Here is a 144,179-nt window from a genome sequence, read left to right on the forward strand (position 1 = left end):
GCCTCCAAAGACAGTCCACAGAGGAGTAGCCAGGAGACGCCATCATGAACGCCACAGAGCCTGCCATGTCAGATGCCACTTGAAGGGCTGCCCTGGCCATGGCCATCCCCTCCTCAGGGAATCTTGAACTCCTCCCTCAAGGCTTCAGTAAACAAATCCTTAGACTTGCCTATGGACCGCCACATCAAAATCCTAGCACCAAGGAGGGCCTGGTGATTTGCCACCTGCAACCGGAGGCTGGCAGACAAATTTTTGCCCAAACAAACTTACAAAAATTAAGTCTTTGTTTTTTGGTGTCACCCCCAGTTGCCCCAACTTCTGCTTGTGATTGACCACTATCAGCACAAGGGAATGGGCGGGGGGGGGGGGGGGGAGGGTAGGGGCACATACAAGTATTCATGGCCCTTCATAGGCATAAAGTATTTGTGTTCAGCTCTCAGAGATGGGGGTCAAGGAGGAGTGATCTCCAGGACCCCTTTATGTAGCAGGAGGGCAATCCGGGCAGGGACAGAGGCGCTAAGCACATCAAAGAGTGCATCTGCCTGCTCCTGAAGCTCCTACACCTGTAGTCCCAAGTTAGAGGCCACCCTCCTGAGGAACTCCTCGTGTGCCTTTGGATCCTATTGTAGGACTAGATGAGGGGGGCTCGTGGTGGCCTCATCCGGGGAAGAAGAGGACTATGCTGGTGCCATGAACTCCACTCCCTGAACCTGGTGTGCTGCTGACTGGTCCACTACGAATTCATGGAGCCGGGAGGACAGAGGAGGTCCTCTGTCCCTACAGTTTACATCTGCTTAAGGGGCCATATTGAAGGCCTCTCAGACACCCCCCAAAACTGACCAGACAGCCTGGGATGGTTAAGTGAACTTTGCATGGGTTCCATAGGTACCAGGACACCAGCCACTGTCCCTGTAGCCTTGCCGGGGGTGTGTGCAATGCCATAAGCTGGAGTGTCATCATAGAGGTCTGTGTGTGACCGGCAGCAGGTACTCCTGCTCAATGTCTGCTTCTGGAGTTATGCATGCACTCCCCGGCAACCAGGAATGGAAGGACCTGTAGTGGTTTCCCTCTGAGTGGTGTTGAGTACTGAGAGCCCACAAGGATCTCTTGGAATGCAAAGAACATCCATCACAGGCCCTCGTATGGCAACCAATCTCCAAAATGTAACTAAGCTACAACTACTAAGGGACACTAACTAAAAAACAAAATTGAGCTGCAGAGAAAATTGAGCTGACGCCACAACAGTTCTGTGCACTGTCACTAGTGGCAAGAAGGAACTGAGAGTGGGGAGAGCATGCAATGCCCCTTATATCATGCCATGGAGGCACCACTCCAGGGCTACATCTAGACTGCAAGCCTCTTTCGAAAGAGGCTTTTTTGAAAGATACTTTCAAAAAAGCCTCTTTCGAAAAAGAATGTCTAGAGTACAACCAGTACTTTCGAAAAAGCGAGCTGCTTTTTCAAAAGAGAGCACCCAGGCAGTCTGGATGCTCTTTTGAAAAAGCACAGTTTGCATTACATAGCACCTTGTTTCAAAAGAGCACTTTCGAAAAAGGCGTTCTTCCTCGTAAAACGAGGTTTTCCGCGGTCGAAAAATTGCCATGTTCTTTCCATTTACTTTTGAAAGAATGTGGCAGTTGTCTAGACGCAGGGGAAGTTTTTTTAAAAAAGGCCACTTTTTTTGACAAAACCCTGTAGTCTAGACACACCCGAGGTGTTGTCAGAGCTACTCTCTTATGGATACCACTGAGAAAAACACTTCCCGCACCAGTGCATGTAGTGAGCATATGTAACCCACACACCTAGAGTGTATGGTTCACTGTCCCATGTAGCGGCACTTAGACCACTTACACGGAGAGATAAGAATGAGTTGGCTCTACAGCCTAAGCTGAAAGCCAGCTGGCTTTATAAGCTCAAGCTGTAGAGGTTCCTGAACTTAGCTCCAAATGTGTGCCGGGTTCAGTTTTGCCTGGAAGCAGTTACACACCCAACATGGAATGGATGAGCAATTACTCAAAGAACTTCAGCCTGACTGAAACCCTTCAACATTGCAATTGCATTACTAGATAATACCGTTTGTAATGGTCCACTGTGACAGTTTTAGTTGCTGCACAGATTAAGACATCCATATAGTCACACAAGTATTTGTGAACTTTCCTGTTATGAACTCAAAGCTAATCAAGGTAAGTTCTAATTAGTTTTTCAATGAAACCTCAAGTGTTGTGGGAAGCCTGGTGTCAGGAATGCACCATGTAGCGTTGAAGCTCAGTGTGCGGTGAGGCCTGTTGTCCTCTTAGGTCTTATCCAAACGACAATCCAACTCTTTCAGTATTACTGAATAGGTTGTGGCACTTTTCACATTAGGTGTGTTAGATCTGGGCTTTTGGCCAATCTCCAATTCAGACAATCGGTTTCCAACAAAAACCATCTGCTGAAGTTTCAGTTGGGTATGCACACAAGCACTTTGACTATTAAATCAAGTTCTTGAGCAAATGTGGTCCACATTTACAGGCTCCTGCAACATTACCTAACAATGTTTTTGAGAAGATACAAGTTGCCACCATCCAACAAACTACAGGCAAGATTTCAATTAGATACAATACTGTTCATCTGAGTAGGCCTCAAATGTGGGTAAACAGCTGTTTCTGCACAGATCTTCTTGATGAAGGTTGCTACGTAAACATAGGCAACCTTCTGAGAAAAATCTGTAGACCTGCTCACAATAAAAAGGAAAGATGTAGGGAAGACTCTCTTGCCATTCTACTAGCCAGAGGCAAGATCATTGCAAAGAAAGAAGGATTAGTATGGAGGGGGGAAGTGGTTTTTTTGCATTGTTCTTTAAAGACAACATCTCAGCTATTGATCATGTAAACAGATATTTAGACAGACATTTTATATATTTCATAAAAAAAAACAGTCTAGGATTAAAGAATCAGTTATGACAGACATTTCCCTTCCCCATAGTCTCCCTTTCCTCTTTCTGCAGGGGGCCGGCCACCAGTCCTGTACTTTGAGCTTGGAAGACAAAGCAGACAGCTGCCACTAGAGGCAATTTTGAGAAGCCTAAAAATCCATGTGCAGCTGGCACTCCCACCCACACCACTCACTGACAGCTTAGTCCACTAGCCCTATGCCTAGGAACATGAGTCAGCTCCCAAACAGTCTTCTCAGACCATAGCTGCAGCACTCTACTCCAACTAGATCCTTAGTCTGGTTCTAATTGTCACATTTCCAGTTATGAAAATGAAAGCACTGGTTTTAACTATAGCAGTCCAGAGTTAGAACTGAATGTTGTATTAAGTAACTCCTGCAAGAACAAATTAAAAAAACCTCAGAACGAATCAAAAGCTAGTACCAAGATGAAGTGTATAGTACAAGACAATGCTTAAATGAAGATTAACTGGAAGAAACAATTTAAAGAGGTTTACCACACAATACAAGGGAAAGCAGATGGTTTTTACATCAGTCCATTCAGTTAAGCAGGGATGTTACTTTACATGAGGACGCTGTGCTTTGGATCACTAGTTACAGACTAGAGGAACCATGTTAGGCTTTGCAAACTTACTAGTAATTAAACCACTGGCCATCACAAACTAACTGGAACGTCCACATTCCAGGAGGCAGAACTCAGGTGAATTTCCTTGGAATACTTTACAAAACGGGGATATTTCAATTTAATGGGCTGAATTTTGCAAAGATGTATTTTGGGGTTTAGTTACTAACCAATGACAAAATGAATTTATATGTTTTGATCAACATTTTGGACAGCTGGACAATGAGGCACAGGAAGAAAAGGCAGATTAGCTCAGTGGAGATTTCTCAGAGCTGGATATTAACTGATCAATTTATCACTAATATTGGTACTTTAAACAGCCGAGTGAAAAAGTAGAGTACATGTTAGATGTAGACAGTTTAAATCTCTGCTGCATCTATCAACTTAAAGATGTGTTAGTAGACTGAATCCAATCCAATCCCTCCTTTAATCCCTTCCCCCCCATCAAAATATTATTCTTGAAAGAGCTACAAAAGGACAATATGAAACTTTTATATGTCAAGAGAAATTAATACTTCATTAGCATTTTTCACTGTTGTTGGGAAGTTGGCTAGTATAGTTGGCTTATCTCGCCTGTTCAGTATTGCCAATATACTATAAAGAGGCCTTGATGTAATCAGACACAGGGCTGGTGACAGACTTTGCCACGCTCTGGGCACACACACAGAGAGACAGACAGAGAGTGTGTGTGGTGGGGGGGAGGGCAGGGAAATCAGGCTCAGCTGCAGGTCCCCTGGCAGGAGTGGGGCCTCAGGAAGAAGGGGAGGGGCTAGCCTCCTACAGCCAGTCCTCAAAGCTCCCTGGGACTCCGGAAGCAATTTAGAGGGTCTAGACTGGGGCTCTGGCTGTAGTAGTAACAGCAGTGGCAACCCGGAGCCCCAGATCCTTTTAAAATTTCCAGGTCCTGGGGCAACTGCCTGGTTGGTCACCACCTGTTGGCAGCCCCGGGCATACGAACTTGTTTCATGCCATAATGCCCTAACAGACAACAAACCTGTATCAAACGGAAAAAAAATAATTTGATTCACAGAGGCTGGACACAATTAAACCATGCCTGGCTTCCTTGTGTTGGTCCCAAGAAAGTGTGTAGTCCACAAGCCAGAGGGAGATTTTACTGCAGCCTGTCCTAGTACAGCTTATCAAATTTCCCTTTAGTGCTATAAAAACAAAGACTGATGACACAAACGCTGCATAAAAAGATATCAGACTATACATATCTTTTAAATTATTTTATTTTGTGTAAGCTAAAAGGAAATTTACACACTTAAATCTCAAAAGACCTTGGGCATGCACATTAACCTTGTTAGAGGTTCTTCTACGTAGCTTTTTTTTCCATAGGAATTTCCCCAAACATTTACAACCCATAGTTTTTACTGTATATACAGCCTAAACCATAGCAATCTATGATTATGTCATTTTACACTGTGCAAAATCAAACATAGGAATAGTGGTATAACAGAATAAAAACTGTAACAGGTAAATTTCATTGTAAGACATTCATATAGTTTTGGTCCTTCTTTTCCAAATCAAACTGATTAAAATATAGACCATGTTTAAATAGTAATCTATAACATAACATAAAAAGGTACTGACAATATACCTTTCAAAAGGCTATATAGTGTTTTAGCCATTTTGTTAAAGTCTGAAGAGAGAAACAACAAATAAAAAAATTAGGGAACTGCCTGTTTTGAAGAAACATCTGAAAAACCCATAAAAACCCCAAACAAAAAACCATGTGACCTTTTAAGCTTTCAATGAAAATGAAGTATTTTAATATATGCAGAAATAAAATTAAGACACTCGATATAATCCAAAAACGCTGAAAAGGGGATTTTACTGAGAATGAAGATTGGAATTTAATTTTTTTTTTATTTTTAAAGTTTTGTAAGAAGGACACCAGTGTATTTCACAAAGACAAATGTTTACACCCCAGCACAACAAAAAGAATAAATCTTCAAAAAGATTCAACCCCCAATTATTTACACTTTTCTCATATAAATTTAGATTTCAGTATGTAAATAAATATACATTACTATGTATACCTTTCTAGTGCTGCTTACCAACAAATCATCTGAACTTGAATTTTTTAATTAAAGCAAGATTGCTTTTTATGAGCCAGAAAGGGGGAAAAAAATCAATAGAAAGTGTCCAATTCACATCACTTAGTCTACCTTTTCTTGGCAGCTTGTTGAAGGTGTTAATGTGGCTGGGAACATCAACACCTTGGCATGCATGAAAGTTAAGTCAGGAAGGCTAGAAATCACCTTGGCAGCCTCTTCACTAAGATGTTCTTCCTTTTTAGGCTTCCTGTTAAGAGAAAGAGTGCATTAATCCATTACTTGACATTCCTGGAGAAAAAGCTGCTGATTGAGGTAAGACCACTTCTGTAAAGTAATAGAAATTATATCCTGCCTATTTGCAACATTACCTCGCATGGAAATTTGGCACAGAGCTCCTAAATGTTATTGCAATGAAGGAAATTGGTTTCCTACTCAGACGTTAAATTTTTGCAAATTCTGATGCACTATCTTGGGACTATTCACATTTGGTGAGAAACAATTTTATCTTTAGCCTTCGAGTAAGATATCAGGAGTACTATCATTAACACAGAGAAATCTTTCAATAGAAAACAGGAACCTAAAAGGAGGGCTGGGGGCTGCTAGATTCAATCCAACTACATAATTAGTGGCTGCATCCAGTAACCCATAATGTTTTACCAAGTACTTTTTTATAGAGGGCAGGTACTATTAAGCTGCTTCTACTGGTGAATATAATGAAAGTAATCACCTTTATGTTTTGCATTATGTTATCGATTCTTTACCTCCTGCACTTCTTGTAAGAGTTATTAATTGAAAATTACTAAAAGGTATCTTGCCCCATGTCCCTTCACTATTTTGTCCCTGGGCATTGGGCATACACCAGTGGGAGTTTTCCTTCAAACAGCTAATTTCCTTTGAAATAGAATGAGACCTTGACTCTAATTGTTACAAAACAACCTGTACGGAGTCATAATTTACTTTATGGAATGCTGATCATTGATAGAGGCACTGAATGTTACTATGAAGTTCTATAGTGGATGTCCTCTGTCAAACACTGAAATTATGTTTAAGGGAAGTGTATATTTAGAACGTTTACTACAAGCAAGCTCTACTTTCAAACTTCTTTGAAGACACAACAGAAAGACAAAGGCCTGAAATCAGATGGATTAACTAGGACATATTAGAGATTTCCTTATAACTCATTTGTTTTCCAATGAGAAGGGCTGAACCTAGCTCTTTTCAACACCTGTCAGGTTCCACTACTTCAGCTGGCCAGAGGATCAGGAGAAAGCAAATGTCTTAGCGTGTGGCCTCTCTGCAGTTCTTCCAGGACTTCTTGAACAGGAGAGAGGCCGGAACTCTGGATTCAAACTCATCCTCTACATACCTAGCTACCATACTGATACTGAGCTGTAATCTGTTTGCCATCTAAAAGTCCCACTTGATTTAAGATCTCTACATGAAACAGACTGGAGGCTAACCTTGAGCTTTTTTCACAAGAATAGGGGTATTTTCTCTTCTCTGCTGCAGTGGAATTTCATGAGCCACTGACTAGGCAGATTACCAAATTCTACAGAATAAAAAAAGCTGTGTGCTAGATTTAGTGAAGAAAGGAATAGAAAAACCAGTATGTGCTTCCTTCCCTTCCTATTTACACTAGGAGCTTTATTTGGCCTTGGAGGACACCTTATCTCTGAGCTGCTGAAATGTGGCCATCAACCACTATATTATCAGCATTTGAGAAATGCAATAGGCTGAGACACCACCACCTACCGATGAATTACCACAGCACTCTCAGGGTGAAAACTCCTGTGTTGCAGTGGTGACAGCAGATTGGCAGTTGTATCTGACAAAGGACAGTTTGAAAGAGGAAGCGAGGGGGTAGAGGGTGGATTCAAGGACCACACAAACTGCTATTGATGCTGCTCTGACACACACAGAGTTTTCACAAACTGCTTACTATTTATCTGCTTCATTCTTTGCTCAACAGGTTCTACTACAGAAGAAACAGACTGGTGATGCCTCTAGTCTGGTGCTTATTCTGACAAGTACAAACTATTCTACACAAAAGTACATTGCTGCCATCTAGAGCTTTAATGCCTAATGCCTGAAACACCTCCCCCAAAATGCCACAGAATGCAAATTGAACACAGTCACATGAATTCACCAATCACGGTGAACCACTGTGCTTTCCTCCCCTGCTTAGGCTTTGTTGACAAAACTTTTGCTGGCCGGGGTGTGAAAAAAACCACCCCTTTGGTCAACACAAATTTCACCTACAAAAGTGTCAGTGTGGACAGGCTGTGTCAATGGGAGATGCTCTCCTGCTGACACAGCTACCACTGCTTGTTGTGGGTGGTTTAATAATACTGACGGGAAAACACTACTGCAACAGAGAGGCTATTCAGAAACCCTCATAGTAGCACAGTACTGATGTGCTGCTGTAAGGTCTGTAGTGTAGACATACCTCAGTGTGCTCTGCAACTCAGCCTATCCTCCCAGATAACCAATATAGTTCTACAGCAAAAATGCTTTCATCATGTCCAGGTTACAGTTTTGGATACAACCACCACCAGCTGAGCATCAGTGTTACTACATTCTGTAGGGCATTCAGAAACCAAGGCCATGAGCACCATAGGTAGGTAGAGCTACTATAACTGCTAAACAGGGTTTCACACTACGTGACTTCTAAACCTAAATATCTGCAGTAGCAATGTCAGTGCAACTGAATTTACCAGTCTTAAGACATGTTAAATTGCCTAACGGTTGTAGTGCTGACAAGGCCAGTTTGATGGAAGCAATACATAAAGCCATAACAGTTGCATTAATCCTAGCTAGCAACTTTTCTAATGATGCTGAATCCCAAAATAGCATGTCAACTTTAATAAATTCCAAAGCCAGAAGGGACCACTGTGATCTTGTCTGACTTCTTGTATAATACAGGCAACAGATCCTCCCCAAAATAATTTTGATAGCATATTGTTTAGGAAAAAAGAACACCTCAATTTTGATTTAAGACACTGTCAGAGATGGAGAATCCACTGCAAGATTGTTAAGTTATTTCGATGGTTAATTATTCTCACTGTTAAACCTTAACACAAATGTCCAGTCTTCAATTTCCAAGCATCATACCTTTCTCTGCTAGACTGAGCAGCCCATGATTAAATATTTGTTCTCCATGTAGGTGTTTAAAGACTAATCAAATCATTCCTTAATCTTCTCTTTATTAAGCTAAAAAAGTTGATTTCCTAGACTTTACCACATAAGGCATGTTTTCTATTTCTAATAATTCTCATGGTTCTTTGCTCAACTCCTCTAGTTTATCAACAACCTTTCTTGAGCTGCTGACACCAAAACTGGATGCAGAATGGCACTGGAGTGACCACTGTTACAAAACAGCAGTAAAGTAATTTATCATGATCCACCTGTTTATGCATCCATTAGTCCTTTTGGCCACATTACATTGGAAGCTCGTTTGGTTTATTATCTACCACTACCCCCTAAATCTTTGTCAGAGGCACTGCTTCCCAGCCTACAGTACCTGATTGTGCATGTACAGCCTACATTCTTTGTTCCTGGGTGTACTGCATTTAGCCATATTAAAATACATAGTTTGCTTGAATCCAGTTTCCCAGATCACTCTATCAGTAACCCATCCCCTTCACTACTTACCACTACTAATCTGCAAACTTCATTAATGAAGATTTTATGTTGTCTTCTAGGACATTAATAAAGATATTAACTAGCATAAGGTAAAGAATCAATACCTTCAGCGATCCTACTAGAAACATGCCCAACTCAGTGATGATGATTCCCCATTTACAATCACATTTTGGGACCTAGCAGTTAAGCCAGACTTTAATCTGTTTACTGTGTGCCATATTAACTTTATATCTTTTTAGTTTAGTCAAGATGTTGTTTGATAACAAAGCAAACCCTTACAGAAATCTGTGTATTACACCAAAAATTAATACAGTAGAGTCCGGATTATCCGACCTTCGGTAATCCGACACTCCGCTTTATCCAACCACGAGGAATAAGCCCTCTTGCGCAAGAGCTCTTCCACAAGAAGGCAGTGTAGACAGGCAACATGATTTTCTTGCGCAAGAAACCCCTATGGCTCAAGTGTCCCAAACTCCAATGGGCGCTCTTGCACAAAAGCATATCTCTTGTACAAAAGCACATGGCAGTGTGGACGCGCTCTTGTGGAAGATCTTTTGCAGAAGAACTCTTGCGCAAAACAGTTCTTACGCAAGAAGCATACAGTGTAGACATAGCCATGTTGATTGGTATAACTGTATTACCCCTCCTTTAATTCTTCATTAAAGAAGTCTCATATCAGCCACTCAATTATCTTGCCCAGCATCAATGTCAAAATGAGAGGTCTATAGTCCCCCAGGTTCTCCTGTTTTAGAGATGTGATAGTAGACCCAGAGGGCTGGGAGTCAGGGGCCAGTAGCCCCGATGAGCTGGAAGCATAACATTTAACTGTCAACTGATAAACCGGGATTTTACATCCCTACCCTGTTTACCCTTTTAAAATATTGGCACAACATTAGCTTTTTTATAGTCTTTTGGAACTTTTTCTGTGTTCTAAGACTTACTGAAAGTCAACATTAATTGTCCAATGAACTCTACAGTCAGCTGTTTAAAAATTCTTAGATGCAAGTTATTCAGACCTGGTGATTTTAAAAAAAAAGTCTAACTTTAATAGCTGCTGTTTTATATTACCTGAGATAGTTGTGGAATATAAAAAGTGTTACCATATGATATGACTACATTATCTACATTTCCCCAAAATATTTAACAGTTTTGACTTTTCTGCATTATCATTCATTTTACCATTTCCACTGCTACTGAATCAATACCATTGCTGGTTTTCTTTTTATTCCTAGGGTACTTCCTCTTCTTTTCCTCAACTCTGTTGGCCATAAATTCCGTCTCCTGTTGCTTCCCTTGTCAATTTTCTAATATTCCTAGCTTCTGATTTATTTTTGTTACTATTAGTTTCCCCTTTCTTGTATGTGCTATATTTTAAATCGTTTATAGCTTCACTTCCCCTCTTCATGAGGGCTTTAAAAAAAAAAAGGACATCCTTCCTCAACTGTGGCTTTTGGGGCATCTAGTAAAAGTGTTCTTAAAAATTCTGAATAAGTCAAATTTTTCTGATTAAATTCTTCTTCCAAATGATTTTGCTTATAATTGTTTTCAGCTTTGTGTAACTGTCCCTTTCAAAGCACCAAATATATCTATAGCCATTTTCCATCTCTATTCTTGGTCTGGACTTCACTCCATGTGTTTTATTCTGTTCATTAAACAGTAGTGTTCCTGGGAACAGGAAAAGTGCTTCTGCGATCTTCAGTTATCTTTAGGAGAAAAATGTATGCATTTCAACCTGAGTCATAAGATTGACATGAGTGAATAGATCTTTGGTGGTGGTTGTACCTCTCCAGATTTCTGACAGTCTCTGAAATCAGACTAGGTTGAAGAAAGGCTGAATTTCTTAATCTGCCCCCTGAAGAATGTGTAGGACCCATTCATCTGTTTCTCACAACATTCTCCTCCAACCCACCTCCTAAGGAACAAACACCTTTCCACAAGGAGATATGCTAACCTACTACCCCTTCATTGTTAAAATGATGTAACTGTGAGAAGCCCAAACATGTGCCAGCCTGCCATCTGACCATTTCATCCCTTTTCCAAATGGGTGATGCTTATTGACTTTGATATTGTCCAAGACACCAACTGTTTTGTGTGTTTAGAATGAGCATTTTAGATACTATCACATCAGCACCAATTGCAACAATGGACTCACATACAACATACCCTAATTTAAAGATGCTAGTTTGCAGCATTCATCAGAATTATTTTTAAGTCAACATGAGTTTTTCAGCCATTTCTTGACAATATCTCCACCCTCCATTTTCTTTCATCAGGGCAATTTATAAACTTTTGGATTCTTAAAATTCTACTCATGCTCTGCATGATTGCAGAGTCTCAGCAATATCCTTCACAGGATCATTGATCCTTCATTGTAGCTTATCTTTAAATTTAATACACCAATAAATAAGGAACTATATTGTCATTTCCCCCCACTCTTGTTTTGAGGGAGTAACTCAACAGTTGTTAACAACCAACCTATAGATGAAAATGGTGCTATGTCACACAAATGAGGGAGTTCTACAACTTAAGGAAATCACTTGACATTTCCACAACACATTTCTACATCTTCAGTTTACCCAGCTCACTTCCCCTGCCCCCACAGATCTTGGGTTCAAACGCATTTTGGAAGAAATAAGGACAGTTAGAATATTTCTTTCAGAGGGGATGGGATTAATTAAACAACAACAACAGACACACTTGTAGCTGATCATACTGCTAACTATTAAATTCAGATTTAATAATTGAATTTCAGTTGCAAAAATTAAACAGTGGAAACTTCAGGTTTCAGCTGCTCCAAACCAGGCATCACCCATACACCCTGGATTAATTGCTTTCTAAGGTCCTTTCTCTCACCTCCCACCCCCCTCCAAGCCAGTAAAATTTCCTTTCACAGCCACCAGGGAACGGGATAATGGGAAGGCCTGCCAACCCATCCAGTTAATTTCCACCAGATACACTTATCTGGGGCACCAAACCCCAGCAGCTCCAAGTTACTTGCAACATATGTTGGTTAGATCAGCATGTGCAGATTCTGTGGCAGGCCATAAAAGTCCCCAAACACCAGATCAGAAGTTATAGCCTCCTCATGTCACTACAGTCAGTATTTGGAACTAATTTCCATTTCCTACATGACCCCGAACCTGTAGCTGGCCTACCTACCTCTTCATGTACCTCCGTTTTTCCTTCTTGCCTCCAAAACAACGTCTACCACGTTTGTTTCTTGCTTTTACCACATTATCAATCCCTCACCTTCAAAAACTTGAAACAATCTAAAAAATAATCCCTTTTAGTCACTTTTATACTTAGACACCAGGAGGCTACTAACTGGAATGCACCGTGACTTATTTGCTCACAAAGTTCCTACCATATTTTGGATGCTGAACCAAATCCACACTACCAACAATAACAATATAATATGCCAACAGATATTTGTTTCAATACAAATCTTTCTACTGTGTTGTAGAAAAACCTGAAATAACTATTTGAATAGCTTGCCAGGTAAACAAGTACAAATCTACAGAGAAATTTAGTAGCGTAAACAAAGACGTTTCCAAGTACTAGGTGTACCTTGGATTTTGTCAGCTTTTCTGAGATAATTTAGTCAGAATTAAAATATCTGAAAAATCATTCTACACTAAAATGAAGTAAGCACTGTTCTCTTACATGTAAGGACAAAAAACAGCTTACTTCCCTATTCTGTGTTTTCAGACCATTTTGTGATAAACTTTCAAAAAGTTACTGTATTTATCCAAGATGCTGCTAGATTTTCAGTCCTGCTAAATACTCAAGCTGGAATGTGATAATCAAAAGACAGCCTTGAGGTTTAGGGCTCCCCCTAATGGTTTGCAGTTGAAATTTCATCATTGTCACTAAGGTTTTTTTAAACATCAACTTCTAGTGTTTTCATACTGTGAGGAAACAGTAAAAACTTTTCCCACAGATTCAGAAAAAGCCTCAGTAGAGAGCGTTTTCAGCATTTAGTGCTTGGTGTTTAAAAACGAAGGTTACTCAGCTTGTGCAATAACTGGAGTTCTTCAAGATGGTGTCTTCGTGGATGCTCCACGCTTGGTCTTGGTGCCATCCCAGCATCTGGATCGTAGATTTTGAAGCAGTCCCTGCGGGGGCTGTGCATGCACGGCACCAACTGGCGTACACTATGCTAGCAGGTAACACACATGCACAGTCCCAGCCCTCCAGTTCCTTCTCTGCCTCGGAAGCCCTCCAGGTCTGAAGCAGAGGAGAGGAGGGTGCATTGTGGAGCATCCATGGGAACACCACCTCGAAGAACTCCAGTTGCTGCACAAGGTGAGTAACCTTTGTTTCTTCGAGAGGTCTCCAGGGATGCTCCACACTTGGTGACTAGCAAGCAGTTTTGGCCCATGGTAGCTGGGGCTTTGGAATATTGAGATAAGCCGATGATAACATGTGGAGCCCACAAGAAAGTGTATAGTGCTTAGCAAAAGTTAAGCTGGGATACCCGGGTGGCTGTTTTGCAAATGTCTATCAGTGGCACGTTGCATAGGTATGCAGCGGAAGAGAGTACGACCCTGGTGGAATGAGCCATCAAACGTAATAGTGGTTGTAGGCACTTAAAGAGTGTAACAGTTTTAAACAGTTGGTAATCCATTTGGACAGTCTCTGTTTCGATATTGGTTGCCCTTTAACTCGGCCGGCGAATGCAAGAAGAGCAGAGGGGTTTGTCGGAAGGCTTTAGTCCTTTGCAGATAAAATGCTAATGCCTGACATTGACAGTATGCATGGAAGCCTTGAGCGCATTTGCATGTGGTTTTGGGAAAAATACAGGTAAGTTCACTGGGTCATTTATATGGAATGAAGAAGCAACCCTGGGTAAGTATTTCAGGTGAGCACAAAGGATAACCTTATCAGAATGGAATATTATAAAAGGTAGGTCAGCCATGAGTGCCGCCATATCCCCCATGCACCGAGCAATGTGATGGCAACCACGAGAGCAACCTTCCTGGAGAGATGTGAAAGGGAGCAGGAGGTGAGAGGCTTGAAAGGTGGCCTGGTCAGGTACCCGACCAAGGTCCAAGGAAAGTATAGGTTGTGATATATCAGGATGGAAGAGCTGCAGCCTGTTGAGGAACCTTTTGGTTGTAGGGCGAGTAAAAACAGAGCAGCCCTCAATTTTGTGGTGGAAGGCCATTATGGCTGACAGGTGTACTTTGATAGAGCTAAATGAGAGTGACGATTGCTTTAAAGCAAAATGCAGGACAATGTAGCACTTTAAAGACTAACAAGATGGTTTATTAGATGATGAGCTTTCGTGGGCCAGACCCACTTCCTCAGATCAAATAGTGGAAGAAAATAGTCACAACCATATATACCAAAGGATACAATTAAAAAAAATGAACACATATGAAAAGGACAAATCACATTTCAGAACAGGAGGAGGATGCGGGGGGGGGGGGGGGGGAAAGGAAGGAAGGTAAGTGTCTGTGAATTGATGATATTAGAGGTGGGGAGAGTGGGATGAATAGTGACGAATCTGTCGTGAGGTAGGTAAGCTCATGCCACCGTGGGATCCAGGTGGGCCCCAACAAATTGTATGATCTGGGAAGGGTGAACAGATGACTTTTCCCAGTTTATTTGAAGGCCCAACTTTTGAAAGCACTGTATGGTTATTGCAGTCACGTGTGCTGACTGTCCTGAGATGTTGCCTTCAGAAGGCAGTCGTCAAGGGAATATAATTATTCCCATAGAACGAAGACACGTTGTGACCATGGTGAGCACTTTGGAGAAAACTTGAGGAACTGCTGACAGGTCGAAAGGTAGGACCAGATATTGGTAGCGGTCTGGGCTTACTGTGAATCTTAGGAATCTCCTGTGAGCAGGATGTATTAGAACATGAAAATACGTTCCTGGAGGTTGAGGGCAGAAAACAAGTCCCCTTATTGGCATTGCTGGGATGATAGTAGATAAAGTGACCATGTAAAAGTGTTGTGTCTTGATGAATTTGCTCAGATTGTGCAAATCTATAATTTGTCTCCCGCCTCCTGATTTCTTTTGAGTTGGAAAGTAACAGGAATTGAAGCCTCTTCTGCTATGCTGTTGTGGAACCGGTTTTATGGCCCGTAGGTCTAACAGGTCTAACACCTTTTATTGAAGCAGAGGCTTGTGAGAGGGGTTCCTGAAGGGGGACTGGGTAGGAAGGGCGGGTAGGAGGCTTGGAGAGGAAAGGGATGGTGTAACCAGAAAGAATGATGTTGAGCACCCATCTGTCTGAGGTGATGGAGGCCCACTGGTGATAAAACAGGTGGAGACGATTTTGGAAAATGTGCATGGTCGTTATTGGCACTGAAAATAGCAGGGGGTTTTCCAGGCCCTTGACCAAGGCTTCAAATTTGCTTGCTGGCTAATGGAGATTGAGGGGCCGAGCCTGACAATTGTCTTAGTCTCTGAGGCCAAGTTCGGTTCCTGTTGAGATTGTTATCTGACTGCTGATTGAGACAGGTAGGGTAGCGTGGCCTTTGAAAGAGCTGGTATTAGTACTGCCTACGCTGGTTGGCAGGTGTATGTATGCTCAAAGTAGGAAGAGTTGCACGAGAGTCCTTCATGGTGTTAAGGACTTTGCTGGTCTTGGCCTCAAAGAGCTTCTTGTGGTCAAAGGGCAAGTCCTCAACTGTGGACAGTATCTACCGAGGGAAGGTGGCTGGGAAGAACCAGGAGTTTCTGTGCATTACAACTGCAGTGGCCATGGTTCTAGCCGCAGTATCCGCAGCATTAAGTGCTGCCTGGAGGGCAGCATGGGAAACAACCTGCCCCTCAGATACAATGGTAAATTGAGGTCTCTTTACCTCTGGAATATCGTCTGCAAAGTCCACGAGTTTGGAGTAATTGCGGAAAACACACATAGCCAACAGGGCTGAATAGTTTGAGATCCTAAACTGTAAAGTTGCAGAAGTGTAAGCCTTGCAATCACAGGGTACATCTAGACTACAAGCCTCTTTCGAAAGAGAGCATCTAGACTGCAACCACTTCTTTCGAAAAAGCCCTGTTTGCATTCAAGAACGCCTTTTTTCAAAGGAACACTTTTGAAAAAATGCTCTTTTGAAAAAAAAAAGACATTCCTCCTCATAAAATGAGGTATATCACGAAAGAAACACCGTGTTCTTTCAATTCAATTTCGAAAGAACACGGCAGCAATCTAGACACACCCAAAGAGTTTGGCACAATGTGGGCAATCCTGGGATAGATGGTGTTTAAAGCCTAGTGAGCCAGGCATAACAACATTTTTTTTAAAAAACAACTGTTTAAGCAACTAACAACAATAACTGGCTAGTAACTACAAAACTACTAGAGAAACATTGCATAAAGCAGTGAACTCCGGAGTTCTGTTTCAGGCCGAGAGCAGTTGAGAAGGATCTGGAGGGCTGGGACTGTGCGTGTGTGGTATCTGTGCCGTGCATGCGCAGCCCCCATAGGGGCTGCACCAAGACCAAGCGTGGAGCATCCATGGGGACCTCTTGAAGAAGAACATCCTAGTCTAACATAATAAGTATAAAGTATTAAACGGCAATATCATTCAGTATAATTCTACAATAAAAAGCCATATTGAGTGGAAGTGTAAAATAATTTCCCCCCCCAAAAAACGTAAGCTAATAGAAAAAGGTACTCAAAACATTGCTTACTTAGCTGGTGTTACTACCCTTTTAAACTTAGTATGTTTAATACAGCATGCTTCTTATGCTTGCTTGACTGCTCCTCCCCACACTTTGTCTCAGTAGTCATTTACCTTCCCCATTCCTCCCCAGAAGTACAATTAGTATCACCCAACTCTGAAGACAGAGCAGCAGCTGCTGGCCAGGCACGCAACTCTGAAGGCAGCAGCAATGCAGAAGATGGCAATGTGAAAAGTGTTATTTATTATTTATTAAGCATGTTATTTATCAAACTTAGCAACCCATACCACCCTTACTTCTGCACCACCTGGGAGTGAAAGCCAGAGCTCTTTAAAAAAGTAAGACAGCCCATACCTCATGCTTCCCTTGACCATTCCTGTGCCTCCCTTGGAAGTCCCTCCTTCTCCCCCCCAGTTTGAGAAGTGCTGGTTTAATAGATATTTAATAAATATAGAATCATAGAATAGTAGAACTGGAAGGGCCTTTGAGAGGGCATCAAGTCCAGTCCCCTGCCCTCACAGCAGGACCAAGCACCAAATATATATATAAAGCATACATTCCTATCCAGCAACTGGAAGACTTTACAAAGGGATACTCAAAGAAAATATTCTTGCAAGTGATTCGACCAAATTCATTAATTTATACATTTGAATTTTAAATAGCAATGGGTTCTCTCTGGACAGAGCTAAGATACACAATCACTGAAGAAGCCAGGAAAAAGTGAACTAATTCTTACGAATAAGAAGTGCTTGTTCTACTCTAATGTGATATACAAGTCCTCAGGGATACATATGTAATCTTTAGGTTTTAATTTAGGTTGTATATAAAAAAGCAGTGTCCATGATGAAGCACATGCATACCAGAGTACACGCTTATTCTAAAACACACTGCTTTTGGCAGTTGCTGTGCAGTGTCCACAGATAATGTTGAGTTTTTATGTCTCCTGGCACCCACTTCTCTTGCATGACAAAACTTTCCTAGGCAGAAAGCAAATACAACTCTCCATGCTGTGGAGTGAGTAGAGTAAGCACAATAAAAAATAGCTTCTCCCAAATGACTCCTCTAAATCAATGTGTAACCTAACTGGTGAGCACTATAGTTAAGTTTGTGTTAGGACTCACTTTATCCTCTCATTTTTAGCAGCCCATGATTTTCTAGAAAGATTTCCTTTTCTGGCCCAGCCATGTTTGGTATCTTTACAACAATTACGTTTTGAGAGAGAAAATTAAAATGAGCTAGTTTGTGCATACTAATTGTCTCCTGATTTGACTAGATCATGAAAATGTAAGGATATCTGTAATTATTTCTTTAACCTGTGATATGGACTAGCCTTCATTAAAGTCCTTACTAACATAAAAACTAATTCATTCAAGGATATGGAATCTAAATGCATGTCCATTCATTTCTCAGCCTCTGACCAAACCTTTTTAAAATTCTTAACTGGTCACCATGATTTACCTTGTAGATGTGCTTGCCTTCTCTACTGTGGACATGAGCCTTGCGAACGCATCCGTTACTTTGCTGCTTGCATTGGAGGTTTCCAGTTTTGAAGTTGTCAACTCATACAACTCTGGATCCACACCTTACAGTATAAAATAATAATTAGTGATGGAAAAGGTAAATACATCATAACTTGCCATAGACCAAAATGCTAAAGGCTTCATTTTCTGTAAACATCTGAGAAATTTAAAATTTCAATAAAATACTGTAAGAAAACATGACAACTTGTCATTGTTTCCAAACTTCCTCTCACCCCTTTCAGTGCCTTAGAAAAATATACGTACAAGTGGACTTAAATTTAGCATATAAAACTTTTCAGCCTGTGGGCAAACAACATTTTAAAAGTTCAGTTTACCCATCAGTGGTACATCTTAGACTGCTAAGATTTTTATAGGCATAGTATTTTACATGTATTCATTTTAACTCAAAAGGTTTATTAAAAATAATTTAACAAAAGATTTTGGTTGGTACATATCAGCTCAGCTGCCATTTAGAAGTAGAAAAAAAGGCAAAATCAAGTTTTAAAAATAATGAATGTTTCAAGTGATAATAAATCAGTGGGCTTCCAATAAGCTATTATATAGTGTATTGGACAAACTCACTAAAACATGTGATACTATTTAGGTAATAAAAGCTTGGCTTAAAATTGGTGAAAGTGAAGAAGATCAATCATTCTTAATCCTATTTCACTGGACCTACATTACATATTGTAAAGTAGAATAGCATTATATCCAAATCTACTTTCTCCTCCATTGTAGGTATTTATAGAGCATCAATCATTGGAAAAAACTGGAATCTTCAGTCTTAATTTTCCATCTTTTATTAAGCCATGCCCAAGCATTATTTTGACATTGTACCCTGAATGAAGTTTAGATTCTAATAGCAAGCAATTAATAAAAAAAAAAATAAAAAAAAACACACCACACACCACACCACACACTTTCAGTGATCTGGCAAAATCTGGCCGACTGCCAGTTAAATGGTATACCACAGTACAGTCTTCAAAAATAGTAATTATGGAACTTTTTACATGCAATCTTTATTTTTTCAAAAAATCATTGGCAATTGAGACTTACTAAAATGCTTCAGGAACGGAAATGTAAAAATACATTTTTTTCTTCTCATATAATAATTTTAGTCTGAATACTCTCTCAAGTACAGTTTGATGACTTTAAAATATGTCCTGTAGAGTTGCTGAAATCTATGTATACTTTGTCCAGAACTATGAATGCTTATTTTTTAAACTGTAGCATTTTGAGCCTTTAGGGTAAAAATAGTAACTTAATTTAGAATGCAAAGTGCTGTTAATTTTGTATCCATCACTTGTTTTTCCATATGGTAAGGTTTAGACTCAGGAAAAAGTATTTCAAAATACAATGAAAATGAATGTTAAATGACCAAAGGCCAAGCTATACAATGGACTCTGTAGCTAAACAATCTAAAAATATTAACAGTTAAGCTAACTTTAAAGTCGGATATTAACTAATGTGGGGCATTTTTTAGAAACGCTCCACATATACCAAACATCAAAACGTAACCAGTTAAAAACCAGCTATGCCTGTTACTCCTCCAATTACATTTCATAACAGTCATAACTTGGGTGCAAGTGGATGCCTTCAATTGCATCTTGTATCAGCTGCTAGGTCATCATCCCTCAGGATATGACTGACATATCAATCACTTATAAAACTAAACAGTCTTTCGATGTGCTCAATAAATTAAACTGAAGACAAAATAATTGAAACGGTTTAACCCCGTGGTTAAACCAAAGTGTAGAGGGGAACATTTGCCATTGATAATTGTTCATTTGAAGCTAGTCAACATATACTTGCTCTCCAAAGTGAGGTCATAGCCAGATTTACACACAACATGGGAAAGTGTGCCAAGTTTGAGACCTCTATACCAGGCATTTTAAACAGTATCAGATGTTTACAGAACTGAAAAATGATCAAACACACCCAGATCCACTGAATGTTCACTTCAAGTATGAGTAACGACTTACAAAAGCTTTTGAGACCCTCCCCCCCATTAAGATGTAAATCATCAAGCAACATTTTTTAAAAATGTCATCAGAGTTAGCCAGTTGGTATGCAGCTCTCTGACAAATACAAAAGGTTGCAGGTAAAAAGTTATATCATTCAAGAACTAAAAAAATTAATTATTATTGCATTCATTTGCATCAGTACAATTTATGAAGTCACTGTTCAATTTATTGTGCTACTCAGTAGCTCCTACTGAACTATTTGCACAGCGCAATGAAGACAAGTGCTGTATATATAGTATTATAGATGTATAAATGAGAACTATATTCCCCTTTATTCATAAAGTGAATGTTAACAATACATTAAGTTATTTTGGATCCAGATATGAAAAGACCAAGGGGAGTCTAGTATAGGAAATATTTAATCACCAAAAGGTGCCGAAGAAGTCTTTTACTACTGATATACATTATTTTAATTGGCTACTTATCTCAAAAATAAATTCAAAGTGGATTTTTTAATAAACAACTGTATTGTCTATATTCCTTTTAAATAATCAGCGAATGGCCAAGACAAGCACTACAAAACCTTAATGAGATTATTTGAAAACATTATCCAACCAAATTCTACCTAAAGCTCCTAAACAAAGTTAAACACAAAAACACACACAGCTGTAAGCTAGGAAACAAATGACTTTCCCAGAAACAAGTTAGGAAAATACTGCAGACAATGGCGAAATGGCATACCAGGGAAAGTGGTAATACCTGCAGTTGGATGATATATTTGTAAACAAAACACCCAATCAAAATCCAAAAAACAATAATAAAATGCCACCAAAGGATTGCTGTAATTATCACCATAACAGCAAGATAATGAGAATGTACATCATCATTCATCTAGTAAAATATCTACTAAGCACTGGTGAACTCTAATGAAAGGAAAATGAATCGATGGATATAAAATTAGCTAGATAAAAATCTCTCTGAAGGAAATGTGTAAATATCATAGCATGCTCTAAAAGCTTTTCAATTTTGGCTCCCAGCACCTCTATGGCAAACTTCTTAACACATTATTCTAATACCTCTGCACAATGTTTACATTATTTGACTCTTGAAGAGGGGGTTAGAGTGAATTTGAATGCAATTAAGAGTAAAGTTAAAAACCAAACAATTCAGAATGGAGGGAAGTTGTCCCTTAATTTAAGATAAAATACAACAATGCTCATAAAATGAAAAAAAATGCATTTATTGGAATTTCAGTTTAGTTTTCAAACATAAAAACTTAAAATCCTGGATAGGTTTTCACAAAATATTTAAAGCATGTCAAAACCACATTAAAGAAAATGTAACTAGGAAAAAAAATGAATGTAATTGTTTTCACATTTTATTCAAAGTAGAAAGTGATAGGTATTTTTGTCCTTATCAAGAGAAGCATGGCTGAAACTGCTTTTCCTTCATAGTCAAGTGTCTAATGTTTTTCAAACTTTCTGCACCCTAGAAACATAGAAGTGCTTGTTTTTCAACTATGAATATTATTAAAATACTTATCTTTTATCATGGCATTAGTATTGTCATACAAAGAACAAAATTATAATGTTTGGATAGCCATGTTAGCTATGTTCACTGTCTCAGTATTTAAATATATAGTTCACACATTCAGCAAGTTCCTATATATACACAGACCTATATTAAATTTCAATAAGCAAATGCATTGTAATTGTCTTTTGTTTGAAAGGAAGACTTCTAATCTTTCCATAATAATATATTTTGTTCTAATAGCTTAATTATGAATTATTCTGAAAAGTTTTCAAAATTTCTCATTTGAAACAAAGAGTGGAAAACTTTTACAGGTTTGATGTTTAAGAATTTAAGAGCTGACAATACCTTTTAAATAATTAGCAGAAATGTCAGAAAATAACAGATTTTTAAAAAAATATACTAGAAGGACACTGTAGAGATATACAACGTAAAAGATCCTTGTTTATAGGAAAGTCAAGTGATGTGTTCATGCTTTTAGTAAATTGTCATAAGACTGTATTTGTGGTTTTAACACTCTGCTGACCTGGCATTGTGGTCGTGCTGCTAGAGCTACTGTCATCCACGGGCCCAAAGAAATCAAGGTTCAGAAGAGTGGAACCTCCACTAGCTTGAAATTCAGTGACCGTGTTGGTAGGCAGCCATATAGAAGGTAAGCCAAGGGAGGGGTTTATGTGTAAAAAGGGGTAAGACACACACTTGAACATGCAAGTTATAATTAGTACTCATTACACAATTTAAAAATTGACATGAAAACAACGCTTACAGTATTAGTTTGTAATTTCTAAAGATGTTAACAACTTAATTCAATGTACATTTTCTTATGTACAATGCAGCAAATAATTAAACACTAGTAAAGTCATAAGTAGAAAGAAAGAAAGAAAAGATTTCAATCTAAAAATGCAGTGGAACCAGTAAGAGAGATCTGCCCAATTAAAGGGAAACAATTCTTAGGCCAATTTGTAGTCGGAGTAGAGTGGTATTAAACATCAAAAAAACCAAACCATTCTTCTAGCATGACGATGTAACCAACACTCCAATTAAAACACAGAACTGGAAACTGGACAAGTTGTATTAGCTAGGTTAGATTATTAACTGTCAATATCAGCTTAAAACAATGTGAATATATCATAATGAATGACATGATTGCATCCAGCTTCTCAGTGATAAGTTATACTGTTCCCCTTTAATTCTGGGACAGAAATCAAACAGGATACATTTTTAAGAAGTTGCTTGTTAAAAGAAAGAAGGATGATTTGACGGAAGTAATAAGACACCGGACAACAGCAAAACGGCCCATCCAGGCTTTCCTTCATCACCATGGTACTGATATCCAAGCTGTTACTTTCCACAGAACATGATAACAATACTACTAGATAGCACTGGTGCAGTAGCAGATGTAATTTATTTTAGCTAGGTTTTTTTTTTGCGCAACTCATGCATTTATGGAGGTAACTGCTGCTAGCAGAAAGCTCATGGTTTTTTTTTTTTACAGGTTTCAAAACTGCCACCTAACAAGTTTTATAAAATTTCTGACTTCTTTCTCCTCAAGTTTACAATTAAGACACATAGTAGTGTGACAACTCACTTCCCCATTAAAAAAATTGTATAAAATTCTTTTCTGTATACACAACTGTTTGTTAATATATGTAGCTACCTCTTTAATACACTGAACATATTGAGATTCTGAGCGTTAAGCAAGTGATTATGTATTAAAGTTACACATTTCTCATCTTAATGTATAAAATACTTCTAATCTGAAAACTTCCAGTTCAAGAATTTTCTCTTTTGCAAACAGTTTTTGGTTCAACAATTGTGCTTTGAAGTAGCCATTATACACTTAATTTTGCCATTCATACTCTAAACAGATAAATGTGGATTGGCAAAAACACATGTTTTAAAGTAAAACATGTCAATCTAAAATCATGAACTATTCAGATCTTCATTATGATCTGAAAATATATGATGAGATGTTAATCTTGCTGCTTGCGGTGTGTTCAGCATAAATCCAGGAAAATAAAATCTTAACTAGTTCTTAGTGTTTTAACCTTACAGATTGCTTTATTTGTGGCAGATCTAACCAGAAAGAAAGCCTGAATTTCCAAAGTTAAGTGTAAGAAATAATATATATATTAAAAAAAAAAAATCAGCAGAGAGATGTTTGTCTGAACTTTGTAGCTTTCTTAACTCTAGCTCTGGTGCTAGAGGCTCTACGGAGAGACGTACCATCTAAAGGGTTAGTAAGGCCACTGCTACTCCAGTCAAACTGGACAGGTGGTAGAGATTCCTAGAGTTGAAAAGTCAGAAATCAGATTTTACAGTCAGTTCAGGTTATAACAATGTAAAATGTTTCATACACAAGATTCTTTTTGCACCTAAATAGTAAGGGGACAATTGAACACAAGACAAGTATTTTAACTCTCAGATGTTGTGTAATTTGCAGTTCACTTATAAAAATATCTGAAATCTACCTCAAAGTCTAGTTAAATTATGAATCAAACAGACCAGACACTCTCCCTACCCCCAATAGGTTTTTGTTAATTTAACAGAATTCTGGTGACAAAACCAAACACATTATAATAGAGTTAAAATTTATGAAATTGCTATCCCAAATGGACACAGTGCAGGATTTGTGCACAAAAAGTTGTGAACAGAGTTTGGCTTAGGAGAGTCTTTATTTTAAATAAGATAGTGATATGAAGAATATGTTCTGCACTGCTGTATGCTTTGGCACAATTATATCAAAAAATGAAATTTACTCACTGCGAAGGAACCCTTTCTAGGGAGAAGTCACCCCCTTCCCCCCGCACACCCGGCGAGCATACTACATTCTGAAAAGACTGCCTACAGCGTACCCATGATTCATTATCCTAACCAATAAAGGTGAAGTTAAATCCCAAAGGTTCTGTCCATTGACAAAGAGATGGGGTGCCAACATTTACACATGCACAAAATATAGGGTGCAAGACTCAAAATGGAAACTGAGTCTCCACTCTCCTCCTGGGAGAGTATCCTTGGCTTTCCACTTCCTTTCGTTCAATCCTTCTGTATACCTAAGTTACCCAAGAGGCAGAGATCACAATTAAGGTAAGGGGAGAGCTTCCTACTAAATAGTTACTATTCTGAGAACATTCTGAGGACATCCACAGAAGCAGTTATAGGCAGGCCTTGCTTGTTACATTTATGTTCCTGGTAAAATTAGCTTTCAGAAACAATGGGAAGGAACTGTCTTGAACTATGTATGTTTGACATGTTGTATTTTGTTTCCTTAGACTTGGATCAGGAGAAACAGTTGTAAATTTCAATATGGAATGTCTTACTGGAGTTAAAATGTATTAGCTGGTTCTTAAACTTTAAGACCCTTCTAATATTTCAGTCAGAAAAGGGCTCTTGTTTTAATCAATGATTCATTCCCTCCTTTGAAAGTTGAAATGTAATGTTGAAAAATTATGCAATTTCACAAAATAGAGCAGTGGTCACCAACCAGTTGATTGTGACCAACTGGTAAATCCTGGGGAGTCTCCTACTTGATTGTGATCTGCATTCGGCAGTCTCTCTGCCTGTCCCAGTACCATGCTACTAGCCTGTTCGCAGGAACTGCCATCATGGCCTAGTGTGTGTGGAGGGAGGTGGCGTTGGGTCTGCAAGCACCACCCTTTATATTGGCTGGAAACTGTGGCCAATGGGGGCTGATGGGAGCTGACAGAGAGGGGTAATGTGTCCCCAGACCCCAGTCCTGGGAGCTACTGGGGTGCACTGGCCCCTTCTGGGAGCAGCATGAGAGCCCTGCGCAGATACATTTGTCTGACCCTGGACAGACATTGGCATCTACTGATCTGCAGGGCTCTGCTCCCAGGAGACGCTGAGGTCAATGGAGAGGAGCATGGTACTGCCACACCCAGGAGCCAATGCCCCAAGTTGGCAGCTCCTTATCTCTCCCAGACCCGTCACCAGCAAGGCTGAATGACCTGAGACAGGAGATGTGGTGGATGGTCACACAACTGAGAAGCTGTTAGTGTGGGACACTGGCTCCTGGGAGTGGTGGCACTGCTCTTCTCTCCATTAGCCACAGAGGCTCCTAGGAGCCAAGTCTTGTGAATGAGGGATACTAATATTGATCCCTGGGTAGGCTGTGCAGTGCTCTAGTGTTGGGTCAGGGCCAGAAGGGCACCTGCCTTGGCCTCGCTGCGCCGCCGACTTAGAGCCATCATTGGTAAATGCCACCCTATGGGAGCCTGCACCACAACTCCCAGCCCCTCCTAAAGCCAGCACTCTCTCTTGCATGTCTGCCCTCAGCCCTCTACCAGAGCCAGAACTGAATACTCCCTCCTGCATCCTAAACACCTTCCTCAGCCTGACACCCTCTCCCAAAACCAGCACTCCACACACCCACCCTAAGCTTCCTCCCAAAGCCAGCACCCAAAACCCTACTCCAATCCGGACCTCCGTTCCAGAGCCAGTACACATACCCTTTCCTGCACTCCAAGCACCAGCCCTGAGCCAGCATGGATACCCCTTTCTTCATCTCAATCCCCTTCTCAAAACCCAACCCCCTCCTGTAGTCTAGTAAAAACAAGTGAGAGTGGGGGAGAGCAAGCGATGGAGAGTGAGAGTGATGGAGTGAGGAATTAAGGGTGGGGCAGGACCTTGGGGGAGGGGCAGAGTAGATCTTGGGTTGCCTTTAAATTCCCAAAGTAATCTTGAGCAGTTGGGGACCACGGAAGTGAAAGGTCAGAAGTTTGAGCCAGGTGAATACAATAAAAAGGTAAATTTTAAGAAGCCTGCAGTTTCTTGAAAATTATTATTGGAAAACAAACGATAAGACACGGATGGCAGTTCTGTATTTACTTATGCAAAAAGTTTTATCTGAGGAAATCTTTCTTCCTAACGCCTTTGCAGTGTTTCCAGTACTGATAAGTATGCTTTAAACAGTCCCTTATAACTTGGTGTCTAAGGATTTAACCACAACCAATTTTTATTCACTCTTAGGAGAGAAAATACTAGCACTCAAAATTAGTGGCAAAAAAAATTGGTGCCAATGCAGCTGGTAGTTATGTAGCCATGCCCAGTATGCTATGAGCCTTGTTATATCAAAAATGCATTAGAGTTGAAAGTAGTTTTATAGAGACAGGGAACTACTGGTAGGCTAATAAGTACTGAGAGACAACATATTCTTTTTTCCACTGAGAGAAATATGCTCAAATCCAGGCTTTTATCACAAGTGAAAACATGGATTAATGGTTTCCAATCAATCCCCAGTTAGTCACCCTGGGAACAGTTTGGAAGTTTCTATTAAAGTATTTAGATAGAGGTTTTATTAGGAGAACTATCAGAGCTGTATGGGTAAGATTATACCATTACCTACCTGGACTGAGCATTTCTCACTTTTATGAGCACTGAATTTACTTTCAAATGTTAGCAAAAAAGTCAGAAAGTATTAGGTTGACCCTACTTGCAAAAATTGGCTCCAACACAGCCTGTCCTGCTTTTGGGGGCAAAGAAATTATTCTGCTGGTTCCACTAGTTACTAAGCAGAAAGCGGTCAAAAAATGTATAAATCTGTAGATAAATGTTGTAACATCTGCAAAGTGTCATGAAAGATTAAATGTCTCCGAGATAGCTGCTTTAAAAAAAAAAAAAAAAAATCAAAGGAAGGGCGGGAGACAAAAGCTTCAGATGCAGTTAAAATGAATAGAAATAATTTCCTGGTGCTCTTGGCTTAGGCTCTCAGATGACTTTATCAACACTGACAATTCAAGGCTCTGTACATGTATGCCAGATTATTAAAAGTAACAGGAATGTGTATCAGATGTGTAGAGCCCTACAAATCCGTGGATACCTACTTTATACCCATGGCTCATTTTGCAGTTACAGATTAGGGAGGTAAGCGACTAGTCACTGCCCCCTGGCCCTTGCTGCCTCTATCAGAGAGAAGCAGCAAGGGGGAAGAAGCAGGAGACGGTGGTGAGGGGAACCAGAGGAGGCAGAGGCATATTGGGGGGGATCAGGCACGAGCCAGGAATCAGCTGATTCCCGCCTCGCACCCAGTCCCCCCCACTACACTTCTGCCTTTTAAATGTATTAAGAGTCATTAGGCTCTTAATACATTTAAAAGGCAGAGCTGCAGTGGGGTTAGCTCCCGGGGCTGGGAGCTAACCCTGCTGCGGCTCTACAGTTTCCCCCCTTATCGACTAATCAAGTAGTCGATGGAAATTCCATCCCTAATACGGATACATATTTTGTATCCATGCAGGGCTCTACAGATGTGAGCATTTAATCTCTGCCAGCCTTATAGGCAGAAAATCCTTTGGAAGTCCTGGTGTTTACAACCATTTTCCTAGCAGTATGTTTCTATTCTAATGAGAAGCGCCCAACAAAAAATCTGAGAAATCTGATTATAGGCATAGCATTTTTTCCCCCCAGCCTAGGGCTGTAGGTTGTGGTTTAAAAATAGTGAATTGTTGAAACTATCGGGAAGTTATCCTTAGATGTGCTAAGGAAGTGAGGAAGATAGAATCGAAAAACCGTGTAGTTTTATTGTGCAATATTTAGTTTTCTGGTATAATAATATGAACTGCTTTTCAATTTCCTTCTAAAACAAATATTGTTTACTGCTGTTTCACTGTGTGGGAGCTTTTTTAAATTAAAAGAGACTGTTAGAGATTTAAACATTTGTCTCCATACAAACAGAGCACTTAAGAGATTAAGTTTGAACAAAAAGAACTGTTTGCTGTCTTAGAGTTGCAAAACATGCTGGCAATACAAATATACTGGCAACTTTTAAATGGTGCCACAAATACAGCCCTGTAAACACGACTTTCTGAAAACTGGAAGACTTGCTGTATAACGGTACACAATTCATACATTAGATTAGGGATGTGAACGAGTCGTTGACTAGTCGATTAACTGGTAAGCCTAGGTTTATTAGTTACTCTAGTTCAGTGTTTCTCAACCTTTTTTATAAAGTACCCTTTTTAAAAAAAATGTTAAGTACCCCCAGCCTCTCCCCCCTCCACTCTAACCCAATATACCCACCCTTCCCCCAGAGCCAGGCACCCAGCACCGGAAGTATGGTAACTCTACCTACTCCTGCCGCCCGCCCCTGCCTCTGCAGCTTGTCTGTAGGGAACAAGTGGCCCACCAGCACCAGGCTCTCCGCGTGGGGCTGTGAGCTCCCACCTCAGCCCTGGCGCCCCCGACCCCCCTCACTACGCCACTGATGCGTGTGTGTGTGTGTGGGTGTCCTCTGGAACAAAGCTTATTGTTCTGCTTCACCGCCTTTTAACTCCTCGGGGAAGGAGCAATGGGGATGCATTGTACTGAGCTGCTGGCGGGGGTGGGGGTAATGTGCATCACTAGGTTCAGCCGACCTCCCCGCTGGAGCACCCGGGGGATGCTGTCAGAGAGGAAATGAACTAGGAGAAGTGGCTGTGGAAGTGATTTTTTTTCCTCCCCGCTCAAACCCACCCTCCAACTTAGAACAGCCCTGGGTCTCACTGGAGCGACTGCCACTACAGCCACATGCTTTTCCCGACAGACGCTGGGGTCAGGGCCAGCCCAAGCCATTCGTGCGCCCCAGGCCTGCGGCATGGCCCCTGGGAGTGAGACGCACGCGCGGCTCTGCCTCCGGGCGCCCAGAGCCCCCCATCCCCGGCGCATGTGTGGCCCCGCCCCTGGGCACCCGGTGCCGCCCCTGCCTGGCCAGGGCGCCCAGGGTGGCAGCCCGGTTGGCCCGTACTTTGGGCCGGCTCTGGCTGGGGCGCATACGCAGAGTGGCTATTAATGTCCAGGCACACAGCTCCCAACATTCAATTGACAGGCATGTGTCGCCGCCCCCTCCCCAATCCCTTTTGCAGGGTAAAATCCTGGACATTTTTTGCCAAATTACACTTGAGTTGATGCACCCCCCCCCAGACTTCTCCCACGTACCTCTAAAGGGTATGAGTACCACTGATTGAGAAACACTGATCTAGTTGACTACTCGCATTCCCCCCCTCCTTGCTGCCTCTGTTTCAGAGGCAGCAAGGGTGATGGTAGGGGGCTCCCCAGGAGTGGGGTTGGAATGCATTGGCCCTTTCCCCGGAAACAATACAATAGTTGACTAACGGCTAAAAATTAATGTGGTTAGTCATCTGTTCAATTAACTTATAGCTAACATCCCTATATTAGATCATAAATAAAAATATTCACTGGAAAAATTACTATGCAAGAGTTCTTATTTTGTTTTTAAAATTCTGCATTCCTTTCTAGAATACAATTTCACAGTTACCTTATTGTACTTTAATGGAATTTAATTTATTAAGCACCCTGCTTACTCAAAGAAATTTCTTACCTGAAATTCTTGTTCTCAAATCCCATTCTTGGATCATTCACATGTACATTACTGAAGGGGGTTCCGTAGCTCTCTTTTGCCAGTTGCCAATAGTAGGGAAAAATGCATCTGTCATAACTAGCAGTTCCAATGGCCCCTCATGCAATTTACATGACCTTTTAAAAGCTCATGTCATTGAGTTTAATCCGACTGGAATGCCAGCAAATAGCTAAAGGTATAAAATATATTCTCTCACTGCTTCTTACTTCCAACTCAATGAGGAAGAGGTGTGTGTGTGGATCTATGTGAAACACTTTCAGAAAATAATACCTTTATTTTTTCTTTAAGAGGAAGTCAAGGGGAAGAGAAGAGAGGGGGGAACTGAGGTGTTTAGTTTTGCCATAGTCTTGAGAACAAAACTAAACGGGGGATGAACTGATCACTGAAACAAGAGTCTAATCTGGCCATTCTAAGACTATTGACTTTGATGGTGCTGAAGACAAAGACACAGGTAACTAGAAAGAAGCATAACAGATGCTTGACTTGGAGCACACATGCTACTCACTATTCTGAATGGAATCAACAGAAAAAAACACATTCACCACTAAGACATGATAGCTGTAACTGTGTTATTTCCAAGTCAACATGGTAGAACAAGGAGATTAAAAAGATCACCCAGTGACTTGAGTAAGGACCAGAACAACTGGAAATAGAATCATAGATTTTTTTTTTTAATCATAAGTGATAGCCCTCATTCACAAATCAAAGGAGCTGAGTGCTATTTACTTGGCCTGAACTCTGAGGGAGTTTGGATTGAACCTCATTCTTTGAATCTGTGCTGAGAATCACTGACGTGACATGCTCATGATTTAGATGTCTCAGTATGTCCCATGAACTCAGATGCCCCAGAATGTTCCAGTGACAGTCTTTGTGCAGATGTTGGACAGAGTCACATGTGTCAGTAATGGACATTTTCTGACTACACCCAGGGTATTTCTCTAAATTACCAGGTTACTTCCTATGTATTCTGTAAGGTAAAATAAAGGAAAGGGAGAAAGAAAAAACAGTACAAGCACTAGTTTAAAACTATACTTTAGAAAGCTTAAGAAATCTCTGACACTCAGGTAAAGAGTCTCTATATAGAAAATCTGGAAATAAAAAGGGCTCTAAGGATAGGGAAGTACAAGAAACCCAGAGGAACTTTGAATGAAAAACATTAGCCAGAAGAGGGCCAGCTGTTACGGTACACTTCATAATCACAGCAGCAGCTCATTCATTCACTGTCAGTTGTTAGAAAACTGAACCATTGGAGGCTTTAGAGGTCATCACAGCTCTTAGCAGATGCAGGTCTTCTCCATTAGTGGCTTGCTGACAGACAGCTATAGGACTCCTTCCATACACACAAGGGGTGGATCCAAAAATGGGATGTATTGTGATGTGGAGGAAACTCCTTTATATGTTCAGATTCCTTTGGCCCTAGAACCCAGAACTGTAATATTAATAAACTAGATCTGGCACCTTGCTTTCCAGTTTTTTACCTGGAATTGATCAGATGTACATGTGTTCATCTCTGGTGATACAGGGGTAGTCTGTCCTATTGAAGCTATTTTTTCTGCAGCAGATATTGGTTTCAGAGGTTCCTTGGTAGGCTCTAACATACCCTAAAAAAAGTAAGAGTCATATGTACAGATACACTAAGAATTATACAGACAATGAAAGATGGAAAATATGGTACTAAATAGTAATAATCTGAAGTAGGTGTCTCCCAAATGTTATTTCTGAGAGTAATTTTCATAATCAATGTTTAAGATCCCATCTGGTTCTATTTACTGGATCATAGGAAACATTTTACAGTAAATTGAAACCCAAACCCTTTAACCGACTCATTATTTTCAGTAATATTACACAAATTAGAAGATACGAATCCCTGATCATATGACATTTTTTCTCCCTGCTGTAAGTTGACTATCACAAGGATCAATGGGCCCAGGATAAAGGAAAATAGTAATATTTAGTCCATTTTACCATTCAAGACAAATTGGTTATTTAAAAGAACTGCGTAATTCTATAGCAGGATTTTGTTTCCAATGCCTTATTTTCCATGTGATTTGCTATTACTACTGCCAAGGATGCAAATCCATTAAAAAAATCTCAGAAGTCAGTGAGAGAAAGCTTTTCATTCAAAATAAAGTGCTCAAGGCATAGGAGAACTACCTGAGTGGGTTATGAACTCTCAAGGGCTTTTGGTCAGATATGAGAAAAAGTCACAGCATAATTTGCTTTTAGGCATACAAAAGACTTCTGTTCACACAGTCCCATGTCCAAACCATAGGTTCATTCCAAATATAGTTAAAATGTGTAAATTAGCCACCAAAATTAGCTGGTTCAATGATCAAGAGGTTCTACCACATAAGGAAATTAATGTTCAGGACACAAACTCACAGGACTTGAAGAGAAACTAGATTTCATCTCAGACCGGAGGAAACATATGAAGATGTGTGGTAAAAGGAGGTGGAAAGTCATTTTGATTAAAGGCCATCTGCATACTGTTTATATTTAGCAATTAACTCATTTGTGGGCACACATGTGCATGAATATTATATAAAAATAAAATTTAGGAGAGTGACTTCTATGACATTCTTTTCAATATGTATTTTGTAGATTTCTGTGAGGCATAAACTGCTGTGATGGGTGACTAATACTATGCATATTATTGGCTAAATACATACCTCATTGGTACAATAGATGGACTTGCTCCTAAATATACACAAGATAGCCACTGCTTATTAATAAGAGATTTAAAACTTTCTGATATACTGTACCATAGGTATATCCTGGTACAAAGCAGTGCACAAATAGGGTTTGATAAGTCTAAATCTGAAGGAACTATTGTGAATCTTTATATTAAAATGTTTCCTGGTAAGTACATGCATCAGACAGTTGTAATTTCTTCTATAAAGAGACTGCATATTTAACACTGTAAAAAAATAATATTCCCATTAACAGAAAAAACTTGTTAAACACTGATCAGAAAAAATTATGATTCTTGCTCTGGCAATGTTTGTCTGATTACAGATATTGCCAGCAGTATGAGATGTCAAACAAGACAACATGGATTGATAACAGGTTGAACCTCTCTAAACTGGGACACACTGCTCTGGCAGGACCACTGATATTCAGGATCAGAGAGTCCAGGCAATGGGGCCAGCATACCTGGTGGGGCCCGGAGGGCAGGGGAGCCAATAACAGGGGGGAAGTTAGCTGAGAGGCCAACAGTGGGGCCAGGACTGGGGAAGCTGATGGCAGGGGGGCCAGAAATTACCTTCCATGGTCCAGCAAAAAATCTCTCATCTGGGACTAGCCAGGTCCCCAAGGGTGCCAGAGCAGGGAGGTCTAACTTGTACTGCAATTCTTAAATGAAAATTGATGGTATCACCACACATCATTACTTTGGATTTCAAAGGACACTGAAGGGAAAACCTCTTATGTACTATTGATATTTTTAAAGCAACTTTCATAGCAAAAGCATTCTATCATTTTGGTGGAACACATCTTAGAAGGAAGCATGGCCTAATGCCCATTTTGTACGTGTTCCTTGAAGGAGGCAGGAATTCATAGGAACCTCTGACTCTTTCACTGCAGATCTTTTATGTACAGGACTTTCATTGACTGGCATGTATGGAATAGTTCATAGCACTACAAAATACACATGTATCTAAGAATGTTGAAAAAAATGTATTTGAGAAACAGCATGTGATCATATACTCACTATATATTCTAAGGATCAGAGTAATGGTAAGGAAGCAGAGTAATTTCTGATGAGAAAGAAGCTTTTCTTCATAGTATTACCTCAGCAGCATCTAGCACTAGCTACAGTCAGAAACAGGATACTGGACTATAAGGACCTATGTTCTGATGCACGTTGGTCATTCCTATGTTCACATTCCATTTCCTGACTGAGGATTTAACCCTGCCAGTTTAAGTTTCCTAACTGAGGTGTTTTTCTTGACTAATTTAAAAGGTGCAACCTAATCTCATGGATTTTCACTAAATATTAAAATGGGATTAATTTTAGAGTGATTTTCTGCCTACAAACCTTAACCTATCACCTTAATTTTTTCTTCTTACCAAAATTAGATTAATTAATTGCTCCGAATGATCCAAACAAAGCAAGTAAACATGAAAGCTACTGTCCCTAACAACTCTTGTAATGCTTAACAAGTATTTGAGCATACTAGAAAAATCTCCACTTTCAGCTTCTTCTCAGTATGTGAGGTGCTTAATGGAACTTTATATATTAGATTATGCACTTTTTGTGGGCAGCATACTAGAGTACTTACCAGTCCTGCCGCATACATGGGTACAATAACAGGTTGCTTCTTGTTGCCTGTAAAGAGCTGATAAAAAAGATGGATGATTTAAATTTCCCTATTCTGTCTTAATTGTAAGTAACATTAATATTTTTTAAAATATGATTCAATGGATTAGGTTATATTTATGAGATTTACATCAGAGCAAAGACTACTGTATATGAATTTATAACTAAACATTTTCATTTTATTGTAATTAATTTTATACTGCACGTATAAAATCTCCTGAATTATGACACTGTAGTACTAGTGACGTGAAAATGCATTGTAATGCACATCTTCTATGAAGAGGTGTGATCATTCAGAAAAAGAGGCATAAAGAACTACATTTACTTTATCCCACCAAAAGAAACAGTTGCTAATTAGTTAAAATGTTATTGATAAAAACTCACAATATTTCTGGTGTCGATTCCCAGGGAGCACAAAAGCTTTTTGTTGCTGTGGGAACCACCCCACTGATATCTCAATCCATATGCATCATGGATATCCTGCAGCTCTGTCCATACTTCCATAAGTTCCCTACACAGCCCATGATAAATCAGATCAACAGTAAGATTCATATGACTCAAGAGCTTTAGACACATTCTAATTATTAATATGACTGATGCTATAAATTCCAATTAAACTTGTGCCCAAACACAAGTACTCAGGAGAGCTACGATTGCTGTAATGTTCTCAGAACAATTATTATTCAGACTTATAATTGGAAAAGTATGCCCAGAGCAAACAAAACAGAGCCTATTTAGACTTCATCAGCGCATGAATTAATATAGCAATTTGTAGCAAGTGTAAGTAATCAACTACATCCTAATTATCTCTCTCATTTAGACATCACTTAAAAGTAGGAGAAACCACCAATTAGATGAAAGCCTACTACTCCTTGTGGTCACTGAAACAGATGTATTAAACAACAATCATTAATTTTTACACTATAATTTATAAAAATACTTATAGAAACATTAGAATTTTACATACATCACTACATGAGTTTTAATGTTATAATCTGTGTAAAGACCTGGATTATTAAAAGCATCTTTATTCATCTGATTTTAAGTTTGCCATATTAGCCTCTCTTACCCACTGTTTGCCAAAGTCTCCCCTGTTCTTGTCTGTTTGTCGTCTGTTTCCAAAAAGAGGTTCAAGGAAATTATCTCTTCTTCTATTTCAAGAACAGGTATGGAAGGAAAACAAACTTCAAATATTCGCTCCAGACGGCTTAGCAACGTTGTCTAGCAAACAAACACCAAAGAAACGCATTTCAAGTTTTCTTTAACTGCTTGTTCCAAAAATAAAATAAAAAAATCTGAGCGCAAATGAAAAACGATACATAGTTCACATTCAAAGAAAATTTTAATAGACTCATATGTAACAACTTATGTCAGAGGATCACAAAGCTCTTTGCAACTCTAATCAGAACAACTGAGTGGTAGATGAGTGATATACCCATAACTTATAGCACTGCTCTATAAGGGTACGTCGAAACTACAGGTTTTTTCCGAAAGAGGATATGCAAATTGTGGGAACTGGCATATCTTCTTCTGATCGCTTTTTTGAAAGCAGGTCTTTCAAAAGCAAAAGCAGTCTGGACATGTTTTTTTTGGATAAAAACCCTTTTTCGGAAAAAAAAACCCCACTCTTCCTAAAAAAAGGAGGTTTACGCTGTTTTTTGAAAAAGGGCTTTTTCCCTGAAAAAAACGCGTCCAGACTACTTTCACTTTCAAAAGACCTGCTTTCAAAAAAACGATCGGAAGAAGATACGCAAAGTCCCATAGAATTTACATATCTTCTTTGGAAAAAACCCCATAGTTTAGAGGTACCCTTGGTTTGACACCACATGTTAATACTATATCCAACTGAAACTGCAAAGTGAATATTGGTAAGAAAAATGTGCAGAAAGTACTCAAAGCTATATTTAGTTAGGGTGTGTGTTAATGCTCCTCATTGTTCTTATGGTAAGTACCATAAGTGCTCAAGACCTTGGTTTTGAATGTCCTCGGAGATACAGGGCTGGCAACAGCACAGTTCCCCCAATAACAGGGAACTGGTTCAATACCAATTCACAAGGAATAGATCTATTTCTTACATCGAGATATTTACCAGGTCTCCATCAAAATAATTACCAGGCCCAACTATGCTTAGCTTATAATTAAACAGTATTAATATAGACATATTCATTTTAAAACATGAACTTACCTATATTATTTCAACCTCCCAATTATCTTACTACATACTTTAGAAATGTGCGTCTGTCTGTCCATGAGTCCATTTGTTCAAGAATTCCTCAACGGTAAGGTCTAGACCACCAAATTTGATATGCAGTTTCCTCTTATCGTAATATATCTTGTTTTAAGGGTTTGGCTGAGCCAAGACAATGGGATGTTCTTGGAAATTGTTTTTCTCTCATAAAACGGAAAGGGAGAGATCTGGTAGGAGGGAATTATACTGTAGAATGACCACAGGGGGGCAGCAAAGGACAAGAGATGGGGACCCGACCGCTATAACACCACTGGGCCAGTAGGTGAAAGGGGTGAAGAAAGGGACAAATACCTACTATACATTTCAGAGAGTTTGTCTGTCTGCCTTTCAGCTGGTGGACATACACCCATCCCGTGGCTGTGCCTGCTGACCAGCCCTGGATAGGCACTTCTCACCTGGCCCCAAACTGCTGCTGTGACAGAGGGCGGAGGTTGTCATATCTTCCTGGGGCAGTCTGCATACTGAAGCCCTCATCCCCAAACAATTATTTAAATGGAGAAAAACAAAACGTATTTCAATTACGGACCTAAGCAATGCAATATACTAGGTTAGGTTTTTTGGGGTTTTTTTCCTGGAAATGTTAGTCCGGTTTTCTATTTTTAGTTGTTTTACAAAATGGTAGCCCATATCACTACTCTACATCTTGGCTTTCCTTCTAGTATCCTTCTCCTCCCATTAATAGTTTACAAGATTTTCTGGTGATGTTTTTGGGCTTGTTAGGCAGTTGTGTGCTCCCTCTGCTATCTGTTACCTACCTTTTTACAGAAACTGGGATACTCTTAGGCCACATTTTAAAAGGTGTTCAAGTGAGCCTGATGGGAGGGTCACTGAAGGTGAGGCTATTTAGGGGCAAAACACCGCGACCACCATATTTCCCGGGATATTGACCTACCACCATTATAAGGAAAACTTACAATTGTGGCATAGATATGTGAATAGTTAACAAGTAAGCATCTCCCTTCCTGGGTGATATTTACCAGTTACAGTTAACTAGCGGGTCCATCCCAGCTGGAGCAGTGCACTGTGGATAGGGGTGATCCAGCCTAGCCAGAGCAGCATGCTATGGGCAAAGGGCGCTTGAGCCCACTCCAAGCTGCCCCTACTTGCCCTATTTAAACATTTAACCCATTTAATCAGTTAACCAGATTTTATATCTCTAATGGCAACTGAAAAAAAAACCCAAATAGAGGATGCACTTTCCAGTTTACTCTATGAATCTGATGTATAGCCACTTCCAATGTTTCTCCTTTGTGTGTAGAAAAAAAATTGCTACATCATGACAAACTTTTTTAGTTTTAAAGGACAGGTTTCAAGCTTTTTAAAAAAAATAACTAGAGTGCTGGAAATACATGGATATCCACTTTATACCGGGGGCATTCACATCTGTTCATGTGGATAGCCATGGCTCACTTTTGCAGATATGGATGCAGATGCGATACAAATTTGCAGGTATCCATTTTATATCTGTGTATATCTACATCCCTGCACATGGATATTCATGTATCATTTTTTAGATATAGATGCCAATTTTGTACCCATGCAGAGCTCTAAATACAGCTACTCCTTCAGGTTTTGTAATCCTAACTATCATGTCATGTACATTTCCAATATGGCCCTGACCATGCTGCAACTGCTCAGCTGTTCCCTGTCTGTCTACCTGCTGTACTGCACTGCAGGGAAGAGATTAGCATTTGACCGTTCCATTTCGGATTGTCTCTGACTATGGGAGCCCCAGGGAGAGCAGAAGAAGAGCTTCACTCACGGTCCAATCTTAAGTGAGAACATAGTAAGGCTGGCTCTCCCAGACTAACGGCTCATAGTCATGCCTGAAGGGCATAAAAAGTGGGGTTCCTCAAGGGTCTGTTTTGGGACCAGTTCTATTTATCTTCATCAACGATTTAGATGACGGCACAGAGAGTACAATTATTAAGTTTTGCAGATGATACTAAGCTTTGAGGGGTTGCAAGTGCTTTGGAGGACAGGGTCATACTTCAAAATGATCTGGACAAACTAGAAAAATGGTCTGAGGTAAACAGGATGAAGTTTAATAAGGATAAATGCGAAGTACAGGCAGTCCCCGGGTTACGTACAAGATAGGGACTGTAGGTTTGTTCTTAAGTTGAATCTGTATGTAAGTCGGAACTGGCGTCCAGATTCAGCCGCTGCTGAAACTGATCAGCGGCTGATTCCAGAAAGCCGGGGGCAGAGCAACTCTGCCTCGGGCTTACTGTAGTCAGCCCCTGGTCAGTTTCAGCAGCAGCTGACTTGGGGATGCCTGGGGCAGAGCAGCTGGGGTGCTGCCGGGTTGGTCCAGTAGCGCCGAGGAGCGGCGCTGCGGGACCAACCCAGCAGTGCCCCAGCTGCTCTACCCCAGGCGTCGTGGGCAGAAAAGCCTGGTCTGCTGGGGGGAGAGGGCACTAGCTGCACCCCCCCCCCCAGCGGACCAGGGAGACCCGGAGCAAAGCTGCGGAGGACACCCGCAGCGGGACAGCCCAGGCGTGCCGCGGCTGTCCCGCTGCGGGCGTCCTCCGAGGCTTTGCTCCCCATCTCCCTGGTCTGCTGGTCAGACCAGGGAGATGGGGAGCAAAGCCTCGGAGGACGCCCGCAGCGGGACAGCCCAGGGGCTCCGCGGCTGTCCCGCTGTGGGCTGCCTCCGAGGCTTTGCTCCCCATCTCCCTGGTCTGACCAGCAGACCAGGGAGACGGGGAGCAGCTTTTCTCGCCCCAGAGAATGCGGGCGGCGGGACCGCGGCTCATCTGGGCGTCCCGCCGCTCCCGTCCTCCGGGGCGAGAAAAGCCCCATTCATAACTGCGGATCCGACATAAGTCGGATCCGCGTAACTCGGGGACTGCCTGTACTTCACTTAGGAAGGAACAATCAGTTTCAAACATACAGAATGGGAAGTGATTGTCTAGGAAGGAGTACTGCTGAAAGATTCAGGGGTCATAGCGGACCACAAGCTAAATGAGTCAACAGCATGACACTGTTGCGAAAAAAGCAAACATGGTTCTGGGATGCATTAACAGAAGTGTTGTGAGCAAGACATGAGAAGTCACTCTTCTGATCTACTCTGCACTGATTAGGCTTCAACTGGAGTATTGTGTCCAGTTCTGGGCACCACATTTCAAGAAAAATATGGAGAAATTGGAGAAGGTCCAGAGAAGAGCAGCCAAAAGATTAAAGGCCTAGAACACATGAGCCATGAGGGAAGACTGAAAGAATTGGGCTTGTTTAGTTTACAAAAGACCAAGAGGACATGATAGCAATTCTCAACTATCTAAAAGGGAGTCACAAGGAAGAGGGAGAAAAATTGTTCTCCTTGGCCTCAGACTAAGGATACGTCTAGACTATATCCCTCTTTCAACAGAGGAATGTAAATTAGACACTTCGAAATTGCAAATGAAACCGGGATTTGAATTTCCCATGCTTCTTTTGCATAATCCCGTCATAGCGCACTTTCAAAAAAGCACTATTTCAAAAGTGAAACCACCGTCTAGAAAGTGAAACGGCCTTTGGCTTCTATTTTCAAAAGAACCGCATCTAGGACAAGAAGCAATGGAGTTACCCTGCAGCAAGGGTACCCTCAACAATTCTTGTGCGTCTCGTTGCATTTTTTCTGCTGCTGTTTCGGCTCTCTTTGTTTAATGGGTTGGCCACCCCTGGCCTAGGGAGATTGTGGAATCTCTATCGCTGGAGATATTTAAGAGCAGTTTGGACAGACATCTATCAGAGATGATCTAGAGTAGATGGTGCTTGGTCCTGCCAAGGGACTGAACTTGGTGATCTCTAGAGGCCCCTTCCAGTTCTAGTATTCTATGATTCCTCCATCACACAGTTACCAAGGGAAGTGGACATAAAAAAAGAAGATGACAACCAGTTACTGTGCCAATAGTCTTCCCCAGGGTAGGGATGTTAGCGAATAGTCAAGTGGAGTATCGACTACTCGCTCCCCCTGTCCCGCTGCCTCTATCAGAGGCAGCTGGGGGGAGGGAACAGGAGCTGGGGAGAGCCAGCTTAAAAGCCAGTTCCCCCTAGCACTGTCTCCACAGTGCCACCAGACTCTTCTTGCTGCCTCTATCAAAAGGTAGCAGGAGGGCAGGTTGAACCGGAAGCAGCCCCTGTCTCTGGGGGTGCCAGCGGGGAGCTCTGGCAGCAAACCTTGGTCGTGGCAAGTAGGGCTGGCTGCTGTGAATAGGGGCTGCTGGACCCAGCACGGGCTAGAACCAAGAAGTCCCAGTTCATACTTGTCTGGGATGCTGCGCCTCTGTATTTTAAATGTAGTAAGAGCCCGGAACTCCCAGGCTCTTATTACATTTAAAATGCAGAGCCGCAGAGCGGTTGGTTCCTGGAGCAGGCATGAGCTGGGACTGATCAGTCCCGGCTTGAGTCGATTCCTGGAGCTACTGCTGCTGTAGCTATGCAGAGCGGTCAATACAACTTGTATCAACTACATGATTAGCCAGATAACTGCAATTTAACATCCTTACCCTAGCCCAGATTAGGGTAGCCTAGAGGCTGTTTCAATTTGCACTATTAGGGTTAAGTTCATAAAGGACTATATGACAACTGAGGACAGCTAGAGCACAATGTGCTCCTGTCACTCTCCTGCCCTGACACATTCCTCTCCAGCAAGAACTAAGGCAGAAATGCAAGAACTTGGTTTTCTTCAAACTGGGGATTCTCTCAAGATGAGTCAATCTGCAGCAGGGGACTTGCAAGGGACTACCACTCCCTTTGATGCACTTCAGTGGCACAAAAATCTGAACAAATCAGTCAATGCATCTGTACATACTGTTCTCCTAACTTTTTTGAAATATGTCTCAGTCAGGATGGCCATCACCAACAGAGATCCTACTTGGAATTTTCAAATTTTTAAGCTTATATTTTTAACCATAAATTGTGATGGTTTTAAGTTTCCTGACTTGCTTTTAATATTTGTAATATCTTCAAAATGTAGTTGTAACTAAAGGTTATCTAGAACTACGGATGTGAAGGTTTAATCAGAGGGAGGGAGGGGAAGGGGCACTGCAGACTGGGGCTGCTCCAGCCAAGAAGCCGGCCTCCTTTAATCAGTTAATCAATATGTTTAATCGGTTAGCCAATTAAATGGGATTTTATCTCTCTATCTACAACCATAATTGTTCTTAAATTTGTCTGAAAATGCCTCTTGTGTCTGGTCCCAATTAGGCAAGGTATTAAGCATACTCACCTTCAAGAGATGCTAGTGCAAAGGTGGGCAAAATATGGCCCAAAGGCTGGATCTGGCCCACAGCCCATCCTGCTGCTCCCCTGTCCCCAGGCCAGTAGAGGCCTGAGGCTGGAGGAGTGGGCCAAGTCATTCACTATTAAAAGTGATTGGTGGCTCCCTTCCCCTGCCAGGGGAGCACAGTGCCTAGAGGGAGCCACCAGCCATTTTGAATAGCAAAGGACTTAGTGCTTTCCCCCAACCACAGGTCACAATTGGCCTAGGGACAAGGGAAACACGTGAAGTCTCTTCCCCCTGCCAAGGGTGCGCGGCGCCTAGAGAGAACCGCCAACTGTTCAAAATGGCTGGCGGTTCCCTCTAAGAGCTGCAAGCCCCTGGCAGGGTGGTGGGTGGGGAAGGCTTTGCGTACTTCCCTAACCTCAGGCCCTGATTGGCCTAGGGGCAGAGGAGCTCTTGAAGTCTCCTCCCACTGTCAGGAGGGAACAGCCCCTTTCTGCCTGAGATGGGGACCAATCCATGACCACTGCCAAAATTCCTGTAATGCCTCTCCTTTGCAAAAATTACTGCCCATCCCTGTGCTAATGGTACTTGTCATCTCATAATATGGCCATAAGAGAATTACATATTAACATGACTCTTAGAGTCATCAGGAGTTTATATAGTATACTGAGGATGGACTTATGGGTCACAGATTTTGGAATCCAGGTCTCTCAACTGAGCAACAGACTGTTTAAACTAACATGAACACCTTGCTTAAATTTCTCTTCTAAAATGGGATACTTAGAACACAGATTAAATCCATTAGATGATTGTAAGTCACTTTGAGACAATAAGCTCTGTATTTTAATTATTTCTGGAGTGGCCATTAGCAAAACTACATTAGCACGAAGGATGTTAAGTACTGAGTAAATTACTAATTGTGTACTAAATACAGTTTGTATTGAATACACGATTAGTCAATAAGAGGCCACTGCGGCTTTGCAGTTTAAATGTAGTAGGAGCCGGGTGTGCAGGCAGCCTGGCTCCTACTACATTTAAACTGCAGAGCCTCATAAGGAGTAGGTCTGGGACCTGGTGCGAGCCAGGAAGAGACCTCTGCCTCCACTGCACCCCTCCTCCCCCACACACACACCACAGAGAGGGTACGTCTACACAGCAACATTATTTTGGAATCATGTCAGTTATTCCAAAACAGCATATTGCACATCTACACAGCAAGCCCATTATTTCGGATTAAATTAGAAATAACAGGCTTCTTACTCTGACTTCTGTAAACCTTATTGTATGAGAAGTAAGGGAAGTCAGAGGAAGAGTGCTCTATTTTGAAATAACTGCTGTATAGACATACCCAAGTTGCATAGCTTATTGAGTTTAGCCTCTCTGTGTAGATGTACCCAGACTGCACTGCAGGGAAACCGGCTTTTAAGCCACCTCCCCCCAGCAGTTGGCTCTGTTCCCGCGCCACCCCCTGCTTCTGCTCTGATACAGACAGCAAGGGGGGAGGGAAATGCAAGTAGTCGACTATACGACTAGTCTTTTACACCCATGCAATCGCACCATGTATTATTTTTATCCTCATTACCCTAGTAGTATTCTTCCTACCGGCTTTGTTGCCTCCTGGTTTTCAGTGTATTTTTTTCCCCTAACAGGACTATGTATACTCTATTGCCCAAACATGTTGCAAGATTATAAGGGTTAGATTACTTGTGCTTTATTGGTTACATTCGAGTTTCTCTTGAGATTAAGATTAAATGCTTAAAACATATTACAATGCACTAATTATTTCCTTTTAGAATTTTTTTTGTAAGATAGTGCTTTTACAAGAAGCATAATTTAAAATTTAAGTATTATACTCCGTATGCAACTATATCAGTTCCTAGGGTATTTTACAAACTACTGAGGTGTACTTAACATTCCTAAGATACATGCTACAATCCATTATAAATATACAGCAATGATCACTATGAAGGCAGCACAGGTGCCCAGTCATTAGGGATGTTAGATACTGTGTAATTCAATAGTCATGTAACCGCATGAAATCTTAGTGGCTACATGACTATTCAATAATCCCTGGGGGCAGGGTCTGTAGTTAATGTGCTCCCGGCCCTGCTCCCCAGGAGCCCTTTGCCACCCTGCGCTGCTGCCTCTGTAACAGAAGCAGCAGCATAGGGTGGCAGGCATGAGCTGGTCCACTAGTGGAGCCAGTTTAAAAACCAGCTCTCCAGACAGACTGGCTGCCTGAAGACTCACGCTCCTGCCTCTGATACAGCAGCTCCTGTCTGCTGGGGGTCCAAGCTGCCCACGGACAAAGGCTGGTTCATGGCAGTAGCCCATGCCTGCGCGGAGCTCAGACCCTCCGTGGACAGGGGCTATTGCCACGGACCAGCCCCTATCCACAGGGAGCTCGGACCCCCTGCGGACAGGAGCTGCTGCCGCAGACACAAACTGTTACATGGCAGCCTCCCTAGATCTGCCCCGTCCCCCGCTCCCGCTGCCTCTGATGGAGGCAGCAGCGCAGGGAAGGGCAGGCAGCACCAGGAAGCTGGTGCTGGGGTAAACAGGCTTTTAAGCTCGCCCCAGCACCATCGCCTGCCTGCCCCTCCTCGCTGCCACTGTAGAAAGCAGCAAGGGGGGGGGAGGCAGGTCCATGGCTTGAAAGCCAGCTTCCTGTGCATATCAGATGCCACCTTCCCCCCTCACCCTCTGTGCTGCTGCCACCTCTATCAGAGGCAGCAGGGTGGGGGTGGTGAGGGCAGGCAGATCCAGTGGTCATGGGGAACCGGCTTAAAAACCAGTCCTCATGGGGATCGGCTTCCACTCTGCTCTCCCTCTCCCTTTCCCTTTACCCCCCCTCCCTCCACACACCTCGGATACAGAGGCAGCAAGGGGAGGGAGAGTGTGTGTAGTCAACAAGATTAACCGATAAACCAGTCATATTGACGAAGTAGCACACCACTAAATTTACCTGGAAAAGATGAAGATTTGGGAATATGCTCAATCCCATGGTATAATAGCTAAGGATTGGTTTGCTTAAGTAACAAGTCATCTACAAGAGGGAAGTACCTGCCACTGTGAATACCTACCACCTCATAGAGAAAACCAAGACAATCTCTAAATTGGTGGTTTGACTTTAGGGAAGTGCAGATGACAGCAACAGAAGGATTAAAAAAAGAAGAATCCTTAACATCAGAACTTCATCTCAGGCTATTGCTAACACATACATAAAAATTCAGATACAAGTTTGAGGAAGGAAGAAATAATATTGTGCCAACACTACAGTTGCTACTTCATCAACACATCCTTGGTACATGCTTTTTATCTATTTTAAGTCTTATAAAACATTTATAAAAGACCTCCAATTATTCATTGGTGTACAAAGTAGGAATATTTCTATCATAAATTGGGAGATCTGAACTGGGGAGAATGCCAAGTCCCTGGTCTCATGTAACCCAAGTATATCAAGGGAACAATGGCAATAGCTCTAAAGGGAGCAACTACGCTTGTTCATTTAATTGGAAATATGACACTGTGTGGGCATCTCCTGGGTGGAAAGGGAGTTACCAAAAAACAAAAACACTAAACAAAATTCTGCTCTTGTTTTAGAACTGCATCCTTCTTGTTCCATAAATCCCAAACAACTACTTTACTAAACAAAACAAAAAAATCGTAGAGAGTATACACACACACACACACACTATGTACAAGTACCAGGTCTTCTTGGATGATCTAGTTATATAACAACTTACTGTAAAGGTTAAAAAAACCCCACAATGTAATTATTAAAAATCAAACATTAGCTATAGTGCTTCTCACCAAAGCAGCAAGTATACTTCCCAAAATTTAATATGCTCTTTTGTTGTAATTGTGTTGGATCCAGGATATTACAAAAAAGATGGACAAGACAATATCTTTTAGCGAACCAACTTCTGTTGGTGAAAGAGAAACTCATCCTCACAAGCTCTGTGTAGGTCAAAAGTTTGTCTCTCTCACCAAACAGAAGTTGGTCCAATAAATGATATTACCTCACTTACCTTGTCTCTAAAATTGAATATGACATGTGTTGAATAGAACACATTATTTCCACTTCTTTGTGGCACTAGATGTTTGTATGGCTCCTGAAAGTTCTGCTCACATGCACCATTACTATTTGAAAAGATCAGAGGGGGGTCTTAAATCAAGAAGTGGAATTAAACTAAACAAAGTGCCCCCTCAAATGGATCAAAGCAGATTATATCTATCTGTGGGCATTATAACATAGGCCTTCTGTGCCTATTAACTACATATGATAAATATGCTGACCAATTGTTTCAAGGTCCTCTTACTGAAAGCTATTTTTACTCCTGGGGGAATTCTGCACCACTGTACAATGCAGAATTTTGCAGAAATTAACATTGAGCACACAGAATTTTTTTCCCGCCCCACCACAAATATGTGCTGCAGGGCTACTGGCTAACACTAGGGGCCACCAGATTTGGCAGAGCCCAAATTTAAGGGAAGAAACTTGGAGGATTCCCAGCAACTGCAGTCCTCAGTATGCATCAAAGGAAGGAATCACGGCACATAAGAAATTCTGTGTAAGCCCAAGACTCAATATTAAGGTCACATTCCTGGTCTCTAGGGGACAAAGTGTGAGTGTCTGGGCCAGAGGGCCTCACAGTTTGGCTCTAAGATGGGCAGGGGTGGAAGTGTCTGGGCTGGGGGAAGTAAGAGTGTCTTGGCCAGGGGTGGGGTGCAGGAGAGAAGCAGGAACTGGGTTGTTGTAGGGAGTTGTTAAACTCTATTCCTAGGGGAATTTTTGTTTGTGTCTTTATTGTTGTAGACATACTTGCTGACATATTTGTTAAATAAGCCACAGGTTGTACCTCCCTAAAGGTGGCCCAGCGAGGAGGGGAAGGAAGGTGGAGGCAGCTGGGGAGCTCTGGCCCCGGAGGCAGCAGCAGCCAGAGCCTGGCGGCAGTGGGGCCAGGCTAGAAAGAGTCAGCAGCAGGAAGGGGAGGTGGGCTGGGAGGTTGGTGGAAGTGGACGTCCCCTGGTCAGGCAAATTCCCTCGTTAGGAACCGGTCAGGTCCTGAGAGAGCTGGACCAAGGAGCTCCAATCTGTACTGATATAATTGAAACTGAGTGATTATATAGTGTTATTTTAACAAATAAAATATGCAGAGTACTAAAATATTGTGCATGGAATTTTTAATTTTTTGGTGAAGAATTCCCCCAGGAGGGGGAATAATTATGAGCCAGTGTGTTTGGTGGGGGAGAGGGGGCAGCTTAAAATAATGATGCCACTAGCAGTCAGATTTTTTTATTCTATAAATGTATAATGCATCTATATACAATATTAGTTCAATATTTATATAACATTTCTTATTTGGAAAGTCTATTTAAGTGCTACTTACTATTTGATTAGCATTAGTGTCAATGTTTCTTGAGAGGGATTTTGGTTCACATCGTATAAATACTAAGGGTGGTCACTTATTGCAGTTGAATATTGCCATTAGGGATGTCAATGTGTAGTCAATTACATAATTAACCAGCAAGACTTGGTTTACTGGTTAATCCTGTCAACTACACACATTCTCCCACTTCTTGCTGCCTCTGTATTAGAGGCAGCAAGGTGGGAGCAGGTGCTGCCACACTCCTCCCCCATGTGGGAGCAGGAGCAGACAGGAGCTGGGGGGGAGCCAACTTTTAAGCCAGCTCCCCCCAGCACCAGATTCATGGTGCTGCCCACCCAACCCCAGCGCTGCTGTCTCTAATACAGGGAGCAACACGGCGGGGAGGAGGGGAACAGAGGAGGCTGCCACGGCAGCAGCCCCTGTCTATGGAGGGTCCAAGCTCCCTGTCATCCTGCGCTGTTGTCTCTATATTAGAGGCAGCAGCATGGGGTGTCAGGTGGGAGCCAGTCTGTGCGGGAAGTCAGTTTTTAAACTGGATCCCCTTGTTGACAGATAGGCAGCAGCGCAGAGTGGCAGAGGGCTCCCTGGGAGTGCAATGGCTGCCAGCCCCACCTCTGGGGACTACTGCGTAGTCATGTAACCGCTAAAATTTGATGTGGTTACATGACTATTCAATTGCACACTAACATTCCTAATTGCCATCTCTCCAATTTCCACAGAAATTCTGGTTAGAATTTCTATTTTAAAATTAGAAGGAGAGAACTGGTTACAGCCAAATTTCAAACACAGGACTCAATGGTATACCCTTATTCAAATTAACAAGGAGCTCAGGATTAGGCCCTAGCCTAACATCTTTAAAAAATTAAGGGCCTCATGTACAGTTTATTTTCTCTTTTTACAATTCATCTTATCCATGTGCAATCAAACATTTTATATAATAAATCTCACTGATTCAATGAAAACAGAGTACTAAGTCATTCCAAAACCAGTGCGTCACTCTATATCTAATGGGGAACACCCTGTAATCTGCATATTTCTCATTTTGCATATAATTTTGATTTTGGGTACATAGCATGAAGTGTGAGGTAGTGGAGAAAGAAAAATGACTTTCAGCAGATCATAACCTACCCAAATATGCACATCTTTAATGTATACACCCACTTCTGTTTAATCAGTTAAACAATGGTTTGCCTCAAACATAGTTTGACTAAGGAGGACTTGGAAAGTAGGGATGTAAAATCCTGTTTTATCAGTTAACCAGTTAAACTTAACATTCAGCCAATTAACTAATTAAATTAAATGTTAACTGGCTGAATGTTAAGTGTAACTGGTTAACTGATAAAACAGGATTATATATCGCTACTTTCCAGGTCCTTCCTAGTCAAATTATGTTTGTTATGAGGCAACCTTGTTTATTTCCCATAGGGCTTTCATTTTTCAAGTATATTTTCCTTCATTCAGAGGAGCCCTTTAATGGCTCATTTTAGAGATGTACTACTAGCATATTTTAGAACTTTGTTGTCAGGAGGGGGGTTTCTCTTTGGTCCTGCCATGAGGGCAGGGGACTGGACTCAATGACCTCTCGAGGTCCCTTCCAGTCCTAGTATTCTATGATTCAATGATTCTTTGAAACAATGAGCAGTAGTAACATTCCCAACTTGGTTACACCTTGTGAAACTTGCAATGTATCTCAACTTAACTCTGTGCCAAAGCAACATTAATTCACCCCCCAACCATGTATGTTGTGAGACATCCTTCCATTATATGAGTACATACTATTTTTCCATAGAATCCCCACTTCATTCAGTGCACAGAATGGATGGTGCTCACTGAATGGACAACTATTCATTATTTCTTTTTATCCTCAGAATTTCATTGATTCTAAGGCCAGAAAGGGCAGTTGTAATCATCTACTCTGGCCTCCTGTATAACACAGGCTATAGAAATCCTTCAAAATAATCTGTTTGATATAGAACGTATATTTTAGAGAAAAAGAAAACACCCCATTTTGATTTTACCAGTAAATAATCCCATAGTTAATTGCCCTCTTTGTTAAAAATGCGCAACTTATTTTCAGTCCCTTTTCTTTCATTGTATCCCATGCTTTATTTACTGCACACTATCCAAAAATCAGCATTCAGTGCGGATTTACTTATTTCCCCCTGCACAATTTTGGGGATACAAAGTGTCTTAGAGCTTCACAAACATGAATAAATGTATCTTTATAAAACCCCTGTGAAGTTAGTTGGTATTATTCTCATTTAACAGATAGAGAACTGAAACAAAGTCATACCCAAAATTGTTACAAGAATCCACAATAATTTTGAGTTCCAAACTTAATATGCCTAAGCCCATCATAAGTCTGAACCCCCTGCCCTGAGCACCTCAAGCTCCCACATTCCCAAACTCCTGCACCTCCACTTCCCCAGTCCCGTCATAACATTCCTGCACACTGCACACGCCATGCCTGTGCCCTGAGCCCATCATATACCCAAACCCCCTACCTTAAGCTCCTCTTACACCCCAACCCAGATCCATAGGCATGTGCAGTACATTTCATTAGGGTGGTGCACCCAAAGAATTTTTTTTAAATGCACTTTGACCCCCCCCCATTAGCCACGCCCCTGAGCCCCATTAGCCATGCCCCTGGAGGTAACCCTCTCCGGGCAAGATGGGCACATAACCAAAAGTAAAAAGTGTTGTGACCCCCGACCCAAGGACTTTTCCCACCATCCTCGTACCAATAGAGATTAGTTTGGCCCCCACCAACCGCCCCCCCATACAACTATCCTGCAATTGCATTAATCCAGTGTGTGTGACATTAATGCGGGGGTGGAGAGGCTGGGGGGAGGGAGGAAGAGGAGGAAGTGATCCCTCTAAGAGTATCCTCCCATGAGTAGAATGAATTTTGTGTTGTGCACCAGTACCGAATTCATGTGGCTTGTTTGGATGTGCCATTGTGGCACCCAAGTTATTAATAAATATCTACCTTTCCCCTCTGCTCCCATGTCTCCTCCCCTTGCTCCATCAACTCCCCTGGTGCCTGCTGCCCCCCAAGCCCTCACCCTCCTCTGCTGTCCTGACTCCTACCCTTCTCACTGCCCTCAGCCTTCCTGAGACCTGCCCCTCCTCCACCAGCCCTTCTCTCTTCCCTGTGCCCACTCCTCCAGTAGTCCTACTCTGATTATGTGAGCTACCCCTCCTCATCCCTTGTCTAACACCTGCCTCACCTCTCTCCTCTGGTGCCTCCCCTACAGGTGTCTGCCCTTCTGCTTCACCCCCAGAACCCTCTGGCACCTACAACCTTCCCTTACTCCTGCACCCTCCTGGTGCCTCCCCCTTCCCTCACTGCCCCTACTCCCCCTTTGCCCTTTTTTCCCTGATGCCCATCCCCTCACCACCCTCTGCCCCCATTCCTCTCATGCCCGTGCCCTCACACATGACTTGCTCCAACCCCACCTTCCTCATGCCTACCCCTTCTGTCAAGCCTTCTCCCAGCACCTCCCATTCCAATCCCCAATGCACTTACCCTCTCCTCTTCCAGCATCACCCTGTCCCCGCTCCCACTGACACCTCCCCTCCTGCCCTTTTCCTCCTTGTCTCCACTTCCCCCCTAGCATTTGTCTCCCCTCTACCCTGTCCCTTTAGTGCCTTCCCCTTTCTTCCCCCTCTCCCCTCCCCCTCCGTACAAGCCCCTTCCACTCCTTCCCCCTTTCTTCCTCCTCCACCCTCCCCCACCACAAAAGCCCCTTCCTCTCCCACCCCTTCCTCTTATTCCCCCCGCCCCCCTTATCTTCAGCTTCTGCCTTACAGCTGCAGGGCTGGAGTCAGAGCCAGCCCAAGCTGCAGGGCCGGGGAGGGGCACCCCCGGGGCGCCGTATGGTGCTGCAGGGCCGGGCGGTGGCACCCCGAGGGCACCGTGTGATGCTGCCGGGACAGGCGGGGGCGCCTCAAGTGCGCCACGCTGTACTGCTGGGCCGGGCGGGTGCGCTCCCGGGTGCCTCAGGGGTGCCGCATGCGCTCCCAGGCGCCTCAAGGGCACCGCGCCGTGCTGCCATGCTAGATGGGGGTGCTCCCGGGCACTTTAGGGGCACTGCGCCGTGCTGCTGGGCTGCGCGGTACTGCCGGCCGGGTGGGGCCCAGGGCACAAAAATGGCTCAGGCTAGCTGGCCTGAGACATTAGGGTTTGCCTGGGCACACCCGGCACACCCCGTGCGCACGCCAATGCCCAGATCCCTGCACACCCACCCTTGCCATAAGATTAACAGAAGACAGCCTGAATGTGTGCATGAAGCTGGATTTGACCAGTTATGATGTAAACTTCAAAGAAATGTGCAAATAGATGCAGCAACAGAAGTCCCATTAAAAAAAGTCTGAGTACAATATTTCATTTATGCTATTATTAATCATTATATCTACTACCAATAATATTAAGGTGAATATTTTCAGTAATGCAAATGAGCATTCCTATGTGGCTCTTTGACCACTTTTTCTGAATTTAGATGTAGTTTGGCTCTTTGGTTTGACAAGGTTGCCAACTCCTGTGCTAGACAACGGGCATTTTCAGGGTAGGGAGCTTAACTACTGAGGTGCCCAGAGAGGCCTACCAAATTAGCAGCATTATTTTGTTGTTAAATATGCAGATTGTCCATGGTAATGGATTTTTCTGTAGATAATTTAAAAATAGGATATATCCCACACTATACAGCTCAACACTCAGGCATAAACAAATTATTTATTGGTTTTGTTGTGTAGCAATCAGTGAATTAGATTAACTGTTAGGCACTGTCAACATGCCAATATGCTAACACGGTGAATATTACATTAAAAAGGACATCATTTGCCCCAACAGGCCTATGTGCAGTATCCTATCTAATCCCAAATACTGATCAGAACGGGACTTTGTACTTTAATAAGCAGGTCTACACTATATTTCAACAACTTTTTACTGGATCTTTACTGCTGAAATGAGACGTTACTGGATGCTTTGAAAGTCTTAATATCAAACATTAAAATATTATCTTTGTTCATCGGCCTTTGGTTTTGGGAGAGGGGGAAGAAAATATTTTTATCTGTGATTAAAAAGGATGTGTCAAAATATTTGTTTTCCTCAACATACAAATGAAGTTGTGCAACTTCACAGTTTATTTGCAATAGGAAGTGTGACAAAACCAAGTATGTTCAAAGCAGAGACTTCCATTTTGCCCTCCAATACCCTGGTTGAACCTTTGTGATCTTGTTATGTTGACATAAGCATTGCACTAGTTTACCACTAATTATGTCAAACCCTCCCCGCCCCCCCAAAAAAGTATAATCCATATTTCTCTGGAAAAACTGAGTTACTCACAATTCCTTTCCATATATAATACTCACAGTCCGGCTTTTGTAGTTAAGCCAACATCAATCTGACCCCAGAATCATTAAAGCAGTTAGCACAGATCAGTGATTTAAGACTTATAAAACAAATGTTCTAAAAAATCCCCCCAAAAAGGGACAAAATATAGCAAATTACCTGAAATGAAGATGCTGATTCTTGCCTATTGGCAGCTCCATGGAAAGATGCCAAAGCAACACCACCAGTCTTATGGATCACCGTACTGTCAATACTAAGAGGTACCTCTGTCCTATGTGACTGCCATGTCTCTCTTCTGTAATAAGATTCAGCAGCTTGTTCATCCCCAAAAGCAGCCCAACAGCAGCTTTCTTTCTGTTCATCTTCAAAAGCATTCCATTCTGCAGCTTGGTTACAACCAGCTGAACTGAAGTCTGCAAAGTCATCAGAGTCCTGAAAACCACTGGACTCATCTTGAGGTTTTGGCACGGAATCAAACTCTCCAAATTCACTATTCTCTCCATTTTCCAACTCAGTAAAAGCTGGGACTTGCACACTAGAAAGTGTATCGGTAGTTCTATATTCTAAAGTCTGACTTAGATCAGTCTGAATTAATTTTTGTTTGCTGACAGTTAACACAAAATTTGTATCCCTAAAATCACCAAACTCACCACTTGGGTCACTGATGTGTGCAGATTGTGCAGAAGATTCTTCTAAATTTAAATCATTCATTGATTCTTGAGTATCGCTAACAAAAGTGGGAGGTGCACCACTGACTATGCCGAAGTCACCAAAATCGTCTTCATTTGTATCACTACAAGACACAAATTCAGCACTACTTTCACCATTCTTTACATCTTCAAAATCACCCAAATAATTTTCTTCTGCAGGATCACTGGTGGGGTTTTGGATTTTAGTAAAGTTGATACTTTCTGTTTCTGATGAATCATTAGCCCTAGAAAAATCAAGCTCTTTGCCCTTCCCAATGTTACAATATTGTTGCCTTCCAGTGTTTTCTGTATTTTCAGTAGTGCCTACTGAACTCTCAGTTGTTTGAGATATGCTACAAATGATGAAGTCATTATGTTCCAGTACTGCAGGGTCTTCCTCACAATTACTACCAACTTCATTATCTACCAAACTGGTTGCTGAAATGCATACCTGCTCATCTTCAGTGTCTCTTTCATATTCATAGCTTTTATCTGAAGATATTTCCTTCCTAAAATTTTCTTCAGACACTCTATTTATTATATGGTTTTCCTGTACATTTAGTGCTTCTCTTTCATTAAAAATGTTGCATATTTTATGTTCTGGTTCTTCTAAATGGATTGCTTCTTTGTTTGAGAATGCTGCAAAATCTGCAAAATCCTCAGCTGGGCTAGACACGGAGTCTAAACTTAACTCGGTGCTATGAGTGCTAGTAGTTTTTAGTCCCTTTGAGTCACTGACACTGTCCAGATCGTCTATTCCCTGAGGATTTACAGAGTCCAATGCTGCAAAACCATTTGTTAGAATCTCTAGATGGGGTAGTTTCTCACCATTACAAGTGTCTATTTGCTGGTCCTGGCCTGTAACTTTCATATCATTTCTAATGTCTTCAGAGGAAAAACCCTCTGATTTCCCAGTGTTCTCTTTTTGTTCCCCTATTCTCTTTTCATCTTCCAGACTTACAAAGGAAGTACCTGAAGTTCTAGTCTTAACTTTTTCTTTGCTGGTATTAATTGATACATCAGAGAGTTCTTTAGCAGGTTTAGAAAATTCTGCAATGCAGTCTTTATCTTTACCATTTTTAACAGAGGTAAAGGTTGCAAGGCTATCTTCATTGTCAGAGTAATCATGAATTGGCATAAAATGGTTTGTGGGTATAAATTCCTGCTTTGAATTACTGTAGTCTGGCGCATCAAAATCAGCAAAACCTATGCCAGAAGTGCCAACAGCAGAGAATCCACCAAATTCCCCAAAATCATCATCCTCGTCATCAGCGCCATTGTCTAGTGGTGGTGGGGAAGAAGAGTACATTCGAATTATGTCTGGTTCCATTGTTTAATTCCTTTTAGAAAGTTAATTTATACCTATAAAGAAAAAAGGACAATATTACTTTTGACAAAAATGTCGAAATTATAAGATTATTAATGTGTGTAATATTTTATTGTTTCACATTTCATTTTATTGGATAACATTAGAAAAGGGAAACACTTGTATTCTAACATCAGATAAAGTATTCACAAAATATGCTACAGTGCACCACAATTATCTCAGTGCTTTACACAGGAACTGTCTGGTGTGCTTTTAAACCAATTATCAGGAGGAGTGGACAAAACGTAGACCTTTGATGACTACGTAGGACTTTTAATATGGCAAAAAAATTACATGAGTGAAACTTCCTCATTCTTTTTTATTATCATTATTATTATTGTTTTTGTCACAAAAAATCCCCACACAGTTAAGACTTCCTGTTAACTATTGGAGGATTTCATCCAAATTCACACCAAAAAGAAATCTAAAGGCATGAAATGTTTGTCTTGACAAGCTCAGGAACTCTTCACATAGGTGGCCAAAATGGGCTTCAGTGGTTCTAACTTCTCTTGGCATGTGACTCAAAAGATGTCCAAAAAGAATTCTCCCATTTTGCATGCACTCATCTCACAAAGATAGCTCTACCAGATTCTAGTTTGGAAAGGGGGAAGAGTAACTGACTGGATAGAATGGGAGCGTGGTGTCTGCCTCAAAACCAGGCTTCTGTTGGGTTCTACAGCCCACAGAATGAGTTCTTAGCTAGCATCCACCACCTACTAGGCTCCAACTCATTTTCAGGTCTCAATCCATCGGCTAAGAACTGCTGCTATAGGGTACCAACAAAGCCCAATGCAAAAGTAAACTTTTAATCAAAGTTTATCAACAAAATCAAAAGCTAGGACTATTTTTTAAATATTCAACTACAAGCCAGTAAACCACAGAAAGGAGACAGAGTTCAACTTTAAGAAGACCTATATCTCACATTTTAATGTTTCCAGTGCCTAGTACTTTGGTGATAGGGTGTTGAACATATTGACTAAAGGGAATGCTATAAATTGCTTTCCCCTAATATCCTCAAAAGACAAAGGACTTGTCTACACTACAAAATTAGGTTGACACTATGTTGGTCAACCTACAGCCACTGCAATAATTCAATCAACTGCTAGTATCCACACTATTCTCCTTCTGCTTGGTGCATTGTCACTAAGACCTAACTCTATAAAAGTCAACTAAGCCTAAGAGATCCAAGAGCAATCAACCAATGGACTCAAACTGGAAGGAAAGGTGCAATTTACTCTTGGAAGATGTCAATTTACTCTGTGCTACTTACTTTGTGACCTGCAGCAAAAACAGGGAAGACAAGATTCCTGATATTTTTACAAGTAAAATAAAAAAAAATCCAAGCAGACAATTCTTAAAATATTTCTTGAAAAGTAAACAATACATATTTATCGATTAAAAGTAAGTAATAAAAGGGCACAACCTTCTAACTTTTTTCTTTATAAAACTTACATTTAAACAGAAGACAACCCCCAGAACAGTGCTACTTTCAATAATGTAGGTAACCACATCACTATGTTTTTGAATAACAAAGAATTAGAAATGATCAGCTCTGACTGAAAGGGGAAGTGGCAATAGAAGAAATGGAGGACCCAGGGAGTGAGGGAGGGGAGGGCCACAAAAATTTAAAAATGTTGTCAAATGTAATAAAATACATTAGGATAGATATTGACAGCCCTAACAAACGTGATGCATTGTGAAGTGTAAGTAACTATGTCATTCAGTGATATAGAAGTCTGGATTGCTCTTCTCATTCCAGAAGCCATCAAGTTTTTAAAGAGCTGTAAACTTAGCACTATTAGGTCCCAAGAAAACAATACCTTATACAATTCAGTAATCCATCTGGTAGGCAGAAAAGCAGCAAAAGGACTGAGAAGCGGGTTCCATCTGCATCATTGGGGTACATGGATATGAACAAAGGGAGGGGAAAATAAATGACTGGAGAAGAAAAGTAATTAAAGAAATCTTCTTCTAGTTTAAGCAAGATATGGGCCAATCTCTGGCTAACATTTTTCCTGCAAACTTTTTTTAAATGTCACCAAGTTGACTCAGAAGTTCAGAGATTCCACAAGACACTGACTATATGTGATCTGTTAGAGACAGTTACATTTTCAGTGAGGGAAAAAGAGTTTTAAACCCTGCACTCCTATTTCAAATTTTCTGTTATTTGAGAGGTGCACCAAAATTAATCCTCAAATAATTAGAGGCCTGGTTAAAGTTTGAAAACTTCCTGTTTATAAAACATTCTGTGTATGTCTATTTTGTACTATCACTACTAGTCCAACATTTGTCTTTTTTAAATTCAGAGATTTTCATGAAATCAGATTCACTGTTTCCTGCTGTTTATTCATCACATTAAGTCAATCCTTTCAAAAGTTACATTTATGTCCAAAGCTAATAATTATGATGTCAAGCACCCAGGATTAGAATTTCAGGTGAGAAACGAAAAGCAAAAAACAACAAATTTCAAGGAAACAGTTTTTATTTCTATACAATGTCCTACCAAAGATGATTTTTTGTGTGTGTGCATGTACAGGCAGTCCCCGACTTACGCGGATCCGACTTATGTCGGATCCGCAGTTACGAACGGGGCTGCCCCAGAGTACACGGACTGCGGGACCTCGCGGTCCTGCCGCCCGTGTACTCTGGGGCTTTCTCTGAGTCTCCCTGGTCTGCAGACCAGGAAGACGCAGAGCAAAGCCGCGGAGGGGCTCGGGCAGTGGGGCAGCCCCACTGCCCGAGCCCCCCCCCCCCCCCCGCGCGGCTTCGCAAAGCCGCGGGGAAGCCGGCAGCGGAGCAGTCTAGGCGCGCCTGGGCTGCCTCGCTGCCCGAGCCCCCCCCGCGGCTTTGCAAAGCTGCGGGGGGGCTCGGGCAGCGAGGCAGCCCAGGCGCGCCTGGACTGCTCCACTGCCGGCTTCCCCGTGGCTTTGCAAAGTTGCTCTGCCCCAGGCTTCCTGGAATCAGCTGCTGATCAGTTTCAGCAGCAGCTGACTTGGGGATGCTTGGGGTTCTTAAGTTGATTCTGTATGTAAGTCAGAACTGATGGTCAGTTTCAGCAGCGGCTGAATCTGGACGCCAGTTCCGACTTACATACAGATTCAATTTAAGAACAAACCTACAGTCCCTATCTTGTATGTAACCCGGGGACTGCCTGTATATATAGTGCTTCTTAAACTCGATGCATTTTAAAAATGAAACAGAGATCACTTAATCCACAAGTAACAAGGAATAAAAATAAATTAACTGTTTATTAATTAGCTCACAGCAACTCAACAATTCTTTTAAGCCTAATTCCTGCAAAAGGATTAGCAAATGATTTTAAATGGTCATGATGTGCAAAATGCCAAGTTATGGTGTCCCTCAGCAATCATAACTTTGCCAATTTGCATCCTTAGTGTTTATAGGTTTAAACTTTAAAATCTAAGCCTATGTAAAATAATCTTCTTGAATCTTCCACTACATACATGTATAAAATACTTTTATTTGGAAGCTCTGATGTTTGAGATTACATGTATGTGTTACATTGTAACAAGTAGAGAAGAGCTAGAATACAGATAATATCTCAACAGGCAACATCCAAATCTTTTTCAGAGCAGATGCTGCATCTATAGCTACATCTGAACTTCCCGGAAGATCAATACTACAGTGGTTGATCTTCCGGAATTCAATTTCATGGATCTAGTAAAGACCCGCTAATTCAAATTGTGAGGGCACCCCCGTTGACGGCAGTACTCCTCGAATCTTGAATAAGGGAAAAAAATCGATGGGAGCATTTGCTCCTGTGAAACTACCGTTGTTGTGACAGCGCCAAAGTTTGAATTAAGGTATGTCAACTCCAGCTATGCAATTAACACAGCTGGAGTTGCATATCTTAATTCAACCTTCTGTGTAAGTATAGATGTGGCCTCTGAAAGAGCCCTGAATGATCTGCCTCCTCATTAGTCTATTCCCTGCAGTCACAGCTGCCAGATCCCACCTACCTAGGCCCCAGTTCCTTGACCTGGAGAGGAGGGGACCTGCAAGGAGGCGCTAAGGGATGATGGCCCTCTGCCAATTGGGCTTTGCAACCACCCTGCCATTGTGATGCAGGTACCTCCTCCAGCTCCTCCTCCACTAGTCTGTCCCATTCTTGCCCAACCCTATTGATCCCTCCAAAGTATCTTCTTTTGGGGAATGTGAAAAACAGTAACCCTAAAACACATGGGCATAAGAAAAGCACACCACAATATATAAATCAGTTGTTTTCAAGAATCTGAAAACAAAGGATATTACATTAAAAATTTGGTGGAAAAATCATTTGATTTTTCACCATGGTTAGCTAAATTAAATAACAAAAATTGAACCTGATTACACTTTTCAATTTGAGAGACAGCAATACTATCAACTCTCACTATAAAATGGGAACAAACATTAGAATTTTCTGCTCAAAGGCTAAATTACTTTTTCTTAAATTCAGAATCTAAAAAATAGGAAGATTTACAGTGAGAACTTTCCCCTCCCAAACCGTAAACTACTGAATTGACTCCACTATCATTTACTCAGATGTTAACACACTATAAAACCTGTGGCTTTTCTTCATGACAGATTTCTTCATTAATTCCTTCAGTTGTAAATCCCTGCTTTTGTCTGACATCTCAAATGGAGTCTAAGAGCTAGAATTGCAGGTTTATCTTTTGTGATAGAAGATGTTTAAACTGAGACTAGAATTCTTTATGTCACACTCTAGGCCAGAAGTCTCAAACTACTCTAGCCAGGTATGGCCTGTGGGACGGGAGTTTCGCAATCCGGCCCAGGAGACCTGGCAGGTCAGGGAGGGGCCCTGTCCCCATCCCCCAAACCCTGCCCCTACCTCTCCTCCCCATGGCATCCTGTCCCCCAAGGGAGCAGTCTTTTCCCAGGATATTTGGGTGCAGGAGTAATAGCTGGGTGTGTGTCCCCCTAGCACCTCCCCCCCCAGCACTCTCCAGGGTGAGTGCACTCACTTTACCTGACTCCACTTCCCCATGGTAACAGAGATGTGGGGAGTGCTGGGAGGCTTGACCGCTGCTGCCGTGACAGGCTCCCTCAGGGTATGGGGTGCCATTGGGGGGCAAGGGCAGGACAGTGGCAGGATGGGTAGAGGCTTGCAACAGGAACGGATAGCCTTCCCTTCCTGTCCACCCCTCCAACCGGATTGTGCAACTGCTCCAGCCAGGGACGGACCATAGTCCAGGAGCTTGAGACCCCTGCTTTAAGGGCTGGCTATCAACCTTTCTAGACTATTGGACCCCTTCAGGAATCTGATTTATGTTGTACATATCCAAGTTTCACCTCACTTAAAAACTACTTGCTTACAAAAAAAGACATAAAAATACAAGTATCACAGTACACTATTACTGAAAAATTGCTTACTTTCTAATGTTTCCATGAAATTATAAAATCAACCAGAACATAAATATCATACTTGCATTTCAGTGTATAATACAGGCCATCTTTGCTATACATCCAAGATATGTTCCAAAAAATGTGGACTTACAGCGAAACAACTTAAAGCAGGGAATTTTTTTTTTCCTGCAGCTGACTTTCTTTTGCACAAATTGGAATCCGGGAGGGGGGGGGGGAGGTTGTGCAACTTAAGAGCGGAGAATGGGAGGACTTATAGTGCATCAGTTCCTACAAGCAACAAGTGTGGAACAAATGTATTGGGGTGACTTATAGCAGGGATGCCCTGTATATAAAGCAGTATAAACTAGTTGTTTTCTGTATGCAATTTTAGCTTGTACTGATTTCTCCAGTGATTTTTATGAAGATTATTGTAAAACTAGGCAAGTATCTAGATGAGATGATGTACTGTCTGGAAGAGCTCTGCTTACCCACAGGGGTAACATGTACCCCTGGTCAAGAACCATTGCTTTAGGCCTCTATGATCTGACAAAACAGGTATTCCATCTGTCTCTGTGTGGGGTTCATGTCCATCCAATTAGAGCTATTTAGACACAGGGGTGTATGGGGTGTTCAGGGAGGGGTAGCACCTCTGATGTACGGGCATGTCGTGTCCTTTTAGGGCAGCTCGTCCACCTTTGGTCCCCACTTGTCACTCAGCTCTCACCTGTGGCTCCTAGTAGCTGTAGCATGTGCAGCGGCCACACCCCGGGCAACAGCTTCGACAGGCTGGCTAAACCAGGTTGAGAGTAGCCGTCGGGTCATTGACCTTCGGTGAGATAGGGACTTGTCTATCCTGAGCATGTGAAGACAGACTCCGGCGGATCGAGCGGATGAGACCTACTAGAATAGGACCAACGGTCATGAAGGTGGTTTCTGCAAGCGATGTGGTACGCTAAGAGCACGGCAAGACGTAAAAGATGCCCTGGTCAACCACTGTGCCCAGCCCATCTCCAATCGTCTTGACATTAGTCCTGCCATTGGAGCAAGATGGAATCTGGGAAGAGAGAGTGAGGCTGACTATGCGCACCTCTCCCTCACTTTAATCCAATTCACGTGCAAGTCTTGACATCTCGACATCCCCTAATTCCCGTAAACCTTAAAGTCCTGTGGCAACGGGCGAGCGACGAAACAGCAGGTGTGGATACAGTGGGAGCTGTAGCTACGGACCTGCACACAGGCGGCTCAGGTCTAATGGTCGTCTTCTTGCTGGCTGAAGCAACAGCTGGACTCGGCATCTACCTGAGTGACTGAGCAGCCCTCTTTAGGATTGCACTGCTCACCTCCGTAGTAAGAGGAAGGGGCTAGAAAAGGTGCCCTAAACATTGTTTGCTTCATAGAACCCTGGCCAGCTTACTGAGGCTGGAGGGGATCCCATCTCATGCGGTCGAACAATAAAATTTCAAACAAAATGCAAGGTGACACCACTCACTATTGGCACATGGAACATACGCACGCTTCAAGACAACCCTTCAGCAGATCGACCAGAAAGAAGAACAGCCCTGGTCGCCAGAGAGTTCACAAGATTTAACATCGATATTGCGGCACTGTGTGAAACTCGTCTAGCAAATGAAGGTCAGCTCATGGAAACAGGAGGTGGTTACACATTCTTCTGGCATGGATGCAGCAGTGACGAACGTCGTGAATCTGGAGTTGGCTTTGCGGTTAAGAATCATCTTGTCCGCAAACTTGCCAGTCTTCCCAAGGGCATGAATGACCGACTCATGACACTGCATCTTCCACTACCGAGAGGAAAGCAAGCCACACTGATCAGCGCTTACGCGCCCACAATTACGAATCCGGATGAAGTAAAGGACAAGTTTTATGAAGATCTCGATGCCCTACTCTCATCCGTGAAGCGCACTGACAGGCTGATTCTACTTGGCAATTTCAACGCGAGAGTAGGATCTGATCACACTGCCTGGGATGGCGTCATTGGAAAAAATGGAATCGGTAAATGTAACAGCAATGGCCTACTATTACTGAAGACATGTGCGGCTCATGATTTGATCACCAATACCATTTTCCACCTGCCCACTCGCAAAAAGACGTCCTGGATGCACCCACACTCTAAGCACTGGCATCTCATTGATTATGTCATTGTGCGGAGGAAAGACAGACAGGATGTAAGGGTGACCAAGGCCATGCTGAGTACTGACTGTTGGACTGACCACAGACTTATCTCCAAATTAAGCTTTCACATCAAGCCAAAGAGACGTCCGCAGGGAAACAAAGCTGTGATGAAAAAGATCAATGTCAGTAGACTGAGGAACCCCAACACAGCAGCTTTACCAGCAGAAGATCTTGGCAACCAACTTTTAGAGCTGCAATTAGAGGAAAATGCTGAGAAGGACTGGGAACGCTTCCGGGATATTGTGCACTCTTCTGCACTAAAGGTTCTTGGACCCTCACACAGGAAACAGCAGGACTGGTTTGATGAAAACGATGAAGAGATCAAGGCCATACTTGCTGAAAAGCATCGCCTTCACCGTGCTCATCAGAATGACCCGTCGTCAACAGCTAAGAAAAATGCCTTCAACAACATTCGCAGGATCGTACAGAGCAAGCTTCGCAAGATGCAGGACTCCTGGTTGAGTGCCAAAGCAGATGAAATCCAGAAGTTTTCTGATAGAAACGATGCCAAATGGTTCTACGAAGCCCTTAGATCCTTGTATGGACCTCAGCCTTCAGGGAGTTCCCCTCTACTGGACTCAGATTGTGCAACTCTCATTACTGAGAAGACTCTGATTTTACAGCGTTGGGCTGAGCACTTCCAATCCGTACTGAACCGCCCATCTTCCATCAATAACGAGGCGATTGATAGAATGGCCCAGGCGGATATCAACCACAGCCTGGATGTCTCACCATCAGAGACTGAAACCTTACAGGCCTTCAGTCAGCTGTCCAGTGGCAAGGCCCCAGGATCTGATGCGATCCCAGCGGAAGTCTATAAGGGTGGTGGTGCAGTGCTTGTCGACAAACTCACTCAGCTGTTCCAGTCCTTCTGGAATCAAGGATCTATTCCTCAGGAACTGAAAGACGCGTCCATTGTACACCTCTACAAGAGGAAAGGAAATCGACAAGTTTGCGATAATCATAGAGGAATATCACTGCTTTCCATCGCAGGTAAGATCCTTGCACGAGTGTTGCTGAATCGTCTGATTGACCACCTGGAACAGGGTTTATTACCCGAGACACAGTGTGGCTTCCGCAAAGAGCGTGGCAGGGTGGATATGATCTTTGCAGCCCGACAGCTCCAAGAGAAGTGTCAAGAGCAGAATCGTGAACTGTACACCGTCTTCGTGGATCTCACCAAGGTTTTTGACACTGTCAGTCGCGAAGGTCTGTGGCGCATCATGTCGAAGTTTGGGTGCCCTGACAGATTCATCTTGATGGTACGTCAGTTCCACGACGGCATGACGGCTCGTGTTCTGGATGATGGAGAAGCTTCAGAGGCCTTTCCCGTCACAAACGGTGTCAAGCAAGGGTGTGTGCTGGCACCGACCCTGTTCAGCATAATGTTTTCAGCCATGCTGTCAGACGCCTTTCAGAACAGTTCCTTGGGAATCAGACTGAGATACAGGACCGATGGGAAACTGTTTAACCTGCGAAGACTCCAGGCTGTCACCAAGATAAAGGAGACTGTGCTATGAGATCTTTTTGCTGATGACTGCACCCTGAATGCTGGATCAGAGCAGGAAATGCAAGCCAGCATGGACAAACTCGCAGCAGCATGCGACAACTTCGGCCTTCTCATCAACACAAAGAAAACCGAAGTGATGCACCAGCCAGCTCCGAAAGCTCAACATCAAGTGCACACCATCACAGTGAAGGGACAAAAGCTGCAAGCAGTGGACCAATTTACATATCTTGGCAGCACCCTCTCCCGCTCAGTGACAATTGACATCGAGGTCAACTGCAGAGTCGCCAAGGCAAGCTCTGCATTCGGCAGACTGCTGACCAAAGTGTGGGACCGCCGTGGAATAAGCCTTGATACAAAGCTTAAAGTCTATCGAGCAGTAGTGTTAACTACCCTGATGTATGCCAGTGAGACTTGGACTGTATACAGGAGGCACGCTAGGCAACTGAACCACTTCCACACGATTTGCCTCCGCAGACTTCTGAGGATCCGGTGGCAGGATAAGGTGCCAGACACAGAAGTCCTTTCTAGAGCAGGCCTGCCATCAGTTTACACCCTGCTGATGAAAGCTCAGACACGCTGGGCTGGCCATGTTGCAAAGATGCCAGATCATCGCATCCCTAAACAGCTCTTCTATGGTGAGCTGTTTCAAGGGAAGCGATCGCACGGGGGACAAAAGAAGCGATACAAAGATACGCTTAAAGCCTCTCTCAAGTCCCTGGATATTGACACCACCTCCTGGGAGACCCTGGCACAAGACCGATCAACATGGCACACGCTGATCTACCAAGGCTGTCAAACATCTGAAGCCAGAAGGACAACCATAGCACAAGAGAAGCGAGCACTCCGTAAAGCCCGAGTTGCAAAAGCTGCAACAGTGGTGCCCACACATGTCTGCCCAACATGTGGCAGAACATTCCGTGCCCGTATCGGCCTTATCAGCCATTTGCAGACACACCGTGGACAGTCCACAACCCGTTAGATGTCAAGGTCCTCTTCGAATACGATGGACGAATAACATTTAGACACACAAGGAGCCTTGGTCATCTCCCTGACAGCAATATATAAAATTATCCCAATCTACCCTTCAAAAAGATGGCTCTGAAATAGAATTTCAGAAGATCTTATCCCAAGATCCAATCATCTGAACATTCTGGAAATACAAATTTATAAACAGAGCTTTATCTGTAGCTAGATTAAAATAAGGATGGCTGCTTCCTTTTTTAAAAGTGCCACACGTGAGAGAGGATGTAAGAAAGGCCATTATTTCCATGGCTTCAAGCTTGTACTAACTATCCTAGATTTCTGGCAGTAGAGCTAATTTTTTAAAATGCAAGGTAATGGAATGTGTCCTTGACTGCTCCCTTCTAAACTGTTTATTTGGACACTTTCAAAAACTCATTTTTAGAATGACACTTAGGTATATCTGAGAGATCAGTTTATTCTCAAAACAAAATTTATCTTCAACAATAGTTATCTTCCTTTTGAGCAGCTCCCATGATATTTGTACTTGCAGTAAGAAAAACTGAAAGATAATGGCCAATAGGGCTACCATGAGCTGGATTGTAGAGTCACAGTCCTATTCTCCCTTATAGGGTCTGAATTTTAATACTCAATGCCTACACATACACTGAAGAAAGACATTAACTGTCATTAGAGACCTTTCCATATCTGTATAATCAAAAAAAGCAGTGGTTATATCACAAGTGCTGTGTGTATGAAACATTTTTGTTCTAGGGTTTCTCTCAGTTTCCAACACAAAGAGGCAACTGATTTCCCTATGTATACACTACAACTTATGTTGGTGTGAATAAGCTAATCTCCTATGTAACATTAACATGTAGGGAAGGGACAGCTCAGTGGTGTGAGCTCAATCCTTGAAGGGGCCATTTAGGGATCTGGGGCAAATCTTTCAGGGATGGTACTTGGTCCTGCTGTGAGGACAGGGGACTGGACTTAATGACGTCTCAAGGTCCCTTCCAGTTCTAGGAGATAGGTATATCTCCTTATATTTATTAAGTTACACTGACCTAAGCATCGGTTAAGACAGAATTTTGACACAGCTATTGTTGCTAAGGGGGCTAAAGTCAGTCAGTCAGTCAGTCAATGGAACTGCTCTCTCCAATCTGATTACAGTGTTTGCACTAAGCGTTTGCTCTGTAACATAGCCATAATTTCAGAGGCCAACAATGTTCATACTATGAAGAATCCTACCTCTTCCTTCTCAACAACTTGAGATTTCATGTAATGGCTTGTGTGTGAAAAGACGACGACTATTTCCATTTGAATTACATAAAGCTTCTTTTGATCCACAGAGGTCAGCGTTAAGTGATGCAAGTCATATAGCCTCATCCAGAACTGACCACACAAGTAAGTTATTTCTCTATATGTATAAAAAAAAATTTCCTAGGGGACAAGAGTGTGACATCACAACATCATCTGCTACCACTTGACTCTGTCCTCAGCTGCTCGCTGTGGCCAGCTTCAATGCTGTCCCCTCCAGGTATGGGCTGCTCCAGCTCTGGCTCCTGCTTCACTCCCTGGGAGGAGCCACGTGGCTGGGGAGGAACTGCTGGTGCTAGGTCCTCTCTGCCATCCAAGCCCAATCCCCCAGTCCCCTCCCCGGGCTATGGCGGGTCCCCTCCTCCATCTGCACCTGACCCACCACACCCCCCCACCCTGAGCTGTGCCAAGTACGCTCTGCCATCTAAGCCTGACCCCCATTCCTGTCCCCGGGCTGCACCAGGTCCCCTCTGTCATACAATTCCTAACTCCCATCCCGCTCCTCAGGCCGCTCCGGGTCCCCTCTGCCATCTGAGCCCAACCCCAAACCCCCAGTCTGCTAGCCCCTTTCCCCCCTGGCCAGACACCTACCCCTAGCCTGCTCCTCCTCCTGCCTCCTAATCCCTGGCCAGACACCCGCCCTCCCCTGGCCAGACACCTACCCCCAGGGGGGGGGGGGGAGATTGGTGAGCATTGCATAGTATTTTACAAACAAAATTGGTTTGGGCCATATTCAGCATAGCCTACGTTTTGTTTCCTTTATATATGCAGGGCTTGACAATTACTGTAATCTACTCGCCCATGGCGAGTATTGCCGTGCAGTGCAGTCTGCGCATGCGCAGCGTGCTGAACCACGTGGCTGGCGATCGGGGCTCACCGCCGCTTGGAGAGCCCTGTGTGTGTATAGCTACGCTCACCTACTCGCCTCTCTCTGGCTGCTTTTGTGGCCAGAGAGCGTGACAATGTCATTCTATTGCCCATGAGGAAAAACTTATACAGAGAGAGATTATACAAATTCATGCTCTCCTCTATTGCTGCATGAAGTGCAAGAATTTATATTGGAGAACATGTACCAATAGATCATTTTCCAAGAGGATCATTAAAACCTCCAAACTTATCTTTTAGTCATGTCCCTTGTAGTCTTTCACCTACCATTCAAAAGAATTTTTAACAATGACTTAAATTTGTCATTAAATGCCAAGCTTAATTTCTTTGTTACATAGCTTGTTGTAAAGTGGTTTCAAGTTTTCAACCTGTAACTTTATATTTCAATGACTATCAATTATAAAGGCATTGGAACTACTCTCAGTGAACCTTTTCAATAGTGCACGATGTAAATGAACATTTCTATTTTATTTTAAAGGGCAAGCAAGAGCAATAATTCTGAACATTTTATTTTGAATAAGGTGAATAATGTTGCACCAGATCTTAGTTTAATAAAAGAAAATACAAAAGTAAACATCTAAGAAAACTGAATCTGAAAGTCAAATATTCAACAGGCGAATAAAAACTAAAAAGCAATAATGCTGAAAGAGGCCAGAGTGTGACAGCTGATAGCTTTGAGTAGCCCAGTGGATTAAGCATGGATTTGGGAAGTCCCATTTCCAAAATCAGTTCTGCCAGCAACTGTCTCAATTCACCGCCCTTCCCCCCGCCAAATGACAAAATATTCTGACAAAATGTAGTGTAAACAGTCTTAGATAAGTCACTAAAACTCTAGTTCAGAGGTGATTTTTAAGTCAAACATCCTTAAATACCTCCTCTTCACCACTCTAGAAGCACTTAACACTATGTGAGCATAAAGGAGTGGGAGTTTGCGTAATTTACATGTTCTACCAAATCCTTAGAAACTAAAAGTGTAAATTAAAGTAGACCACCCCTTTCTTTAAACATATACATTCATAAACTGTTCCCCTCGTGACTTCTCATTCCTTGGTTTAAGTATTAAACCAGTTTAGATGCCTTTATATTTTAACTGTGGGCCAAATTCATGCTCAATATGTAGGAGGCAGGTGGAGGCATTGAGCAAGTTCTAACTGCTGCTTTGTTTTCCATCACCTTCATCTTCCGCAAACATCCCCCTACGGGCACGTCTATACTAGAAACAAAGTTAATCTACATCTGGTAGACTTGCAACAAACGCAGTAATTATTGTGATGGCTCAGATCCACAGTACCTTCCTTTTGTTGGAGGTGTGTCTCCATAGCAGAAATGCTTCCACCAGTTAAAAGGGGCAGTATTGAGGGGGGAGTCCAGTGACTGACTTCTCAACGAGACACCATGACTAGCCCACGTTGGCTGACCCAGGCTCATGGGGCTCAGGCTGCAGGGCTATTTCACTGCTCTGCAGACTACCAAGCTCAGGGTTGCAGCCTGGGCTCTTGGGCCCTCCCATCCCACAGGATCCTAGAGCCCAAGCAAGCCTGAGCCAGCTATGGTTGTCTAGTTGCTCCGTAACATACCTTAAGTTTTGTCCTTTTCCTCTAGCTAGGTTTTTACTAGGTCAGCCATCATTATGGTACTTCAATTTCCACCATCTGTAGCAAAGAGGGGATAACATTAACATACCCTCACTGATGCGGGGGGAGGAAACTGTGAGCCTATATTCAGGGCCATCCCCAGCAGGATGTGGGATCTGGATCAACCCCCTCCATCCATCCCACCTCACCTCTTCCTGGCCCCGCTCCACCCCTTTCCCCAAACCTGCATTCCTGCTCCATCCCGCCTTTTTCCATCCCTTTTCTGTACCCTCCCTACCCTCAACTCCTGTGCAGCACTGAAAGCCAGAGGATCACAGTGGGCTGGATCGCTCCACATCCTACCACCACTGATGAGTTCAGGGGCAAGTCTGACCCCTGCTGCCAGCACCAGGCCCCCCAATAATCCTCTGGACCACACATGTCCCCATGCTTCCATATCCCCCTGAATCATGGGGCCCCCCAAAACATGGGGCCTGTTGCCCCAAATCATTCTCTGGATAAGACAGCTCTGCCTGCATTTACATTACAGCCCAGATCCATGCATTGGTGATCGACGTACTGGAGATCAGTTTAGCGGCTCTAGTAAAGATTTGTCAAATCAACCACAGATCACTCTGCAGACAACCCCAATAATCTATCCCAAACAAAAACAATAAGGAAAGTCAGTGGGAGAGTTTCTCTCCATGACCCAATGTGATGTAGACATAGCACAGGCAGAGGTGTAGCAAGGGGGTTATGCACCCGGGGGCAAAGGAAAAAATTTACACCCCTCCCCCCAGCTCCCACCCAGACCACCCCCTTGCTTGTCCTGCCATCAGATGGGGCTCCCTCCGGTGCATGAAGCCATTCTGCTTCCTGCCAGACTGATGTGCAGTCTGGCCAATCAGCGGGTGCAGTTTTTCAGAGGGGAGGGCTACAGGCAAGGACCCAGATGCTGCAGCTCAATGAGCAGTGCCTCAGACTGACTAGTGGCGAAGGAGAATGTGGGGGTTGTAGTCACAAACAGGGCCTGTGCACTAGCTGCAGTCTGCGCATGCTCAGCATAACCCCCGCCATGTGCACTGCTCCCGCCAGGTGCTTCCCGCTCAGTTTCAATTTCCTGCAGGTACAGAAGCAGCTGGCGCCCACGGGGTCCTAGCGCTGTCCTTCCCTCCGCTGTCCAGACTGCACCCTTGGGGTCCTAGGACTCCTAGTGCCATCCTTCCCCCCGCTGCTAAATTGGCACCCCTCTAGCAATGTGCCAAGGGGCAACTGCTCCCCCCCCTCCCTCCTTGCTACACCACTGAGCACAGGGATAGGCAATGATTTTTTTTTACCAGGGGCCACTTCAGAAATGTTTGAAGTGGCCCCAGGCCACACCAGAAGGGGTAGGACCAGGATACTTCCCTGTTTCCCCACCCGCAGACCATGGTTTGTCTGGCGGTGAGGGAACATGTGAAGTCTTTGTCCGCCTTCCCCCCAAGATTCCCCCTAGGCACCCATGCCCCTGGCGGTGGGAGGAGACTGGCTTGGGAACAGAAGGGGGAACGCACAATCAGGGCAGTGGGTGGGGGGGAGAAATGTGCGTAGTCTCCTCCTGCCCTATCAGGAGCACATGGGGCTTATAAGCGCCACACATGCCTTGCAGGGCAGGGATAGGGTGGAGGAAACTTTGTTGGCTCCCCCTGCACTCAGACCCTTATTGGCCTGGGGTAGGAGAGCAGCAGGGCCTCTGTGGGCTGGATCAACCCACTTGGCAGGCCAGATCCAAACCATGGAGGCCCTTTTGCCCACCCCTGACATAGCAGGTAGTCAACCTAAGCTGTTTCAACCCCAGCTATGTTATTCTTCTAGCTGGAGTGCATAACTTAGCTCGACTTATAATGGTAGTGTAGATGCAGCATTTTTGACAACGTGAAGTGTTAAGCATTAGTAGTTTGCAATGTGACACGGCACGTAAAAAGACCAATTTTGGAGGATGTACATAGAAGCAGTAAGGGTGTACCTCCTTTTCTGTGTAGCTCTCAAGACAATGTACAAAATAGTGTACTCCATTCTGAGCGTCCAATATCTGAGGAAGGCTGTATAAGAGCTATAAAACTAGAAAGCCATGGACTGACTAATTAGGAAAGAAAAGAGCTAAAGATGTCGAAGCTCTGACTAAAGGAACAGATATTTAAAGATGTAAACCACTAAAGAGTAAGAACTATTTAAGATGGCAAAAAAGTATAATTAAGAGTAGTAGGAAGAAGTGGTAAAGTGAAAAATTGAAGCTGATTAGCAAGACATTCCAACAATAAAACATTGTACAGGCAGTCCCCGGGTTTCATGGATCTGACTTACATCGGCTCCCTACTTACAAACAGGGTGAGGCAACCCCACACTAGCTGCTTCCCCCCAGCAGATCAGGGAGAAGCGGAGCGGCTTTTCTCAGCAGACATCTCAGCTTGAGAATAAAGGACTGAGGGAAGTGAGGTGTGGGAGAATAAAACTGAGCTCTGGAGAAATGTTTGGCTAGAGTTTCCCCTACACTATGTACCAGTCCCGACTTACATACAAATTCAACTTAAGAACAAACCTATAGTCCCTATCTTGTACATAACCCGGGGACTGCCTGTAATATATTTGATTTTCTCAGGAGAAGTGAAAAAGGCCTATCACTTAAGACACCTACGAGTAGACTGGGGGTGAAGGGGGGGGGGGGGGGAGAAATCAGAAAATGTGCAGTTAGAGATTTCTTTAGTAACAATCACTAAAATATTTAAGTGCTTTAACTAAAAAAATCTGTATTGGCAGGGCAATGGACTCAGTCACTAACATCTCCCATTTCTCAACAGCATTTTATTCCTGTCTTTGCCGGGGATGAGGGGAGGCACGGGTGTGAAATAGGAACAAAAACACCTCAATAAAACTGAGATTTGGGATCCTCAGGGCATCAAAATGGTGTTTTATACTGAAAGACATCCTTCTCTCTTATAACTCTATTCATTACTGACCTATCAACCTAAATCCTCATTTTTTCCCCATGAACCTGAAGATGTGGTGGAAACCTGGAATCTGCACTAATTTCAAGTCATGCAATGATCAACTGCATCTAGGTAAACAGCAGAGCAAACACTGACACAGTGATGCAATTGAGAATAGGAATAGACAGGAGAGTCACAAATCTGCAATTTAAGTCTAGTTTTCTAAAAAGAAAAACCTTCACAACATCAGACAATGCATTGATACTGTGCTAAGAATTAAAAAAATAAAAAAATTAGAGGTGCACTATAAAAATATAACCCACACCTTGTTCTAGAGTGACTGGAGCAGACAGTGGGGGAAAAAACCACTCCTACCAAAAAAAACCTGTCCTAGGAAGAGAGTTACTGATACAAGCTGGAATAAATTAATTTGTTTCTAAACTTAAATACTAGGCCTAATTTTCTTTTCAGTGTTAAAATTTACTGGTAAAAATTCACAAGAGGATTTAACCTCTGGCAGCCCTGAAAAATAAATCAATGTTTTCGATTCTATCCCTGTCACAACAATAAGATTTTCTGCAGCAGGAGTTTCAGAACACCATTAGTGCTTGGACATCCTGAACTGCTGAGGATAACAGCTGTTTTCTAAATCCAATATGGTCATTTTATCTAAAAATATGAACTGTATTAATTTCTGCTTGTATTTACAAAACAACGTACAAACCATTTTAAAATAATCAATACCATTTTCTCAGGAATCTCTTTATAAACATTTTATCTGAATTGCCTGTGGTCTCAGTAAGCTCTAAAATATTCTGTAAAGTCTTCCATCAGCAAGTGCTAAGTTGTAAAAAGAAAAAAAATAAACTCAAGAGATTCAGTTGTTTAAGCTTTAAAAAAAAGATATGCAAAAAGTCATTTCCTGGATTACTAATAATATGATAGGTTAGATTTAAACTGTTTCCTGGTTAATAAGCTTAATTTTTACTCATTTACTTTTTGTATTTCACTCAAGTTGGGCAACAAAATGGGACTAAAAATTTGTATTATTTTTAGGAACTAGCATTATGTTCCAGCTGAGGAGTTTTTTAAAAACAAGAACATAATTTTACTAAAATGAATGTTTCTAGTCCTAGCAGATTTTGGAAGCTTCTAAAAACAAAATGTAAACTTTTGGCCCAATGTAAATGGACTGCGTCCCTTAACAGAGCAGATTCAATACTTTTCTCTAATAATCTATAACTCAGTTTCAGTTACTATATTTTCTAAAACTTCATTACCAAAAAAATATTTCTGTATTTCAATAGCCATTAACTGTAAATCAATTTAAGGTCTAGATTTGTAGCAATACCCATTGTATTGTTGTTGTAACTGTGTACACTACTAATCCATAAAATATGTAAATACAGTAGACTTCCGATAATCCGGCACTCTTGGGACCCAGGTGGTGCCGGATTATCAGAAATGCCGGACTATCAGGAGGTACTCTGGCAGGGGCGGGTCTCGTCGAAGGAGAAGCGGAGGAGGGGGCGGGGGTGTGCCAAACCTTCCCTCCTGCTGCAGGGAGGCAGAGCCTGCGAGCAGAAGAGGAGAGGCGGTGACAGGCAGGCAGCCGCATTCAGGACGTTCTGGTCAGTTACAGTCACTGGATCCTCCCCCTCTCCCACAGTCGGTGGGAGAGGGGGAGGGAGAAGGAGAGGGGTCTCCCACCGACCCCTACCTTCCCCTGCCCCCCCCTCCCGGCAGTAGAGAGGAAAATTACATTAACTGCGTGTTGGCTGTGGATCCAGCCGGAGTGACTGTAACTGACCAGAACGTCCTGAATGCGGCTGCTTTGGCACACCCTCGCCCCCTCCTATTCCCCCTCCCCCTCTCCCACCAACCCCTACCTTCCCCTGCCCCCCCCCCCCCCCCCCCCGGCAGTAGAGAGGAAAGTTACATTAACTGCGTGTCAGCTGTGGATCCAGCTGCAGTTAATCAATTACTCTAACAACTTGAAGCAGCTGCCGGAGCATTTCCGGGTTGCAATTGGTGCCGGACCATCAGGCGTACCGGACGCCGGACCACCAGAGTTTTACTGTAGTATAAGATGACTCAAATTTTAGCATTAACTACTTCTGAAGTTTCACGTTAGAAAAGTTTTCAACTAAGTCAGCAAATTTTTTCAGGCTAAAACTCAAGATACAAATTGTTTAAGTATTAATTTTAAATGCTGGCTTACACACTATTAGAACTAGGCCATCCTGGGTCAACTGTTCTTACAGATGTATTTCAGAACAATATGTTCTGAACTACATAGAACAAAGCCTTCAAAATTAATATGCACCAAAGCAAGAAGATGACAACAACCCAAAGATGAATTCTCATTTGTAAGGTTCACTCAAAGTTTGGTACTTAAGAGTACAGCTGTAATAGACAGAAGAGCCATTTCAGCTTCCTCTTTATTGTTGGTATAGCTCAGTTTTCTTCAACATACAAAAACATGTAATAAAGGGATAACAAGAAAAAAAAAATCCATCACGCCATACTGTGCTAAACTGACTTAGCAAGAGTAGACTTAAGTCATTCATCATTTATCAGATGATGCTATGTATATAGTTAGATTAAGAACAACGTACTAGTTGCATAAGTGCAGGACTTGAAACAATACACTGTTTTCCATTGTCTTCCAATGGAAACGTGAACTTCAGGTTTCAAGTTTCCTTCCCCAGCTACCTGATTCCTGATACACTAATGTAAGCTGAGTTAATTACCTTACTTCTGTTCATTCAAAAAAGGATTCTTATATTTTAATTAATGTAAATAGTTTGTTTAATAGCTATTAGAATCATAGAAATGGAAAAGACCTTAACACCACATATTTGTTCCTGTAACACCAATCCAAGCCTTTACATTTAGAAAAAGTATTTATAGAATAAACTCTACTATAAACAAAGAAATGTACTTCAAAACAAAACACTGTGCAAGCACCTCCCTCATTTATAGGAGCAGTTGATCAGTGTTGTTTGAGTGGTTTGAACATAAGGAGAAAAACTGATTTTTTTTTAATGTCAGTCAAAGAAACACTAACTTTACACATATTGGATTTGGAGTATCCTTACTTAAGTTAATTTTATTTACTTTCAACCACACATGAGGAAAAAGTCTATTTAAAACAAAACACACTCAAAGTGACTTCCCTCTTTCCCAACCAAAAATAGTTAATACAATAGTCTTTAAATTACATCTCTGGTTTCGGGTACGGTTGTTGCTATACTGGGGAATTAAGATGAATTGTTTTTAAAAACAATTCATCCTAAATGTGAGTTTTTGTGTGCATAATCAACGGTTCACATAGTATATCCAGAATTTTTCCTATGCTTGAGTAGGCTAATGGGTTTTCAAAGTCTACTTCATAATAGTATGTCTACTGAATAAATTCAAAGTAAATAATTAAATTTAACCTCTCATAACAAGTCCAATAGTATTTTTAATTGGCACCCAATAAGACCATTTTACAATGAGCTCAGCTTCTAAATACTAGTTTAAATGAAATACAGTACAGTTCTCTGTTTAAACCACTGGAAAAACAAATTACTTCATAATACATTAGGACCCTGTTTTAATGATTTTTTCCTACACGACAACTTCACTTCTGAGCAGAAGTTCACTCTAACAGGAACTGCATATTGCTGTACACTGAAATTAAATTGAAATTGAAGAGTGAAACACTCAGGCAGGACCACCATTAACAAACAGCCAATCACTTGTCTTCAGTGATCACTTTTAAATAGCTATAGTGTTACTGTGTTTACTCTTTAGAGACCATCTGTAATAAGAAAACAATTTTGTTAATGTGTGGGATAGCTATATATGATACTGAAATCAGGTGCATGCTGATATTTAATAATAAAATTGTCAAAAGGCTGCTTGTTTTGACCTGTCAGATTTTCTCTGCTTGAAAACCAGCAGCATAACATCACTTTTAGTATTTATTAATTTGTTTATAGAATTTTATTAAAACATTGCATTTGGCACTCATTTGAGGCTAAAATAAAAGTTTGGATAGGGAACAACACAGCATAATTTAATTTCCCATCTACAACTCTACCCAATCCTTTAACCACAGCACTTAATGGAATTAAATACAGCAAAACATGCACTAAAAATTCCATTTCTAACAGGAAATACCTATTTTAAGCAACCACTTTAGAATATCTTTCAAGAGAGGTGGAAGAGTTTAGATAGAGACTCACCTCCACAAACAATTGACTTTTCCTGTTGTGAGGCTTCACTAGAGCACAGTGCGAACTACACTGAAAGCAGGCATCTACGTGACAGTTTCCTCTAATAAAGGCGATCTATTAAGCCCTTAAGGACAGCCATCAAGGAAGGCGATCTCCTTCACTTAAGATTTTCTCCAGCACATACCACTGTGCTACCTCAATGTTGCAACCTTAACTCCTCTGTGGGAGCAGAATGAAATCAGAGGGTTCCCCCTCTCCCTTTTTGGGGGCAGAGGCACAGAGATCGAAAATAAAAGCAGCTCTTCAACCCGCCGTCCCCACTAACAGCCAGGCACAGGAGGCGGGCCGGGGGGGAACAAGAACAACTAAGGAGGTTACAGGCCCTGGCCAGACTCACTCACACACCAGCCGCCGGGTCAGGAGATAAGAGCCGGGCAGCGGCCCCAGAGGAAACGCGACCCCCACACCCCACACTGAGCCCCAGGAGCGGGCTCTCAGCCCTCCAAGGGCGGGGCGGGGGCTGCTGCGATCTCAAGTGGGGGGGGGTCGTGCCCCCCAAGGTGCCGCCTCCCGGCAGTACCCGCCCCCCCTCGGTGTGTGGGGCGCTGTGGCAGCGGGGAAGCCGGGCTCTCCTGAGTCACTGCCCGCTTCCGGAGAGCGGGACTCTCCTCAGGGGCGGGCAGGGTCTCACCTTTCAGCCCTCACCCGGCCGCCTCCCCGCTGTCACCCGCGCGCAACGCCCCGGCTCGGCCTCGTACCTCCGGACTCCTGCAGGGGCGGCTGGGCCCGGCATGGCCAGGCACAGTGGGGGCTCCGCGCAGGGACCAGGCCGGGGCGAGCTGGGGCCTCCCGGGCGGCCGCCATCAGGGGGAATCCATGTCAAAGCCCGCAGCGCCAGGACCCGCCTCGGTCCAACCCTGCCCCTCCCCCCACCGCCCACTTAGTCCATTTTTCCCAGCATGCAACGCCGCTAACCACCGCGGACACGCCACTTCCGGCAGCCCCGGGCGTCGGAGCCGCTCGGAAGCCCCAGCCTGCAGTCGAGCGGCCTCGAGGGAGGCGCGTGACGTCCCGCGGCCATTTTGGATCCGGGCAAGTCGCTCCTCGACGTGCAGTAAACAGACGGGTTCAGCGGCCATCTTGGGCCCGGGCAAAATGGCTTTATGGTCGCGAGAGGAGCCATCTTAGATGAGGGCACAACAGCCCCTTTGCCTGTGACGAGGCTTATGAAGCGATAGGGAGGCCTGAGCGGCCATGCTGGAGAAGGGCGCCGTGAGGGCAACAGTTCACTGGCGGGGCAGGCTGGGCCCTAGGGAGGGAGAGCCCAGTGCCTGTAGCTAGGAGGGGCAGAAGCTACACAGGGGGTGACTGCCCCTCAGTCAGCCCCATCCCTTCTCACAGCCTTGGGACCTGGGCCTGGCGCAGCCATGGGCACCCCTACTCCACGCCCTGTCAAAGAGCAGGTGGCTGAAGTCCCATGTGCATTCAAAAATCACTAGTCACCCCCCCCCCACCCCGCAATAAGAAAATAAGCTTAAAAATCGCCAGGCTCTTACAGATACTGCTTTGGTTCCATTGCCAACCTTTTATCTCCAGCCACAAGGAAGATTGTATCTTTTTCAAAAATAAAATCTGAGATTCCTATGTAAGCAAATAAGCTGGTGCTATAAGTAAGGCACCCAGTGGGGTAGGAGTCAAGTGCAGAGAGCAGGTGGCTCGCCGAAGATCATTCAGAGACAGCAAATCTGAGCACCGTTTTCTGCCTTTCTAGGCACTTATCAGCCTCTGCCACAATAATAGGACAGTGTGGTCTCCCAAGGAACTAAAACCTAAGGACAAGTGGCTATGAAATTTAAGGCTAAGTATGTTATTGGAGAGATGAGTTTGTACTGTGTGTCTCTTTCCTGAGATCCGTGCGGGCACTGCAGAAAGTTATGTGTTGTAATGGAAAGGGTTCAGAGATGGGACGGACAAAACCGAGTAGGACATGGAAAGACTCTTAAAGAGAGAGCCTGACAAGATGGAGACTGCTTACTTTAGAGAGGAGATGAAAAGAAGGGACATGATAAAAGTACACAAAATAAAAGAAAATGGCATGAAGAAGGTAGATTGGGATCTTCTATTGCACTTGTTTCATAACACAAGGATAAGAGGACACATTCAATGAAATCGGAAGGTAGCAAATTCAGAACCAATAAAAGAAGATATTTCTTTACACCACTCATGATTACTCTGTAGAACTCATTGTCCCAAAATATGATTGAGGTCGCAAAGGACTGGACATTGATACAAGTAACAAGAATATTGAGAGATATAAACCCTCATGTTTCAATGTATAACCCAACCTCTAACTTCTGGGATTTAGACTAAAATTTCCTACTAAGTAAATTATTCCATGGTAGTTTTCTGTCAAAATTCTTGCACCTTTCATTGGAATATCTGGTTCTGGCCAATGTCCTGTTTGCTGGTACTGGGACAAGGGGTTCTAGGCGTCCCTCAGCTGAAGATCCACTCCCCTCATCTAAGGGAGAGGAACCACTAAGCACAGGAAGTGACCATATAATACAACAAAGGAGAAACAGGAATGGGGATGAGATCAAAAGTTAAAAATCATGGAACCAGAATGGGTCACTGAGCAAAGAACCCTGGACAGAGCTCACTACTCCTCAAAAGCATCTAATGAGTCAGTGGATGCTGTTCAGAAGGAACTCTGCCTGGAGAAGTGATCAGACACATGACAAAATAGGCTTCATGATTACAAAGTAACTACATGTAACACTGTCTACAATGTCTCACAACCATAAGTGCCACAGTTCAATCAAATAATGGACAAATTTTCACCACCCTATACGGAAACCCACCGACCATGACACTTAGCTTCATGCCTCCAGCTTCCATCACAGATAAATTTCTCAATCTACTGTATACAGCCAAGCCCTAAGATACAACCAGATTTGCTCCAGTTCCACAGAAAGAGACAAACACCTACAGGATCTTTATAGAGCATCCCTAAATCAGAAATACCCACCTGGAGAAGTGAAAAAACAGATTGACAGAGCCAAAAAAGTACCCAGACATGAACTACTTCAAGACAGACCCAAAAGAGAAAATAACATAATTCCACTTGTCATTATCTATAGTCCCCAACTTAAACCCCTCCAACTCATTATCCACAATCTACAACCTATCTTGGAAAATGATCCCTCATCTCAGAGGCCTTGGAGGAAAAACCTGTTCTCGTTTACAGACAACCCCCCGCCCCAACCTGAAACAAATTCTTTCCGGTAACCATGCTACACAACTACATCCTAAACATACAGTAAACCAGCCCTGCAGTTAGCTGTGGTGCCAACTTTGCCCAATATCTATACTAGTGAATTAATTACTGGAGCCAACCACAGAAGCCACCAAATAAGAAGCTTATTTAACTGCACATCCAGTAATTTAATCTATGCCATCAAATGCCAGCAATGCCCCACTGCAATATATATTGGACAAACTGGACAGTCCCTATGGGAAAGAATGAATGGAAACAAATCAGATATCCATAAAGGGAACATACAAAAACCTGTTGGAGAACACTTTCATCTCCCTGGGTATTCATTAACAGATCTTCAAGTAGCTCTTTTGTTGCAAATCAATTCCACAAGTCAAATACACAGGGAAGGACTGGAACTATAACTCATTCACAAGTTCAATTCTCATACCCATGGACTGAATAAAGATACTGGATAGCTGGGTCATTATCAATCTACCAAACAATGAACGTGACAATGGTTCTTTGTCTATGTAGAATCTCATGATACCATCTACACGTTTTGTCAGTCTTTAAGTGCTACCTGACCATTTGTTTGGAAGCTTTAGGGGGTAGCAGAGTTAGTCTGTACAGGTGGGCTGTGCCCACGAAAGCTCATGATACCATGTACATGTTTTGTTAGTCTATAAAGTGCTACCAGACTATTTGTTGTTTTTTAAATTTTGACCATTTGTTGTTTGCTAATTAATGGTTCTTATCTGCCTCCTTTGACTATCTAGCCTTTAGGTACTTAGAAACTATTTGTTTTCCTATTACATTCCAGCTTGGCTTTTCCCCTAGATATTATTTTTTACTCGCTGCCTTTTCTTATTCTCCCTCCCCCATTTTTTCCTTCTTCCACCCCCTGCCCTTCTCCCTTATTTATTTTGGTCCTGGACATCCAACACTCTGGTCATCTGAAGAAGTGCCCACAAAAGCTCACGATACCATCTACATGTTTTGTTAGTCTTTAAAGTGCTACCAGACTATTTGTTGTTCTTTTAAGTTTATCCTGTACAGACTAACTTGGCTATCCCCTGAAGCTTCTAATATCTCAGGACAGACTGTTATAAGCAGGACAGACACCCCAAACTGATGGTATGTTCTGTAGCTAGATTTACCAACTTAGAACCAAATGTGAACTCCCAAATTACTACAGTACAGCTAATGGTCGAGTTATGACCATTCACATTTACAACCAAAGCTCCCATGGAGCGGTCGTAAAGGTGGTGTCCGAGTAACTAACGCGACCTGCGCTCACGAACAGCGCAGTCGCTATGTAACTCAGTGAGGTCTGAGTTATGAACAGATAGAGTTATGGCCAAGTGTTTGGTCTGTAACTCGTTCGTAATTTGGGGAGAGGCTGTAGTCTTATAATGGAGTCACAGGAGATCCCCGTACACATGAACATAAGAACATAAGAACAGCCATACTGGGTCAGACCAAAGGTCCATCTAGCCTAGCTCAATATCTTGTCTGCCAACAGTGGCTAATACCAAATGCCCCAGAGGGAGGGATCACAACAGGTAATCCTCACGTGATCCCTCCCCTGTCACCCATTTCCAGACAAACAGATGCTAGGGGGGACACCATTCTTCCTACCCATCCTGGCTAATAGCCATTGATTAACCTAATCTCCATGAATCTATCTAGCTCTTTTTGAACCCTGTTAAAGTTCTAGCCTTCACCACATCCTTTGGCAAGGAGTTCCACAGGATGACTGTGCGCTGAGTGAAGAAAAACTTCCTTTTGTTTGATTTAAGCCTGCTGCCTATTAATTTCACTTGATGACCCCTAGTTCCTATATTGTGGGAATAAGTAAATAACTTTTCCTTATTCACTTTCTCCACACCACTCATGATTTTATTGACCTCTATCATATTCCCCCCTTAGTCTCTTTTCTAAGATGAAAAGTCCAAGTCTTTTTAATCTCTCTTCAAATGGGACCCCTTCCAAACCACTAATAATTTTTGTTGCCCTTTTCTGAACCTTTTCCAATGCCAATATATCTTTTTTGAGATGAGGTGACCACCTCTGTATGCAGTATTCAAGATGTGGCTGTACCATGGTTTTATATAGAGGCAATAAGATATTTTCTGTCTTATTCTCTATCCCTTTCTGTCTATCTTGCCACTCAGGCAAGCAGGAAACATCCCTGTGCCTGTCTATCTTGTTACTCAGGCAAGCAGGAGAAACTGTGTTATAAATGGGCACTTCTGCTGAAAATCACAAAATATTCACATTGCACCTAGTCTCAAAAGGCCAATCACTAACCAGGTTGATCCCATTAGGTCTCACACCCGAGGCAATGCTGGTAGCCAGTTCTAAAGTAAACTAGCAAAAGAGTCATTACCTAAGAAAAAAGAATGAGAGCTATTGAGAGATTAAAAAGCAGGTAAAAATATAAATTTGGATGAATCACAGATAAATGTTCAAAAGGTAGTGGAGAGATGTAGTAATCTGCTATTTTCTAAAAATTCTTTTAGGGCTACCTAAAGTAACTTGAGGAATCTCTGTCTTGTTTGGTTATTCTACCCTGTTAGAACTCAAACAGTCCAGAGTTAAAGAATTCTTCTTTGTGTCTGTGTTTGCAGCTTCTTCTCACAGAACCCAAGAGCACAGCAACAGTTCCCATTTAGGTCCCTTTTTCATGGAGAGGGCAAGGGAGAGGAGGAATGCACTTAACAAAGTCTTGGATCCTTGATCTCATAGGATGGCTCATTTGCGTTTAATGAACAAGATTTAACATCTCCTTGTAAGAGATCATCATTTGCATTACACAAGGCTTTTTTCTAAGTCTTCAGGATAGAGGTATATGCAATGCAAATGTTTGCTGTTACATTATATTTATGGGGTATAGTTGAGTGAGAAAAATACATGCAGCAACTTACAAGTATTTTACAGAACATGAAACACATTCTATTAAATTAATAACTAATATTTATTTTGATAATCCTGTCACACTGGTAAACAAGACTGGTTTCCAGTTATATATTTGAAGTATTCAGTGACATCTGGAAGAAATGCATGGTCTTTTTGGCCAGCATCAAGAGAAAGTTGATGAGGAGGTCCCATGCATTTGTGAGACCACAGAGGGTGTACAAATGTTGTGGCTACATCAGAGACAGGTTATTGTATGAGATGAACTACTGGTCTATTCTAGTATATCAATTTTTATAATTCTGTCTTTCTAAATCTATTCAAAGAAAGAATACAGGAGTCAGGTCTCCATTTTCCACCTTGACCCTTTCTGACCTTAGGGCATAATACTTAGGCCCTGGAATTGCAAAGAGCACAATCCAGGTGGATCTGCATAGCCTATGCACACAATGCTCTCACCAGGGTTTAGGACTAAACACTTCACAAGCAACAGAATCTGTTGGAGCTGCCAGTGTCAAGGAATAAATGGGCGCAAATCTGCTATTTGGATGAGGAGGAGAGTTTGAAGTGTGAAATTCCAAAAAATGCACAGGAGTTTTCAGGATATGTCCAGAGGTTAAGGAGAAGCAGAGGAAGTGTACAAACTCCCACAAGTAACTGCAGTAATTGTGCTATGGATCATGTTGTAGTTTAGTTGAATAATCTACAATTGTTCAGATTCAGTTTTACAATGTTGTTTATTCATTTGTTTGTTGCTCAGAAGAAATATTGTAACCTCAGTGGAGAAAAGCGTTTTGTGGAGGGTAAAAGACTGAATCAATGAGAGGATTTTGGGCTATTTTATTTTTTTTTAAATCTTCTGTTTTCTCTCTTTCAGATAGCATGAAAGAGAACAGCCCTTGGAAAAAGAGGTAATGCATGAAAAAACATTGATGCCAAAACTGTAAGCATTTATAGTATGTAAACTGCAATAAATTAATATATTCAGATTTTTAAAATGCAAATCTGTATTAGTAAACATTCTCATAATTTAAAATACTTAAATGTATTTCAAATGTAGAGCTTGAATCTAAGTAATGTATAATGAGAACCAAGTTCTTTCATGCTGTGACTCTTCTGACTTCAGTGAACTAACTATATTGTACATTACCTATCACAGTTTCCCTGCTGTTCAAACTCATCTATCCTATTATAATCTATACTATTATAACCTATCCCAGAGATGCACAACCTTTTTTCATTTGCAACTCCCAAATTTTTGTTGAACAAAAAAAAAATATGCCAGGAACATTTTGTTACAGTCCCTTTAAGTAAAAGCACCAGTCCACGCCCCTGCCACTTCCCCCGCCCTGCCATGTATATGTCGGGTGCTGAGCTGGGAAAAGAAAATGCTGGCTGGCCCAGATCGAAGTACTACAACCCCCAGGAAGACGGGTTGCGCATCGCTGAGCTATACTATTATAAAAGGAGAGGCGCTTGTCATGACATCTGTCACAGAGAACATCTAAGAAGACTTGAGAAGTTTCCAGGGGGGCGGCAGGCTCCCAGCTCCACCTACAGCCCTGCCCCCTCTGCTGAGGCCCCACCCCACCACAGAGAGGAGAGGAGAGGAGGAGAAGCAGTGCACTGAGCGTGCACATGTCTCCCTCCCCCATCCTCCACAGGGAGGGGAAGAGTGCGCGCGCATGCCCCAGCATCCCTGGAGCAAAGGGGACAGAAGAAGCTGCACGGCCCGAGCCTTCCTGCCCCCGGGAACAGCGGAGAGGGAAGAAGCCATGTGTTTGCCCCCTCCCATTGGCAGGAGAAGAGTGCACACATGCACCCCACTATCCCTGGAGCAGTAGGGAGGGAAGAGACCGCTCGGCCTGATCCTCCCCACCCCCAGGAGCAGTGGGGAGAGAGGAAAGCCTGCAGCTGAAACTGTCCCAGGCCTCCCCGACCCTGGGAGCAGCAGGGAGGGAGGAGGCCACATGTGTGGCCACACACCCAACACGGGGAGGGGAAGAGTGCGTGCACCCCAGTGTCCAGGGAGCAGCGGGGAGGGAAGAAGCCACATGCACACCTCCTCCCACTACCACCATAGGGACGGAAAGAGCTCACACACCCCAGCATCCTTGGAGCAGCAGGGAAGGAAGAGGACTCATGGCCTCAACCCCCACCCCAGGAGCAGCGTGGAGGAAAGAGACCACACGACCCAAGCTTCCCCGCCTCCAGGAACAGCGGGGAGGGAGGTGGCCATGTGTATGTCTACTGTCACAATGGGACCAGTAATACTAGTAATAATAATAAAAGAGAAGAATTTGGACTGATCTTGGAAAGACATATGCATGTGGTTAACTTCAAGGAAGGAAATACTCCTAGGGATGTAATAGTGTGGTTGATTAATTGATTAACCAATAAGCAAAAGCTTATAGGTTAATGCTATAGACTATATGCATTGTCCTCCGCCCCCCGCCCTGCCCCCCCTCTGCCCACCAGTAAACTTTTTATCAGGCTGGCCAGCAGCCTGGCTCAGTCCTGACTTGTGACAGGCCCGGGACAAACTCCCGCTGCGGTTCTGCATTTAAAGTATATTAGGAGCCAGGCAGGCAGCCCAGCTCAGTTTCAGCTTGTGCCAGGTCTAGAAGCTCAGATTCCCCCCCCCCCCCCCCCCGCCACTCACAGACAGGGGCTGCTTCCACCCTGTGCTGCTGTCTCTGTACCAGAGACAGCAGCATGGGGTGACAGGCAGCTGGTTTGCGAGAGGAGCTGGTTTTTAAACTGCTCCCACCTACGACCCCACACTGCTATCTCTGATACAGAGGCAGTAGGGCAGAGTAGCAAGGGGTTCCTCAGCAGTGGGGCCAGGGCACACTGGCTGCCAGCCCTGCCCCTGAGTACTGTAGAATAGTCGAGTAACTGATAAGAATTCATGAGGTTACTCAACTATTCAATTAACCAATATTTAACATCCCTTAGTAATCCCACTGAGCTCACATGCTTAAAAATAAGCATATGCATAAGTCTTCACAGGTTAGGGGTCCATATGTGGAATAAAAAAATAATCAAATGAATTTAAAAGTAAACATAAGTAAGCTACTACATTTAATAAACAATATAAAACTATTGTAAAAATATGAGAAATTATATTTTCAGTTTCAGTTAGGTTAGGTATGTTGCAGCTAGAGACAATAATATGTGAATCATTTGCTGTTTTATTGCTATTATATTTTGCCCCCTGGTGGTTATTTTAGGTTTTTCAGATAGCTGTCTAAAATAATGTATAAAGTGTCTTTTGATCTGAAAGGAAGTAAAAATGCAATTGGGGGAGGAGGAGGAATACCAAAAGCAGTATAATTCAACATTTTTAAAGATGTTTTATGCTGACCTTTTGTAGACTATTCTGTTTGGACCCAAGAAAGGAAAAAATATTTGAAGAACAGGAAAATACAAATTGCTGTAAACAAACAGACAAGCAGCCCATCTCTGACAATGGGAATTAAATTCTTAAGCACCCCCATACTGTGCCTCATTGCACAGAAGTGTACCATGAAGGGCTCTGTTCTGACTTGAGAGGGTAATAGTTTATGGCCTTGTAAGTGTAGCTAGCTCTTATAATAATTTCATTCTTGCTAGCATAATTACAGATACTAATCTGAAAGAAAATCCAAACTGCTTTTAAACTTATTGTAGGAATTGTAAGTATCACTAATATGCCATGTCTGTAACTTCCATAGATATGGGCCTGAGCCTATGTGGTGCTGAGTGCCTTAACAAACTTATCAGACTATATTTAATGCAAGCAAAATTTCTCGTCACATATTTCCTGCAAGGTTCCTGAACAAACACTTCAGGTTAGGATCCCTCCGCAAACCCCAACAGTTGTTTGTCTTCTTAGTTGTGATGCCAGAGAAGTCCGGGGAAAGAAAGGGGGCTTCTTAGGGTGTTTCCCCCTACTTTTTATTGTTTCAGTCTCCACCCATCCCACCACCCTGCTCCCCCCAAAAAAACATTTCCAGTTGGGAATTAGGAGGCAAGGAGCCTGTGTGGAAGGATGTTTCCTGTTGTTTTTTCTATTTATTTGAACTACCTTTATTTTTCTTTCTTGGTGACTCTGTTTACTGTTTAAGTACAAATTAAGACAAACGTATTCCTTTGTTCAAGACAGGCTTGTTTGACCAGTTTGTAGTTATGTGAGTTTTGGATGTGCACTCTTACCATCATACAGGAGAAACCTGTAATTTCACATACATACGTTTCCACTGACCAGCAGATTATAAATTTTCAAATGATACCTTACAAGGAATACTTTGTGCAAAACTGTTATAATAGCATGGAAGGTGTGAATACAGGGACGTATTCTGTCACAATTGCAAGTGTAAATTGTAATGCAGCAGTGTATCCAAACTAGTCATCCTATTTTGACTGCATTACTGCTCCAAATCTACACATAGGAATTCCCTAACACAGTTGCTATCCCATTATTCTTGGTATAGTACAACAACCTGCAAAAATACCATTCAATGCATAATATTTTAATTAGTTTTAAATTAGGCAGGATTCTAAAGATTCTCTTAATTTGTTATAACTAATTAATCTTAGGATATATTCCATATGAGATATTTAAACTAATTAAAATAATTATAACTTGTTAATTAAGACAATATAACATGCAACTTACTATAATTATATTGTAACAATTACCACAAATAATGTTGCTTCTGATTCTTTAGTATTTGGTTGTTAGTCCCAATGTTTTAGTCTGATGATTGTTCATAGCTAGTTTTATCCTGGTTGAGGAAATATGCATGCATTCCAGGGTCTGTCTGCTTGCTCACCCCTTCATGGTGAGATAGTGGAGAACTCCCCAGGCTGTTTCTGTGGGAGCCCAGGAACGTCCTCCGAAGAGCCCTGCTGCACGTGGTGCTCAATCAAGCAAGGAAATTGTTTCTTACTTTTCCATATAGTTTAATATTTGTGTGTGAAAACTTCGTGGTTTTCATACTATAATGGCTTTTTTCTCTCACATGCGCTCCTTAGAATCTAGAGATAAGAATCCCAAGGGGAAGCATGGAGACTGGGAAAGTCCTTCTGGGAGACTCCTTTATCCAGAACTCAGCTGCCCCAATTGCCCTGCCATATCTGTGGCAGTGGTCTTATTGGGGGCTATACTGTGCAGCATGAGGTGGGGGCAGAGGAAATGAATGGTCAGGAGAGAGCCACCAGCTTGATCCTGGGGTGGCAAGTTGAACTAATGATTTTGTGCCTAACACTCTTGTATCAATTTTAAACCAGCATAACTCCAGGAAGATCACAATCAGCAACATATATATCTATTGTTTTCCTAATGGTTACTTTTGTGTTGTCTATCTCAGGTCTCCAGTATCCAGCAGCATCTTGTGCATCCAGTGCCTGATTAAGCCCATAGCAAGGGACAGACATTTATTTCACATGTACCACAGTTTCAGACTTAGGCCTACCGTGTTATACTGTTTTCTAACTTTTCATTTTTTTAAATACCAAGTTAAAAGAAAAGGAAAATGGGCTATATAGTTAAACACAAAGTCTGTTGTAAAAAGAGTTATGAATATATTTGTGTCACATTCCTCCATGGCTGCAGTACCTAGACTTTATTAGTGCCACATAAAACACTCAATCCAGTTCCATCTACAATGCCTATAGTGGATAATGGAAATTAAATGGCAAGGTTTGGTTCCAAACATGGAGATCCTTGAGTGCTGCAACGTCACAAGCATTGAAGCTTTTACAGTGAGGATGTGGTCATGTGACCCATATGGCTGGCAGACAGTAGAATACAAAGGCTGTCATTTAAAATATACTCTCCAAACCAACCTCTAATCTTACACTGTTGACCTATCACCTGAGTGCTCTTATGCCATGACAAAAACTGATGGAGGCAGCTCTCAACCTTAGATAGAGATTTTCAGATCTCACAGACTGCTGCAATCAAGAATAGACAGGCATCAGCCAGAAAGCTAAAAGCAGTGTACATTCACCTACAATTGTCTGCACTTGTGGCACTGACGGACAGGGCTGCAGGTATGAAGGTGATCTTTGATCTCTACTCAGGATGCACAAGAAGTGACTGTAGCTCATCCTTCAAACTCAGTGGGATACTCCATCAATAACAATTTATGTTTTGAAAAAAAGCAAAACAAAAAATGGGAACACTGTTTTTTCCATGTTGAAAATAAAAATCTAATTGGCTGTTTAGATGTGTCCCGTGGGGCGGAGAAGGCAGAATCAGGATCAGCCAAAGACCACCTCACCTCTTCTTGGGGATGCATGTAGAGGTGAGGGGGGAACTTCACAGCTAATGAAACTACAGGTTGAAATTCTCTCTTAACCAGGAGTCTCTGTTCTGGCAACTTCCATGGTCCAGCACAGATGTTGCAGGACCAGAGAGTCCTGGTGAAGAGTCAGTGGCAAGGATCCCTCTCGGGCCAGCAGGGCAGTGGGCTACCTGCAGCGAGTCCGGCATCAGCATGTGGCAGCAGGTCTGCCCAGTGGGGTTAGGAGACATGCACATGGCTGCCCAGTGGGGCTGAGAGCTGCAGTAGCTTGGTGGGGCAGGGATCTGTGATGCATGGCTGCCCAGCAGGTCCTGGATCCCCAGCACATCACGCACAGCTGCCCTGCGGGTCCCAGAGTCCCAGCATGGCATGCACGGCTGCCTGTGGGTCCCGCAGCCAGGGCAGCAATGGCTGCCCCATGGAGTTGGCAGAGCCGGCAGGAGGTGAGGAACCAGCTGGAAGGCTAGAGGGTTGGGCGGCGGGGGATGGGGGGCAGCAGCAGGTAGTCCAGAAATGACCCCTGGTCCCTCAAAATCCATCATCTGGGATCAGTAAGGTCTTGAGGGTGCCGGACCAGGGAGGTCCAACCTGTATTACTCTGTGCTGTCATAATTATCACTAGAAGATGGACAGGGGCATTGTGGGATCACATTAGGAAAACTAGGTGCACCATTGGAGTAGGGAAAAGAAGTAGTATTACATTAATATTTGAGTATTTTCAACATTAATGGGAATTTAACATTTGAATTTTTCAATATTTGATTTAGTGAGATTTAATAAGATTCCTCTGAGTTTTGAATGTAATTGCAAGCTTCTCCTGTGGATGTGCAATTTCAGTCTGAGACGAGAGTCATTCAGCATTGATACACAGGAGAAATCAGGAGATCCCATGACAAAATTATAGATCCAGTGAGCTACAGAACAACTACTGCAGCTGTTTGCCACAAGTATGGGTCTCGCAGTATAGCATGTCCTCTTTCCCTCTAAACTATTGATAGCAGATGTGAGGGAAAAGTCAGAATTTTAGAAACCAAAGCTTACTCCCAGTAGCCAGGAGAAAGGAGTACAGTGCCCTAACATTTATTCTAGATGCTAAGATAAATTGGGATGCTGTCCCCAGAACGTATCCTGAATAGGAGGGGCTCTTTCTTCCTTGATCTGCCTCATCCCAGCCTCCAGTCAGAACTGATTCTTTGAGTCCACAGAACCATCAAGTACTGTTCTCCTTGTTTTGGGGATTTTTTATAATAACTGTCAAAGCTAATTCCAGTTGGTACTAAGAAATCAAGTAAATCGAGTAGTTTCAATTGCAAAGATAACCTTCAAAATGTAAAACCGCTGCTAGAGTTGAAAGTCTGTCACAGTCATATCCTACAAATGTCATGGGATATTTATGTTCCTGCCATTATCTCATAGGGTATGTCTACACTACAACGTTAATTCGAACTAACTTAGTTTGAATTAGTTAATTCGAAATAAGCTAATTCGAACTAACGGATCCAGACTAAAAAACTAGTTCGAATTAGCGTTTTGCTAATTCGAACTAGCATGTCCACATTAAGTGGACCCTGAACCAGGCTTAAGGATGGCCAGAAGCAGTGCCGGCAGGGCATCAGAGGAGGACTTAGAGTGTAGAGATGCTGTCTCAGGCTAGCCGAGGGCTGTGCTTAAAGGGTCCCGACCCCGTTCCCGGACAGACAGTTCTCAGGGGTGCCCCGCTTGCAAAGCAGTCCTGGCTTGGAGTGCCCTGAGTGCCCACACTGGGCACATCACAGCACTCGGCCATCAGCCCGGCTGCACTTGCCACAGGCTGCCATCTGGGGAGAGGAGACAATTGGGGGGCTGCAGGAGAGCTTCCACCCCCAGAAGCCCGCAGAGCCACCCCAGTCCTCCCCACTGGGGGCTCGTACCCCATTCCTCCCTCACCTCCTTCCACTTACCCTTCCCTAGCCCCTCTTCTTGATGTACAAAATAAAGGACAATTGTGTTCAAAAATTGAATCTGTCTTTATTGAACAAAACTGGGGGAGACAGGGAAAAGGAGATGGGAGAGGGGAAGAGAGAGGCTGGGAGAGGGGAGGGCTGGGGAGAGGGGAGAGGCTGGCATCGGGTGGGTGGCTCGATCCGTGCCAGGTGCAGGGTCTGCTGGCTGGGTGCTGGCAGGCTTGCACCTGGCACAGGCACCGTAGCCAGCCCGGGCCCCTTTAAGGGGTTCAGGGCCGGGAGGGGGGCAGTAGAGTTTCCCTGGTGTTGGCCAGATTGGCCACCAGGGAAACCTGGGGAGGGTTAGCCTCCCACTAGTTGAAATTAAGGGGCTACACACCCCTTAATTCGAACTAGCTAGTTCGAACTAGGCTTAATCCTCATGGAATGAGGATTACCTGGTTCGAACTAAGCGCTCCGTTAGTTCGAACTAACAGACGTTAGTTCGAACTAACTTTCATAGGCGCTACACTAGCGCTCCGTTAGTTCGAATTAAATTCGAACTAACGGAGCGCTAGTGTAGCGCCTATGAAAGTTAGTTCGAACTAACGTCCGTTAGTTCGAACTAACTTTGTAGTGTAGACATACCCTTAGAGACATGAGATTTTGTGAGCATCTTAGCTTTCATTAACCACACTTCTAACTCTCACAGTTGGAAAGAAAAGCTTGAACATGTCACTAAGTGTACTTTATAGGCTGAAAACCCAGAAGGCAAATGAGAAATGTCAACCTTTTTATTTTTTAGCCAGTCTCATTATTTTGGGGGCAGTCTCATGATTTTTGAAGACTTGGGATTGCCAGTACTGAAAATATGGGAAGACAACTGTTCTGGTTTAGGGATTTTTAAAAAATGTGCTCAGGGCAGGGGGTGGGGGTACAGAAGTTAAGGCAGGTGGGAGATGCAGGATTCAAGGCAGGGGGCTCAGGATAGGGGGCTGGGAGGTTGTGGTAGGACTTACTGTGGCTGCCTGTGGCAGCAAGGGTGGTGCAGCTCTTGTGGTGGATGCTCCCAGGGGACTGGGGCAATGCTCCCCAGCCAGTGGTTCCTCTCAAGGGACCATGGCTGCACTCCCCAGAAGGCGGCTCCTCCCAGGAGAGGGAGATCTGGAGCTGTACACTTTTTGGGTGGGAGTCTCTGCAGGCTGGCCCCAGCCTCCAGCTGCCCCCCTGGCCTGTTGGGGGGGACAGCACTTTGGGGGTAGTCCATGGCCTGCTGCTGCCCCTGCCCAGACTGCAGACTGTCTGGGGGGTTGAGGATCCAGGCTGCTGCCCCCTCCTCCAGTGGATCTCCACAGTGGGGGAGGCTTGGATTGGAGGGGCAGGCTCCAGGTTTGGGACAGGGGGCTACTTACCCAGTCTGGAGGCAGGCAAATGGTGGCACCCCAGCCTCTCTGGCCATTCTCTTGGTGCTGCAGCTGCCCCCAATGGCCACTATCAGTATCAAGTGCCCTCCCTTCTGTGCCCCTCCCTTTCATGTCCCTCTGCTCTCTTCCTCCTCTCTTTGTATCTTATGGAAAAAGTCCCATTCCCAGCACTTCCCATTTTCCGGGCACAACCAACCACTAACCTTTGTTTAAATAAAGGGAAAGAGGAAGCTGCTTCCCAATCTTAGTGGTCCCAGCTCTTATGAGTTAGGAGGAGTTCTTGAACAAGCAGACTCACAGATGCACAGATAGATGGACTTACAGACAGGTGCACTCATACATACATACATTATATATATATAGGGTTGGCCCACAAAGAATTGGCCCCAGTTTTAATCACATATCCTCTTCTGTTGTCAGAAGAACTCCTAATGACAGCAAGAAACTTAGACAAACCTCCCTTGTGCAGTGGAGGGACTATTTGTGGGTAATTTATTTCAAACTGCTGCTTACCACACTGCAGAATGGAGAAGAGTGTATACATCTGCACTTTGGAGTGATAGTTTTAGTTTTTCTGTTACAGGCAATCAGATAAATGCATCAACATGCACGTGAATAGTGGATCAACCATTACATTGTATATATTCTCGACATATGCATTTTCATTACTCCATGAGTATTCTCTGGAGATTTCTGTGGCTGCAACAATCAGTTCTGTGTGAGCTTTGTGGCAGTGTGGAATAGTGTTGCTTTTGTATGTCAAAACGGCATATGCTGTCAGTATTCTGAAGACATGAAAGAACTGAAATTGCCAAAAGTGAATGTGTAAGCCCCAGATATTTCAACTACTTAGACTCTTATTTGAATTTTAACAATGCTCAGTAATGCTGGCACCATCATCCATTCATTTTCTGAACTTTAAGGGTGTATGCATTTTCAAGGCATAATATGCCCTTGGAGACTAAACTGCTCTGCTTTGATGTTGATTCACAAGAATATTAATATTGATGTAGGTGCTTCTGGACCTATTTTTCCGTATCAGTGTTGTGTAACTTAGCCTTGTAAATATCAATACAAATAATCCTGCAATATGCCATCTACTCCTGCTGTTGTGGAGTCACATCCATAGCAAAGGCCACTGCCCTGACTTAGACACCTGAGTACATTTTCCAGACCTGAAGAAGACCTCTGTGTTAGCTCCAAAGCTTCTCTCTCTTCCCAACAGGAGCTGGTCCAAGAAAAGCTATGACTGTATCTCTCTATTATCCTAGGACCAACATGGCTACAACAACGTTGCATACTAACCTAGAAATCACAAGTAGTCCTGTGGCACCGTGGGGCACGTCTACACGGCAGCGTTATTCCGGAATAGCAGAGATTATTCTGAAATAACTCTGCAAGCATCTACACAGCAAGCCCGCTACTTTTAAATAATATTAAAATAACATGCGTCTTATTCTGGATCCTGTAAACCTCATTCTACAAGGAATAACGCCTATTCCGAAATAGCTATTTTGGAATAGGCCATGTGTAGACAGGGCAGATGGAGTTATTTTGAAAGAAGGGGCCTCCAGGAAATCCCACAGGTGCCCTGCTGGCCGCTCTGTCCACACTCTGTAGCTTCCCTTCCCCTGCAGCCCTTAAAGCTGCAGGCAGAAGGGAAAGGGCTTATGGCAGCAAACAGACCCTGCTTGCATTGTGCCACACAGCAGGACCATGCACAGCCTTCCTTACTGCCATGGCTGAGCCCCCCACAGCTGCCAGCACTGCCTCAGGCAGCTCCCAGGAACTTTCCTGGGGCTGAAAGAGGAGGGCACCATCCTGGTCTAGTGTGGAGATCTGCATCTCCTTGAGATCTGGGGTGAGGAGGAAAACCATTGGGATCTCTGCACCAGATGCAGGAACGTGGACATTTATGGCTGAATGGCTGAAAGCCTGGGTCACAAGGGCCACATGTGCACCCAAGAGCAGGTGCGCATGAATGTCAAGGAACTGCGCCAGGCCTACACAAAGGCCAGGGAGCACAAGTCCTGCTCAGGAGTGGCACCCCAGATCTGCCCCTACTACAGGCAGCTCCACCACATCATGAGAGAGAGGGCAGTCCCATCCCCCCTTGTTGTGGACTCTGGGCTGCAGACACCATTTGTCACCCTCCCAGGGGGCAGAACTGGTGCGGAGGAGGAGGAGGAGCCAGACAAGGCCAGCATCAGCTCCATGCCTATCAGCCAGGACATCATGCTCACCCTGCAGCCAGTACCCCCTCCCAGGATGTCTCCTGGGCATCATCCGAAGCTGGGGAAGGCCCAGCCATTACTTTCCTTAGACACACACGGGTGGAGGCAGCGGGTGAAAAAAGGCAGCTGCATGTTTCTCACTTGGCCTTCTTGGCCTGGGGATCGCGCAGCAGTCTGTGCATGTGGAGCACCAGTCCAGAGCACACAGCCCCCTAGGATGCTGCAACAAAGGACCCTTGTGCACTGGCTCACAGGGTGTCCGGAGCTGCCTGCCTTACTCCCGACACTTCCCAATACAAGCTACCACTAGAAAGAGGCTGCGGACATGGAGACACACCTACACACACTCAGGAGTGCTGCACACAGCACACAGGCATGCCTGCACTCTGCTCCCAGGGACAGCATCTGCTCCCAGGGACAATGTGGTAAGGTGGAGGAATGTCTGCCACTCACACACACCTTCCCCTAACACCCTGCCCCCTCTCCTCCAGCGGTCAGGGATACAAGTCCCCTTCCTGTGTGATGCTGCCATTGCCAGACCTGGTGTGTGCGCAGCAAGGAGGGAAGCCCAGCTACCTCATGGCCCCCCTTCTGCCTGCAGACTCCCATGGCACCTTCTCATGCCTGCTTGTTCTCGGGGCATTGGGGTAGTGAGACTCCCCCCTTGGATATCTATGCCCCTGCCAGAAAGGGCCAACTGTCTAGGCCTCGGGTGGCCTTGCTCAAAGCACATGGCCTTCGTCTGAGGTCTTTCACTCTTGGCTCAGAGATGAGGGCTGGGCTTCATGCACGGTGTCTCCCGGGATGACTGCCCTTCTTTTTGTTCTCCACAGCTGGACCAGCTGCAAGAGGGGAGTGGTTGCCACCTCCCGTGCCAATATGGGCCCTGCTGAGCCTGGCATTATAACGTTCCTTGATGAGCCAGGGGAGCAGAAGGGAGGCTATGTCCCCTGCAATACAGACTGGCATGTCCACGTCTCTGACCCTGGTGGTGCAGTCGGGGAAGATGATGCCGGCGTGCAGCATGTAGAACAGACTGGAGTTTCAGAAGACAGGTGCATCATATGCCTTCCCCAACCACCCAATGTAAATGTCAGTGAACTGGCTGTGGTGGTTGACGAGAGCCTGTAGGACCATAGAAAAGTACCCCTTCCGGTTAATGTATTCAGATGCCCCTTGGTTGGGGGCTCAGATGTAGATGTGGGTGCCATCAGTAGCCTCCTCCCGCAGTTGGGGAAGCCCTTGGCGACAAATCCAGTGATGATGGGATCCACGTCACCCAGGTTGATGACCCAGTGCAGCAGGACAGTGTTGATAGCACTCATCACCTGTAGAAGGAGACAAAGAGAGAATCACACGGTTGCCAAGGCCCTCGAGAGTCCTGTTCCTGCAGGGCCTGGAAGGCAGCCCACAGAAACAGCAGCAGGTGCACCGACACATATAAGAGCCATCAACTGCTGGGAGGCCATCAATGTCATTCAGGACCCAATGAGTGTGGATGCTTTATTCTGAAATCGCTCTGCTCTATTTCGATGGACATTTGCTGTGTAAATGTGCTATTGCGGAATAATAGGACCACTTGTTTTTAAAGTTACAGACTAACACGGCTACCCCTCTGAGACTTTTAACCTAGAAATGGCAGCAAAGGTAACATTGAGTTAGGTCAAGGAAATGGGAGCAAACTTGGACCTTCAATGTACATCACAAACTGGGCTTGAGCAGCCCAAATGGTAGAGGAAGGACTTGGGAAGAAATGAAGAGAATGGATCAGCAGTAGGAGGAGTAGGAGGGGACTGAACAGAGAGAAGATGGAGCAAGGAACAACAGCAGGTAGATCACAGGGACACTAGAACAGAAGTTCTGAGGATGAGGAACCAGTGCAGGGAATCCTGAGCGGAACGCTTCCCCACAATTAATATCCAGGTTGGACCTCCCTGGTCTGACACCTTCAGGACCTGACCGGTCTGAATGAGGGGATTTTCTTGACCAGGGGAGGTCCCTGTCATTGGTCTCTGAGCCACCTTCCCCTCCCTACTACTGGCTGCTTTTAGCCCGCACCTGGCCCTGCTGCCTCTGGGCTCAGGCTCTGGCCTGGCCTCTAGCACCAGCCCCCGTGCCACTGGCCCCACTGGAGCTCCTTGGGGCCAGAGCTCCCTGGCAGCCGCCGGGCCCACTGCCACCAGGGCTGGAGCTCCATGGTTTCTGCTGGCCCTATGCCATTGGGGGGCTGGAGCCTCCTGCACCACCGGCCCCCCTGCACCACCCCTGGCCTCGTCACCAGACCTCACTCTTCTTGAGCTTTGTGGTCTAGCAACATCCAAGATCCTTCCGCAGAGAGTCAGCAAGGCCCTGAGTCAAGGGAACCAAGCACAGGCTCCGTGTGCTCTTTACAGGAGCAGGGAAGGATGCAAGAAACAGAGCCCATTAAGGGCTGGGAACAGTAATCCAGGGGAACTGGCCTGGGGTTTGAGTGCTCTATCCAAGGGATATAAAAGCTTTTAAAAGTCACACAGAAAAGGCCTGGAAATATGGTCCAGAGGTACAGCTGAAGAGAAGCCCCAAGGGGAAAAATAACCTTATTTCTTGGAACTTTTAGCTGGACTTTTGCTACTCCAAAAGGGGCTATGCTTTGTGACTTGGCCAGAGGGCCAAGCCACATCTCCAGCACAGATTGACATGTGTGGAGAGCTGAGGAGGAGACAGACTTTGGAGAAGGAAACTCAAGACAGGGAACATCTGTAGTGCCTCATTTGAGCAGGAGAGGTTGCTATGGAACTACTCCATCTCAAGACACCATCTCTGGCATAATTCTATTGAAGTCACTGGATTAATATTGGGGAAGAATTTAGATTGGATTTTTTATTTATATTAGCCCTTTAATTTTTTTTAATCAACGGTTTGATAATTATAACAACACATCAGTCAATATGCATGTTGCTCAGATGTGATGAAAGCATAATTCTGGTGACAAAAGCCCAGAAGAACAGACACTTAGGTATTTCATATTGTGTTACACGTACATTTTTCAAGGAGTAGCTTTGTATGTATTTCTCCATGTGTGTTTAAGAAATTATTTACAACTACTACATATTTTGGCAATATGGTTTTTATTGTTTGCTTGGTCAGTGTCCAAGTCAGCACTTCTATGCATTTAATGAAGTACTAATTGGCTACTGATGAGCAATTTATATGTAAATTGTGTTGGTGGTGTTTGCATAATTGTGCAATTTGCAATTTTATATTAGAAATGCTGGAGTGATTGTAGCTACAAAACCATTTAAATGTGAAGGGCCCTCTCCTCTCATAGAAAGTCCAGGGAGGAGGACTTTCTATGAGAGGAAAAATTTGTGAAATTCACTTTGCTTCATCCTTTGCAATGGAGTTTGTTCCCTTGCAGAAGGCTCAAGATATTTGGCCTGCCACTCACATAGCTGTCCACATGACCCACAGGTAAAACCCACCCAAACAGCACAGCTCCTTTAGGAACAATGTTATCTGTGGGCTAGCTGGGTGGTAAGAATTAATGCTTCTCTGAGTAGCAGTGATAAAAAAATCAGATGGGAATAGCATGGATTTTCTAGGCAATGATCACCCCTCCAGCCTGACATTTCCCCTAAATGAGAAGGAATTGCTACTGAAAGCTGTTCCTGGGAGTGAGTGTGGGGTTCTGGAGGCTTGAGGACTACATACAAACCTGTACATTCAAGCAACTTGGAATATACATGTATCTTCTCCCTGGCTGAAATCGAGGTGAACTCTTTTTCCTTTTTTCCATATCTTCAGATGTTGAAGAGATTTTTTTCCATTCCGTGGTTATTTCATCATTAAGATGTTGATAAAATCCCTTATATGGTAAAACTTCAGAGAGACCCACATCATTGATGTGTTCTGACTCAGATGAATGTTCATACTGCAGTACTTGCTTATAGTTCATCAATCCCCTTGGGAACTCATCCTCCCAGATCAACACATATTAGGCAGACAATGCCGCAGTTTTACTCTAACTAGAAAGCAGAGTGTTGCCTATCAACAATGTGCCACCAATTAGCTCATTTTATCATTTAACTACTATTGTTGTGGTTAACTCATATATTATTTCATATGCAATTAATGTGTGATGCATAGAATTAAGTTGTAGATGCAGGTATGATAGGATCATAGGAGTATAAGGTGAAGTATTTAGGAATGATGAGTGTATAGGTATTTAAGTAAAGCTGTAATGTAAGGCCTACAGGCTAAAGCCTATAAGATTTCAGTTTAGCCATACTGGGTCTTGGGCCTAAGGAGACTTGATATATATATAGGTGATCCAGGAATAACCTTGTTCCAGCAAAATTACAATATTAGGCTACGTCTACACTGGCCCCTTTTCCGGAAGGGGCATGTAAATTTCATGAGTCGTCGTAGGGAAATCCGCGGGGGATTTAAATATCCCCCGCTGCATTTAAATAAAAATGTCCGCCGCTTTTTTCCGGCTTTTAAAAAAGCCGGAAAAGAGCGTCTACACTGGCCCCGATCCTCCGGAAAAGGGCGCTTTTTCCGGAGGATTGGGGCCAGTGTAGACGCTCTTTTCCGGCTTTTTTAAAAGCCGGAAAAAAGCGGCGGACATTTTTATTTAAATGCCGCGGGGGATATTTAAATCCCCCGCGGATTTCCCTACGACGACTCATGAAATTTACATGCCCCTTCCGGAAAAGGGGCCAGTGTAGACGTAGCCTTACTGTAAAGAATGTGCCAATAGGTTAAGGGTAGGCAAATAGCAGCATTGGCTGCAGATTGCTGTTTCCGGCCAATGGGATCTGCGGGAAGAAATGTTCCAGTCCGTGCCACTTCCTGCTGCTCCCATTGCCCAGAGACAGCAATTTGTGGCCAATGGGAGCTGCGATCGCCCATACCTGCAGCTGTACAGGTAAATCTAGCAGTGGTGGCCTGCCAGGAACTAACCTCGGTGAACCGCCACCATGTTATTACCTGTCCTTGTAATAGGTGATGGTTGGGAAAATGCGCCATAGTGTACCTACCCATTGAGGCCATGAGATAGCTGATTGTACCGTTGTGGACATTTCTGCTTTCACTGCAGGTTATCATGGGAACATGCTTACATAAATACTAGTAAGATGTTAATGGGAATAAGGGGAATTTAGAGAAGCAGGGCACCTGACAGTTTATGGTGTGTGGAAATACAGATAAGGAAAGAGAGATTGGAACCCTCCTGCTTAGGAATAAGTTGAAGATGCAGGATAAAAAGGATTCCCAGATAGGCTTGGAAGACCCCAACAGGAATCACCTCCTATTATTGACAACCTTTCGAGAGACCCAGCACTCTGTGGTGTTTTGGGTATCTTGAGTACGACACAGCATTGGCTCCCTCAGGTTTGGTGTACTTGTTTATGATTGTAACCATCATCTACTTAGTAAAATTTACAACACAAACAAGGTTCCTTACTCATGACTGTGTTTGTGGTCACCATTCTCATTTAGGATGACCAGATGGCAACTGTGAAAAATCAGGACCTCTCATCACCCTATCATTGTTCTCCCTGGGCTCCTCACAGCATCCTAACCTCAGAGAATCACTAAGGTTTTCAGTCTCCCTCTTGAGCTTAAAAGGGCAGCCCAGGAGCTGGACTCACTCTTTAGGCACATTCACTGAGCACAGAACTAACTATCCATTCTGCTTAAAAGAAAGGTTGCATGTGGGTATGTCTACACTGCAGCTGGGAGCCTGACTCCTGATTCGGAAAACAAATAGGTGCTAACTCTGCTCAAGCTGGATAGCTAAAAATAGCAGCACAGCAGCACAAGCAGTGGCTTGGACAAGCTGCCAAGTATGATCCCAGAAGGCAGGAGCAGGTTTGTATTCAGGCAGGTTGTTGGAGCTGCCCACTGTGCTACCTCTGGCAACGCTGCTATTTTTAGTGGGCCAGCAGGAGCAGAGCTAGCACATCTGCCTCCCCAGCTGGAACGCACGCTCCCAAGCTGCAGAATATACGCACCTGAAGTGTGACAGGGAGTCACTTTGTGTGGCGCTTCAGAGCTGTATTTTCTTTCAGGATAGCTGCTGATGTACTTTTAATTTGCCTTTAGTTGGACAGGAAGGTTTCTGTTATTTTAAGTAATTTATTTTTTAGGAGTAGCATCTCTCAGTAGCGCCTGGTCACAGATTAGCTCCCTGAGGGTGCAGGTGCTTGTGGTGTGTTTTCTATTTTGTGCTTCTGGTACTGTTTGGAAGTACCATCACATCACTATAAATTAATCTGAAGAGTTTCTCCAGGCTTACGTTTGTCTGTGGAAAAGTTTCACCTGTGGGGAGGTTCAAGCCCTTATTTCTGCGGCATAGTTAGGGCTGTCCCTTTCCCCCATTGAGGAGAGCTGCAGGGCTGCCAATTTGGTAATATTTAAGAACCAGACACTCCAGCAGGAGAGCCGTAACTTCCCTTGCCCCATCTTTTCTCCTCAAGGCCCCTCCCTGCCTCATCTATTCTCTTGAGCCCCAGTCCCTGCTCTGCCTCTTCCCCTGAGGCTCTGTCCCTGGTCCACTCTTCTTCCCTTTTTACTCATCACTCACTGCTTTGCCCCTTCTATCCCTACCCCTGTGGCAGGAGACTTGCCTGCACAGCCAGAGCTGGGAGCTACAGCCCACTGATGCAGGTAGGACATAGCCCCAGATGAGTAGGTGCTGGTGTGAGCGATGACCTGGCGCCTCCCTGCCACCCCAGCTCATAGTAACTGGATGTTGGGTGTCCGGTCAGTAGATCAGATTGGACACTGTTAGTTCTCCTTTCCAACTGGATTTTCCTGTCAAAAATGGAGCACCTGGCCATCCTGCAGAGGTGGCCAGCTCTGAGGTGCTGCTCAGGCCCACCCATGGTGGGGGCAAAAAGGACAACTGCCCCTGGGTCTGGCAATACTAAAAGTCCCAAAGCTCCTGGCCCCTGCTACTGTGGCAGAGGCAGCACCTGGAACCCAAGCCCTTTTAATTGCTGTCAGAGTGCTGTGCCACATGTTCCCAGTGGCTTTAAGGGCTGGGGAGAAGGATGCGTCACACTTTGGGCTGCACTGAGGGTTGGGGGGGGGCATGGCACACTCGCTGCTCAGGCCCCACCCTTGGTGCTGTCGAGACAATCTGCCACCCGAAGAAACCTTCAACATGCAGCCTGCATTCCCATGCACAGCCCTCGTCCCATGCCACATGAGCTAGATTTATCCTGGTAGAAACAGATAGCTGTTGCTAAGTGAAACAAGTGAGCCCCAGCTCTTTGTGCTTAGCAACAGTGAGGGAGCTCAAGTCGGAGTTAATTCTTTGGGTATTAGTGCGAGTGGCTGACTGCTTGACAATGGGTAATTGAATTGTAAAGTTGTCGCTTCACTCTCGGTTCAGTTTCACAGGTTGAGCATTCAACATAAAATTAAAGAACGTTTTCCCCAGAGGCCGCAGAAGCTCCTTTTGAATGGGAAGGCAAGATTTGGGGCTGGGGCGTGGTGTTCAGGATGCTCAGGCAGAACTCTGGGTGCTGGCAGCGTCAGGGCTGGTGGAGGGCAGCAGGGTAGGTGCTCACATTGCTGTGTGTCTCTGACATCAGACTGAGGTAGCAGCCTGGTATCCCTGCTTCCACCCAGCAACTGTCCACCCAGCTCTCTGCCTTCAAAGTTCCTCCTGGCCTGAAGGGGGACTGACATGCCTTCCATCCCCAAAATAATGCAACTCCACCCAGCTACCTCTTCCCTGCCCACCCCGTCTCCAGACTCTCTGGCCGGAGGTGGAGCAAAACCTACGCTCTCTGCTCTCACACCCTCCCTGGGCACAAAGGAAATATGGCAAAATGGAAACATAGATCAGCATATTTCTATTGCAGAGGTACTAGCCACCATACCCCACAGTTCCACAAAACCTACTGCCCTTGGCAGCCACCTAGTTTGCCTATAGCTAGTGGCTGTGTCTAGACTGGCAAGTTTTTCTGCAAAATCATTTGATTTTGCGGAAAAACTTGCCAGCTGTCTACACTGGCCGCTTGAATTTCCGGAAAAGCACTGACGATCTCATGTAAGATCGTCAGTGCTTTTACGGAAATACTATGCTGCTCCCGTTTGGGGAAAAGTCTTTTTCCGAAAGACTTTTGCGCAAAAGGGCCAGTGTAAATAGCACAGTAGTGTTTTCCGCAAAAAAGCCCCGATCGTGAAAATGGCGATCGGGGCTTTTTTGCGGAAAACCACATCTAGATTGGCCACGGACGCTTTTCCGCAAAAAGTGCTTTTGCGGAAAAGCATCCTGCCAATCTAGATGTGCTTTTCCAAAAATGCTTTTAACGGAAAACTTTTCCGTTAAAAGCATTTTCGGAAAATCATGCCAGTGTAGACATAGCCAGTGTGTCCCATACCTGCTTTGCCTTTTTGTAGGATTAAAATGAGGAGTTACATGGAAGGAGGTTCCACTTGTGTTAGACCCAGGGCCAGAGCTGGCTCCTAGCCCAGATGGGGCTCTACAAAGTGCTATGGAAAATTATAGGAGGTTGTTAGGGAAGCTCATTTATAGTGATGCTGATGGAGAGTCATTATGTAATCTGGGGAGGAGTCTCTATAGCCCTGACAGCCTAGGACTACCCACTGAAAATGCATTACATTTGTGGGATCATTAGGATCTTGTTTTACTCCAGCTCTTCTGTTTATTTGGGCTGATAGATTACTGTGGAATGTGACCATTTCGATTCCTATGAAATGAACATCACCACCTGCACACAAAGGTGCAGTTTGCATGTGTCACTGCCTGGCATCATTTGACTACTGGAAAAAAAGATGAACTCTCTTAACCAGGAGAAGATTCCTAGAAGATGGAGGCTTCCAAGGAGACCATTACCTATATATTGTTCCATCAGGTCTGTGCTACAATAGCTACCTCTCTGCACAAATACTCCTGCCATATTGTACTCATTAAAAGTCACAACATTTCAAATCTCAGAGAGCGTACGTGCACACATATACTCATATCTGTTTTGTAAGATCAAGATCTTATAAGATCAAGAACACATATTCCTGCTCATCCAGAAATATAATTTATGCTATCATGTGCCAAAAGTGTCTGTCTGCTATGTACATTGGACAAACGTCTCAGACACTTCGCCAAAGAATCAATGCACACAAAACAGATAGTAGACAAGATCACAAAGAAAAAACAGTTTCTTGCCATTTCAACCAGAAAGGACATTGTCTCAATGACTTGATTACCTGCATCCTGCTTCAAAGACCTTTTAAGACTACACTTGAAAGAGAATCCTCTGAACTGTCATTCATGCTTAAATTTGACACTTTACACCTAAGCTTAAACAAAGACATCAATTATCTTACCCATTACAAAGATAGCTTCCGCAATTATCACCTCTAATATCATTAGCTCACAGACATTTACCTCCCCCCCCCCATCCCCCTTCTGTTCTGAAATTTGATTTGTCCTTTTCATATGTGTTCATTTTTAAAATTGTATCCTTTGGTATATATGGTTGTGACAATTTTCTTCCACTATTTGATCTGAGGAAGTGGGTCAGGCCCACAAAAGCTCATCACCTAATAAACCATCTTGTTAGTCTTTAAAGTGCTACATAGTCCTGTTTTTTGTTTAGGCATATATAGTTAGCCAAATATGGGTTGCATAGCACACTCTTTAGAACTAATTTTGTTTGTATGAAAATTCTATCTCTGAGCTATTGTTCACTTTGTTGTGTGTCAGGGTTTAAATGAATGGGTTGTTTTTATATAAAATTCCTTTATAACTTTACTCCAGAGGGGACCAAGCAATACCAAAGGCAATACCAAACCCTTCCCTCACCCATCCTAAAAGTGGGGGCTTCCTCTTTAAAATGCATTCCTGTTATAAATAAAACTGTCTATCAAAACAGTCTTCACTTTTGTGCCTTTAGAAGGTATAAGCCAATCCTAATCTAACCAGGAATTTAAGAGCTTGATTTTTTCTCTCACAGATACTAATATAAATCAAAAATAGTTCCACTGGAAGTGATGGAGTTACAGCAGTGCTAAATGGGCTGCTGTGGTCATGGGAGAAGAACAGGCACTGAATTTCTAACCTCTGATATGCTCTGCCTTCTAAATCCTATCCCACCAGCATAACCTTAGGGCTACGTCTACACTGGCATGATTTTCCGAAAATGCTTTTAACGGAAAAGTTTTCCGTTAAAAGCATTTTCAGAAAAGCACGTCTAGATTTGCAGAAAAGCATCCTGCCAAAGCACTTTTTGCGGAAAAGTATCCGTGGCCAATCTAGACGCGGTTTCCACAAAAAAGCCCCGATCACCTTTTTCACAATCGGGGCTTTTTTGCGGAAAACAGTACTATGCTGTCTACACTGGCCCTTTTGCGCAAAAGTCTTTCGGAAAAAGACTTTTGCCCAAACAGGAGCAGCATAGTTTTTCCGGAAAAGCACTGATGATTTTACATGAGATCATCAGTGCTTTGCCGGAAATTCAAGCGGCCAGTGTAAACAGCTAGCAAGTTTTTCCGGAAAAGCAGATGATTTTCCGGAATAACTTGCCAGTCTAGACACAGCCTAGCAGTATATATACAGGAAAGGCTAGAACCAGGAAGTACTCTCTATCCAGGTTCCTCAATTTAACAAGGCCTATTAGCCAATCATTACACCTGTATTCACAGGTGCTTGTGATTCTCACAGGCTTTATCCTACGGTTTTTGCTTAGTCTTTACTTGAGCAAAGCTCTCATTGAAGTCAGTGAGAGATTTGCTTGAGTAAGAACACAGCCAGCCTGCTGGATTTGGCTTAATGTAGCTATATAAAGATCACAGCTGTAAGAATATGGAAAGCCTATCTCCCCAATCTGCTGAGTAATGGAGATTGTGTCCATGCTTTTCCCTGGGTGGTAATGCAATGTAATGCATTTCAGAATAATGGCTGAGTAAGCAATTGGAAAAACAAGGAGGATTCCTGTGTCACCTTAGAGACTAACAGGTTTATTGGGGCATAAGCTTTCATAGGCAAAATCCACTTCATCTGATGAACTGGAGTGGAAATTACAGAGGCCAGGGTGGATATATAAGTACTAATATAACAAAAGAAGTAAGCTACTTATCAAGTGTAGGACCAGTGTTAATGAGGCTAATTCAGTCAGGGTGGATGTGGCTCACTCCCAGCAGCTGATGAGGAGATGTGACTACCAAGAAGGGGAAATAACCAATCTAAATCCTTGTTCAGTCCTAATTTGGTTGTACTGAATTTGCGTATGAATTGCAGTTCTGTTTCTCTTTGTAATCTGATTTTGAAGTTTTCTTGTAGAAGGATATTTTGGTTAGTCTCTACACAGCAGCATTGTTTCGAAATAACTAGGTGAGTGTCTACACAGCAAGCCTGTTATTTTGAAATTATTTCAAAATAACAGGTGTCTTATTCTGAAATCCATAACCCTCACTTTACGAGGAATAACACCTATTCCGAAATAGTTATTTCGAAATAGGGCATGTGTAGACAGCACAGCTGTGGTTATTTTGAAAGAAGGGGCCTCCAGGGCTTCCCACAGGTGACCTGCTGGATGCTGTCCACCCTCATCAGAACTCTATTGTTCCCCTTCCCCTGCAGGCTTTAAAGGAACAACTGCAGGGGAAACCATGTGTGGCACACAGCAGGCTCAGCTCGCACTGTGCTACGCAGCAGCAGCCATCCAGCCGCTATGGCAGACCAGTGCACTGCACTTGAGCCCCCTGTGGCTGCCAGCACAGCTGTAGGCAGCTCCCAAGTCCCTGCCTGGGGGTGGAAGAGGCTGGTCGCATCCTGGACTGATGCGGAGATCCTGGATCTCATTGAGGTGAGGAGGTGAACCTCCAGGATCTCTGCACCAGATGCAGGAATGCCGATGTCTATGGCCAAATGGCCAACAGCTGGGCAGAGGGGACACATCTGCATGCAGGTGCAGCTGTGGATAAAAGGGAAGGAGCTGAGGCAGGCCTATCCCAAGGCCAGGGCGTGCAGCTCCTGATCAGGGGTGGCATCCCAGAGCTGCCAGTATTACGACCATCTCCACCCTCCCAAAGGGCAGATCTGGGGCCAATGAGGAGGAGGAGCAGGCCTGGGGGCTGTGATGCCCACTAGTCAGGATCTTACCCCATCTTTGGAGCTGTTACCACTCTCCCAGGATGTTGCCCAGGGATTGGACGACGCAGAGGGAGGCCCATCAGGTGAGTGCCCTGACTGTCCCTAGACCAGAAGTGGGCAAAAGCCTCTCAGCACCCTGGATCTGGCCTACCTAGGGCTTTGATCCAGACCGTGAGGCAGTTCCAGGCCTCGCCCCCTAGCACGTTGCCTGGGAACCAGAGACACGTGGGCCCTTTTAACTGCTTCTATTTAAAGGGCCTGAATCTTCCCCACGCCTTGCCTAGCAGCCCCAGGGAAGGCGTGAGCCTTTTTAATAGACGCTATTTCGAAATCGCTCTTTCAAGCTAAGGGTGCTGTGCAGATGCACCCTTAAAGGGCAGATGCCATTAAAACCTGGCCTGCCTATAGGACAGAAACATAGGTAATATGGGGAGTAACGGCAGGCAAATAAAGGAACCAGCAAGAATATTTGTGGGAAAAAAGGAATCTTTTAAGATATAATGTGCCATCCTTCTAGGGGTAGAAAAATGTTATTTTTGTCTTTCAGAACATCAGAAAGAGCTGGTACCAGCTGAACACCCTAAAATGCTATGGATCTACTATTTTGACAAAGATTGTGCTCTACGTTTGTGTTCATCTTGTAGTGTTTGTCTTATTGCTAGCATTGTTGTGTTGTGTTAAACAATACTGCATTAGGCAGAAAATGATTAATAAGCATTTTTTACTGTATTTACAAAAAAAACCCAACAGTGTCTCAGAAGGGCAAAGGCCAAGGAATGCCAGTCCTGCTAATAGGAAAAAACCAAAAATGGTAAAGGCACATTTAAAGACAAGATATGCATGAAACACAAAGTTTATCTGTTGGTGGAAATGAAAAGAATAGACAAAAGTTTAAAGCACTAGGTCAAATTAGAAAAACGTATCAGTGCATCCATGTCGAAATGAGAAATGGGGCAACAATTATTTTGGAAAATACTGCCAGTATTTGGCAGCAGGGAAAGGATTTTGTTGTTAGCAGAGAGTTTATGGTATCAATACAAGGAAATGTGCCTGTACACAGGCCCAAGAAAATTAAGTCAGCAATTGATCCGTTTCTGGAGGGGGATGGCGGGTCGCATGTGGATGTCCCATCACATGAGGGCAGAGGCAAACTACTCACACGGCTCCAGGAAGGTGTCCTTCCACATGCAGATATTCTGGAGCTATTGCTGGTTGTCCCACTGCTCCACGGCTGTTCAGTCCCCCCAGTCGGAACTGGTGTCCAGTCGCCAGAAACAGCAGTACACAATGTATGGGGAAGGATGGGAGGGGTCGTGCTGCATGAGCAGTGTATGGAGAGAGGAGAGGAAATGAGGGTGCTGTTCCCACAGAGCCATGAGGGCAACCTGCAGAAACTGCAGCAGGAGGTGCAGCATGGGATATAAGGGCCATCGACTGCTTGGAGGCTGTTCCGGCTCCATGGCAGGAGTGCCGTGGTGTCTGCAAGGGCAACCACAGCAGGCAATGAAAAGGCTTTGCTGTCGCTCACAGAGGTAGGCAAAGGAGAGGAGCCTGAGACATGTACAGGGGGTCCCTTCAATCTCGAGCCTCAGGCAGCAGCTCCAGGAAGTGTGTGTTGTCCTGATGCCCTGCCTGAAGTGCTTCTGGGTGGCCTTACACACGTTTCAGCATCCAGTGAGTGTGGGCGCTCTTTTTTGAAATAGCTCAGTGCTATTTCGATGGGCATTTGCTGTGTAGAGCCATTATTCTGAAATAAGCTCTTTCAGAGTCTCTATTCCAAAATAGCTTATTCTGAAATAAGCGTGCTGTGTAGATGTACCCTAAGGTGCCACAGGACTTCCTGTTGTTTTGGCAGACACAGATTAACACAACTACCCCGCTGAGACTTTGCATTAAGCAATTGAAGTAAGATGTTACTCTTCACTGAAACCATGTTCCTTTTCCCTCTTTTTTTTTTAAGAGGTTTTTTGCTTTTTGTTTTGAGTAGACAGGCTGTTGTGAGCAATTTGTCAATACTTTTCAGTATTAGGCAGGAAGGGACTCATTTGCACACCTAATGGCAGAGCCAGTGTGGGTTGGTATTGGCTGATGAGAATATGACCTGCAGGCAGTTTCTGTCACATACATTCATTCATGAGGTGGCCACCTAATAATAGTTACTGACATTTATACCTTTTAGCCAAACTTTCCTAACAGTCCAACAAACTCAGTTTTATTGAGTGTGGACTTCATCTATCACTGATGTCCAACTACTTGTGAGTGAAAAGGTGGCAGGCTTCAAACAGCGCACAAGAATGGTGCGCTCAGAACAAAAGGAAAAACAATACAGTACAGGACAGAAAGGAAAGACTGTGGGCAAAATGCATCCTCAGTGGAAGACCACCAATATCAGTGGAGTTATGCTTAGGAATGTATTTGACTTTGTCTTATTACATTGAGACTGCCTGGGGTTTAGCATAGGGGATTGTAATAATTCAGTAACCAGATTAGAATTTAGTCAAGACCACCAGAGTGAATACTTCTGTTCTTGCAAGTGGTGCCATGGAACAACTTTCTCCACTCTCCAGAATAACAAGCATTCTGATGTCTGTTCTCCCTCCCCCGCTTTTCCTTTCAGAGAAGGAGAAAGACAGTGGACAGTTGGAAATGGGTATGGTTAAGAAATTCTCCAATCTAATCTCAGTCTGTAGATAAAATTCTACTTCATCTTTCTTTACAAAGACGAGCCAGACCTTTGGGACTGAAATTTCCCCATGTCCATTCTGAGGTCTAACTCTTTTTATTAAGTTAGGGCCTGATTAATACATACTGAAGTCAATGGAAAAATTCTCATTAATTTCAATCAGTGTTGGATCAGGTCCTTATGGACCTCTGCTCCAAAAAGCATTCAAGCAGAAGTGCTGAAATAAAACCTTACATGGTTTAAGTTCTTTCCACATCATAAGGAGAATCCAGTTAATAGGGTTAGTTGTATTCCTTTTGCGTAACAGCTAGAGTTCCCATATATCAAGGGTTTTCCTGACATGACCTCTTTTTGGTCCTCCTCTGTCTATGTGAGCAGATCTTTTAAACAAAAGGAAATGTCAGGGATTTTTCCTTGTGAAGTCTGTTGCAGATTAGAAAGAGCTATCTTCGTGTCCTGATTGGTCCCTGGCCTTCATCCTGAGCTGCTGGATCCCTTCTGTCTGGCTATTCAGGTAAACCGAGTTGCCAAGCGCCTCTTAGTCATGTTGCCTGCCCCGCTGCAAGGCCCGGTCAGGCGGGGTAACAGGGCCAGGCCCTGGTTCCCCATCATGGGAAGCAGTAGATGAGGCCTAGAGGGAGTTGGTGATTTATGGGCTGGTGCTGTGTCACTAGCTTCCCTGCATGACTGTGTGGGAGAAAAATCAAATAACTCCAATTGTGTCTAAGGGGGGACTGTGCAGGAAATAAACTCTCTAAAAGAAAACTGCTGTAAGGGTTAAAAGTTTTCCAGGCCTCTCTCCCTGTAACAGAGAGAAATCAAATTAACTCTAATCAAGACCCTTACAATGCCTATCTCAAATTCATGAAGACTCTTAGTCTGTCACAATTTGTCATGTAAACTCTTTCATGTGCCTTTGTTCTGTAAAACTTACTTCTAGCACTCCTAGTGTGAACAGAAACATCTCAGAGTACTTCTGCTGAGACTTTGATATGTTAAAGAAAAACAATCAACAACTACTGTCTGAACATACTGTATAAAGAATCCCTGAAACTCTCTCTCAGGGCTGGCTGCTAACTCTGGTAGCGGTCAGCCAGCATGCATGCATAATAAAATTTTCCTTCTAGGTTTCTCTCCTGCCTTACTGCTTTGACCTCCAGCCTCGGACCCTTCTGGGGGCTCTGTACCCCAGGGGAGCGAGATTTCCCCCACAATTGGAAGCCAGACATTACTCCCCCCACCTCAAGTATGAGACCACAGATATCCCCTCCAGTACCTCACAAATGCCCCTCCCAGTACACCCATACCACTCCTGCACCCCCCCAGTACTCCATTACAGTACACATACGCAGCAGCTTCAGCACCCCCTCAAATATCCTCTTCCCCAGTACCCATGCACTCCCCCAAATACCCCTTTCCAGTACAGTGCACACCTATCACTCCAGGACCCTTAGTATGCCCTCTCAGTACCCACACATCCCTCCAGCACACCCTAAATATCCCCTCTAGTACCCGTTGAACTCTCTCTCCATGGCTGTCCATCCATTAATACAAGGGCTTTTTTCCCTATTCAGAATGGTCTCCACCATAGTGTTAGAACAGATGATCCTCTATGGAAGCAAAATTAGTGCCTGTTTCTTATGTGAGAGATATATTCTCATTTGCCTTTGGCAGCCAAGTGCTGTCTTCTTGTTTACACTCTTGTAGAGTTTTTTTGTTTCTTTTTAATTTGGTCATACATCCACCACTAATTATGGAAAGCATGGCTTTATTCTTGTCAGTCTTGGACACAAAGTTGTGTCTAGTAGTAGTCATTCAAACAAGACTCTCAATTTTGCTCAGTAATTTAGACATTCACTTGGTATAATCTGAAGCAGGGAATTTGTGGATTAAGCATTGGACTTTACTGCAATAAATAGTAAGAGTTGCTCTTTGAAGCCCTTACCCTGGGAAACTGTTGACTCTTGTTTGAGTCACTGTACTATCTTTTCCCAATAAATGCACATATAATTTTGTTTGTGCATTAGTTAAATGGAGCTGCTTACTGAAGGAAGTGTTGGCATGTTATTTAGATCTGTTTGCAAAACGTCTCACCCACTGGTTCCATGAACTTAAATGGAAACTTACCTGTGATGATATCTAGAGTTTCCCTTTGGATATGCTTGGGGAATAGGATGAATAGCTTAGGTAAAGGTGAGCACACCTGACTTGTGCTCAACATCTGTTGCAATCTCTAGGTGAGGAGTTGTCAGTTTTCACTTCCCTTTGCCCCACATTCTCATAAAAATCATTAATTATATTTCTTCGTTTCAAACTCTCTCAGGGATGGAACACACTTTTCTGCCCTATGCTCTGTCAGACAAACACTTAAAAAAACAGCAGTAAAACCACTGGCCAAATCTTGCCACTCCACTCCATTGTTGTGGGATAAAAAACTAGCCTCGGTACGAAGGAAGTAACTATGGTTTGCTGTACGTGGGGGAGCAGGCTTTGGAGAGTTCACACAGTAGCAGTGGCGGTGTGGCTGGAGACAGGTCAAAACTAGCTATGGAGACGCAGGACAGTAATGTCCAATACCATGTAGGGATGTGAATGTTTAATCCTTAATGGTGAGGCTAACTGATTAACGTTAGCCAGTGGTGCTGGATCAGCTCCTTGCCTGGCACGGGCAGGGGACTGCTCCAGCCCCACCTACCTGTGCTGGGCAGGCACTGCTCCAGCTGCGATGTCTGGGGACGGACGGCCGGACAGGCAAGTGCAAAGGGGCACTCCTGGTCCCAGTTTGCCCCCGTTTAATTGGTGAACCATTTAAACAATTAAATGGGATTTTACATCCTAGTACTATGACGATAAGGATCCACTGTTTAAAATTCCTTATATACGTAGGAGGCAAAGACAGGAGTCACATAAAATCCATTGACTGTAGTAGTGACTGAGGGAATTCCATCCCTTGTGTTTCCACATGGGCCCTGATTTAGAAAAGCTCATAAGCACATGCTAGCCATGTTCAAATTGTCTTAAGTTGGGGCCAGACACTTCCTGTGCAGTTAGTTTCCTTGGGCTATTCATGGATGATCAGGATTTGGCTCAAAAGGTGGATCCTGATGTTACATGTACATATCTCAGATGAGTGTTAGACAATGTGTAATCTCTTGAAATGTACCTTTCTTGGTCTGACACACACTTGGTTCGTTTGCCAGTTAACTCTCATCATTGTGTGCTTTGCATCAACGCTATTTAATGTTTAAAAAACGTTTGCTGTCATGGGTATGTGCCTCATGTCATCTGCGTCCTTCCATAGATTCTCCCATAATTCCAGTGATAACATGGTAGTCAATATGAATAGGTCAGCAGCAACAGAACAGGAGACAGTATGTGTCTCAGTGTACTCTACAAAGGATCTCAGGCTTATTGCTAGCTCATAATAAAGAATGGGAGACATACCACAAATGACTAAATTTTTCAAATTAGTAAAGGAACATAAGCATAAAAACTCAATGTACTTTGTTAATTTATTTTACTGAACGGAGCTTATGTTGTTTATGATGCTCCTCCCCGTACAATGGCTTTAAGATGTTATGCATAAGTCATGAGTCTTAGTACTATGACTTTGCTGTGAAGTCTTTGTTGAGAAATGGGATAAAACAGATTTTTGCAGAGCGCTGTAGTTTGTGGATGAATGAAGTGTGGCTCTCTTGCAAGTGGGACCTTGCCAGAAAGGTGGCTGTATAAAAATGGCAATGTCTGACTCCACATACATGCTGCCTGTGTGTGTTTGAGCACAGATACTGGTTTGCCTGGCAAAACTGTTAGCACAGCAGAGCCAGGCCAGGTGTGGAAGACTGAGCTGGAATCTGTCCCACCTCACCCCGAAAGAATTGACAGAGCCAAAAAAGTACCCAGACATGAACTACTTCCAGACAGACCCAAAAGAGAAAATAACAGAACTCCAGTTGTCAGGGGCAGATGACCATTTTGTGGGGCCCAGAGTAGCACAATTTTGCAGGGCCCCCCTTTGCCACGGCGCATGCGCGGGGCTTCTTGAAGTGTGGGGTCTGGGGCGGCCACCCCGTTCGCCCTGTCCTATATCCACCCCTGCCACTTGTTATTCCCTATAGGCCACAACTCAGACCCCTCCAGCGCATTATACACCATCTACAACCCATCTTGGAAAATGATCCCTCACTCTGAGGCCTCGGGAGAAAAACCTATTCTCGCTTACAGCCCCCCCCCACCTGAAACGAATTCTTTCCAGTAACCATGCCACACAACTACATCATAAGCATCCAAGAACCCAGCCCCTGCAACCAAACACAATGCCAACTCTGCCCACATATCTATACTAGCGACTTCATCACTGGAGCAAACAACATAAGCTACCAAATCAAAAGGTCATTGGACTGCCTATCCAGTAATTTGATCTATTCCATCAAATGCCAGCAATGCCCCACTGCTATATATATTGGACAAACTGGACAATCTCTGCGGGAAAGAATCAATGGAAACAATTCAGATATACGTAAGGGAAACATACAGAAACTAATTGGGGAACACTTTAATCTTCCTAATCACTGTTTAAAAGATCTTCAAGTGGCTGTCTTATCACAAACCAATTCTACTAGCCAGATACACAGAGAAATATTGGAATTAGATTTCATCCGCAAATTCAATTCACATGCTAATGGACTCAATTGTGATGAAGGATGGTTGGGGCACTATCAACTTAATAGTCATTGAAGGTGCAAACAGTTCTTTGTGTAGACTCCTATGTCAGGAAGGATACTATCAATTGACTTTGATGCTTATCTGCTTCGTTTTTACTACCCAATCTTCAAATACTTACTGATTCCCTCTAGCTCCCTTTCTCCCACCCCTTCCTTTTTTTCCCTCCTCCTCTCCTCCACTTGTCTCCTATTTTGGGTCTGCACATCCTAAACTCAAATCTCTGGTCATCTGAAGAAGTGGGCTGTGCCCACAAAAGCTCATGATACCATCCACATGTTTTGTTAGTCTATAAAGTGCTACCAGACCATTTGTTGTTGTTTTTTCTGTACAGACTAACTCAGCTGCCCCCTGAAGCTCCAGATAGAATTGTCAGCCAAGTCCTGGCTGCAGAACCGTAAGATCTGAGGAAGATGAAAGAGACAAACAGAACCAGTGGGTCCAGCCACATCCAGGGTCTGGCACCAACCATGGATGTTCCTGGACCACAGAGCCTAGGAACAGGGAGGACTGATGGTGGGGCAGAAGCGCCAAAGAGGGCACCGGTGACTCAGGGAGCCCCAGGGTGAGTGTGTTTGGGGGGGAATGGGTGGCACAGTGGGGAGTTCTGGCTCCAGCCCCAGTGGCAGCCAGGGAGCTCCAGTCCTGGCCTCCGAGTTCTGTTTCGGCTGCCAGCTCTGGCCACAGAACCAGGCGGCCATGGAGCTCTGGCCCAACTGTGGAGCTTTGAGCATCATCAACAGTGAGGTGGGCGACATCTAGAGAGCCCCAGCAGGCTGGGGCAGTAGTGGTGGCAGGCTGGAGCTTTAACCTGATGGCAACCCAGGTCAGGAGAGGAGGGACCTCCCCTGGTCCAGCAAATCCCCTTGTTCGGAACCAGTTAGGTCCCCAGAGTGCTGGGCCAGCAAGGTCCAACCTTTAGTGCAAATAATAAATCATCATAATAAAGTCACTAAGAGTGTCCGAGGGGACATCAACCGTGTCCAGCAGAAGGTCTCCGTTGTAACTCACTGCCATAGTAGGCAGTCATTCAGTATTTGTGTCCTTCCCGTTCTTATGCTGAGGCTGCTGAGAAGTGTGCCGCTGGAGAGCAAGGAAAATCTCAGATGAAGAGAGAGAAAAAAGATCAGGATGGTTTACCTGAGAGGAGATAACCAAGAGGGCATGAATAGTTTTGAACAATCTGTAAACAAACATTCATGCTTCAGGGCATAAACTAACCTCTAATTAATGGGGATTAGGAGAAAACTTTCTCTGATGGTAGGTTATTCCATAATTGTCTACCCCATCCTCTGACGCAGCTAGCAGCTGCCAGAGAAGATATTGGACTAGTTGGGTCCTATGCAGCAATTCCTAGGTTCCTAAAATGGACTGAGATCATCATCTCCTTCACATCGGAGAGTAACAGCTTTCTGCTGAGTCTACTGATCTACGGCCAGTCCATGAAAAAGTCAGGGCTAATGGTGGTGCTGGGTTGTAGAAATGGAAGACATACAAGTGACTGCTCACTCTAACGACTGCTGGTTGCCTGAAGCATGTATCTTTTTCTATTCCTGCAGGTGTACCCAAGTAGCTATGTTAATAGCTATTACTGTCCAGAGTCTGATGGCCAGGAATGGCTAAGGAAATTGACATGTGACCACCACTTTTCTCCACCATCACTAACACAATGTGCTTTTTAATGAGTTATGGTGCAAACTGTGAATGCTGGGAGCAGACTGGCCAGCCTGTGACAAGTGTCCTCTGAGGTAGAAAATCTACAGTGGGGGCTGTTATGATCGAAGTCGCCTAGGCAATCAATACCCATGTTTCCCGGAGTCATTACCCTGCTACCGAGGGTAATGACTCCGGGAAACGTGGAGGGCTTTGCCAAGATGGGGTTCCCTAACTGTGGTGGGGCAAGAGATGGAATTCACATCCCTATCTTGGCACCTGTCCACCTTGCCAAAGAGTTCATAAACCACAAGGGGTACCTCTCATTAGTGCTGCAGGGGCTGTTGGGTCACAAGGGCCGTTCCACTGACATTTTCCCCAGACTGGAAAATTACCATCAGAGGCATTGGAATGCCAATATGGATTCTTGGCGACCCAGCCTACCTCTTTGTTTCTGTAGCTCATGAAACCATACACAAGCAGCCTGGACTGCAGTAAGGAGCAGTTCAACTACAGGTTGAGCAAGTGCAGAATGGTGATAGAATGTACTTTTGGGAGTTTAAAGGGAAGGCTCCGCAGATTGCTGATTAGGTTAGATCTCGGTGAACACAACATTCCCATTGTAGTGGCAGCGTGCTGTGTCTTCCATAATATTTATGAGAGTAAAGGAGAAAGGCAGGGTGATTAACATAACAAAAGGCTTGTCATTAAAAGTGAACTAAGGATAATTAGATGGTCCCAAAAACGTTGTCAGGTATGCCAGTCAAAAAATGGGCTAGCGGGAGTTTTGCTAGGGAGTTTAGTGGCAGGGTATGAAGGGGTCTAGATACACTGAACACTTAACATTCTTTAAATTAAAACCAAACCCACCTGATTTAAAAAAATAAACATCAAGAAAGGATAAGCTCTTGGGGTATGTCTAGACTACATGGCTCCATTGATTGAGCCATGTAAACTAGTTTACCCGGCATAGGCAAAGAAGCGGGGATTTAAATAATTCCCGCTTCATTAAAATAAACATGGCCACCGCGTTGTGCCAACAATCAGCTGATCCAGCACACTTTCACGAGGCATAAGCGATCAGTCGGCAAAAGCTTCCCCAGCCGACCTATCCGCATCTAGACTGCTGTGCTGTGCCGGATCAGCTGATTGTCGGTACAGCGTGGCAGCCATGTTTATTTTAATGAAGCGGGGATTATTTAAATCCCTGCTTCTTTGCCTATGCTGGGTAAACCAGTTTACATGACTCCGTCGACAGAGCCATGTAGTCTAGACATACCCTTGGAGTAAAAAGAAAATCAGGCAGAAGTTCATCAACAGAGTGGGGGCTATCCTGTTTATTGCACCCAATATAGCACATATTATTACCTGCCATGGGCAGGTGGCATATGTGTGCATTCACTACCAGGAGCTCCTGACCCTCAGTGTGCCAGCTGTGCCACATTCTCACTGCTGTTCCTGCTGTAATGAAAAGTGAAGGGCAGACTTTCCAGGAGATGCATTGTAGAGTGTGAAACCTAATCTGTTATCCAAAAGGGAAGTTCTGTCTAGAGACTATGTACAAAGCAACCAGGAAATGGATATTTAAATCCTGGCTTCATTTAAAATTTCAAATGTCTACATTTGCATTTCTCTCTCAAAAGAGGATGCAAGTGTAGACATACCCATATTGGCCAGTGCAGTTTCAAACCAGAGGCCTAGAAGTAACAGCTCTGTCCTCATCAATTGTCCAGTTTCTATGCTAGCCTGTTAGTGGTGTTGCCCATGAATATTTCCACTTTTTTTAATATTCAAGTCCATGATCATCCAATTGCTACAATTACATTGTGGGAATCTGTTTCTAAAAATACTGTAATCTCTGCTACCCTCCAACAATAGCAAAAGATAATGTGTCATGTTTCTTAGTTACCAGTGACATATAGGATGAAACTAATCAATACAGCTGTTAACAGAAAAAGCAATAGTAATTGTAGTTGATTCTCCTTTTGCTTCAGCCTTAAAGAATCCCATCATCATTTATTCTGCAGTATCACAGCCTCACTCACACAATGTATTAAAATGCTCACATGCCTCCCTTTGCATATGCTAATTAGAATGCTGCTAGTCCTTTTACCTGAGAGCACTTCTGAACAGCATAAAGTAATTACGTTTATTGTGAGTCCCTAAACACACTCATATTGGACCAGATCATCAACTGTAAATTGGTTTTCCTTTAATGGAGCTATGCCAATTTAAACCCACTGAGAATCTAGCCAATCATTTTGTCTATGGGAATGTGTTTATATCTTGTGTTGGCCACATCATCTTTTGAAAGCCAGCTGCAGCAAACTACTGCCTGGTTTTGGATCTCATTTTCCATGCTCTATCTTTTATTCTGATTTATTTATATTGTATTATGAAAGGGGCTCTGGGAGCGTATGTAAACACATTTTAACATAATGCCAAAACTTCAATTTCCAAGGTTTTTCATCATGTATTTTCTTTTTTCTAAAACAGTTTCATTATGGGGGGGAGGGAGAAAAGTGCTTATGAAATCTTGTTTTTCTATTGTGGACCATTTTTGAATGAAAATGTTTACTCAGGTTGGCTCTATTTAGGTACACTATACCATAACTTTGAACTGATATTTTCTTTCAAATAAATTGAATTAGAATAAAAATATGTATAATGGTGATGTGAGAAAAAGCCATTTCATGAAAAGACACAATATTTTGGGATCACAAAAATGGCCTAGAATTAAATAATAAACTGTTCACAACAAATATCAGCATTTTGCACAATTTAGTAACAAAGTATGCATTTTAATAGTATGGAATTTTGAGACTGAATCTATATATGCCACACATGAATTTTCCTAAGGCTAGCTTCTGCCACCTCTGTTCTCATTCTGAGCAGTGCTTTACTTCACAAATGGTCTCCTTGATTTTAACTGAAGTATTTGCAGAGTATATTACTATTCAGTATGAGTAAGGGTGGAATAATTTGGCCCTAAATATTTCTCATTATCATGAATAATGTTATCTGGTGATTGGAACCTGTATTCACAAGTTCCACTCAGCTATCACAGTGTGTTAAAAATATAGCTAGAAAGATAAATTTGTTCCCAGGTTTGTCATGGATAGCTGTGAAATCCACCTATAACCTAATTCCCAAGTTTTTCTGACTGTAAAATGACACAAAAATTAAATCATAGAATCTTATTAATGGTTTGTAAAATACTTTGAGATTCTTCTGTGAGAAGTGCTGTGGAAATCAATATTATTCTATACATATTCAGATATGAATGAAATAGTGTCTCAGCTGCTGTGTATAGAAAAGAGATGGGTGTGTGTGTCTCTAAGCTGGGATCCAGATCCAGAACTAAACTTTTTCACTCAGGTCTGTCTGTGGTGTAGAATTCCCATTGAGGGAAGTTGGTGAAAGTGAGTCATGATGAATGAAGAAAGAAAAGTCTCTCAGACGGTGCATACATGAACACGGTCAAAGCAAACAAAACACAGCAGTGAGTCTCAGAGCCTGGGTCAACAGATTTCAACTTGCCAGTCTCACACTATGGCACTAAAAACAGCAGGATAGGCACTCTCATTCTGTCTGTGAACTCTAAGGTGGTGGTTGGGTCTCAGAGACCAAGGTTCAGCCTAACTGGGAATATCTGTCCTGCTGACCCAACTCTGGATAGCCAGCTGTATGCAGCACCTCGTGACCTTTTCTGTGTGAGCCAGGAAGTAAAGGGAGCCCATCTACAGCATACTCTAGCCTACCTTAGTGTTTAATTAAAACATCTAATTTTCATCTAGAGTAAGTGACTAACCTATTAGCTTTTTAAAAACATTTTTACTGTGGGCCAAATACCTCCATAGACCCCAGTCTAAAGACCATTGAACGTTAATGAAAGTCTTTCCATTGACTTCTATGGGGTTTGAATAGGGCTCAGGATGCAAAAAGGCTGAATAAATGGGAAGTTTCTCACAGGCAGGGGTAGAGGGTGTTATGGACCAACCATACAGAAGCTGTGTAGCTGCTACTAAAGCCCATCGTAAATTATAATATTATAGGCAGTGGTTGTGCTTTTGGTCACAGACCTATCTACCTACAAAGCTGCTGGGCAAATCTGTGAAAATTCTGAGCAGGTCCCTGCAAAACAGGGTGTGTGGATCATCCAACATGCGCTGATCTTGGCCCACACACCCATTTTCAGTACAGCTAAGGTTGCCAGTTTTGGTTGGATGTATTCCTGGAGGTTTCATCACAGGACATAATCTTTAATTAAAGATTAGTCTTTAATTCCTGGAAACACCCAAACCTGGAGGGTTAGCAACCCTAAATATAGCAGAACCACTTCTGTCACACTGCTTTTGGGTACTGTGCACAAGAGGAGAGAACCAAGCAGGGTGTAGCCCCATGTCAAGGCTGCATTAGAATCTTGTACTGAAAGCCCCTCTGTTCCACTTAAATTGCTGCAAGTGAGAGGAGATACTATTCAGTCTCACTGAAAGTTTTCCCTAATTAATCCAACCTTCATTCTGTATATAAATCCCCTTCATGTCGCTTTCAGAATCCTAAGGATTCCCAAACCCATACTACTGCTCTACATTTGACCCTCTATTTCAAAATCATCAGCCCAGGGAACAGTATGGGGATGCTTTTTATCCCATCATCACAGGTCTTTAATTGGCCAGCAGGGTTGTTGCTACAACACACCTCCTCCTCCTCAAGATCTTTAATTGCCTGCAGAGGCATTTGTTGAACACCCTTCTCCTCAGACTCTGCAGCTGGCTGCTTCCATAGTGTTTACTGCTTGTGCCAACAAGCTCTGTGTCCTGCTTAAATCCCTGCACAAGATAAGAATGTTTACCCGTCAAAGGATGTGTACACAAAATTTCAGAGTCAGATTTAAATGAGCACTGAACAGATTCCATAATTTAAAGAGTAATCCTTAGGCATGGAAGTATTCCTAGTGAAATTCATGGGACTACACGGAGTAAGGACTGCTCCTTTGTATGATACTTTAGAGAGTCAGCCCTCTAAATCTTACAGCCAAACATCCAGGGCATGTCTAGACTACATTTTACTTTAGAAAGATATGCAAATTCAGCAGGAATTTGCATATCTTCTGATCGCTTTTTCGATTTTTTTTTTTAAAGCAAGCAGTCTAGATGCGGTTCTTTTGAAAAAAAAAAAAAAAAAAACTAAACCCTTTTTTGAAAGAACCCGTAAACCTCAATTTTTGAGGAAGAAGGTTCTTTAGACCTGGTTCTTTTAGAAAAAAGAAACCCTTTTTTCAAGTCTGCTTGCTTTTTCAAAAAAAACTTTTGAAAAAGCGATCGAAAAAAGATATGCAAATTCCCACCACATTTGCATATCTTTTCAAAAGTAAAACATAGTCTAGACATGCCCCCACAGCGAAAAAACAGTTGTCCTGACATTAAGAGTTGAGTCATGATCATCTTACATTACTCAATATCAATCAGAATTTTGCATTAATATGGCGATAGGATTTGCCCTTAAGAGTGTTACCTGACTGTTCAAGATGATGCATTTGAACCAAAAACATCATTTCACCCAAGCAGTTATCAAAGCTGCAATCTGGACCAAGTTCTATTTGAGAAATCCACATTGCTATGGATATCAGGGGAAGAGTTGGAAAAACACACCTCTAGAAAATATTCAGGGGATTACTTTTGACCAAAATGAAGAGCATGTGTAATTAGAATAAACCATCCAAGTAAATGACACCACGAGATAACAGTTTCATGTTTTATTCTTATTAAAAGTTCATTATCAAATTGGCACAACAGATAAAAATATATTTGTGGTGAACAATACATATTATTGCCAGATTATTTCATGCATACTCCTTTTTAAAATCTGATTGTAATTTACATAGAGCTGCCTGCTGCTTTAGTCTCCAATCCACTATTACTGCAGAATGGGAAGGCTGTGCTTTCTAATGGTTCTATTCAAATACGTACTGCTGGCAAGAAATAGTCCCCTACTCATAGTTTAAAGTAAATTTAGAAGAATAAACTACACCTATAAACTGATGCACAAACTTCGTATGTTTCATATCAGAATAATAGGACTGCAACACAGAAGATAGAAAAATCTTCTTTCCTTTGGACCTATTGTCACCAAAGTAAAAAAAGAATGTTGTCATTGACTTCAAAAGAAATATAATGCAGCACTGTACTGTGAGACAGCTCCAAGAGATCTAGCAATAGAAATTAGAGAATACAGGTAGTCCCCGGGTTACATGGATCTGACTTACATCGGATCCCTACTTACAAACAGGGTGGGGCAACCCCGCACTAGCTGCTTCCCCCCAGCAGACCAGGGAGACGCAGAGCAGCTTTTCTCAGCGGACACCTCAGATTGAGGATAAAGGACTGAGGTGTGGGAGAATAAAACTGAGCTCTGGAGAAATGTTTGGCTAGAGTTTCCCCTACAATATGTACCAGTTCCGACTTACATACAAATTCAACTTAAGAACAAACCTACAGTCCCTATCTTGTACATAACCCGGGGACTGCCTGTAAATGCAGGAGTGTTATTTTGATGTTGCACACCTTGCTGATTGTCATAAAGCAGACAATCCCTAATTATACTAATTGGGAGGAGCTCAGAGGGTGTATCAAAGCAAAACAAAGTATGTCTTCCACTTTTTTTTCCCATTTGGGTTGGACCAAGTTATGATACAACTTTTCTAATTAACTGTGTAGCTAAGCTTGGAATCTAAACCTTTTCTTTAACACATCACACAATTGCACAAGTTGCACAGCCCAATTTTCAAACACATCACTGAAAACAGTTTAACCAAGCAGAAAAATATACACCTCTCACCAAGGAGTAATCTTCCTAATTATGAAAAAAAACAAAAACAGGGAATTCATTGCTAGAATGTAGTTTGTCTCAGGAAATTAGAGTCTGAAATATCTGTGCTCTTTAAAAAGCAGTGGGAGGAGGAGATACCTACATTCTGCCTTGAGATGCGTGTATGCAAATTGACTTACAGGGCCAGGTCCTCAACTGGTGTAATTGGTAAAGCTTTATTAAAGTCATGCCTATGTATACACCAGCTGAGGAGCTAGTTCATGTGTTTTAAGGAGCTCAGCACACATAGCCAAGGTCAGAATTTGCACTATGAGCCAGAGTCTGAGGTCACTTACAATGATGAAATACTAATGATTTCAGCAAAATGTCCCTTGATTTTTATCTGAGAGAGCAGAAGCAGGCCCTATGGTGCTGCAGTTCTCTGTATAGAAAAGTCAGTGTCACTGACCAAAATGATTCAGGTACCATGCACTACGGGCCTGCTCCTGCAGCCATTTGGCACATGGTTTATCCCTGGATTACAATGGGAGACCCATGCACAGAGCAGCTACAGGCCTATGTCACATGTACCATATGATTGTCAGCATTACAGAATACTGCAATAGCATGGCTACCATGCTTTGTTCCCCTCCCTTATAATTTACCTTCGGTCCCTGTTCCAAAAAAAGGAAGCTAGGAATTTAAGTCAAGTCAGATCTTCCTAACTTAACTAACCAAGCTGTCTTCAGCTTGTGGGCAAGATGCATGAATTACAGCAAACATACCTCTCAGACAACTCAGCTGAACTCAGTGTCTTATGCTTTGGCTGGCTGTAATAAAGAACTTAAACTCAGTCTTGGAGCTCACACTCTTGTTAGCTTTGCAATACAGTAGACTACCACTGTGCCATTAGAAAGCTAGTGCAATGACTACATAGCTCTCATTTCTTCCTTTTGCCTAATTTTAAATAATGGAAGATAAAATTTCATTCCCCCCCCCCCCCCCCCCCCCCCACACACACACACTCTCCTACACAGTAAGGGTAATCAACAAAATCTTTGGGCCTGCCTCTCCACTCAGTGGTACCAGCTTCATTTCAGCATTGATCTCAGTGGCGTTATTGAGTTACATAAAACTGGCATAGCAATGGTGAATCTCTCACTTTAGTTTCCAAGCTGAGCAGCACTTGTACACGTCCCATGCAGTATGTTCAAAATAGTCCGCACACAAGTTGCTTGCTTCAAGCAGACTTTACACTGAACTGTGTTAGTGACACTGTGTATTTTTCACAGGCTGGCTAAGGAGAAAAGAGGAAATTTAACATCTCACACATAATCTGGAGGTTCACTTATACAATGCGAGAATAAAATGTTCTTCTGGTTTAGTGCAAATATCTTTAACTGTGACATAGCAAAAGAAGACATTTGGTAACATTTTAAACAGTTTAGCAGAGAAAAAGTATGTCTGAAGTATTTTCAGAAAAACTCTCTACATAATGCTGAAGTATTTCAAGGCTCTTGTTTCTGAGTAGGCAGCATTCTTGGATTTAAAATATAGCAATGAAGTCCGGTTAGGTTTTAACACTGCCGATTCCGAAAGTAACACTATGGATTTTAAAGCTATACTAGTTAAGAGGATGCCATCCACTCCTATTGGTGTTTAATCACATAGGGTTTATTCATTCAATAGTGGATTCCTCTCACCCTAACAACTGACGGCAACAGGTGGAAATTTATAAAATAAATTACAGAGAAATGTCTCTCAAGCAGATTATTAATCTGCTTGCCCCAACAGGTCAACTCAGCACCCAAAAGCTCCTACTGAGAACAATATAAGCTGATGGTAGTGGAACTCTTTGGAAAACTTGGTCCCACTGGGACGTGCTTTGAGAGCCATGCCCACAGAGGCTGTATACTAGATCATCCAGCACATCAATGGACTAAAATTAGAGACAGGTTTAATCACAACTCGCAGAGCTGAAGAACCTCCAAATTCTAAGGAAACACAAATGCAGACAAGCTTTGCAGCACAGTCCCATCTCTAACAGGCACTGTTTTTTTCCTATGACACCACATAAGAGGCTGTTGATGTATTGGGCTCTGAAGCTTTTGAACAGTATGGCCTGATTCTTGTCTGATTTTCATAACACATCAATTAGCTAAGAGTAGCTCTTCACTGGAATTAGCTGGTATAAATCCAGCGTATGCGAAATCAGAATCTGGCCCTTTTTTACATTCCATTTTCAGTCTTGTTTGATTCTTTACACCCTGGAACTGCCCATGTGGTGGTGGTGGGGAGGCAAAGGCTTCCAAGAATCTATCAAACAGTCTAACAGGCAGGAAGCTGTAACTGGGACCTTCTGCAGGTTTTTGTCATCAAAGTCTGCAGATCTTTATGCTATGTTTCGTCAAAACATATTATCAATATTTGTGATCTTCCCTCTGGTATGAGTTCAGAAGCAGGCCCATACACTGTAAACTAGGAGAATGGCTATTGAAGTCAATGGAATTAAATTAAGCAAGACTAGAATCAGGCCCTACTAGTCTTTTCCTTCAACAGAAAAGTTCTGTATGTTGTAACAAGGGACCTGAATGACGTTCAGAGCCATAAAACAGTAACTTATAAAGAGCTGGTATAGCACAAAGAACCACCTAAAGGGTGGGATAATTGGACGGGCCACATCATGGGGTCTGCTGATTCTTGCAAAGCACCAGTCAGGAGCATGTGTTTAAAGTTCACCTTTGGCCTCTCATCTTGCTGCTAGTCTGTACAGCACTAGTGCAGGGTTACAGCAGTCTGGGGGCTGCTATAACTTATACCAGCTGCAAACAGTCTGTTGAAAACAGAGATCAGCTTAGCATCGTGGCAACCCAACCAAGTCTCTTGTTCCCAGTTGTATAAACAATGGGGAGGAAAAGCGGCATAAGAGCATCTACACAGGTTCTATGCTATCCTCAGATTGTTCTTTTTTTGACGATAGGCCAATTAAATGAGCATTATGACTGGTTTCTGCTGGTGATGTAGCACAAAGGTTTAGAGACTGCCCCTAAGTGGTCAAGATTGAGAAAATGCTGGATTATCCTAACATCTTCCTAAGCATGATTCATCTTCTCCCTGCATGTACCTTGGAACTATAAACCGTTTCAACGCTGGAGAATAATCCAGAGGTTTCATGTAAAACCTTCTTTTCCTAAGATTTTATTTTTAAGAATATATTTTTGTACTGAACCACAGCCAGCATTCTTAACACATTTGAAAATGACACAGTCATTTCAATACTTATGTATCATGTAAAACTGATAAAAAACAAAGCAAGACAAGAACATTTCATATTGAGAATCAACCTGCAGTACACAGTCCAATTTACATATAAAGTCACACACCAGAAAGAAAAAAAAAGTCACCCTGAAAATAACATTTAGGCTCTGGTTTAAATTGGGGGAGGGGGGAGGTTTGTTAGGAATCTCAGAAATTCAAAGTTAAGGCTAAAACTCCATCTTCAACTTGCACTATATGGCTAGGGGCCCAGTCCTGATCTCACTTGCACTAGTAAACGCATAGCCTTTAACAGAGTTACTTTTCATTTACATTTGTGCAAGTTATGAATCAGACCTCGGTTTTTAGCTCATATGGGGTCTCATCCTATGGTCACTGAAGTCAACAAAAGGACTCCTACTGACTTTAATAAGTTTTGGGTCAGGGCCATAGTTGGGATCTTAGCTCACTGCCTTCCTGACCGAGAGTCAGATTAGCTCAAAGTGAGGGCAAAATGAACTGATGGACAACTAGTGTTGTGTCCTTAACTCTGGATGTTCCACTTTTGGTTGGCTTAAACTTATAGTAAAGATCTTGTTTAACATAGCTCAGAAATTTTTCTTCCTTTTTTAAAAAAAATGTTGTGCTACTAAAAAGCTTTTAAAATACATGTCTTAAAAATTGTCAAACGTTTATTACACGGACTAGAACATCCCCAAATGACTTGTTGTTCTAGTCCATTCATGCATACATCCAAAGAAAAAATGTATTGAGTCCTAAAGAAACTATGAAAAGTTACTGTGTTCATTCATAGTGTAGAGAGGTTACAGTGTTTAGAGAGCTATAGCTAATATTTAAAAAGTTATTTGGAAAAAAATTTACTCATGTGCAATAGCTGATTTTTAAGTGCTAATGATTTGGCTGTCCACACTATTTTAAATTTTAATATCAAAGACCAAATTCTGCTCTTGAATGTGAGCAGAAAATTTTCCCCTTATTATAATGGGCACTAGCCTTTCAGGAACAGAACAAAATTAAATTCTGCAGGCTAAATTTCAGAAAGCACTACTAAACCTAGAAACTTTCTATATAAGTTAAAAAAAATCGCTTTAGCTCAGACTTAACATTTCTAGCTAAAACAAACATCTATAGTGAATACATGAGAAGATCCCCTCCCTTTCTGGGTCTAGAGGGCACAATTATAGCATGTAACTGACCATTCCGCAAGACACAGATAGTGCTTCAATAATGATATTTTAAATTACCCAAAGAACCCAAGACATTTGTACATTCAAAATGCACATACTTTGCTGTTCTTAAAGTGTCAGCAACATTGTTCATTTTTACTAAGATTACATACAGCAAGGAGTATAAATAAACAAACTATGGGTAAGCGTCAAGAACTGTATACCATTCTATTGTGCAAAAACTCGTAACAATCTACATTCTATGCAAATACCCTGGCTAAAATATACAGGCCAAATCCTGAAGCCCTTATTCAGTTTTTGCATGACCTTGGGCCAACTCCTCCACTGGCATAAGTCAGCCTAATTCCACTGAAGTTAATGGAACTATGCTGATTTACATCAGCTGAGGATCTGCCCCTTTATTCGACAAAAGTCACAGAAATCAGTAAGAACTGTGCTCAACTAAAAGACTGATCATGAGTTACGACCCACTGAAGTCAAGAGGAGTTTTGCCATGGATTGAAACGAGACAGGATCAGGCCCTGGATAAGGGGTTTAGCATTTGGCCTTCTAGTGTGCTATACTAATCCACTTCAGTGCAGAAATTATATTTGCAAAAGGATTGTTGTAATTACAGATCAATAGCTGGTTTTAGCACTTGTTCCAGAAATTGCCTTTCTGTGAGAAGGTTAATAGCTGCTGCAACTTACGGATTTGGAGAGATTTACAGACTTGTCATTCTAATTTGATTATCTTGCATGGAGGGGCTATTCTGTTTGGAGAAAAATGGCTCAGTGTCTATAAGTCAACAGCTTTCTTCATTCGGATAAATATCAGTTCAACTCATCAACATATTCTTTACTGCACACAGGAAAGAAACAGTGAAGCTTGCCTATAATAGCTGTGTCCAAATGCAGCCGTCACTGATCTTCCAGACAGAAGATGGCACCTGAGCCAGTTGGGAATCTACAGGTTTCACCAGGTCAGCCAAGCTTAGTAAGTTGAAGATCTCCATTTATCTTTATTGTGTCAATTGCTGACAACGTTTCAACACGATGGTAAAAATCAAAAAGCTGATGTCCGTCCACAAATATTCTAAACCGTGGGTGCTCACAAAGTATCTCAACCTGTAAAAAATAAAAAATGGTGAACCGGGTTCACAGTATAACGGGGGCTGCTTCGTTTCACGTAAGAACGGCCATACTGGGTCAGACCAAAGGTCCACCCAGCCCAGCATCCTGTCTGCCAACAGTGGTCAATGTCAAGAGCCCCAGAGGGAGTGAACTGAACAGGTAATGATCACACTATCTCCACCCTCTGACAAACAGAGGCAAGGGACACCATTCCTTACCCATCCTGGCTAATAACCATTAATGGACTTAACCTCCATGAATATATCTAGTTTTCTTTTAAACCCTTTTTAGTCCTAGCCTTCACAACCTCCTCAGGCAAGGAGTTCCACAGGTTGACGATGCGTTGTGTGAAGAACTTCCTTTTATTTGTTTTAAACCTGCTGCCCATTAATTTCATTTGGTGGCCCCTAGTTCTTATATTATGGGAACAAGTAAATAACTTTTTCTTATTCACTTTCTCCACACCACATGATTTTATATACCTCTATCATACCGCCCCCCCCCCCCCTTAGCCTCCTCTTTTCCAAGCTGAAAAGTTCTAGTCTCTTTAATCTCTCCTCATATGGGACCCATTCCAAACCCCTAATCATTTTAGTTGCCCTTCTCTGAACCTTTTCTAAGCCAGTATATCTTTTTTGAGATGAGGAGACCACATCTGTACGCAGTATTCAAGATGTGGGTGTACCATGGATTTATATAAGGGCAATAAGATAGTCTCCGTCTTATTCTCTATCCCTTTAATGATTCCTAACATCCTGTTTGCTTTTTTGACTGCTGCTGCACACAGTGTGGACATCTATCCATGATAACTCCAAGATCTCTTTCCTGATTAGTTGTAGCTAAATTAGCCCCCCATCATATTGAACGTATAGTTGGGGTTATTTTTTCCAATGTGCATTACATTACATTTATTCACATTAAATTTCATTTGTCATTTTGTTGCCCAATCACTTAGTTTTGTGAGATCTTCTTGAAGTTCTTCACAGTCTGCTTTGGTCTTAACGATCTTGACCATCACAGGGCACAAACGTCACTTTACATCAGTGGTTTTCAATTTTTTTTTCTCATGACCCAGTTAAAAATTGTTGATGCCCAAGACCCACCATAATCTGATTAGAGTGTGAGCTCTGAGGGGAGGGGAGAAAAGTATGAGCACTTTGGGGCATAAGAGGGGGCTCTGGCTTTGCAGGGGTCTATGGTAGGGCGGGAGGGACTTATGTTGAGTGGCTCCTGGTCAGCAGTGGGGGTGCTAAGGCAGCTTCCTGCCTCTCCTGGCACCGCAGACCATGCTGCACCCCAGAAGCAGCCAGCAGCAGGTTCCCAGCTAATAGGAGTGCTGAGCTAATGCTCACGACAGGGGAACTCCCCTCCTCCCACCTAGGAACTGGCCCTATTGCTGGCTGCTTCTGGGGCACAGCGCAGTTTGTGGTACCAGGACAGACAGGTAGCTGCCTTAGCACCCCCCACCGATCACCTGATCCCCCTGCAGCAACGAGACCCAGTGCCCAACATTCCACAACCGAGTACTGGGTCGTGACCTAAAGTCTGAAAGCCACTACTTTACATGATAACTGTTGGCCTTTTTATTACTCAAGTTCCATGGACCAATGAGGGTAGAGGCCAAATGCTGCATTCCATTACTCTCCTAGATCTCTGGGAAGTAGATCAGAAGCATATTGGATCCCAGTCCTATTGCTCTGCACACTGGAGTTCCAGTGAGTGTTTCCAGTTTCAAATATTGGCAGTAGTTACATGTAACTAAGGAGGGATAGCTCATGCCTCCAAAATCACGTGTGGATTACTATTCCCGCCTGGGCAAGATAAGAAGGGAAGTTGCCTCCACAGCACTGCCCCTCCCTAAGACTCTCTGGGTGTTGAAATTCATAATAGGAGAGAGATTAGGGACTGGCTAGGCAGGAGCAGGTAGAGGATGGTACAATATTGGGTGCGCCTGAGGTCAGGGAAGGATGCACATTATCTTCCCCTACAGCCCCATGGAGACTTCTTGAAAAGTTGATGAAGTCTGGGGCTGTATCCTTATTATGCACAGCCTTGCCCATGAGGACTACTCAGGGACTCCCTAATCTAGCTGCAGTCAGTGGGGGTCTCTGGTAACTAAGCACTGTCAGAGCCATATTGCCAGGAAGCAGAGATGTGAGATTGCTCAAGGCACATAGCGTGTACATACGATCCCAGCCATCACAGATCCCTGGAGAGACTCCCTTCTGAAAGGGGATCCTTGCTAAGACGATGTAATCTGATCCAGAGTAAATCCAGTTATTTCCAACTACTAAACCAGAATATGACTGACATGGGTCTAAATGCTACTTTCAGATCCTCGTGCTCCTTTTCCTTTGATTTTAATGGGTGTTGTATGCAAGTATCCAAGGGTAGAATTTAACTGATAATAGGTACCATTGACCAATTGCATATAATCACAAATAGGCCTTTGTCATGAAAGCATTTGTTCAGCTTCCACACTGCCGTGGACAACCCTAAGATGGTAACTGGTCTTTTTTTCTCTCACTTGAATTGAATTGGCAGAAGAATCTACTAATTATCTTCACTTATTTACAGAGGGGTGATTTTAAAAAGTGATTAGGAGCGAGAAAAACACCCCTGTCTTAGGGGCAGGATGGATTAGGAGGGTTTGACAGCTGGTAGAAGGCTGATATTTGTAGCAGTGATGGCCAACCAAGACTACTGAGTGGGCCACATGAGCGGCTTTCCTTCATCTCAGCGGGCTGCATGACAAGAGATGGGCAACCTGCGGTCCACGCACCCCCTTTCTGCTCCCCTCCCCCACACGCCTCTTGTGCATTGATTGGGCCCCATACTTCTTACTCTTCCCCCTCCCTCCCAGAGCATGAATAGCTGTAAACAGCTGATTCAAAGTGTTCAAACTCTGAGAGGGAGGGGGAGGAGTGAGGACAGAGCGTGAATCAGCGGATTCATGGCACTCCAAAAGTGCTAGGAGGAAGAGGGAGGAGTAGGAAGCGTGGGGCTCCAGTGCGCACGAGGTGCATGCGGGAGGGGGGCAGACAGAAAGTGTGCAGCCCACAGGCCACAAGTTGCCCACCACTGTTGTATAGCCTATATGGGAAAATATTCTCTATCTGCAAATACCAGCATATGTATGAATCCACACAACTTCTGACCCATACTTTAATGCCTCTAGGTCTGTTAGTCATTATCTCAACAGAATAAATTCTTGTGCCTTAATGTCATTTCTGAACATGCACACAAATACGTGCCGCACTAACAAATCAAGTCATGCCAGCCAGATACAACGTATATTGCTCTGTTGTTGGTACTCACCTTAAATGGCTGGTCTGGAATAAATGGAAAGTAAGGAATTGATGATTGTTCTTCACCCCATTCGCCAGATACACAAGAGTTTCTGAGGAACTGTTTGTCTGTAAATACAGCTTTCAGTTCAATGGCTACATCCGCACGAGGATCCTCCGATTCCCCACATGTCAGACTGATGTCAAAGCTGAAACAGGAATAAAACTGCTCTCACTTATCAAGAAAGACAAACAAATCCAAACTGCAGCACGCCTGATTTCTAATTCCATTCAGCAAGCAACTCGGAACTGGGAATGGGAAACAGCTAGTCCCAAAAGCTGAGAAAGGGACCATGATGCAACCTACACTCAGCTCTTATATTTATTCTCTAAACTGTGATCTCTTTACTGCAAGTGAAATGGTGGAAAACAAGGACACTTTTAAGAAATGCCCCTTCTATGGGTCAAAGGAGAAATCAGCGCTCTCTGTTTATAATCGCTGATAAAAATAGCTGTCTTCAGAAATGATGGATGTTTTTTGGGCAAATTCTTGTCGTGGGAACGTAGTATTTTCATAGAGCTGTTTGCTGGGAAAAATGCAGACATGACTGGAGCAGCCCTGCCAGCAAGACGCCAGATCTGCCTCTGTGTTATTACCTCTCGGGGTTGAGATCCACCATGCCCATAATTAAGATCTTCTTTCCTGGCCTCATTCCTCCTCTGATGTGTCCACAAAATGGGACGATCTGGAAAAAGAACAGGAGGGAATCAGAGGGACGCGGCCTCCAGCTGGAAAGACTGGGTCAAATCCAGGCCACAAACACAATTATAGGGGGAGGTAAGCAAGTCAAAAATCATTTACCAGCCGTGGAAAATATAGATCTGCTTGCACTGGGGAGCCCAAGGAGTTGTTTAAATGCCCGTCCTCTATTTTCTAAAGACAAAACAAAACACAAACTGAGACAGAGAAACCACGGCTCCCCCTGTGCCTGCATTCCCCAGCTTGCCCGCGAGTGGGAAGGTCTGCAGCAAGTAGCCGCTTGGGGCGGGCTCTGCAGCCTGCCCATTTCATTGCCAGTCACCTCCTCAGGACGGTGCATGTTCCGAGCTCCCTTGCAAAACAAAGCGGGGGGCTCCTGCTCCCCGACGGCGAGTCTCTGAACTTCCCGGCAAGCGGGGCACCATTCACACGCGACACGGAGCGGTGCACACGGGCTGCCCTCCGCCCCGCGCCGTACCCAGCCGCTGCCTGCAGACGCATTCGCCCGCCGCGACCTGGCCCCGCCACCTGGGGACAGGGCGGACTAAAGGCCCCGCACACGGCGGTGGGCGGCCCCCTCCCTCCCTCCTTCAGAGCCCAGACCCTGCCTGGCCACAGCGCTCCCCTAACCCGCAGCCAGCCCCATTCCCGGCGGCTTTGCGGCACCAGCCCCCGGCTCTGCTGCAGCCCGCGCTGGGGCTGCGCCCAGGTGCGCTGGAGACCCGCTCCTCGGTGCCTGGCGCCCGGCCGCTCGGTGCCAAGGGCGGCGGGCAGCGCCCGGCGCTCCGCACCCCCCGGCAGCGGGCAGGAGACGGGCCACTCACCAGCGCCTCCCGCTCCACCACGGATCCCGCCATCTTGTTGAATCGGTGCAGTTGCGCGGGGCTGGATCAGCTGCAGGGGGGGCCGCGGCTCAGCCGGAGCGGACCCGGCCGGGAGAGGGGCGGGGGCTGGACGCTGGACCCAGGCGGCTGCAGCCAGGGAGCTGGAAGCGAAAGCTGCGGCGCCGCGCCAGGCAGGCGGCATATAAAGCCCTGCCCGGGCCGTGGGGCAGCCCAGCAGGGCAGGGTGGGGAGGCGGCGAGGTTGTTGCAGCTTGTCCCGCTGGCAGGTTGGGCTTGACGCACAGGCAGGGAGAGGAGGCTGCCGGGGACAATGCTGCCAGCGGGGAAGGGAGGGGGGCGCCCGCGGGCGGCAATTCCGAGGCTTCCCGCCTAGGGTCCTATGGAGAGGGGGGGGCTCTTGGGGCAGCTCCTCACGGAGAGAGGGGCCTGGATTATTTCATGTCGCCAGGGATGTGGGCCCCGCCCCCAATTCCCTTTGTCCCCTGGGCTTCTCCCAAGCCAACATCCCGAAACTAAATGCCCCCCCCCCCTTGTGTGCCACATCTCAGCCCGGGCTTGGGCCAGAAGTAGTCCCCCCCCCCCCAATAACCCGCCCCGGTCCAAACGCTCCTCAACCTTCAGGGGGCTTGGAATCTGGGATTCAGATGTGGTGGCTTCTGCCATTCTCCCAGCTCTGCTCCTTGGCGTTGGAGAGACACAGCTCTGTCTCCATCATATTCCCTGCGCCAAGAATTCTCGGCTCCAGAGCGAATCCAAGACCTGGCTTTGCATTTGTTGGCCACCCCAGCATCTAAAACAGCGCGAACTGCGTCACGGGTTGGCCCCTTTCTGGTTCTTCTGGCAGAAGATGTTCTGGTGACCAGATGTTTGCTCTCTGGGATCATGCTGTCCCTGGCTGTAGAGCTTGGTAGAAGGGAAGACCCCGAGATCTTACTTTTTTCTTGCTTTGCCTGTACTTGCTCTGAATCAGCTCCCAAGGGCAGGAGGGGTTGGAAGCTGAGGTTTCTGAACATCAGGAGCAACCTGCCATTTCATTTGAACAACTTGATACATTTTATTTTCAAATGGTTGGCTTCACAATTGGGTGGCTCAGTTACAGAACCATTAGACCCCTCTAATGATCCCACTCTCTGTTTATGGGCCTCTAGAGATCTGTGCTGGCAGAGAGGGGAGATGTAATGCAGGCGATAAGACACCTCCTTGCCTTTTTTTACATTCCCAGATTTTGGGCACCAATCTTGCTTCTGTGGAAGTCAGTGTTCAAGCTGTTGACTTTAGTGGGAGCAGGAACTGGTTCTGATAAGTAGGTTAGGTCTTTTTCTAAGACAGATTAATTTATTGTTTGTTTACATTTTTATTTTTGTTTATACTTATTTTGAGGGTATTTTTTGTCTCGATTCAAAATTATTCTAAGATCCACTGTGCCTTTGTAAAAGTGCATCCCTGCCAAATAAATATTTGTTGCTACATTTTTTTACATTCCACAGTCAAGGGCTTTTAAGTAATTTTATAGATCAATGGCCTGATCTTTCAGATCTTATGGAGGCAAAATTCTCATTGAATGGTAAGGGGATCTGCAGGATTAGGCCCTCACTGTGTATTTGATGCTACAAAATATTAGATAATTTACTATTCTCTTACCTGTGTCTTATAGCAAGTGTTTTGAATTCTTCCTTACAAATATAATGACATAAGCTAATTGAGTGACTCAGAAGGGCGTTTATTGCTTATTTTAGAGGCCCAAATAGCTAACACCTACTCACATGGAGAGTTCTTGCTTGCAGAATATGGTACTGTAAGGGAGTCCTAGCACCACAAAATAAAATCTCTTGAACCCATTCTGTTCTGTTGTACTAGTACAAATCTGCAGAACGGAGACCTTAATGCTGCTGCATCTATGTGTACAACAGAATTACAAAGCTACCCCTTGACTAAGGAAATCACAACCCCTAGGGTTCGTCCCGTTTGGCAAGATTTTGCGCAAAAGTAGTTGCTTTTGAGCAAAAACTTGCCAGCTGTCTACACTGGCCGCTTGAATTTGCGCAAGAGCACTGACTTTGTAATGTACAAAATCAGTGCTTCTTGCGCAAATACTTTCACGCTCCCGCTCGGGAAAAAGCTCTCTTGCGCAAGAATACTTGCGCAAGAGGGCCAGTGTAGACAGGGAAGAACTGTTTTGCGCAAAAAAGCCCCGATGGCTAAAATGGCGATTGGGGCTTTCTTGCGCAAAATCGCGTCTAGACTGGCCACGGATGCTTTTGCGCAAAAGCACTTTTTGCGCAAAAGCATCCGTGCCAATCTAGACGTGCTTTTGCGGAAATACTTTTAACGGAAAAACTTTTCCATTAAAAATATTTCTGCAAAATCTTGCCAGTCTAGACGCACCCCCTAGTGTCTTGTGACTATTAGAATTCACTATATTTAATTACAGAATGATACATTTCCTATTTGTGACAGTGTGGTAACTACATTATTCATGAACTCAGTGCTTTACTGGGATTTAAAGAGGTCTCTCATGTTCCCCCACCTCACCCTTTAGGACAGATGAATGTGGACTGATGAACCTAATTTCTGCAGGGAGCATAATGAACAGTGTGACATAGTGGCCTGAAGCAAGGTCTACACAATGGGAGAAAGTCAATCTAAGATACACAACTCCAGCTATGTGTATAGTGGAGTCGAAGTACCTTAGGTTGAATTTCCACAGCATCCCCACTCTGGGAAGTTGAAGAGAGAAACTCTTCCATTGATTTCCCTTATTTCTCACCACCATGTGGCATGCATGAGTGGATGGGCAATATCAGTGGTTGATTTAGCGGGTCCTTACTAGACCTAATAAAGTGAACCCTGGGAGATTGATCTTCAGATAAGTGGAGACAAGCCCTGAGTGTGGGACTTTTCCTGTTCTATTCAGGTTCTTATGCTACTCCCATCATCATGGTCTCAGAGTGGCTGGCTTGGAGTCAGGAGACCTGACTGTGGTGATTCCGGCTGTGGTGTGTGACCTTGGGCAAGACCTTGGGCAAGTCACTTCACTTTTCTATGCCTCAACTTTCCCATCTGTAAAACTGGGTTGATAACATTTACCTCCCTTCCTCCTCACAGAGTTATTATTAATATTAATTAGTTTGTGAAGTGCTGAGTGAGTGCTATGTTGTACTACTAATTGGGTTTTGGATACCATAGGCCCCTGGGAAATACATAAAGTGGCTATATAATATTCACTCTGTCTACATCTTCATTCACATCAAGTTATCAAGATTTTATTAGGAATAAGCTAATTGTGCAAATTCTAAATCGTTGGACCAACATTTTCAATAATGGCTAATGATTTGGGGAGGTTTTCTTTTCTGAATGCTCAGTTTGACACCTGGGGCTTGATTTTCAGAGATCCTTAGTACCTGCCGTCAACAACAGGCACTCAGCACTGCTGAAGATCATACTTGAGGCTTCCCAAGTGTGGCTGGCACAGTCTGGGGTAAAGAATCAGGAAGTCATAATGGGCTGACCAAATCTCAGTGCAGAAGCAAATCTGCCCCAGTTTGTTCAGCTATGCACTTTCACCACTTAGAAAAACACTTTCCTCAAAATCATGTTAGGAAATCGAACTCCTACATGGTTTGGTAACATGATGCCATCGTACATTAAAAATTATTGACTTTGTGGTTTAAGTTGAATAATCACAAGATATCACAAAGAAGATTTTCTAAGCAGGAAGTAGTCTTATAGTTTTGTCAGTCTTTATGTGATGCCGGTCTTTACTCTCAGTTATGCCAATGCAGATGCATTGTCTCCATGAGGGTTTGTGCCAGTCTGTCTAAGAGTAGAAATTGATCTGAAGATTTTAATTTTGTTCAATGGATCAGAGACTCCCATTCAAGATCACATTGTATGTGAGGAGTTCTTCCATGCAATATTTCACTCCCTTCCAAATTGCCCCCTTTACAGAGGGAGACCCTTGTAAAAAAGATTCAGGGTAGCTCACTTAAGATCATTTGAGCAAATCATCGAGGCAAACTTTAAAAGGGGTCAGCTCTAGTAGGAAGTGTGGTCATTATTACATCTTTAAAAAAATTAAACTAAATCTTTCATTCCTGAATAATTAAATAATAAAACTTGGCCCTCCTAGCTTCTTTGTGCTCCATTTGTTTTGGCTTGTTTACCCCAAAGACACAGAATAAATGCAGCATTTGTTCTCTTGGGCCTGGAAGGATTTGGTTTAAACAACGTGTACTGTGAGGTGGTAATGAAGGAGCAAATTCCCTACATTTTTAGGCAGAAGGACTTGATAGTCTGTACTTTTGCTTTCCAACACACATTCTCTTCCCTGACACAGTGCCCCATGAAAACTTTGCAAGGCATGCTTCATGTGTCATACAGGGCTGGAGTGAAACAGTGCCAGATGAGGGAGCCACACAAGAAACCTTACCCCCTTGTGCTGCTGGGCAGAGGCTTCCCGCAGAAGCCCCTATTTCTCCTTCTGGGGAGCAAGACACCAAGGAAGAGGCAAGATTCTGGCCTCACCCCCTTCTAACCAGCATTTGGTGTTGACACAGCATACTTGTGCTTGTGTGCTTGTGCTTTCCATGTTTGTGCTCCACTTGTGCACACGAAGAAGCCCTACGGAGAGTATGCCTAGGGTTGCCAGATGGTTTCAACAAAAATATCGGACACACTGGACATGACATCACAATCTACATTCCATCTTATTTAGAAAATACCAGACATTTATAGTTTCTCATTTATATTTTCCCAATTTGTTTCCCAAACAGAAATCTCAAAGACTGGGCTGTCCGGTTCAAAACCGGACACCTGGCAACCTATGTATGGCTGCTTGAGACACAATCTCCCTGCAGCTCATCCTGGAATCATGTAACACCCCCTCTACACAGGGCTGTGGTATAAATACTGCAATCTAGCCCATAATGTTCTTCTGAGCCAAGTCTGCCCCCCTTACACGAGCAGTGCCATTAACTCCGTGGAAAAGGGACCTGGCAGATGTGTGGACAGACCCTTGTGTCTGTGTGCAGCCCCACTGGCTCCAATGAAGCTCTGCACACAGACACAAGGGTCTAACCTCGCCGACTTGAGTGCAACAATGAAGCGAGGTAAGGAGGATGTGGCCCCCAACTAGCTTCAGTATGGAGAAGGGAGAAGTGAATTCTTCTTGGCCAGTAGGCAAGAAAGACAGGTGGGAAGTGGCATGGTGGGAATAAAACTCAGGAACATTTAGCAACCCTTTAGCCCAGCCACCAAGGCTATTGCCGGGGGCCTGTGAACCTGCACTTTAGTATCATCCGAAGTGCCACTCCCCTAGCTGATTTCAAGAAGCGTATCTAATTTTTAGAGGCCCTTCATTGAAAAGGAATGCTGCATGATTACAATTTTGGTGTGGCATCATTATCTCTCACCTCACTACACCTGACACGACTGTGTTCACTGACAGGTTTACAGACTGGTGTTGTGGTTTTTATGAAATTGCCATCAAGATATGAGGTGTCTGCCGGTTTCATAGAAGCTTTGCCTGGTTTCAGGGTGGAAAGGACCTAGGGTCCCTGCTTAGGAACTTTTTAGAACACCTGAGCAATGAGTAAGCAGATACATGAGACAGTATGACAACATGCTTTACTCATATAAGCAAACCGTGGCTGGAGCCAAACCTTTTAATAATTTTTCCATGTGAATCAGTCCAGAAGAAAGGCTGCGTTTTAGAATGACAGTAAGGCTCTCATGGTATCATTATCCATCTCTTGGGGTCCCTGGCTTTTCTTCCACAGCTTTGTAACTCAGCCCTTGTAAACCAGATGTGGCTGAGCTCTTCTACCAGAGAGAGGTTTCACAGACCATATATAATTCTGGGTAAATATAGGTTGTCTGTGCGGGTGTGCCAGTTGGGGGAGGGGGAAAGGTATTTCCCTTTTGCTTTGTGTAGGGATTGGGAACAGTCCAAGGGCCTGTGTGCAAGATGCATAAGCTCTTGTGGAGCTCTTGTGTTGTCACAGTGCTAAGACTTCCAAAAGTGGAAGGGACTTGGGGAAGAGTCTTTGATCTTGCCTTCCAATAATGCAGGATGTCAGTAGGGTTGTCAGATGATTTAACCAAAAATACCTCCCCCCCAAAAAAAAAAACCACTGGGGAAAAAATTCTGTCGAGGGGAAAAAAAGAGGGGGAGACCAAAGTTGTTAAATAAAATAAAAATAAAACAGCATTAAAACAGCATGGCCCCTTTCAGAGTGCGTGCAGAGTCAGAATAGGGATAAGAGCAGGATAAGAGAAGGTGAGCACTAAGACCCAGGGGAGGCATTGCTTCCCCTGGGTCTTTAGGCTTTTTGCCAGTAGCCATTTTGTTTTCTTGATCAAGTCAGAACGCAGCTTTCCTGCAGAACCAGGTAAGCAGAGGGGTTGGGGGCGTCGGGGGCTGGGCCCAGTTGCCGAGTGTGTTGTAGGATTGCCAAGTATCTGGTATTTTTGTCTCCTGGCCAGGAAAAAAAAATCAGAAAATACCGGACTTTTTAGGTGTCCAGTATTTTCTGAATTTTTTACTGGACAGGAGGTGAAAATACTGGACTGTCCTTGTCAATACCGGACACCTGGCAAGCCTAGATGTCAGGCCAAGACTGGGTTTTCCGAGAGGACATGGGTCCCAACTTTTCCACATTATGTGGTAGCCATGGCTAGGGAAAATATGTTCTTATTAACCCAGTCTGCACCAAAGGAAAATACATATCAGATCTGTGTGCAGAAGGTCATCAAACTCTCTCTCAGACACAACCCACTCTAGGCCCTACTGTGACAGGGCAAATCCTCCCCTGTTCTTCTGCACCCATCAAAGTGCTGCTCAGTTTTCTGCAGTACTGATTGAGGAGGCTGTTCCTCCTGTCATGCCTTTGATCTCCTGGGAAATCCTTATTGGCAACTGAGGCTAACTCCTGCCATTCCTCATTCATCTACCTATATACACTCCAAACAGTGGGCTAATTAAGGAAGGACAGCAACTGGTTGTAAGAAAAGAATGGAAGATCCTGCATCTCCCGCAAGTGCTCTGGCAGTAATAGACTTTCACGTATTAGGATGAACAGGAGAGTACATAGGTACACAGTGTGTCAGCGTGGGTAAGTAAGAGAGAGATTTCTAATAAGCTATTGAGTCAGCATCCATTAGTAATGTATTTGCCATGTTCACAGTGGTCAATGAAAATGTCTTGCCTGGATTATAAAAAGTCTCAGGTCTGGTTTTGATAGAGTTTCTGGGTCTGTTGTAGCTAGCATAGGTTATAGGTGAGTTCAATGACCATTAGACTTGCTGTATCACACAAGCCATATAATATCATTCACTTACTGCTGTACTGAGCCCAACAACCTGTGTTTGACTAAAGCATATCTTTCTGAAAGGCATCTGGTCTTGATTTGAAGACTTCAGGAGATGCAGAATCCACTGTGTGTTAGTATGGAAGGCATAAAAGATATCCAATCTTTGTATAATTATTGAGCAGAAATTTGCCGTCAGAGCTTAGTCACGTGTATTCACGACACTGGTAGGATGGTGATGTCTTTTGGGGACTGTACATTGCTGTAAAGTGGCCTTCATGTGTCTATTTTCCACTGGGCTGAAGAGCATCAAGGTGTTGCTCCAGAAGGAGAATGTGTGCTGTCGAAGGGCCCTGAAACCTAGTTCAATTCCTTGGGTCTTTCCTGTTGTACCGGTGCCTCGCTGGAGTGTACTGGAATGAGCAGTCCTGATCCCAAGCAGCTGATGCTTGCAGGGAGAGGCAGTGCAGGGAGGCCCATGCAGAGGAACAGAGAGGGGGGCATGAGAGGGCACCCCATTTAGCAATTCAAAAGTTGCTGAGGGTGCAGGGGAGGTGCACCTCCTGGATACTACCATGAGTCACCTGTGGTCCTGACCTTGTATTATCCGGGCCCAATTCTCCTTGTTCTTGAGCTGTTTCAGTTACATGAGGGTTTGTTTACAGGGGATACTCAGGGTAGTTAACTTAAAGGTGATTAGTTATACTGCATTAAATCCCTGTGTGGATACTGTCAGTCAGAATTAAAGTGTCCTTGATTCAGTTCAGCTTAATTCACTTCCAATTCACTTGTAGAACTGGATGATAAATGAGGCACACCCACTAGGAATTTTCAGTACCAGGTGAAGTCATGGTCCATCCTGTGTCCCATAGTGTCCAGCACCAGGCGCTTCAGAGAAAGTGCTGTTTGCTTCATTTTCATCTTGGTAGGCAGCATTGTAAGAACTTAGATGGGAGCATAATTACTGTTCCTCAGGACCGGGGGTTCCCAAACCTCTTCCGTGTGTCATGATTGAGGTGAAGTGGATAAGTGACCTCTCCACACATCACATACCATGTGGTGTGAACACAGACACACCCTCCCATGCTCACTTCTACGCAATACAACTGATGAAGCAGCAGAACAAACAGTTCAGGATGGGTATTTAATATAGCTGTCTATTGTCACACGTTAACTGTGTTCCTTTTTGACAGACTAATAAAGGAGTCCAGGATCCACCCCTGCAACTGCTGTTTGTTTTTCATCCTTGGCTGACATATTATTTATACAGAGTGGCTTGTAATTTCAGATTAAAAGCATCATTTATTTCACGCTATGAACTTTTCCTGTTGCTCACTGAAATGTTTTGGCATGCGTATTGCCTCGTGGGTTCACAGTTTCCTCATGTGCGTGGTAGAGCAATCAGCCTTGGAAACTCTCGCTGACTAGGACCAAACAAACTCCTACTTGAAGAGATGGGTCTGATGAATCATTTAAACACACATAGTGTTGATCCCCAGTTACGATACTATTCAGTGTCCATTTGTATTGCAGAATATTTATAGAGCCTGCACAGTGTGTGATAAATAGAAGGCATCTTGATCAAGGCTATGTGTATAAATGTAAGTCAGATATGGGATTAGTTATCAGTTGAATAGCAGTCACATGCAGGGGGATTTTGGATCTTCAGTGTCCTCCTGCAACCACATCCATAACTTCCAAATGCATAGGGTAGGCAGAAGTGAGAGTTGCAAAGATGTGAGCAGAATCAGGAAATCCATAGGTTGTGGACTATATCTCTATGACCTCAAAGCAGATTTATTGTACTGTATTTCATTTGGGGCTTCCTTTCTAAAATACTGTGTAGCCATCTCTCCTGATTTCATCACTAGTCTCATGGTATTTGATCTCTTAAAGTCTTGTCTCCTGGAGTCATATTATTTCATGAGACTCTCAGCTTTTTAATTTTTTTAATGTAAGTTTTTGGCCATCATGGGTGTGGCAAAAAGCCTGAAAATGTGACTACCTAATGGGACAAAACCAAGAAGGCAGATAAAAAGAACTCAACATTTTTTTTTAATTTAATGATTTTTAATCCAATCTCATACATTTTTGGGGCCTGACTGATGAATTTTGGATGCCTGAGTTTGGCAGTATCGCGTTGCAGCTAATGTAGTACTTGGAATTCAGATCCACCTTCATGTTTGTGAATTAATTGCTGTCTTATTAAGAATGTTGGCTGTTTGGTCAGTGAGTATTGAGAATAAAAATGAGTGCACATTGAAAAGCAAAAAGATCCTTTAGATTTAATAAGTGTATAAAAAAATCACCAGACTTGAAAGACAAAGAGAAAATTGCCTGTTCACACATACGTGCATTACAGTACAGGGCAACAGCATACAATTTGGGAGCTGAGCAATAAACTGCAATAAGGCTGTGGTTGTATAAAGTAGTTTAAATTGCTGTGTCTTTCTGGCATTCTCATGGCAGGTAAATTATGACCCAACATCAATTTTAAGGTGGTCCCATAGTACAATTTCCATTGTTAATATTGTGAGCAGGTGGTCTTGAAGGAAAAAGTATTTAAACAGCTTTAAAACTACACATACAATTCTCTTTCCTCCTGCTTTTTCCGAGGGATGTTTCACATGGTATCTTCTTAAAAGTGCCAAAGGCTCATTTTAAAATGAGACGCTTTTAAATTATTCTTTTTATTAATCGTGCCTTTTGGTTTTGTCTCAGGCCATGTCCACACGACAAAGTTTAGTGGATACAAGTTACTCTGACTTCCTTTGTATGTCACTTGGGCACATGCGTGCTTGGCTGCTTGTGTCAGCACAGTTCATACTTGGGATGTTAGCAAACATTTATTTTTGTAAACATGAAACTGCTGAATTTTTCAGCACGGATTTTTTCAGCAGTTACATGTTTACACACAGGAGGGCAGGCACAAGAACCAGGGGCTCTCAAGCTGGGCGGCTGGCTCCCCCAGCTCCACCCCTTACTCCCAAGGCCCTACTCCTTCCGCCCCAGACCCTTCCCCTTCCAGGAGCACAGAGCTTCTCTCCCCCACATTGCCCAGAGACCAGGTGATCCTGTCAGCAACCCTGCAGCTACTGGGTCAGAAGGTGCAGGGTGAAGGATCATGGACACTGTTTAAATTAGATCTTGATTTATTTCTCACCTGAAGAAGTGGGTTGTGCCCACGAAAGCTCATGATACCATCTACATGTTTTGTGAGTTTCTAAGGTGCTGCTGAACTATTCGTTGTTTTTTTCTGTTACAGACTAACACGGCTACCTCTCTGAGACTTTCTCACAATGAGTACATGGTTTATAAAATGCCTTTGGGAATCCCTCAGGGGATTAAAATAGGGTAAACTAGCCAAAACTAAACTCCAAATTCCCCAAGTGAGAAGTGGGTCAACAGTATAATCCTGACTACACTACTGCTTGGGATGAAAGACATTAGGATGTTCAGTTGCGCATTGCTTAGATCTGAGTGTCAAACCCACTTAGAAGATTAATGGAGTTGGGTTGCAGCTTTGGGGTTTTAGTCTCAGTAGCTAATGGGGTTCTTCTTGTCCGGTACTCACAAAGCCAATTTATCCAAATATCCCTAATCACTAAGGCTATGTCTACACTGCAGGCTTCTTGCACAAGAAGGTTTTTGCAGAAGAGATCTTCCTCAAAAACTTCTTGCCAAGAGTGTGTCCACTCTGCAAAAGCACATTGGAAAAGCGATGTGCTTTTGTGCAAGAGAGCGTCCACACTGCATGGACGCTCTCTCGTAAGAAAGCTCTGATTGCCATTCACAGAATGGCCACCAGGGCACCTGTGCTTCTTTCGATAGGCTGTTTTTGCGCAAAAAACCCCTGTTGCCCATCCACACAACTCTTTCTGCACAATAACTCTTGTGCAAAATGGCGTTATTCCTTATAGAAAGAGGAATACCTATACCTCAAAACCCACTCTGTTCTGTCAATTCACTGTACGTTTTCTTGTGCAAAAACATGCTTGAGGTGTGGATGCTCATGGCCATTTTTGCGCAAAAACTCTGCAGTGTCGACGTAGCCTAAAAGAACAGCCAAGCACCAGTCCTGTAATCACTAGGGCATATTTACAGCACTCAGCCTATGCTTAGCTGTTGCAACAGGGGAGCTTACGTCATCGGGACACCGGGGACATGTTTGTCCATACATGTTTGTGAGCAATAGCAAATGTTCACGGTAACTGCTTTGAAATTTATTGCAGCAAAATTTTTAATTAATTTTAAAATGCATTACCTGTTGCTTTTACCCGCCTTTCTCGCTTATCTCCTCAAACAAGTATATCAGCAGCTGGATAGCAGGGCAGGGGCACATTTGCATATTAACTCTGAAATGTCTCTTAAAGGAATGCTGCAATATAATTGGAATATTTTACCTAGCCACAAGCTTGAGAATACTCTGAAATTTGAAGTACATGCAATATGGATGTTGATAATAGTAATTAATAGGAATAATATAACCGTTTAAGCAAGTTCTCCTCATTCTGACTCTTCAGGGGGAAT

The 144,179-nt window shown here is 43.5% G+C and overlaps 2 protein-coding genes across 10 annotated transcripts; both read right to left on the reverse strand.

Moving 5' to 3' along the window:
- Window positions 1-4,767: 4,767 nt before the first annotated feature.
- Window positions 4,768-76,817, reverse strand: AFTPH (aftiphilin). Of its 7 annotated transcripts, XM_075925580.1 has the most exons (12): window positions 76,610-76,817; window positions 68,663-68,737; window positions 56,677-56,743; window positions 52,961-54,852; window positions 35,671-35,822; window positions 34,986-35,112; window positions 34,564-34,620; window positions 31,762-31,884; window positions 24,139-24,199; window positions 22,439-22,522; window positions 18,357-18,480; window positions 4,768-5,860 (listed from the first exon to the last, which is right to left on the reverse strand). In XM_075925580.1, the coding sequence occupies exons 4-12, from the start codon at window positions 54,818-54,820 to the stop codon at window positions 5,716-5,718; spliced, it is 2,733 nt and encodes a 910-aa protein (XP_075781695.1). In that variant the 5' UTR covers window positions 54,821-54,852; window positions 56,677-56,743; window positions 68,663-68,737; window positions 76,610-76,817; the 3' UTR covers window positions 4,768-5,715. The 7 variants fall into 7 exon arrangements, 6 of the variants coding, with proteins under 6 accessions (XP_075781695.1, XP_075781696.1, XP_075781693.1 ...); XM_075925581.1 differs by lacking the exon at window positions 68,663-68,737; XM_075925578.1 differs by lacking the exon at window positions 56,677-56,743.
- Window positions 76,818-125,054: 48,237 nt separating this feature from the next.
- Window positions 125,055-133,081, reverse strand: LGALSL (galectin like). 3 transcript variants are annotated; one of them, XM_006114079.4, is made up of 5 exons: window positions 132,958-133,081; window positions 131,601-131,672; window positions 131,396-131,484; window positions 130,770-130,947; window positions 125,055-127,445 (listed from the first exon to the last, which is right to left on the reverse strand). In XM_006114079.4, exons 1-5 carry the CDS (start codon window positions 133,003-133,005, stop codon window positions 127,302-127,304), a joined length of 531 nt encoding a protein of 176 aa, XP_006114141.1. In that variant the 5' UTR covers window positions 133,006-133,081; the 3' UTR covers window positions 125,055-127,301. The 3 variants fall into 3 exon arrangements, with proteins under 3 accessions (XP_006114141.1, XP_006114142.1, XP_075781699.1); XM_006114080.4 differs by lacking the exon at window positions 132,958-133,081 and adding an exon at window positions 132,323-132,533; XM_075925584.1 differs by lacking the exon at window positions 132,958-133,081 and adding an exon at window positions 131,821-132,057.
- Between the last annotated feature and the right edge of the window lie 11,098 nt (window positions 133,082-144,179).

This window comes from Pelodiscus sinensis, chromosome 3 (assembly GCF_049634645.1).
Source record: "Pelodiscus sinensis isolate JC-2024 chromosome 3, ASM4963464v1, whole genome shotgun sequence".
NCBI lineage: Eukaryota > Metazoa > Chordata > Testudines > Trionychidae > Pelodiscus > Pelodiscus sinensis.

What these genes read in the sequence shown, in the direction of transcription:
- AFTPH (XM_075925579.1), bottom strand. Translation starts at nt 54,820, where the DNA reads ATGGAACCAGACATAATTCGAATGTACTCTTCTTCCCCACCACCACTA. An exon ending in GTACATCTGATCAATTCCAG is followed by an intron (nt 24,200 to 31,761) that starts GTAAAAAACTGG and finishes TTTCAACTCTAG; the next exon opens with GAATCTCTACCACCTGTCCA. An exon ending in CAGCACGACCACAATGCCAG is followed by an intron (nt 18,481 to 22,438) that starts GTCAGCAGAGTG and finishes TTATACTGTAAG; the next exon opens with GTGTGGATCCAGAGTTGTAT.
- LGALSL (XM_006114079.4), bottom strand. Translation starts at nt 133,005, where the DNA reads ATGGCAGAAGCCACCACATCTGAATCCCAGATTCCAAGCCCCCTGAAG. An exon ending in ATCTATATTTTCCACGGCTG is followed by an intron (nt 131,485 to 131,600) that starts GTAAATGATTTT and finishes TTCTTTTTCCAG; the next exon opens with ATCGTCCCATTTTGTGGACA. An exon ending in GTGGATCTCAACCCCGAGAG is followed by an intron (nt 130,948 to 131,395) that starts GTAATAACACAG and finishes TTCCTGTTTCAG; the next exon opens with CTTTGACATCAGTCTGACAT.